Raw genomic sequence first — 144,179 nt, forward strand, 5'->3', positions numbered from 1 at the left:
AATCTCGCACGTTCCTTTACCCGGAGGCGATGCGGGGGGCACAGAGAAGCCAACCTGCGTGGGGCGCAAAATACCACTGACACACCGTAGCGATTGGCTACATTCTTCAGGTTGTGAGACACCCTATGAATATACGGGGCAACCGCTGGTCTGATCTTTTTTTCTCGAGCATGACTTTCCTGGGGCGCTTTAGCGTTCAATCTCTGCAGAAGATTCTCCGCCACAGTCATCACGACTGAAATAGGCTAACGAGCTTTAAGCAACCCACATATCTGATTGTTCAGGATGTCATGTACCAGGCAAGCACATGACTTGCCGCAGGCTCTCTTCAAAGAGAACATACCGATGGCCTGTTTTAACTGATCCTTCGGGGAACACACGTTGTTGCAGGCACGCCCGCGGAAGGTCCTTTTCTTGCATATTTTCTAAAAGAGCGTCCCTTTCAGCTTGGAATTTCGGGCACAACCACAGAAAGTGTTCAATGTCTCCTGTCTCGTCGCATGTCGTGCAGTTCGGAGAATCGATATGCCCCATATTTCATAACCATGCTGGTGTACTAACAGATCCTGTCATTATTCGATATAGGAGTATAGCTTCCTCTAGACGAAATCTCTTAGTTGGGCAGGGTATATGTGGCGGAACCCAAAGTGATCCAAAGTCACCCAAAGTGATTTAGAATGTGAGGGAATAAAATATTAATGAAATATAATACATATATCAAGACACGCCTTCAAAAGAAAACTGGTATCTTAACGGCTATGGGCGTCGCACTGATGAGCAAAAACTAGGGCCTCATTCCAGGCTGCGACGGTTGCCCGCGAAAACTATCGCGAATTGAGATTCTGGTGCACGATAAAAAAGTACAGGTGGTCTAAACAATTCCAGAGACTTCTATTATGGCAGCGCTTACTGCAAAAGTGTGAGGCATCAAGCCCCAGCAAGTATGCAGCTACCTGAAAATCTGTTCGCGTGCAGTTTAAGCACGCGTTCTAGAAACGCGGGCTAGGCTATTAAGCGCACACAGCACTCTAACGGCACACAAGTATTAAGAGGCACGTGCATGCTCACACAGGCTAAGAATGACCGAGATATAATTTTGGAGCCTTTTTAAACCTCTTTCAATTCGAACTTCCCCGCTTCTTCAGTCTATCTCTTGGCTGTAGTTCCGGCATTTTTCGGACATTATTCCCTCATGAAATGGGGCCTTGTGTTCGCATCTCGCAATGTGTCGCTCAGTTTTAGTCAACATGCGTCACACTTCCAAGAATGGAAACGGGTCCCTATTACGTCTGATACTGCACAGAACACCCCCCCCCCCCCCCCCCTCTACTAAGCACTTCGGCTGTACTTGCGTTTCACAGAACAGCAACAGCCGGAGGTCTGCGCATGCAATGCAGTGCAATGGCACTGCATATATAATATCGCTTCGACGAAACGGCTGTCCGCTATTGCAATAATGAGGTTCACGTTCGATTTTACCGGTCAAGGCATTTAATTTCCGGCGCCTGTACTCAAGCCATGCGTCCCAGGAAACCTGGTCAGCGCGCACTGCTTTTAAAACGAGGTAAATCATCTTTTTTGTCACCTTTCCTGCATGCCAGAGCATCGGTGAATGCAATTCCGAATAATGTATTCATGATATGGAAACTATAGTTATGGGGAAGTGTTCGAACACAGGATTTACTTACAGGGAAAGATGGCAAAGAGGGGCAACAACAACAAAGGTGGTAGACTGGACTGTAAGACTGTAACTATAGACTGTAAGCTACACTTCAACACATTCTTCTACATAACACTGACTCTTAACATTACCCTCCAGTGGTGAAAGCACCGACTAGAGTACCCCACCATGTATTAAGGGGAGTCCGGAATATGATATGGCATGAGGCAGGTAAAGTGTACAATGTCAGTGCAGCTATGATCAGATGGGGATAAAGGCATCAGTGGAGCGATTTTATAAGTGACATAGGTCACTTGGTGGCTCACACGATATGGGCCGGTGTACGAAACAAGCAGCTTTTCAGAAAGGCTGACGCGTCGTGCTGATGACCACGGGAGTACAAGAGAGCTTGAGTAGTCCTGTGGTGGCCGTTCTAGCGAGGCTGCTGCTCGATTTTTGACTCGGAAAATCGAGTGTGGGTCAATTGACGTGCATGATCGGCACGAGCTGTAGTCTCTCCAGTGGATTACCCAGAAGAAGGCGCTAGAGTGTCCATGAGCAGTGTAGGGCTTCGACCATATAAGAGAAAAAGCGTCGAATAAACAGTGGTCTCATGCCTAGGGATGTTTTACGTCAATGTCCCAAAAGACAACGCAGCGTCTGAATCCTGATAGTCTGCGGACACGTACATTCCCAACATGTTAATAAGCGTTTGGTTCAGGCGTTCTGGCAAGCCGTTCGTCTGTAGGTGGTACGCCGCTGTCAACTTGTGTTGTGTCGAGTAGTACTTTGGAATGTCTTCGATAACGTTCGAAAGGAATCGCCTGCCCCTCGTGCTGGAGTATGACATTCTGCGGCAACAAGTCTGCAGCGTCAGTGGCACAGCTAGTGGGAAGAGGACGAGTAATGGCAAACCTCGTCGCATAGTCTGAGGCAATGGCCACCCACCTTTTTAAGGAGGCGGATACGAGAAATGGGCTGGCTGAACCGAGGCCGACACGGTGAAATGGAACATCGTGAGCCTGGAAGTGGCCAGCAGGTGGGAGTGCCGGCTTCTTTCGGCTCTGACAAAGATCACACAAGGCCACGCAGCGAATCCCTGAGCGGGGCATGCCAGGCCAATAGAAACGACGTCGGGCGCGGTTGTATGTGCGTGACACGCCGAGATGTCCTGTCGTTGGGGCATCGTGAAGTTGAGCCAGGACAGTGCAGCGGAGGTTTGTTGAAATTACAAGCAACAAGTCAGAAGTGCCAGGAAGTACGCTACGATGATATCAGATGACATTTTGGAGTACAAAGAGGCGGAGCGAGGGACCGGGAGCGTTGGAATTGAAATGATCGAAGGTCTTGCGTTGAGACGCGTTACAGTGTTGTAAAGCGGCGATGTTCAATAGCTGACAGCTGGAATGAACACAAACGTTTAAGTTGCTCAGAGGAGGGTCGGGTGGATCTATGCAGGGTAACGGGAAAGGCAATCGGGCATCCTAGTGCCAGTCTTCTAAGCAATGGTATATAAGCATTCTTAAAGTGCAGTGCACAACGGCCAAGATAACCCGTTGGATCTTTCAGCGCCCCTAGCCTGCAGAGGGCATAGTGTTACTCAGAGCAATGAAGTTCGGCCGTACAGATAAGACCGACACTTGGCAACGGCCCAAAGAAGCGCGAGACACTCTATCTGTGATAAAATAGCTCCGCTCAGCAGAGGAAATGAGGTGGCTGGCATAAGCATATGCCATGTTGACGTTAGGCTGGAACAGCATCGATGCCGTGGCCACTAGCCTCAACATGGACTTCGGTAGATGTAGATCCGCCGAAGCGGCCCAACACTGGTGGTGATGTCAGTAGGGCAGTCAGCTGTGAGAAGGCGGTCTTTCTTAAGAAGGAAGGTGAGGGGCCGCGTTAGCTTTGTTAGATACGTCTTTCGCAAAGGATTGGAAGTTAGAACAGAGGCCAAAAAAAAGGAATGAACGCCTTGAGAAGAACGATGCGTCGGAAAGTTTGTAACGGCACGAAGCTTAGCAGGGTAAGGCCGGATACCTACAGCGTCAACATGATGTTCGTGTATAGTTATCTCTCGGTGGCCGAAGCGGCATTTCGAAGAGTTCAGTTGAAAACAGGCATTGCGAAACACGCGTAGAATAACCAAGAATCACTGTAGATGACTGGAGAATGTAGACGAAAAAATGGCGACGCCATCGAGATAGCACAGACTAGCTAGATCGCTTGAAACCATGAAGAAGGAGTCCATGATTCCTCGAATGTTGCTGGGCATTGTACAAGCCAAATCACAAAAGCATGACGCAAAATGTCGAGCACGTCGTCAATTCGCGATGACGCTCTCGTGACTTTCTGTTTCCTCTGGAATAATTAGGAAAAGTAAGGCAGATTAAGGTTTAGTTGATTTGAAGAACACAATGACCGAGTTAGTTAAGCAGCGCACATGAGAAAACGCTGTCACACAAACATGAACGATGATGACATACACAACGCCTGTGTGTGACCTCAACGCTCATGCTTGTGTGACTGTTTTCTCAAGTGCACTGCTTAACCGAATCATCGACTGCCGACAAGGCCATGACTCCCTGTTAAACAATTACATAGCAACTCTTTGCTTGGTCACTATCTTTCCTCTATTAACTTTTTGCCTCGCGTTCAATAAATTCTTCTTTTGTTCTGAGTACCGAGAAACGGCTGCTTCAGGAGGAAGAGAAGCTAAGGTAGTGCGGCGATATCTTTGGAAAAGGCGTTAAGGCAGTGACCGTTTCAATAATGTGGCCTTAGCGAATATAATTCGCACCTTACCAACGGTTCATCGAATGTAAAACGAAAACGCATACAACCTTATCACTAGACGGGCGGGAGAAGAGTACGTAGCGGGGAGACCTCAGAGCTTAATAGCGCTCCTTCAAATGGTGAAACGGTGAGCAGCCAGAAGCCCAGACTGAAGCTTAACTTGCACGAGGTGGCCCAGCTTCCGCCAAAGAATCATACGACAAGCGCAAACACACTACTCTGCCTAAGGGTAGTTGATACATGCTTCTCGGCAGGTGAACGCTGCTGAAAAGAGTAGGAAACGAAAAAAGAAACGAGCGAACGCAAAAAATAAGTTGAAGGTAAGGCGCTGGTCTCACAACTGACTTTATTTCAGCGAAACGTTCTCCTATACAGACTGAACAGTGCATGCGTAAAAGCAGTTATAGTCACATCTACGCTATCGTAACATACGGCCATGTCTATCTAAGTTATGTGCTTCCCAGGAACAGAGGCAGCGCCCTTACACCGCTGTCGCAGCCGAGCTTTTAAAGTGAAGCTTTGTTTGCGAGCACTTCGAGCTTTCCTGACTATGCCTGCTGGGTGCTGCTGCTGTCTTACCGGACAGCTCATGCTTAAATATAGTCACAGTTCCACTAGAAAGGCGAAACATCGATTGCGATAGCAAATTATTGGACAGCTATACGAAGTAAGGATAGTAGTTTTATCGGCCATATGAAGTTGTGAAGTAAGGCGTAGTAACTAAATAATAAGCATGGTGTGACGCGCGCACAAGCAAACATGAACACATCTCACTCGATGACCGCGGAAACTCGCCGTCAAAACGCTGCAGCGAGATAGCGCGGCAGCAGCAGCGTGCTGCCTCTCGCATCAACGGCAACTAACACCCTTCTCACAAGGGCGCTCGAAAGCCTTTTGGGGAAAAAGACTTGTTGCGAAAAAAGTTGCGCTCGCAAACACACGACAGGGAGTGATGTCTTTTTCGGAAGCGGCCTTTTCTGCAAGCGGAGTTAGTCACTCTCTTTTACAGCCGAAAAGGAGTATGGAAACCAGTGGGCGCCAGCAAATATCATATATTAATGAAAAAGAAAAAATCTAAGCAAATGCATGTTTTCGCGTCGCCTAGGCCCATCGTAAAAGTATTTTGTCTCACAGAAGGCGCAGTAAAGCTAGTAATTCCCACTTTCTTCTGTACCCTCGTTGGCAGGTCGAACGCTCGGTAAACTACTACAATAAATCTTTGCAATAAGGTTTCTTTATATGGCGTGGTTAAATGTATGAAAACCGTGTAATTCAATAAGTTTTCACTTTATATTTCGAAATCTATCAGTTTATTGTGGCCTATTTTGTTTCGAACGCTAGTGCCACGCTTTCGATAGCGTGTACAGAACGAAACACTAAAAAGGGATCGCCAGTGCCGTGGGTCTGCCGCGTAACACTTCTTCAATGAAGGGTCTTTGAACTTGGTAAAAGACCGCTTACACAAAAGAGCTTTTGCGTGCTTGTGTGACAGAGGTATAAGCCGCGAAAACATAGCTCGCGCCGGACTGTGTACCCGTCGCAAATAGCTTTCAAGATACAGCGGCCCAGCCAGGCGCTTGTGGCCGCCGGGGGCGCCCGGAGTAGAACGCGCCCCTCTCCCTACCCTCCCCCCGGAATCTAGCGCGTGACGGAAGACACTCGCTTCCTCCCTACTTTCCTCCGTTACGTGCGCGAAATTGAGTCGCGATCGGCTCACCCTCGCACGCTTCCACTAGCACATAGGGCGTACGGCGCACGGCGACGATTTTATGGCCATTAAAATTTATGCAGAACCTCACGGCGACGGCATAAATGCACCTGGAGTTTTTATAAGTTCTGTCAAAAAATTACAGGGTCTCGTAAGCTCTCTCGTAGGAGGTGAACGGCGAAAGCCTACTATTCCTCCTCTTATAATTCACCGTTTTCTCTTTGCCTCGTCTCTTTCTCTTGTTTCTTTTAGTCATGATTACTGCTCACTACTAGGAATTTGAGTCATTTGTAATCAATTGCGATCATTACAAGCCGTTGTTAGACATGTTGGTCATATCATAGTCATCCGTAGTCACTATAAGTCATTTCAGTCATTATTAGCCATTACTGGTCATTACTAAGCATTTTAGTCATTTCTAATGAATTGTAGTCGTTACAAGTTGTCGTTAGACATATTGGTAATTTCGTAGTCATTACAAGTCATTTCAATATTATTAGTCATTACTGCTTATTACTAAGCAATGTTAGTCATTTGTAATCAGTTGTGGTCTTTATAAGTCATCGTTAGACATGTTGGTCATATCATACTCATCAGTAGTCATTACAAGTCATTTCAGTCATTATTAGTCTATACTGGTCATTACCAAGCATCTTTAGTCATTTCTAATCAATTGTAGTCGTTACAATTCGTCGTTAGACATCTTGTTCAATTCGTAGTCATTAATATTCATTACAAGTCACTATCATTATTTATTTATTTATTTATTTATTTATTTATTTACAGAATAGTGCAGGCCCTTCTGGGCCCTTGCAGGAGGTGCTAAGCAATACAAAACAATACAAAAAGCAAAAATTTACAAGTTAATGAACGTCAATGTTCAATTTTTTTCAATGGTGTTTATGTCTATTAGTGCTCCAGTGGGTAAGGAAGTCCAGCCAGTAATCGTGCGAGGAAAGAAGAAATATTTTAAAACATTATTTCTGGCGGCATGTGGGATTATTGAATCACAGTGACATGTCTCGTTGACCGCATTGCGGAAAATGGTTTTATATAATGATATCGGCTCATTGACAGTTTGTTATGTTTGAGAACTAAAAGAAATAATAATCTGAGAATTTTTCATCTTAGTTGTAAGGTTGGAATCTCGTGTTCCCGCAGTATTGCCGAACGTGAGTCTGTTGAGCTGTATTTCGGAAAGATGAATCGGATGGCCTTGCGCTGGATCATTTAAAGTGGTTGAATGTTAGTTTTAATAAATGGGTGCCAGACAACGCATGCGTATTCTAACTTGGGTCTGATTACTGATGAATAGGCTAAATATTTTAGGTCTATGGGAGCATTCCTGAGTTTATGTTTGAGGACAGAAAGCTTACGGAAGCTTGATGCGCATACGTTACTTATATGGTTATTCCAGCATATATTGTTAACGTCACGCCAAGATACTCTTATTTGGTTACCTCAGAAAGCAGGAATACAGGAAGAGCGCAAGGGTACAATATACCGTTCTTTTTCTTGGTTAGTCTCATAAATACAGTTTTTTGTGCGTTAAGTTTCATGTCAAATTTATTAAACTAATCGGAAATGTTTTTAGGCAAGAGTTGAGTAAGACCTTGTCTTCACGAGAAGTTATTACATTAAACAAAACACAGTCATCTGCAAATAACCTGATTTAACAGGATGAGGGATTACGTTAACAATGTCGTTCACATATATTAACAACAGGAGAAGGCCAATGACGCTTCTTGTTTTTTTTATTGAAGTGAATGTTAGGAGAGGTTGGCGCCTTTATGGTGGCATCGGCTACTCCTTGTCACTTGGCAAACGAAACAAATTTGCGTAAAAAGGGAGAATAGCGACACAAAATATAACACTCAGTAGAACACCGGATCAATAAAAAATATATAGTCCAACAGTACATGAGTCGAAAAGTTCTGTGCATTAGTTCAGTCCACGTACGCAAATATAAAGTCAGAAGTTTTGAACAGCCAAAACACACTTCACATATAGTACACTGCAAGTACAGAATTATACATATTGGGAAAAAGTTGCGATCACCACATAAACCAATTGTGAACCACGAACAACGTTTATGTAACTGATTTAGCGTATTCGGATCATCTGATACCTAATATTTTCCCAAAATGTTGGTGTCCTCTAAAAACTTTTTCAGAGCAAGAAGTGCTCTTTTGTGAAGGCCCGCAGTTGGCCATGGGCCAAGTATCTTTTTTAGAGTGAATAGTCTTCTGTCTAATATAAACAAATTAGCTTGCAGTACCGTCCTTTGTGTGTCGTATTTCGTGCACTCGAGGAGAAGATGATGCACATCTTCGTCTGGATGACCAGAAGAACACTGCGGACTAGAGGCAGGTTTTATCCTGTACAAGAAGTGTTTCGTAAATGCAGTACCAAGACGCAACCGGTGTACCAATGTTTCAAATTTTCTGTTGTCTCTTAGAGCTTCCGGCACTGATAAGTTTATACATGGGTCTATAGAGTATAACTCCAAGTTTTCAGTTTGCTGGTCAAACCAGGTAGTTTTGCTGAGGCGACAAGAAATCTGTCTCAGGATAGACGGACTTCACTACGCAATAGGGGAAGATTGGTTGTCTCTGCGTTATGGTGCGCTTGATTCGCAGCTGCGTCCGCTGCAGTATTACCAGGAATATTGCACTGCCCAGGTATCCACTGAAATGCAATTACGTGGTTCATTGCGCTTGCTTTTGTAAGTTCTTTGAGCGTCTCATACAATAGCGAAGTGTTCAAATAATTTTTCTTATTGCTCTGTAGTAATGTGAGAGCGGCTTGCGAATCGCTAAAGATAACCCATTTTTGCGAATGTTTTTCTGATGTTATAAAACACAAAGCACACATGATTGCAAGTAGTTCTGCCATGGTGGAAGATGTCTCCCGAGATAATTTAAAGGGTTGCTAGAGCGCTAAATGTGGAATCACGAATGCTGAAGTCGAGGAATATTTATGACAAGAACCATCTGTATAAGCGTGGATGTACTGAGGATATAATGAGTAAATTTGGAAGCGTGCCAGCTGCTGTGCAGCTACTATAAACATGCCTCTCTTAGATATAATCCCGTCAACCGATAATTCTATTTTACGGCATGTTAACATCCAGGGAGGGTAACTAACATCCACTTTGCATAATTCAAATCTTGGTAATATTGCTTTATGTTTTCGAACAACATCGTGAATTTTGCTTTTGTTTCTTTCGGTGAGCGCGAGGTTAATGGATGCTTCTCGTGTTGGGTTAAGATGCGATAAATCTGTCGGCATGTTTCAACCGTTCGTATGACTGGAAATGGGGCATGACGAGCTTCAGCAATTACTAAAGAACTCGAGGTAGCCTGCGGAACCCCAAGACACACTCGTAGCCCCCTTGCTAGTAAACGTTGAAGACGTTCCTCAGAAGTTTGCGATAAACCATGGAGAATAGGTGCCGAGCAAGCATTTTTTTGTTTTATGAGTGCGTTATGAACTTTTAGTAGCGAAGAGACTGATCCCCCCCACGTTGTGCCTGCGAGTCGCCGAATTACGTTTATTACTGCATTGGCCTGCTTTTCAATTGCGCGGATGTGTGAAGCCCACGTTAGCTGGCGGTCAAGAATAACTACAAGAAATTTATGCTATTTCACAAACAACAAAGTTTGCCCGTTAAGCCTAAGTTGGAAATTAATCAACTGTCGTCTAGTGAAAGGAAGTACGGCTGTCTTTGCGTATGAAAGACTCCTTTTTCTCTTAAAAAGGTGTCGATACTATCAAGACCCTCTTGCAGCGTTGTTTGAATGTCTTGTATATTAGATCCAGAGGCCCATATGCAGATGTCATCTGCGTACAGAGAATACTGTAGAGCAGACGGGAGTTTTTGTGGCAAGGCTGCCATGACACAGTTGAATAAAAACGGACTGAAAACACTGCCCTGCGGAACGCCCTGCGGAACGCCCTGCGTGATGCTGTGATAATTACTTTCTCCTTCAATTGTTTCTATAAATATTTTTCTATCTTTCAAGAAATTTGATACCCATCGCAGCGTTCGACCGTGTACGCCAAGCTCTAACATACCAGCAAGGACGTGTATGTGACTTACAGTGTCGGATGCTCTTTGAATGTCTAAGAATACTGCTACTGTCACATTTCCGCAAATTCGTTCATGTTAGACGCATGTGGCAATGTCCAATACTGCATCCATTGTACACCGTCGAAAACCGGTCATGTGGTCGGCCACATGACCGGTTTTGATGATAGGCCACAGACTCTATACAAACATGATTAGTAGGGAAGGAACAATATATCATATTATGATCAGATATTTATTTCTGCACTGAAACATGGAAATTTGCGATTGACCCGCTCGAAAAACAAGCTCAAGTATAGAACGAGAAGTACCATGTACTCGTGTAGGCTCTTTCACTATTTGCTGCAAATCATGCCTCAGCATAATATTAAAGACGTGTTCTTCATGGACAGCATGACCGGGACTGAGAAAAGATCTGTCCCAGTTTATTTACGGTAGATTTTCAGGAAGCAGAGCAACAGAAAGTGGACCTGGAAGAGCCCTAATGGTGAAACAAGAAATGAAATTGATTTCATACTTTCTGCCGACCCCAGCATAGTGCAGGATGTAGAAGTGATAGGTAGGGTAAAGCGCAGTGATCATAGGTTAGTGAGGGCTAGGACCCACCTCAATTTGAAGAGAGAAAGAGAAAAATTCGTAACGAAGAAACAGGTCAACCTAGTGGCAGTAAGGGTAAAAGCAGACAAATTCAGTATTGCACCTGCAGACAAATATGTAGCCTTAGAACAGAGAGATGATGATGAGATAGAGGTAATGAATGAAACCGTAACAAGGCAGGCTTCAGAGGCAGCAATTGAAGTGGGAGGCAACCAACCAAGACAACCAATCAAGGCAACCAATAGACAACCAACCAAGGCAACCAGTAGGCAAGCTATCCCAAGTAACAAAGGACCTAATAAAGAAACGACAAAGAATGAAAGTGTGCAGCTCAAGAGATCATATAGAATTCGCGGAACTGTCAAAACTAATCAACAAGGCGAAAATAAGTGATATTTGAAACTCTAATGTGAGAAAGACTGAAGAAGCCGTAAAAAATGGACGCAGCCTGAAATTAGTGAAAAAGAAACTTGGCATAGAACAAACCAAGATGTATGCAGCGATATATAAGCAGGGTAATACAATCAGCCATTTTGAAGGTGCAGTAAAAGCGGCGGAAGAATTCTATACTAACCTGTACAGTACCCACAGCAGTCAGGATACCTCCATTAGAAACAGCGATGAATAGGATACAGAAACTCGTCCTATAACTAGTGATGAGGTCAGAAGTGCTTCACAAGACATGAAACGAGGAAGATCGGCAGGAGAAGATGGATAACAGTCGATTTAATCAAAGATGGAGGAGACATAATGCTTAGAAAACTGGCGGCACTTTATACGAAGTGTCTATCGACTGCAAGCGTTCCAGAAAACTGGAAGAATGCAAGCATTATACTTAAAAGAAAGAGGTCCGGACCCCGACCAAGATGGTTTGAAATAATTATTTACGTTTCGGCTCCCAAACGGGAGCCTTGTTTCCAATGAATCGTAAATAACTATTTCAAGCCATTTAGGTCGGTGCCCGGAACTCTTCCTTTTACGTATTCATCATTCCGACCAGACGGGCTTCCGTCAAACTCTCAACTTCAAGCATTATGCAAATACACAAAAAAGAGAGGTTAAAGAATTGAAAAATTATAGGTCTATTAGCTTACGCCCAGTATTATATAAAATATTCACCAAAATAATCTTTAAGTAGTGATACCAGCCGTCATAGAGGCATTACGTAACGAAGGAGAACACACCACATACGTAAACACCTTGGGAAACGTCTACAGAGATTCCACAGCTACCTTAATTCTACACAAGAAAAGTTGGAAGATACCTATAAAGAAGGGGGTCAGACAGGGACACACTATCTCTCCAATGCTATTCACTGCGTGTTTGGAAGAAGTATTCAAACTATTAAACTGGGAAGGATTAGGATTAAAGATCAACGGCAAATATCTCAGTAACCTTCGGTTCACCGATGGCATTGTTCTATTCAGCAACACTGCAGACGCGTTACAACAAATGATTGAGGACCTTAACAGAGAGAGTGTAAGAGTGGGGTTGAAGATTAATATGCAGAAGACAAAGATAACGATGAATATCCGAGCAAGAGAACAAGCGTTCACGATCGCTAGTCAGCCTCTAGAGTCTGTGAAGGAGTACGTTTACCTAGGTAAACTAATCCCAGGGAACCTTGATCATGAGAAGAAATCTACAGAAGATTAAAAATGGGTTGGAGCACATTCGGCAGACATTGTCAGCTCCTGACTGGAAGCTTACCATTATCGTTGAAAAGGAAGGTGTACAATCAGTGCATCTTACCGGTGCTGGGATATGGAGCAGAGATTTGGAGAGTGACAAAAAAGCTTGAGACCAAGTTTAGGACTTCGCATAGAGCGAGGGAACAACTTATGCTAGACATAATGTTAACAGACAGAAAGAGAGCGGTTTGGATAAGAGAGCAAACAGATATAACCGATATTCTAATGGACATTAAGAGAAAAAATGAACCGGGGCAGGTCATGTAATGCGCAGGTATGATAACCGTTGGACCATTAGGGTTACAGAATGGGTACCAAGAGAAGGGAAACGGAGTCGAGGACGGCAGAAGACTACGTGGAGTGATGAAATTAGCAAATTCGCTGGCGCTAGTTGGAATCGGTTGGCATAGGACAGGGGTAATTCGAGATCGCAGGGATAGGCCTTCGTCCAGCAATGGACATAAGATATGCTGGTGATAATGATGATGATGAGATCCGGCCAATAAAATTCTGTCGTGATGAAAGCCGTTCATGAAACCTGATAGCTCACGCATGAACTCCGGAGGGGAATGAGGAATCTGTAAACTGCGATTAGTAGGAAGGACCGTCCCCAGCAGGAAAGTTCGGTTGCGAGGCTTTCATGGTTTTTGATTTCCGGAAGCTAACACGCGTCGATACCTTTCTTGACTAATACGGCAACCCCACTTCCTCTTGAGGCTCTATCATGAGGCAAAACCCGGTATACGTAGAGGAGCGAAAACATCATCATCGTCAATTTCTTCGCGCAACCAAGTCTCCGTGACTACAACGATATGTGGCTGATGCCCCAGAATTATGACTTCAAGACGGTCACTCTTATGTATGACGCTGTGTGCATTTATGTTTAGAAGCTTGAGTTATTCGTTGATAGGGGATCCGAGTCACTCTTTATTCTGTTCATTACGTAGTTTCACCCGCCAACCGTTGACCTCATCCCTCCCAGAAATCTGCCCATCGATTTTCATTTTATCATGCATCAGAATGGGCTTCGATCTTGCCTTGATCCCTATCGTTTTTAGGGCTGTCCCATAACAGCTTTCTTATTCTAAGGGTGTCACGGGAATAATCATTTTGGGCAAAATAACTGGTTACTTTTAGCTTCCGTACGTTCCGCATAACGTATTGTTTCTTATTAAAATTCTGAAAGAACAGTATGACAGGTCGGTCTTTTTCAGTCCTACCGATGCGGTGGATTCTGGCGACTGAATTGCACCTGACAACTAGCTTACCAAGAAATACCTCAGATGTAACTTTCTTTCTAAGAACGTATTCAGCTTCATCGGGTTCTTCTGATATTCCAAAGACAACTAGATTAGAACGCCTGCTTCTGTCCTCCAAATCAGCAATTTTTGCGCGAAGGAAAGTAACAGTTTTTTCGAGGTTTATTAGTCATTACTGGTCATTACTAAGCATTTTTAGTCATTTCTAATCAGTTGTAGCCGTTACAAGTTGTCATTAGATATATCGGTCATTTCATAGTCATTACTAGTGGCTACAAGTTACTTGAGGCAATATTAGTCATTACTGCTCACTAGTAAGCATTTTTAGTCATTTGTAATCAATTGTCGTCATTACAAGCCGTCGTTAGACATATTGATAATTTCGTAGTCATTAGTAGTCATTACAAGTCATTTGTAGTCAATATTAGTCATTGCTAGTCATTATTAACCTCTACCAATCCCTATTATAACGTTATCATTCACGAACTGTCACTAGCAATCATTTGTCATTCTTTAATATGTCTTTAATCTGTCTTCAGAAGGCGTGATGACGCTTCGCCGGACACTCCGGCGGTCAAGTCTGCTGACACAAATTTCATCACGAGCTTAGAAAGGCTTTCGCCTTAATAAAAATAATTGATTTACGTGCTCGATAGCGGGATTCAACCCCAGTCCTCCAGCACAGCAGCCTGACTCTAACGATTAGGCAACAATCTCAAGTATGCTGCTAGCGTGCCGAAGCCAGCTAACACTTTGAGATGATAGCCACCTTCGTGACATGGTGCATAGCTCTGATGGGCGACAGAAAATGCGCGAGCGCATGTTTAGTTTACACCAAAGACGCTAGCACGAAGTGGGCAAATTTGTAACATTTCATTACCTGCTTCCCAAATGCTTGACTTCACATAGATTCCAAGATGTGCGTTGGATCTGCCTAACTTTTTGACGTGGAAAGCTTCCAGAATGTTTCTATTGTTTTGATGTTCGCTTTCCCAATAATGGGCACACGCACACAGCTTGAAATGCAATGCTAAGTTTAGCAAAGTTTAGCATGTTTGCGCATGGCCATTTATGCGGCATAGTGATAGTTTAATATACACATTTCCAGATGTTAACGGAATATTATATGCATATACGTGCCGCACCTGGTATGCATGTTCACATGCATGTGTCTTATCACAATCTGTTCGTCAGACGCCATATCTGGACAAACAATTACAAAGGATGCCCGACCAAAAAATAAATCTACTTCAGTCATAGCAACTAAATGTTTGGAGTTTTGCGCAATGCCATAGAGACATGGCATTACATTGTATTTTTCCTTCGATTACCCACTTGCATTTCATATTGTTTTCTGTGTTTTGTATTTAGTTATGTGAAAATTCAGGCACAGCTTAGAGTAATAATAATAATAATATTTGGGGTTTTACGTGCCAAAACCACTTTCTGATTATGAGGCACGCCGTAGTGGAGGACTCCGGAAATTTTGACCACCTGGGGTTCTTTAACGTGCACCTAAATCTAAGCACACGGGTGTTTTCGCATTTCGCCCCCATCGAAATGCGGCCGCCGTGGCCGGGATTCGATCCCGCGACCTCGTGCTCAGCAGCCCAACACCATAGCCACTGAGCAACCACGGCGGGTCACAGCTTAGAGTAAAGGCTTTGTTTACATAGCCGGCTGACAGCGGTCTCTTAGCCTACTGACTGACACTGCTTTGCATTTGAAGGAAAAGTTCTCCAACGTCTTTGAAAAATTCATGTTGGCTGTGCTGCAGATGACTTGTTAAGATTGCGAAGGCCCAAAAGGCGGCAGCATCTTTTTTTTGTCATCAAACAGTTTTCTCAACAAACGCGACCGTGGAAGGTTGAAAAGAAAAAGTCTGTACAACGTACAAGTCGTCGTCTACCTCATTAGCCAGGATGCGTTTTTCCGAGAAGCGAAATGAGGCATCATATAATGGCGTGAGCGCGCTTGTTTTATACATTGAGACGCACACGCGACCGACCTGTGGGAAAGAGCGCATTTACTGGGCGGCGTTATCTCTCTCTCTCTCGTGAAGCACAAGTGACTCAGCCAGACCCTGCTGGCTGAGCTAGAAGCGGTAAAATATCACTGATAGCAATGCGCGTGCCACAGGTGGCAGTTGGCACGACGCAAGCGCCGGCACCACTATTTATACGCTGCTTAGTCGCACGACGTGATAATACACGATGAAACTTCATTATTCTTACAAATAAAAAAATCGCTGTTTCGCTTGAAAGGTGAAGCATCGATAGTGATAGCAATTAGGTAGCTATACCACCTAAGGATAGTAGTTTTATCGGCCGCATAACTTGTAAACATTCGCTTACTAACTAAATTAACAAGCATGGTGTAACACGCGCACGGGCAAATATGAACGAATCTCACCCTATGACCGCGAACACACGCATCTCGCCCTATGACCGCGTGAGAAAGCGCGGAGCAGCCGCGACCGAATTGACCTTCGTGCTGCCTCTCGCTTCAACTTCAACTAAGCGGCAAGAACACAGCGCACACGAAGCTATCTGCGCTAGGGGCACTCTGTATCCATCGCAGATCGCTTTCAAGACAGGGCCTGCGCCACGTCCCCACCTCCCTCCCCCGTTGCCTGGCGCGCGATGGAAGACGGCACGCTCTCGCGCTACGCCCCCTCCCCCGCTTTCCTCCCATGCGCACGCGAGATTGAGCTATCATGATCGCCTCACCCTCGCATGCCCTAACTCGCACATACAGCATACGGCGCGAAGGCACGATGTTATCGCACTTTATATGGAACATTACACTGATGACGGTGGTGACGGCGCATATGCCCCTGGGTTGTCCATATAATTGCTATCGAAATAAAACACCATTGTGACAGCTTTTAATGATGCGCCACTTTATTCATTTGATTACAATACGAGTGACCCAGTAGAAGGCTCTAATATGTAATGTAATGTAAAAATATGTAATGTTCGACCAATATTATTTCGAATAAACGCTCGAATGGATGGTATAAAACACAAATACCAACACCGCCCGAGAGAGATGCAAACGCTATGAGCACTAATTATGAACAAAATAATTTCATGGAACAAACTATGGGGAAAACACGACAATAGAAACGCCTATCGGCAATTATTGCACATAGATGGTCATTATCATATGTTGCGCGGATCGGAGCAACGCGAATTAGACAAATTACAGCAGAGAATCTCTGCAATGGCAGCCCAACGCCACGTCACGCAGCGTCAAATTGACGTTTACACAACGGCCCCTTCTGTGACGTACCTTATATAATATTTCAGATCAACAAGTTGACATGGCGGCTATCTCGGAATGCCGCCACATCTTCGAGAAATTGCAGATGCATTGCAGGAGTTACTGCGGACTAACATTTATTTTGTTTTTTAAGCGCCGGCATCGCAATATAGCTGCCCGAGGGTCCGAAAAAAGTTTCATTTGAAAGTGTGCTCAGCTCCACGACATGTTTCGTCATCTTGATGAAAGCGCAAAAATGCGTTGTGCAACAGTCCCACTTCCCTGCACACTTTTCAATATACATCACCTATCGACAACCAATTAAATGACGGATAATGACAGCCGTGCACCCATCATGTGCATCGAGAATACAGCCCAAATGCTCAAACTAAACGACAAGAAGCGCAGTTGCACAGTCACCGTCTGTGGTGATCGTGAATTAGGCGCCTGTATACACTACGCAGTGCTCGTGCCACCAATCACTGTTCACCGCTTTTTGTGGCTTCTGTTTACAGCCATCTGCCACAGTGCCGACAAGCGTGACTGCGCCTGCATGCTCTCTGCGCGGTCAGAGAAATTGCAGTGCCTGCGATAGTGAAACATTAGTGGTTTAGTAGAAACCGTACGAATGCAGAGCCCAGAGGTCCGCACCAGGCTATCGTTTGCATAGTGACCTCAAGAATTCCAGGGAAAACACGGGGAAGGCGGGAGATGGAACTTCAAGATGAGCAAAACGAGAACGAGGTAAGTGCGGGAGCCAACGTTTCGACAAGTGGACTTGTCTTTTTCAAGGCTTTGAATAAGCTAATAGCATAATAAGCTAACTGGAGCTAAGAGCATGCGATGATACCATTAATGATGTCATTAATGTCATAGTAACGCGTTACCCTTCGTCATCTATCTTTCTATTGGGTGATTTTAACTTTTCGGGCGTCGATTGGTCCTCGGTGCAACCATCCTTCTCTTTGGCGCTATGCAAGGAATTCACTAATTTATGCTCACTGTTTAATCTTACCCAAATTGTTACTCAGCCTACAAGAATTACTGAAGTCACAACGGGTACATTAGACCTCGTACTAACAACATGCCCAGAACTGTGTTCAGATATAACCTACATGCCCCAGTTAAGCGACGATTCTTCGCTAAATTTTTCTGTGAACATTCCCATACAAAAATCTGCTAGTCACACTAAAATATTGCGCATGTATCATCGCACTGATTTCAACAAAGTTAATAATGAACTAGGTTCTTTCCTGGCCCCTTTTTCGACGAATCTGATTCGCGATCGGTGAACGCAAACTAGCTCCTATTCAAGAACAAAATCTTAGATCTCACCAGCCGTTTCGTACGCACTCGCGCTATATCTTATCACCTGCATGGGCCATGGTATAACGCGCACCTTAAGCGCTTGTCTAACCGTAACAAATGCTTCTTCCGTTCAGCTATCGAATCACGCACTGAACATCATTGGTCCCGTTATCGCTTTGCAGCTTACACTTACAATTCTGCGGTCAAGAACGCTAAAGCAAATTACCAGAATAGCACTCTACCGGGTATGTTGCTCAATAACCCAAGAAAATTTTGGAGCGTCATTAACCCCTCTGAAACGTCTAGAATAATACTAACGAATTCAAGTGACGAACATATATCTGATACTGCCTGTGCAAATGTACTGAATGATCTTTTTTCGAGCGTTTTTCAAGTGGTGAAACTACGGATTTCCCTCAGCTGGATCATAACAACTTCCTCCCAATGTACCCTATAGTCATTCATCTTGACGGCATAGCTAAAATAATTGATAATCTTAAGATATCTTCCAGTGCCGGTGTTGATTGCATTACTACTAAGTTCCTGAAAAGCACTAAAATGTATTCATCGCTTGCCTTAACTAAAATATTACAGCAATCATTGGAAAACGTTGAACTACCGGCTGATTGGAAGATACGTAAGGTGGTTCCTGTGCATAAATCTGGTAACAAACACTCGCCTTTTAACTACCGACCCATATCTATTACCAGCATCCCATGCAAAATCTTGGAGCACATACTCTTTTCACATATTGTCACTTTCCTTGAATCAAACTCGTTTTTTCATCCTTCTCAGCACGGTTTTAGGAAGTCTTATTCATGCAAAACACAGCTACTCTTATTCACGCACAAACTTCACGCAATTTTAGACTGCTGCTTGATCGCCGACTGCATCTTTCTAGATTTCGTGAAGGCATTTGATAAGGTTTCCCATCATCTTCTGTTACTAAAACTGCGCATGGTAGGATTAGACACTAACATTCTAAAATGGCTTGAAGTTTTCCTTACCCATCATCAGCAATTTGTTGCCGTCAACAATGTTAATTCCACCGTTCATCCTGTTCTTTCCGGTGTGCCCCAAGGCACCGTCTTGGGGCCCCTGCTTTTTCTTGTATATATCAACGACTTACCCAGCAACATTTCTTCTTTTGTACATCTTTTTGCCGATGACTGCGTCCTTTTTCGAGAAATAAAAAAATGATAGTGACAAGCACATGATTCAGTCTGACCTTAACGCTATCTCAGCATGGTGCAAAACTTGGAATATGACTTTAAATGCTGAAAAGTGACGACTTATGTACATAAGTGCAAACTTATGCGCATTTATCGTGTTAATAGTGAATTAATTGCCCGTATATACTCTTAATGGTGTGTTACTTGAGCCGGTTACAAGATATAAGCAGCTCGGAATTCATAGTACGTCTAACCTTAGCTGGCATGCGCACATTGAGCCCATCACTAACAAATCAAATCGCATGCTCGGATATCTGAGACGTAACTTTCACGCAGCCCCCAACTAGAATCAAACTTCTACTCTATACCACACTCGTAGGTTCACAACTAGAATATGCTTCATCAATCTTCAGAACATCATCAGAACAAATGGCCACGTCTTGGCAGCTGGCCCGACCAAGCCCTTCATGCCAAGAGTGCATGAAATGAGAACATTGTGACAAAGCAAGAACACTTTATTAACATGTAATGCTTATGCAAGGTTCGAACAAACTGTGTGAGAAATGCAAATAGAAGTAAAAGTACATCAACAATGACAAAAGTCGCAGAAAGGATTCGTAATGAACTCGAAAGTGAACATTCACTAGCACATAAACAAAATTCCAAGTACACATACAAAAATGAACAGAAAAACCTGAAGTGTACTAAAGTGTCTAATTTATCATAGTAAAGTGCGCGTGCTATTAGATGGACTAGAGTTATGCAGAAGTGACATCGGAGCGAATGGAAGAAGTAGACTGAAAAATGCAAGAGTATGAATTGGATGGTAACTGCCTCCAAGCAATGTTACCAATCATCTAGAAGCTTGAAAAGAGCACGAAAAGAAATACCACCGCATACCATCATAAAACAAACCTGTGACAGAAATAAAAAAAATGGGAACAATGCAAAATTGGAAATATTGCCTTTAGGATACATCAAAGAAGGTAATGGCGAGAAAAAATAACCATACAACAAAAAAGCAATAAAGTGAAATTAGTACAGAATACTTAAACGGGGGATGCAGTGTAACAAGTGAACACTACTGTAGTACAGCGAACGATGAGACAGTAATGCTGCATCTTGCCACTCCAGAACGTCAGAAATGAATATGTAAGCCTCATATTAGAAACTTACATAAACATGGAAATAAACTGGAATGCACTGGACGCTGCATTTGTGTAACAAAGGAAGCAATGGTCATAATAAATAGTAAGTGTTTTATCTAAAAAGCCCTTTACAAGAGGCAAAGTTTTACCTCTCTGGCAAAAATAAAGTTGCAACGAATAATTTGCAAACCAGCAAATACATTAATTAGCACACTGACATGTTACACTTTGCGCACATCTCCAGTCTCCTAAAGTAAAAAAAAGCACTCTGAATGAGAAAAACGTTTAACACATGTAGCCCAGAGCAAATTCTTTGCCAGTTCACTCACACTTTCACATCCAAAAACATTTGCCACAAAGTCCAGGCACAGTTCCACTGATGTTTACCAATTCACCCCCACTTTCACGTCCAAAAATATTTGGCACACAGTCCAGGCAGAGCTTCATAGATAAACAGCTTGAGAGCACCCTACTGATTATTGTGCAGTCCCGCTGCTGGAAATAGAACTGCCGCACATGCTGGTAGTGGTTTCAATGTCGACACACTTGCTGCCCTGGACAGGTTTGCTCAGATATCTGCACTGGTGCTCCATTTTGTCGAAGTAGACACATTGATGCACTACGCTGGTAATTGAAATGTTTTAAATGCACAAGTATTGGCTTCACCAGAAAGACTTGCCCAAATACCACCACTGGTATATATATGCACTTGCTCTTCACTCAGTAGCATTGAACTTAAAGTGTTCCCTATGTGGGAGCCATGTGTAAAACCGGTGTCACACGACCACCCTCGATCGCGATCAAGCCCGCTCCGGATCGAAATTATCGATGCGACTGGCTCACTCTCGTAGCTTGCGCAGAGGAGCCAATCACGACCGAGAAATTCGATTTGTAACGGACTGGATAGCGGCTAAAAGAGCCCCGTGTGAAACCGGTATCAAATAAGGCACAGACGTACGCTAGGAAAATGTGTTGCACAAGGACAAAGAACTGCGACATGCCCTGTTGTGCGAAGCGCGCGAACAGAACACATGTATATATATATATATATATATATATATATATATATATATATATATATATATATATATATAAACTGCAAGAGCGCTTCGCGAACTCCATGCGCACACATGGCACCCGCACGAACTCGGCAGGCCGCCGTAAAGCGCGAAGGGCGCACAGCGTACATTCCGACACATGTCCCAAACTGCAAACAATCGTACTACCTAAAGCATACAATTAATTTTATACCAAAGGCATACTCGACTCACGTATGCAGTATCCACAAGCGAGTTATGCAGCGTACATGCTGTATCCCTTCGCCAAATAGTAAAATTGATAACAAGCACAAAGCTACAAGGGACTCAATACATTACTACCATTTGAGGCGTCAAATAAAATCGAATTTGGCCGTTTCATATATTGGACACAATATATGGACACATGTGGTACCCGGTAATACCATGAAATACCCATCACGTGGGTAAAGGGGGCGAAAACACAATCGAGAACCTGAAGCGCAAACGATAAAAGCACGGTATGGTGCACGCAAAATTCTGTCAGTGCGCTGTAGCGCGAGGGAAGAAAATAGGGCGAGCACTTGACCTCACCTTTTGGGATACCGCACTAGTACTGAATCATTAAAAAAAAAAGCCTGTTTGAACCAGTTCCCTTGTCTGCAACACTCTTGCTAAACGGGAGACTAAAATACCACGATGACGGCTCTATTGCGGAGATCGGCAAGGTGCGCACAGATAGAAATTTTGCCGCCTTTCCTCGCATTCTGCAAAATGCTTTCTTGTTAGGATCACGCATAGCGGCCGACCCCGACGCTTGGGCCACACAGGCACGATTTCGTCCCTCTATCTTTCGTACTTATACTGCCCTTAACGCCTTAATTACAGCGTCAGTGAAAAGGCGCCTCACAAAACATGACAATGAACTTGAAGAGCTGATTAGTGCCCTCCACTCCGCGCCCTCCAATTAAAAACACTACTGATTTCCAAATTAAACTACACAAACAGATCGCACAACCCAAACTAATCACAGAACATCGTTTTCTTGACGGCAAAACCCTGCAACACTTACATGACAAAGGGCAGCGGCAGCACATTCAGAACAGCCGCTATCATACCACAGCGCAATGCAAGTGCGATAACGCTATTATGCCCGGCTCAAACAGATCGCACAACCCAAACTAATCACAGTATGTCGTTTTCTTGACAGCAAAGCACTGCAACACTTACATGACAAAGGGCAGCGGCAGCAAATTCAGAACAGTCGCAAACAGACCATAGTGCCATGCGAGTGCGATAACGCAACTATGCCCGTCTTCGCGAATAACATGGCTGCCTTGGTCACATAACAATTGAAAATACTACTGATTTCCAAATTAAAACCACACAAACATAGCGCTGTGTTAGCGCTATATAATAGCTGTGTCTTACCAGTACTCACCTACGGGGCAGAAACCTGGAGGCTTACGAAAAGGGTTCTACTCAAATTGAGGACGACACAACGAGCTATGGAAAGAAGAATGATAGGTGTAACGTTAAGGCATAAGAAAAGAGCAGATTGGGTGAGGGAACAAACGCGAGTTAATGACATCTTAGTTGAAATCAAGAAAAAGAAATGGGCATGGGCCGGACATGTAATGAGGAGGGAAGATAACCGATGGTCATTAAGGGTTACGGACTGGATCCCAAGGGAAGGGAAGCGTAGCAGGGGGCGGCAGAAAGTTAGGTGGGCGGATGAGATTAAGAAGTTTGCAGGGACGGCATGGCCACAATTAGTACATGACCGGGGTTGTTGGAGAAGTATGGGAGAGGCCTTTGCCCTGCTTTGGGCGTAACCAGGCTGATGGTGATGATGATGATGAAACATAGCGCACAACCCAAACTGATCACAGAATATCGTTTTCTTGACAGCAAAACACTGCAACACTTACTAGCAAAGGGCAGCGGCATCACATTCAGAACAGCCGCAAACACACCACAGCGCAAGGCGAGTGCGGTGACACGACGACGCCATGACGACGCGACTATGCCCGGCTGCCCGGTATCACGAATCACGTGGCCACCTTGGTCACATGATTTGACGACGGTATCGCCACCTTGCGCAAGGTTGGATCGCGTTGATGGGTTGTTGAATATTGTTGAAGCCGCTAAAGAGGCTGACGCGCCGTGGCGTGGCGGTGGCGTTTTGAGTCGTTTGCAAAACGTATTCACCCCTCGTTTTTAAGCTGTCTGGCTTCCAACGTTATCAAAACGTATTCACCCCTCGTTTTTAAGCTATCTTGTTTGGAACGTCTTTGATGCGTCGATTTTGGTCAAAAATCCGTTTCAGACGTTGAATCCCTTAATACGACGTTTTCAAGACTTTGTGTGCTACCTGGGTATGAAGACTACCCTGGGCATAACATCACTTGCATCACGACGCAAAATTGCACGCCGGTGCCTTTTTCACAAAATATTTTACCATGAGTCTATTTGCTACGAGTTACTGCTTCCCCCTCCTATATTTCACGCCGCACAGATGACATGCATAAGGTAGGCATTTCTACATGCAAAACTAAAACATTCTCGGATTCTGTTATTCCTCGCACGTCATATGACTGGAACCACCTTCCTTCCTCAATTGCCACAATTCCTGATCCTGTATTGTTTCGCACTGCTGTTGCCAGTTCTATTGAATGATATATTGTGTTGATCACTTATTCTAACTTATCTATGTTTTGGTAATTTATTGTTCTCTGCTCTTGTTTGTATTTTCAGTATTATTATGTATTACCCACTCCCCTCTGTAATGCTATGCCCTGAGAGTAAAATAAATAAATAAATAAATAAATAAATAAATAAATAAATACGACAGGCAATCGTCCAATAGCAACAAGTTTTCGTAACCTGAGAAGTTTAAGGGTGCTGTCATTCTTCTCGCATGGAAGAGCTATTAATTAAAGGCGTGTGAAAAAAACGCGACATTGCCATAGAGGGCTACCGCATTTCTGGCAACTGCGACACCCCTAAGTATATCTTAGCACACTAGTCTATCGAAAGCATGGACAAAATAATTTGCCAAACATTAAGCACCCTGCAGCGGGAAATGCTGCAATCTTCTCAGGCGAGAGAGCATTAAACTTGTATTCCGCACCATTGCATGCCTAAGTCAATCATGCGTTGAAACTGCACTGCAATGTTTTAGATGGCCAATCCAATCGCGTTGGCAACAAGAAAGCACCAGCAATCTTCAGGTAAGCATTGTGGCCTCCCAGCCAACTGTCGCAGTTGGCTGGGAGGCTACAATTGCGACAAGCGACAGCATGTTCCATCGCTTGCGACAGCATGTTCATCGACAATGTAAACATGCTGAGCAGTATGAACGTGTTGAACATGCATGAGCATTCATGAACGTGCGACAGCATGTTCCATCGCTTCGCAACTTCGCTTCGCAACAAATAACGTCACTCATGTCTTTCGATCGCTTCGTGCGATGTTATTTTTATCATTTCCTCCTCTCACTTAAGAAAGCATTCACAGGCATTTGTGAATTCGGTGCAACATTGTGTTCCCGCCGGCGAGGGCTCCCCGCCTGCTGCACAGTAGTCAAGTCAGTACGACGGCTTGAGAAAGCCGCCGACAGTGGCCTGATATCACGAAGTGAAAAATGTGGAACGTGCACAACGCCGACTATGGCCACTAAGCTGCGCCGTATCAGCAAGAGCACGATTTGCGTCCCTCGAATTATGCTGTTTTGTGCTCTCCCGGCGGCGCACAGTACGACCATATAATTCAGTGTGCTTGGACAAAGCTAAGCCGCTTGTGTGTATTTAAGGGTGTAAGTGCATATGGTATGGATTGTACTGGAGGACTGAACGAACATCACATGAAATTGGTGGTGATTGTAGTATTCGGCTGACAACTGAAGAATTATTTCATTTATGTGGAACCGCCGTATTTACGTTGAACCACCGTGCACGTATCCGCCACTCCTTAGACTCGCTTCGACTCTGCCTTAGTTCCGACTCGACATGTTGTACTTTTCCGCAAGAAAGTGGAAAAATGCTTATCAACAAAGGCGTCAGACAAGGACACACAATCTCTCCAATGTTATACGCCGCATGCTTAGAAGGAGTATTCAAGCTATTAGACTGGGAAGGATTCGGACTGAGGATCAACGGAAAATATCTCAACAACATTCAGCTTGCCAATGGCATTGTCCTGTTCAGCAACGCTGAGAAGGCATTGCAACAATTGATTGATGACCTTAACTGCGAAAGTGTAAGAGTAGGTTAAAGATTAAAAATTGGAAAATGCTTAAGGTTCGCCTTTAAGAGTGGATCGAACGTGACAGCATTAAAAGACCCCTGATGGCTACTCAGGTTTTCCGGCAACTGCAGCTTACCTAACCGTAATGTTTACCGAGAAACACTGGCTGCGATCGCACGAACGTGAGCTTTGTGGTAGAAACACGGGATCTTGCGTGGGCCGATCCCGGAGGTAGTGTAATGCCACGCCAGAAGAATTACATTATTTTCAGGTTTCTGTTATTGTTTCGCACTTTTAATATTTCGGTCTGAGAAAATGTAACACAAAGGCATGCGCTGTCGGTGTATTGTTTCATGACATTTGTTTTTTGGACTGTCATTCTCAAAATTCCGAGGAATAACTTGGTAAAGGAAGGTTCGGCGTGTGTTGAGCGATCGGGCACAAGTTTTCCACGGAACCTGCCAATTCGCCGCAAGAACTGCTCACCTATGTCAGGCAAGTAACCCAACAGGTTCCCGAGGCCGAAATGGATAGGTGCGTGTGTGACAGTGTTGATTTGATATTGCGCTGTAATACCCCAAACAAAAAGCCGCCAATTAAGAATGTTGTGCACTAGTTTTCCTTAAACTAGTGCACAACATTCTTAATCGGCGGCTTTTTTCACTTGCACTTTTGCCTTCAGACGAAGGTGGATTTCCGGTTTCGCCTAATTGTTTACTCCTCATGATGGCTACCACTGCCATCGATTCTGTTTTTCGACCCGAGGATGTCATTTCCCTGTCCAAAGTTAAATCGGAAGCTAAAAACTGTGCAACGCTTTGGGTCGGAAAACTGTCGAAAGCAGTGGATAAGTGCAAGAAAATTAACCTTGACATGTTTCTCACTTGTAAGAAATATAAAACTGACTGCCCCTTCGGTTATTAGGACAGAAGGAAGGACGTGGCAAAACTATGTGGCACTGTTTTTACCAGAGAAACAACTTCCGCGCAGTTGATGCCCCTATTCTAATAAGGAACTTAGACGCTTTGAAAAACATTCTCGAAGGGAATAACAAGGGCTTCCAAGCTTTTTCAGTCGACATCAAGCGTTTATATTATTCTTTACCGAACGACAAGTTGTTGCCGTGTGTCGATGACGGCATTGATTCCTTTGGTGCGACAGCTTTCCAGAATCGCACTGTTGTTCATAAGAGCAGTCTCACTGAACTTTTGTCGTTTTACCAAAAATATACTTTTATGTTTTTGATGATCGGAACTACATTCAAAACAGTGGTACGTGATTTGGGTCATGCCTGGCCCCTGCCCTAAGTGACATCTACCTTACTCATCATGACCAGCTGCTAATGAGCATGCTAGATAAAGAAAGTGTCGCCAAAGTATGCCGTTTTGTAGATGATTTTTAGGTCCTTCTAGATGGAAGCAACGGCGTTTTCCTGCACACATCGGACGAAATCGGGAAAACTTTTAACGATTGTTTTCATCCGCTTGTGTTAACTCACGAGATGCCAACTGGCGAGAGCTTACGATTTTTACACCTCAATTTACTTCTTTCACGTCACCATGTGTGCTGGATATAGGAACCAAGAAGGTGCGGGAGACCCCCTTTATCATTGGACTCAATCCATTCTAAGCTGGTTAAGCGAAGCATCACTAATCTTTGTCTCATTAATGCCCTCCTGCCATCATGCCATGCAGCGCAGTTTTGCAGCTCAAGTTGATTGGCTTTTGTGCGCCGGGTGCTCGGCTACACAACAGTCAGCTGTAGCTGAAAAGCTATTAAAGCAGATACAGAAGGACAGTGACTCGGAGGCCCATCAAGGTAATAATGAACGAAAGAGACCGATAGTCATACCATATTTGCATACCGTCTCCCACAAATTAAAATAGCTTGGCCGAACGGTTAGCATAGAAGTAGTGTTTTCCAAGCCGGATAAGCTACGCAGGCGCTGTAAAACGGTAAATCCGCTGCATACGCGCACCACTGTCTGTTCTACTTAGCGCAAGAAGCGCTTTGTGTCTATCTTTATTGGAGATTAATTAATTGCACTATCATGTGGTATAAGATATACAGGCAATACTGGCAACTGTCTTAATGAAAGGCTAAAAGAACATGATTACAATGTGCACGGTGCTATTAAGGGACATATAGTAATTCACTATCGTGATTGTGGATATAAGCCGGATTTTCGTCGGTGAGAAGTGCTGAAAAAGGTGCCGATCACAATTTACGCGGGAGATTATTGAAGGTGATTTCATAGCAAGGGCTGGCAGCACGTGTGCTAACGCGCCATTTTTGTGCCTATCCTCACAGGAAGTAAAATTTATTTATCAGTTTAACCGTGCATGAGAGAATTGCTCGTATTCTGTGACTTATGATGGTGTAGTGTTCTCTCGATGGGACCTTTCATGGCGTTGTAGCGGCCGTCTGTCACTGTGATTTGTTCCCCGCTTCTGTGAAATTCAGTTACCTCGCCTGGCCTCCACGTGGGAGTCATTGCCCCCCTGCTCTTTCTTGGGACGTGATGTGGCTGCCCGACAGGGGCGCCGCCACTGCCACTCGGCAAACCTGTTTCACTGTGGAATAAAGCCACTCTACTCTTCGTTCTCAACCTTCCAAACGTGTATTACTTGCCTCCGCTAAACCAAACTCCCAACAACGTGTTATGACGACATTGTTCGATGCCTTCTTGTGGCTATATATTTCGTGCAGTCTACCAATAAGGCCAGTTGGAAGTCAACACTTTGTTCCTTCTTCTGGGCGGCTCGGCCTGTTTCTTGCTTTCCTTGTTGTGCTGTACCAGTTTTTTAATGGAATACCAACTCGCTCAATCCTCAACCCTAGTGAATAAATCACGGCTTGGGGACATCAAAGCCTGGTACCTCTAACTACGGTGTCTGTCATAGCCTAAGTGGCATCTCATAGAGGTTAGTCATTGAAGGCTAATTAGTCAACATCAACGCGATGATCATCGCCAACATTTTCATAAATTCATCATGGAAGATGACACGCTACCTCCCCGCTTTCCTCCCTTGCGCGACCGCGCCATCATGGTTGATAATTAGTCATCACGGTTGATAACGGTTCGACATGGAAAAGCAAGCCTCTAAAGAGGGATAGCGACTTATAATGATCGGAACGTTATCAGCGAACCTGGCGCCGCCGCCTGCAGTAGTTTGCTTGGGTCAACAATTCACCTTGCGCGGCCCCGTACACAGAAGTTCGTTTCGCCGCAGCGCTCTCGTTTATACGGGTCGGGTAATGTTCCACAACACTGATAACGACACTGGGCTGCGTGGAGATGAGCAAGTGGCACAATGCTTACGCATACTTCGACAACTCCCAAAGGAGTTTCTGCGTGATCTTTTCCCTTTTTCGATATACTTAATTACTTTGTAATATAGTGGGGATGCTGCTACACGCGGGATTAGCCTGGCAGATCTGGCCGGCAATTGCTCCACCTGAGCACCTCTTTCTGTGCCAAATATGTCACCATATGTCCATCAGTCCTGTCTCTCAAAGAAATGTGAGAAGAATGCGTGACACTTTCAGTTCCATTCTTTTGACGGCGGTGCGGTGTACGGGTGAGCGCGCTTGCGCTTGTCGGCACTGTAGCAGACGCTCGGAAGAAGCTAAACAACGAACACCCGTGAAGATGTCACCCGTGAGACGCAAACTGTCACTTGAATACGCATCATCTATCTGGAATCCCGGTGGTACTGCACTGATAAACGAACTTGAAAGAGTGCAGAATCGTTCCGTTCGCTTCATCTTATCCAATTATGACCGCACAGCCAGTGTTACCATGACGAAGTCACTACTTAACCTTCCAAGACTTACAATTCGGCGTAAAATTGCCCGGCTCGCTCTTTTTCATAAAATTTGCTATCACAACAGTCATCTCCGCAATCAGTTCATTAAATCCCCTCCTGTCATTTCATCTAGAATTGACCGCCTCCAAAAAGTTGATGTTCCTCGTTGTAGAACTGTAACCTGTTCACATGCATTTTTACCTAGAACCACCTGTGAATGGAATCAGCTGCCAGAAGTAGCTACACCTATCACGGGTACAACGCGCTTTAAGCATTTCTTGAATAACATGCTTAACATTGCTTAATTATTTGTATTGAATTTGTTCTTCTGTTTTTAGCTTATTGTTGCTTTAGTTTTAGATGTTCAAATTACTCTGCTTTATCTTAGTTGCGGCTGTTTCATTTCATTTCTGTATTAAGCTGGTGATTGTACGTGCTTCTTATTGTTATTGTATCAACTGTTTTTCCAATTTTGGTCTGTAATATGCCCCTCCTCTCTGTAATGTGCATACCCTGAGGGTAAAATAAATTAAAAATAAATATGTCGATGATATCTGTATATGGGTCTCCGGCTACCAGCATTGTCGCCTTGCACAAATAACCCAGGGAGTAGTAAACGCCATTCAGGACCACTTGACAACGCGTGGCTTATCACTGTCAGCAGAGAAATTATCGCGCATACAATTTCTTGAAGTTAAAAGAAAATCTACATGCTTCAAGCTCAATTGGAATCAGTAACAGATTCGACAAGTCAACAACTTCCGATCTCTTGGCATTACCTTGGACCACAAGCTACTGTGGCGCCGCGCTGTTGACAAGTTGCGGCGTCATCGTCACAGAGGCTTCATGTGCTCAAGCGAGTCGCTGGCCTACGCTGGGGCAATCACCCGGCGTCGGTGCGTCGACGGCTGCATACAGCGTTCGTTACAAGTCGGAGCCTATACCGGCTACCTCTGATGTCACCCTCACATAACTAATACGAGCATTTAGAAACTATACTCAGAAAAGGTCTTCGGCTGTACTTGGGAGTCCCTCAGTCGGCATCGAACAAAAAAGTGCGCTACGAAGCTGAGTCACGACCTCTCCAACTTCAGGCTTCCCAGACTCTCATGGCCCAACTATCCCGTTTAACTGAGACTTCGTCAGGCAAAGCTCTCTTAAGACGCCTAGGTAACAGGCCTCGCTCACATTTTTATTCAGCACTGAACACGCTTCCAGTCTTAGTATTACGCACTGCTCTAGATAGAGGGAAAAGGTAGACCCACCCTGGACATTCGAGGATATCACATGCAGCTTAAGTGTACAATGACTGCAGTCACAGAGCTGCATTTCAGCTGCAGAAGCCAAGTCACTAGTTCTGAAACATTTGAACACGACTCACTGGAATCACCCCCAATTATACACAGATGACTCTGTCAAATTAGACGACGATGGCTGCGCAGCCGCCATTCTATATTCCCTCTCTGAGATATCCGTGGTCTGGCCGTCTGTACTGTATTGTTTCGGCGAGAGTTGGGGCAGGCGTGGAAATAGCTGCTGCTCTGCGCAAACTAAAGACATTGCCTCAACAGAATGTGGTGTTTCTTACAGACTCAAAGGCCCCGTTGCAACAACTCTACCGTCACCTACCGTCCATCAAGTTTCCAGGCAAATCAGTGGCACTAGTGAATTAACTTGGCAACGATGTATTTACAGTACAGTTTAAGTGGTTTCTCTCCCACATTGGCATTGATGGCAACAAAAAAGCCTCCGCTCTTGCATATGCAGCAATCCATCATCCTCCCAAAGTCAGTGGCCAAAGAGTAATCAAGTTACGAAATTTTGCATTCGAAATCACATAGGGTCACTTTGGGTTCCGCCACATATGCCACGCGTAACCAAGAGATTTCGTCGACAGGAAGCCTCACTTCCACGCATTGAATACGGACAGGATCTGCTAGTACACCAGCATGGTTATTTAAGACGGGGGGCATCAATTCTCCGAACTGTACGACACGCGACGAGAAAAGATACATAGAACACTTTCTGTGGTCGGGACCAGAATTCCGATATGAAAGGGACGCTGTCCTGAAAAATCTGCAACAAAAGGACCTTCCGCATACGTGCCTGCAACAGCTTAAGATCAGTTATAGACCGCAAAGAAACTTTACGTCTCCTTTTCGTATTCGTACGAGAGACTGGTCTGATGGGCATGTGGTGAAACACCGCAGTGATTGTATTAGAGACCATCGGGTGGAGCAGTTGCATGGCCTTGATCGCCAGGCTAAACCAGCCTGTTGCTACAACTCATCCCCACCATTCCTGCAGAAATATCCCTAACTGTAAGGGCTGCATGTAAAAGTGAACAGTATTATCCTTGCCTCATTCCTCCGTCCTGCTTGCGTTGTCTATGTATCCGCAATTGCAAATTCATGCCACTTGAAAATAATAGTTGTATTATTACAACTCACCACCACCACCACCAAGCAGGCTGTCGTAAAGGAGTGTGTATTGATTTGCCCTAAGAATACAGACTGAACTACAGATGCATAATGTGCGATCATGCATCAGTTGACTGTGTTTCTTTGATTCCTTGTCATTTAAGCCGAGCTTTACTGCCTCTTCGCTTCTGTACGACGCCGTAAGTTAAATGCGCCGCCATTTCGGTTACGGCATTGTCTTAGCGTCATAACTTTTTAGCTAAGAAACTGCGTACTAACAATGCAACATTGTCAATTCTGCCCTAGATTCTTTGAATAAGTTCTCTGAAGAATGCCTGCATAGAAGCGGTTTTTGCAGAAACATGGAGCCTTATAACGTAAACCTACTCCAATATGTTTTTATTCCAATCTCCTGACATCAAAGCTGCGTAACCGCCGACGCAAGCGTCGGGCGGTGACACGCAGGGTTGTCTGAACAAACCAACCAAACGCTCTCCTCGCTTGTAGGCGGTCACTTTTGTTTGCATTAAAAACGAATAACATTGCCTACAGTGAGCTGCTTGTCTTACCTAATTGGCTGACAAAAAGCGAGGAGCACGCTGAAGGGGAGGGGGATTTGATGGAACCGAGCCAGTGCACTGAAAATCGATAACCGGATTAAGAGGGTGGTGCCGGCGTTTGCGATTGGTCCGCTTTTCCTTACTTAACTTGAGGTGGCTGGTGAACAATCGCCGCGGCATGCAACGGTAGCTTAGGAATGCCTCTAAAACGGATCTTCAGCAAAGAAAAGTTGGCTGAACGAGGTCGTAAACGTGCCGAAAGTGCTCGTAAACATTACACGGCCACGCAAAAAGTTTTATTCTACGCAAATAAACACATGCTGACCGGCAAGTGCGAGTAGCCAGTGCCTGAGCGATCGGCGGCAGCCATCTTTTATTCCTTTCGAAACGGGGCGGCGTGCGGCCCTTAAATAAATTCAGTTTTGTTCACCATATCAATGCATCTTTAACGCGTATACGTCACTTTGACGCGGTGAGTTTGCGCGGTTTTATGACGTCACCTCACAGGCAGGTGTAGTGGGTGCAGCCCGAAAAATGTTTGACCAATAGCCGAGGGCTAATGGCGAAAAGGCGTCGAATCAGCAATAATTATTTTTCTTTTGTTCGGTCTAATGATGCATAATCAGTGTGTACGCGTCATATCAGATGGGGAGCCATCGCGGTTTTCGTGACGTCGCTTGACAGACTGGCGAAGTGGGGGTGGTTCAAAAAAGTTTTTGACCAGTTGCGGCGGGCTGATTGCAGAATTGGAGTAGCTTTACGTTATAGCGCCTACGGATTGAGAAGCAGGGCCCCTATTCACAAAAGGCTATTACGTACGCTAGAATTTTTAGAAAGAGGAAATTCTATCCAATCGTGGGGCGCTATAACGTAAGGATATTCCATTCTCATTATATTGCAATATGCTGGCCTTAATTTTGCGTAAGCGACGACGCAAACACGGGCGATGACCCGCAACGTAGTTTGAACAGCCCACTTAAACGCTCTCCTCCTTTATAGCAGGTGGCTTTTGTTTTATTTCAAAGCGAATAGCATTGCCTACCGTGACAGACTTTCCTTATCGAATTGGCTGATAAGAGGCGAGGAGCGCACCGAAGTGGAAAGGGTTCGGTGAGGCCGCGCTTGCGCAGTGAAAGTAGATACGCGCGGAGCGTTAAAAATGCCCACAAGGCGAATACTCAGTGAAGTAGTGTTGGTGTATTGATGTAGGATACGTGCTGAAAAGGCTTGAAAACTTTATACTGGTTATACTGCAACGTAAAACTTTTTTTGAAATGGCCTTCTCACCAGCGATCAGGGAGCAGCGGTTTCCTATTCCTTTTCGATTGAGGCAGCTTCCAGCTATGAAAAAAATTTGTTTCGTTTGGCCTAATAACACATTTTTAGTGCGTACGTTCACCTTTATTGACCGTTAATATACTAATTATTAATGACAATCATAATTCTTTTAGCACTGCGGATGCGAAACTTGGACGTGGTGAGAGAGAGAGAGAAAGAACAATTTAATTGTTTGCCCGGGATGGTGTCAAGGGAAGGGAAGAGGTGGGAGATCCTCTTATGTCTTCTTCCCCCTTTAGGCAGCAGCCCTTGGACCCCGGCGGCGTCTTCAGCCATCGGGACGAGTTGGACTTGCACTTCCGGATCGGAGCTGAGCAGCGCGGTCTCCCACTGCTCCACAGACCTGATTTCTAAAAGGAGAGTGCTCTTTCTCTTGGGCGTGACTGCGTTTGAGGGGGCACGACCAAACCGTGCTGAAGGTCTGCCCTGCCTTTGCAGAATTTGCATTCGGCTGTGTACGGTCCTGGGTAACAGCGGCTGAAGGCTACAGAGTTAAGCAAGGTGTTGGTCTGGGGGAGGGGGGAGCAAACGCCATGCCACCGATTGCCACTTAGTTAAAGTTCTGTGTGCTGCAGGATACTTGGCCCTCACATGTTGATAATGATCAAGGATGTCCTGACAGAACACCCGCATGTCCCGCCCCGACCGGCGAAACGAGTGAGCGTCAGCGGTGGAACGGTCGGCGTTCACTCTGTTGGTTAGACCTTGAGCCGCGTCGTGAGCGTTCTCGTTCCCGGAAGGCCGGAGTGGGCCGGCGCCCAGATGACTTGGACTCCCTCCGCCCCCCCCCCCCCCCAATTGACTCGTTTGCCACGAAAACCGGTCAACATGACGTTGAGTGCTTCGGACGACACAAGCCCCCTTACGAAATTTAGGATGGGCGACTCGGAGTCGCTCACTATGAATTTGTATTTGGAGGATGCCGTCATTGCCAGAGCAATGGCCGCCTTTTCCCCAACTTCCGGCGGCGTCGTGAGGATCGTGCCGGACGCGATTGAATCACCCTGTTAATTTGCTATTATTATGGCCATGGCGTCGCGATCGTCATTATCAGTAGCATCCACGTAGACCACGTCCTCAGACCTCTCGAATATTTTCTGCATTGTCTGTGCTCCTGTCCATCTCCGTTCCGCGTTATATGCCGGGTGCCTGTTTTTGGGTAGTGGCGGAACGTAGATGTTTGCCCTGATCTCCGCTGGGATGTCCAATTTGGCTTCGGATCGGGATTCGGGATTAATGTCCAGGGATTGTAAAATGTGCCGCCCTTTCCGGCTCTTGGATAGCCTTTCCAGTTGAGTGGTCCTTTGAGCTTCGATCAGCTCGTCTAGGGTATTGTGCAGCCCAAGTGCTTCGAACCGCTCATTCGAGGCTGTGACGGGTATGCCTAGTGCCTGTTTGAAGGCCTTCCTGATCATGGCATCTATTTTGTTCTTTTCGTCGCTCCTGAGATTCAGGAACGGGGCGACGCAGACCGCGTAGCTCAGGACGAATGCTTGAACTAATCTAATATGATGGCCCACTTTCAACCCGTGGTGCCGGTTGGCGATCCGCAAGATGAGACGGGTCGTCTGATATACGCTCTTTTCGAGTGCCGTTCTGGTTTCGGTGCTGTACCCGTTACCCTAGATTCGCAGGCCAAGGACCCTGATGCTGGGTGCTGTCGGAATTAGCTGCTTCCCGCTGGTGTAGAGTTGGATTGCTGGCGTCTTTTCGCGGTTTTGTGACGTCACGTGATAGGAAAGTGACATGGAGGCGGCCCGAAAAAGTTTGACGAATAGCGACGAGTTATTGGCAAGAAAGGCGTAGAATCAGGAGAAAATTCTTGCATTTCTTGCGGCCAGATATTGCATAATCAGCGGATACGTATCAGTTTGACAAGCCAGACGAAGTAGAAATTGGGGTGGGGGTGAAAACGTTTGACTATAGAGTTAATTACCCAAATTGAATTAAAATAGATTAGAACAGATTTCCTAGGTATACTTGGAATACTTGGAATAGGTTTACGTTAAGCACTCCTGATGCTGGGCATTATTAGCGAAGGCTAATAATGCTTAATGGAAAGATATTACTTTTTTGTTATAGGCTGCGCAAGTATATGTTGCGCGGATGTGACGAATAGACATTGTTGTGAGTCACCGCCTTGTCATTGTCCTTCTCTTACTGGTGTTTCGTCTTTCGCGCTGTTTTAAATTCCAAGTCTATCACTAACGAAGAAAAAGCTTTGTGCATTCGGCCTCAGATGCGCTCTTGCATCTGCCACTTTGCGAAGTCCATCACCATGCTCTACACGCTCCATGACGCGTCGACAAAATGCAACTCGCATGGGCTCAAACTAACGTACAGTCTACAAACACTGGCGCGCGGATGATGAATGTTGCCGCAGGTTCGACACAAGCCGGGAACTTTTGCGGTTGAATGCACTGGCTGATTGAAAGAAAGTAGAATTTGGTCTCGTTCTATGAACCGAAGTTATTGGCTAAAAAAAAAATTCGCATCTCATGTGTCGGTACGTTCGTCAGTTCTCAGAAGAAAAAAACACGTGTGCAGCCGTGCCGAGGCTCGTGACAACAGAGATGCGCCAATTGGGGATCCGTCGAACGATGTGTAGCAGTGGGAGCTAGCGAGCGAGATCGCAAAGGAACGAAATGCAGAAAGAAAGAACTAGGTGGGGCAGTCACTCATATTCGGAAAGAGCTGTCCGTAACGAAATGCCCCGAATGTGTCTGTCCGGAGCAGTTCTCCAAAAAATCAAGGAATTTCTCGCCCCTTGGAGAGGTGACGAACTTTCAAGTGAGGGTGGTTGACCAAGCTCATCCTGTGGGCATAGTTATTGGTTGTTTGAGATTGCTGGTTACCGTGCATGTTAAGGAAACCAACGACTCATTCAAGTCTGAGGTTACCGTTTTTTTTTCTAAGCGAAGGCGAGAGTACCCGGAGCAGAGATAAGAGCGAAAATCTGGGTACCATGTCAAGCTGTCGCTCGTCGCGAGGTTAGCGCAAAGTTGAAATTGTGCTTACAGCTATAATGTAATACGACCTGAGGAAATTTTCAAATAAAGTGCGAAAGCAATACACCTTCGGAGTCAGGCTAATATATAGACGGAGGCACTTGAAATAGAGAGATCATTTGTCGTGCTGTCGTAGTGGTTTGGGCGTTGCTTTGTGAAGCCCATGGGTGTGGGTGTAAATGCCAGCCATGGCGCTGTGCATCCACGGGGGCGAATGCGAAAACGACCGTGTACCATTGTAAACCGATGAGACCAAGTGCCTCTAAGTAGTCAAAATTAATTAGGAGTCCCAGGCTGCGCAAAACCCCACAATTTAAAAGCAGAAATTATTGTCGGCAGTTCTTGCCGTGACATCCAACGAGATGCTCACCAACAATGCCCAGTTCTTTGGAACAAAACCATTTTCGTTCGTAAGTGTTGCTTGCTATTTGCCAGTGGTCCTCGCTATTATATTCGATTCACAATGGGATGCCATCTGCTGTTACATGCAATTCTAGCGTAAGAAGCTTCTGTGGATATATGGGCCTTGGACCTGTATTCGCATGAATTCATTCAACTCAATGCCATCCGCGACTGATGACTGTCACGGTGATCGTCTCGTTATGATGGCGATTGCTGGAATGAGTGGCGGATGCCGATGTGTTGGCCAACGAAGTAACGCTCTTACGAAAGAGAAGTGTTGCGAATACCGAGCCTGGCTCTTCTTCGAAACAATGCCGACCAAGTTCAGCAAGCATCGAAACGAAGCTCAGGAGTCAGAAGAGGGTTTGGATGTGGTGGAGAAAATACAAAACAACAGACGGCGCCTGCTTAACAGCATACAAAAGCAAACGTACCCAACAAAATATGCACCGCGAGGCGTCGGCGTGTCATCCTGTGAAAGGAACTTCCCTCACTTTTTCTTTCGCTCTGTCAGCCTTCTTCCACTTATTCCCAATCGATGGCGGAGAAGAGAGCACAATTCAGCAGATCTAGCGCCAGGAACCCGCACCATACAGAGCTTATCTGCTCAGCGTGAAGCAACCCAGGAGAGGCAATTCTCAATTTCTGGCTCTTATCTGCGTTCGTCCTTTTCTGTGACGCCACATCCGGGTGTCACTTACGTATGTAACAGTATAAAGCACAATCTAGGATTGGTCTACCATACCTAACAGTGAGGAAACGTCTACCTGAATTTATTGTTATTGTGTAGGTATTTTATCTATATTTGTTACCCACCCATAACGTAATACCCCTAATTTTGGGAGCATTTATGGTAATAAAGTGAAGGTACTGCAATGTGCTACTCGAGATCTGAATGAGCTTTGGAAGGTGAGACATTGCTGGTCGACAATGCGTTTTGCTAAAACGCTCTAATGTGTCCTGGGGGTACGCTTTATTCACTTGATCAGCTGTAGATTCTGTAAACGTTAATTGTGAGAACGTTACATCAAGTGGCTCTAACTCCTGCGCTTGAGGAGGATTGATGTGGGGCTCTTAGGTCCGTGTCTTTTTTTTGCGCAATAATACATTGAGTAATGAATTACCAACTTGCCCAGAATGCTGCTCTCAGTAAAAGGCCCGTCCGCTGTTTTAGGCAATGGGCCCTACTCGTCGTAACTTTCTCTGCGATACGGTGTAAGTTATTGCTATAGGTGGACTCGTCCTCGCGCAATGTATATAGAATGCTATTTTAACATTATACTTCTATATTTAAAGGCGCGTGCATGTAAAATACGCAGAGCGGATACAGCGCATCGGCAATCTGCACATATATATCACAGTGAATGCGCCATGCACGCTCCGTGGATGGCGCATCTGGATGCCAAAAAGCACTTGGAAAGTTTAACATGAGCAGTTTTATTGGTTGCTTCGCCTAATGATAATGCTTTTTTTAATGTGTTCAACTGTATCACACTTAGAATTCGCTGTTACCGTAACAAAACACCATTGCCTGGCTTTGCCTATGGTTCACTGGATCGTTTGATGACAACTTTAATTATATCCTTTTATGAATTCCGCGTCTACTATGACACCGAAATACAATGTTTGTGCTGATTCTCAAAGTACGTGCGGATACAAAAGGCTGTTACAGATGTTGCACAGTGTATTGAGTATTTTTGTAAAAGTGCGACTGCTCGCCAGTACAATCCGAGGCCAACAAATTATGCTCATAAATGGCGAGAGAATGATCCTGTACGGTGTGCATTACAGTCTGCAGTTGTCGTTGATTCATTGTGTTGATGTTGCCTTGATTCGGTATTTTGAGCCTTCTATGTGCAGTGTACTCCTGTGCTATTTTCATTTATAAATAGTGAGAATGTTACGTGCACTTTGTTTCGCAGGACATTTATTCCCTGTTTGTTGCAATATATTGTTGCGTTCGTATTGCTCTTTACATTATGCGTCAATGTATCTTGCACGTTAAATTCATTTTTAGCTTTGTCTGTATCGAACCTTGCGTATCTCACTTACTCTCAAGGATCTGAATCAGCATGGTGCACTGGAAATAAAATAAAAATCGAACCTAAACTCCCCTTATGTCTCCAGAAAGTGGTTTGTGAACATTATCTCAAAACAAGCTAAACTTCATTTTCCATGCAAACACTTATTTCAACACCTGAAGGACCACTGCGTAATGTAGCGTGTTGTATTGTGGGCAAACGGTACCAACCTGGAATTGACATTTAACGTATGACAATTCAGGCTGTACACCAATCACTGTGAAGGTAGACTGTATCATTCCGTTCGTCGTGCTTTGGCCTACCGCAATTCTACTTTGACAGCCTTCAAGGCCCTCGGATTACTTGGATACTAAAAAAATGAAAGCAGGCGATGATTGGTGAAGTACTGCGGTGCTTTATTGTGGCTAAAATGAGACAGCCCAGAAGACACATGCAGGGAAATAGCAAAATCATGCGGACTCAGAGTTTTTCCTATGGGCTTCTTGCGGTGTCGCCTGTGATTTGAACAACGGCAAATCAGTGCTTGCGTACGCCGAAGTACGCTACGCTGACACGTAGTGCAGATTTTGCTAAAATATAGCAGCAGCCGTTCGGCAACAGTAGCTTACAACAATAGAGGAACGATCGAACTGCCAGCTAAAGTAATCGACAATGGGTTCAAGAAAGGACCGGTGACATATTTCAGTGAGTAATTTGGTATATAACTTTCATCGTGATACCACCATATTGAAGAGCCTCCAAAATTATATTACACAAGTAAGTAACGAAATGGACCAAATTGTCTGTTTAAGCAAAGGCGTTATGCACTGCCTCGTAATAGAAACTTGTAGGCGTTTCTCAGTGTGCCTCCGTCCGATTTAGATTTAGAAAGCAGGAATGTCACCAGGTGCGTTTGTCAATATGAACTCCGGCTTACTTGACGCGCCGAAGTGAAAGGGAGTGCTCTAAGGGGGCACTTCCTTCAGAACGAAGGAAGGGCCCTTGTGTGTCGAGGAAGACACGTGCAGCCACCGGAAAATGATTATCGCGACCTTGCCTCGGTTCGTTCTCAGTGGCAGTGGCGACACGTCACTGCAGAGCATGCATTAGTCGTACCTCTCTCGGCATATCGCCGTCAGCCCCATTGATTGCGGTGATTCACGGTTGCATTCCGTCGTATCCAACTAACTGCCTACGAGCGTTACTTCGTGTACACATTGTACACAACTCATGAGCACTGTTTACTGGGCGTCCTCCAGCCAAGCTGTCAGTTACGTGTCCAGTTTCTATGCGCCCCAGCGAGCCCATCCGCTATCTTTATTTGCACTGGACGTTGCCACTGGCGTCGTGCTTATCTAACAATCTGGGTCCGTCATTGTGCACATAGTTTCTCATCACTTGGGTTAGCGGACGGTCCTTCTTTTTTTCTCTCTCACTAATTGAAATCTGCCTTTTAGGAGAAGTTTTTTGTTTCTGCTGAGAAAGAATAAAAACGAGCAGAGCTGGACTTGAGCGATCGCTCTCCGAGAAACAGCTCGGCGTGCCCAGATAAAACGATGCAGCGCAGACAATAAATGAGTGTAGTCGGGGCCGTGATTAACATTTATCACCGAAGTTGCGGAAGCTTATATTTCAATTTCATCTAGTACGCATGTTGCCCTGCTTGTTTCTGCTTGAAGGTCGACTGCACCGAAATTTTGGGCCCCGTAAGAAGCGAAATTTAGATAACAGAGATGTAGAGTAGGTTTCCAATCGAAATTTACTTCATCGTTACAAAATTCGGCTCCCGTCTCTGGATTCCCCGTTTGTTTTAGGTGACTGTATGGGTTACTGCTATTAGTTGTTTTTTCAGTGAAGAATACGACAAACATTCTAAAACATCATAAATAACCTCGCCCATATTCACAAAAATTCTTACGCTAGAATTGTTGGCAAGAGAAAAATTTTCCCCACTTTTGATGCTGGGCTTTTTACTGGGAAAAACGGATGGCAAAGAGCACTTATGAACGAAAAGCATTGTCAATATGGCCCCTCATTCTTACTTAATTTACCACTAGTTGAGATTTTCATCTCTCCCGCACAGTTAACCAGTGCGGAATTTCTTCTCTTTGTGTCACTTTTCTATATGCGTCCAGGCTTTCTTTTTCGTTGCTCTTCCTCTTCTTTCACAAAGTTACACATACGCTTGCTCTTCTGGACTTTTGCCAGAACGGCCCCTCGCGCGCACCCACAAATAGGAAAACAAACAAAGAGAAAGACGCATATGTACGAAACTCGCGTGTTTCTTCCTGAGTCGTTATGGTCGTTTTATGTTTTTATACATGGGTAGAGAAAAACGCTTTCATATCGGTGTATGAGGGCACGGTGTTTTGAAGAATTGAATTTGCCATTAAAATTCGTGATAATTGAGTTCGCTCCAAGCGGGCTAAAGAACATGTCAAAAATGATTTGCCACTGTTTCTGCGCGTTCATCAGTTTCAGCGTGGTGTTGTTTATTGTTGCCAAACAAACCAAATCAAATTAGTCTTTGTTCAACATCTATTGTGTTGGGAGCGCAGACAGAAAGGCAAATTAAATGGCTTTACGGTGCGTGCCACCTTTACGGCACACAACATAACGCTGACTGCGGAAATGTACAGTAAATATGCACCGCATTGAAGAGTATGCCACTAAAAGGGAATGCGAGCGCTGCTACAATTTATAAGCGCCTGAAAGATAAAAAAGACAGCTACAAAACTGGGTACAATAAAGTTACAGAATACCAATGCGACTGTTAGAACGTCGTAATATTGCGTTTTTTTCTTATTAATTTTTTTGCAGTGCGAAATTGCACAGGAAACTATAACAACTTTACAAATACCAGTCGTTGCCTTTTTCTCACTGGATTCTGGCAATCAGTGCTTGGTTAAGTGGTCAGGTGGTATTGTTGGTTACAGTGAAAAAAGCCTGAATACTCGCGTATTCTAAGGACACTGAGCTTCTTTAACCAAACTTATGTACCTGCGTTCAACTCTAGCTGACAGGGCTTTCTTTTTTTTATGAGGCCGGGGAAGCCGATCCCGGAGATAGTACAATGTATGGTACAGTATGGTTATGTTTTACTATATTGGCGCTAATTACGCCGTACCGTTAACTTCACCTACTCGGCGACTAATTGTAACGTCTTCGGTTGTTGCGACCTACACTTTGATACATTTTGCGACTTACTACGATGCTGTGGAGGCGCGACAGGCCGTTTCTGATCAAGAGGCCACATACCCCGTGCGCCAAATCCGAGTGAATTCGCCAAAGAAGACCTTACGTCTCTTCAAAAAATATAGAAATGTTTCGAATACGTGAAAAGAGCCAGCAAAATTTGGGCTTTGTGAGCCGAAATTGTGCACACCTGAGGGGCATTTCCTGTTTTGCGTCTCCTATCACAGCAATGCAGCAGATAGCAGGAAGACGCCAGTGTGGTTACTATGTGTGATAGTAAGCGCTCTGCGTTATCTCTTCCGCACTGCTCAAGCTCTTCGAGGACGACGTACAGGTGACGGAAATTTGTTCGACTTACTCTAGAAAGGATTGGGGTGGGGGGTGGCGTTCTGGCACTTAACGCATAGATGACTGACAGGAACAAAATGGGTGAGCGATGACGTGAAGAAGTAACTTACAGTGAATATGGCCCCTACTGTACAACGAGAAATTGTAATGAACGTAAACTCCCGTCTGTTATACGCCATCATCACTCAATGCACAACTGGTATAAATGGCGAGGAGCACTTCAACGTTTGTGCGCGGTGGGTGCTGAGCAAGACGCTTGAAGTTCGGGAAGAGTGTCTCGGCCTTTATTACGCGCCTGACAGCAGAATTGAGACATTATACTCGGCCACCAAGGACGTGACCTTACGCCTTGGCATTGACTGACACGCTTTACGTAGCCACTTTTTCGATGGGGCGGTGAATATATCAGGTTCTTTTTCATGTGTACAGAAACAAACTTAGTGATTCTGAGCCAGTGTCTGTATGTACACTGCAGCAGTCACTACTTAAATCTAGTATTCAAGGAAGCTTGAACGAGCTCCGTCCGAATTGTAGACGTTTTTATCACTCCTAAACACCTTTCTAATGCAATTCTTCGCTCGAAGTAGCGCGAAAATGTTTATGTAGACAGTAATTCCTACACAACGCTAAGCGGCTAAATGTGCAGTCTGCCGCCGCTCCGCGTCAGAGAGTCTTTGAAGACGACACTCCAACGGGACGCGAGCTTAGAACTGCGGCAAATTTGCGGACTATGGCAAAGCACTACCTGCGCGTTACGCGCCACGGAACTGCTGCTGACGTTCTTGCGGGTCACGAACCTTAACGAAACTATGTAAATATCTCTGCAGCGTATATGCGTGTGTGACTGTATCTGCTATGAAGTGTATATCACTGTATATATTGTAACGTAGATTGAAGACGGGGTCTTGCGAAATAGACGCTTCTTTTTAATGGCGGGCCAGGAGAACAGCGTGGAGCTTACACGCTTCATCGTGTTTCATAGCGCCGACATTTGAGCGCGCCGTACCGCGGCGCGGGAGCCCCACATCATTGTGTCGATTGCCCTCCATGCGAAGAGCGACCGTCTCGGTCGCGTCAAAAAGTTATTTCAGCGACGACAAGAAATGGAGCTCCTCAGGTGCATCTCGGCGTTCACGTACAAGGATAGTATGGTTTCATGCGCGCAACATTGTTAGATACGGGACCTTTTCCTGAGCCTCCTTAGAGTTCACCAGACCACATCGAATCGCGTCACACCTAATTAAGGAGCGCAGTAGCACATCTACGACGTTGCCGAGGCGCGGCACGTCCAATCAAGTTGGCGTCTCCCACCTCGTGCGCCGCAGGTGGAGCTATTGTCCCACTGCTTGATTCTTCCCTAAAGTGTAGCGGGAGCCTGGCACGGTTCCAGGTAACGTGGGCCCCGAGCCAAGCTGCTTTGCAGCTCTGAAAGGTCGCTCGAAGACAACCCGTCTCCCCCCATCCGCCTATTGTGACGGCGCTTGCAAGCCGCGAGGCAACGACGGCCGTACTGCACCGTGAAGCTCTGGGAGCAATCCCCCCTCCGTCCGCCTTTGTGACGGCAGTTACAGACCAGGAAGGCAATACCGCAGACAAGTAATCCCTCGGACAATTGGAGCCCAAGGAGCGACCCTCTGCGTCGGGTGTGACTTACTTTCGCACGGGCGCCTACCATTGGACGAAAATGGCGTCACCTGAGCGGGCTCGCTGATTGGCCGAACGTGACGTGACTTCGAGACACCGAAGGGGTTAAAAGCCAGAGACCGGGAGCAGCAGGAGCATTCCTTCATTCATCTCTTTCGAGCTTCTTGCCACGGGCCGCAGCGTCCGAGTTGCTGCCGGCCCGTAATGACTTTATGACTGTTAATTTCTTTGTCATCTCACTGTAAATAATGTAAATAAACCTACAGTTTTAATCTCAAAGTCCTCCTCAACCTCGGCCAACTCCCGCACCCAACTGCAAGGTCCAAAATCTGGGAGACAGCAATTGCGATTGTCCTCCAGATCCAAAAACATGAACACATTCAGCGCAAGGACGACGACATAGCGAACCGGGGTCAGAACTGCAGGGGACGACTTCGTAGGTCACGTCACTGAGGCAGCGTGTAACCTTGGAGGGATCAAAACACCGGCGGAGCTACTTTTCCGAGACACTGAGACACAATGGGCGTCCATACCCACACGCAGGCGCCGGTATTGTAATGGACGTCGCGCAGACCCTGGTTGTATCGAAGGGTATCGGTGTGCTGTTGACTCCGGATACGATGCCGAGCAAGCTGGTGTGCTTCTTCGGCTCTTTGTACGAACTCTTCCGCGTGTTCGCTGGTCGGGCTATTATCAGCCAGAGGTAGCATGGCGTCAAGTGTGGACGTGACGTGGCGCCCGTATACAAGTTCGAACGGCCTAAACTGTGTAATCTCGTGTACAGCAGTGTTATACGCGAAGGTCACATAGGGTAAAATCTCGTCCCACGTCTTGTGCTCTACGTCGACATACATGGAGAGCATATCAGCTAGCGTTCTGTTCAGACGTTCCGTTAATCCATTGGTTTGAGGGTGATACGCAGTGCTCTTACTGTGAGAGCTATGCGTCGGCTGGAGACCGTGCTGCATATGTTCGGCTGTAAATGCTGTACAGCGGTCAGTGATGAGAACAGACGGTGCACCATGTCGTAGCACAATGTGGCGTACAAAGAATTTGGCCACTTCATACGAGTTTGCTTGCAGAATAGCTTGGGTTTCGGCGTGCCGGGTTACGTAGTCGGTAGGGACGACTATCCCTTTCTTGCGCGAAGAAGTCACTGGGGATGGCCCAAGCAGATCCATTCCTATTTGTTAGAACGGTGCTTGAAGAGGGTCCATGGGGTGGAGAAAGCCAGCCGGTTTAACTGGTGGTTTCTTGCGGTGGTGACAATCGCGGCAGGTCTTCACGTACCGTGATACAGAAGAAAAAAAGTTGGGGCCAGTAATAGTTCTCGCGTATCCTTGCTAATGTCTTAGCGAATCCCAGGTGTCCCGCGCATGGCTCATCATGGCAGACTTCCATAATGTCTTGGCGCAGCGCCGACGGCAAGACAAGGCGGTACATATTTGGACCGCAAGCTTCCGCAGTTTTTCCTGTAAAGGACGTTGTTGTGCAAATAGTACGATGATAAGCCGCGCACAAGCGAGCGGAGTCAAACACGATCAAATCCTCGAAGGTGCTCGAGCAACGGCAACAGCTCAGGGTGAGCGCACTTGAGCTCAGCCATCTTGTTGGCCTCGATAACGCCGACAAATGGCAAGTCGTGGTCAGGGTTCGATTACGTCGTAGGGAGTGGTGCGCGTGACAAACAGTCAGCGTCGCTGTGCTTCCTTCCAGATCATCATCATCATCATCATCATCATCATCATCATCATCGCCAGCCTGGTTACGCCCGCTGCAGGGCAAAAGCCTCTCCCATACTTCTTTAACTACCGTGGTCATGTACTAATTGTGGCCGTGCTGTCCCTGCAAACTTCTTAATCTCATCCGCCCACCTAACTTTCTGCCTCACTCTGCTACGCTTCCCTTCCCTTGGAATACAGTCAGTGACTTTAATGACCATCGGTTATCTTCCCTCCTCATTACTTGTCCTGCCCATGCCCATTTATTTTTCTTGATTTCAAATAATATGTCAATAACTCGCGTTTGTTCCCTCACCCAATCTGTCTTTTCTTATCCCTTAACGTTACACCCATCATTCTCTTTCCATAGCTCGCAGCGTCGTCCTCGATTTAAGTCGAACCCTTTTCGTAAGCCTCCAGGTTTGTGCTCCGTACGTGAGTACTGGTAAGACACAGCTGTTATGCACTTTTCTCTTGAGGGATAGTGGCCACCTGCTGTTCATGATCTGAGAATGCCTGCCAAACGCACCCCAGCCCATTCTTATTCTTCTGATTATTTCACTCTCATGATCCGGATCCGGGGTCACTACCTGTCCTAAGTAGATGTAGTCCCTTACCACTTCCAGTGCCTCGCTACCTATCGTAAACTGCTGTTCTCTTCCGAGACTGTTAAACATTACTTTAGTTTTCTGCAGAAAAATCTTTAGACCAACCCTTCTGCTTTGCCTCTCCAGGTCAGTGAGCATGCGTTGCAATTGGTCCCCTGAGTTACTAAGCAAGGCGATATCATCAGCGAATCGCAAGTTACTAAGGTGTTCTCCATTAACTTCTATCCCCAATTCTTCCCAATCCACCTCTCTGAATACCTCCTGTAAACACGCTGTGAATAGCATTGGAGAGATCGTATCTCCCTGCCTGACGCCTTCATTATTGGGATTTTGTTGCTTTCTTTATGGAGGACTACGGTGGCTGTGGAGCCGCTATAGATATCTTTCAGTATTTTTACATACGGCTCGTCTACACCCTGGTTTCGTAATGCCTCCATGACTGCTGAGATTTCGACAGAATCAAATGCTTTCTCGTAATCAATGAAAGCTATATATAAGGGTTGGTTATATTCCGCACATTCCTCTATCACTTGATTGATAGTGTCAATATGATCTATTGTTGAGTAGCCTTTACGGAATTCTGCCTGGTCCTTTGCTTGACAGAAGTGTAAGGTGTTCCTGATTCTACTTGCGACTACCTTAGTAAATAGTTTGTAGGCAATGGACAATAAGGTGATCGGTCTATAATTTTCCAAGTCTTTGGCGTCCCCTTTCTTTGGCGTCCCCTTTCAAGTCTTTGGCGTCCCCTTTTGCCACTGCAAAAAGACTGCGTGGAGAGTCGCATTGCTGGCATCAGTATGAATTTCAGTGTCAGCGTCTTCGTCTAAATGAGCAAGTATTGGAGCCTCTTGCAAACGCTTGCGCAATTCATTGAACGACTGCTGCTGCTCGTCCGACCAAATGAAAGGCACATCGTCGCGTGTGAGCCGTGTCGGAGGCTCAGCAATTGTCGAGAATCCCTCGACGAAGCGCCTATAATATGCGCATAAACCAAGGAAGCGTTGGACAGCCTTCTTGTCTGTGGGTGGCGAAAACTCGGCTACGGCAGCTAATTTGTCGGGTTCTGGTCGGACGCCTTTAGGACCAACGACATGGCCAAGAAATTTGAGGTCTTGGAACCCGAAGTAGCATTTTTCAGGCTTGATGGTGAGACCGGCAGTACGGATCGCCGCGAGGTCACCCTCGAGTCGTGCGAGATGTTCGTCAAACGTGCTCGAGAACACGACGACGTCGTCCAAGTATACGAGGCAGGTTTGCCATTTGAGTTGAATGAATCCGCTGAAAGGTGGCAGGTACGGAACAGAGACCGAAGGGGAGAACTTTGAACTCATAAAGCGCGTCAGGTGTCACAAACGCTGTTTGTTCACGATCCTGTTCATCGACTTCAATTTGCCAATACCCTGATTTAAGGTCCAACGAAGGAAAAAACTTCGCATGTTGTAGACGATCGCTGCGCCGTCGATGCGTGGCAATGGATAAGCATCGCGCTTGGTGACATGGTTCAACTTTCTGTAATCTACACAGAAGCGTAGTGTGTTGTCTTTCTTTCTAACTAACACTACAAGGGAGGCCCACGGGCTTGTGGACGGCTGGATCACGTCGTCTTGGAGCATCTCTTTCACCTGATGCTTGATCGCTTCCCTTTCCACTGGAGACACTCTGTAAGTGTGCTGATAAACAGGACGTGCTGACTCGTCCGTAATAATGCGGTGCTTTGTGACGGACGTGCGGCGAACTTTGCATGACGTTGAAAAACAGTCCGCAAATTCATTCTCGAGACTCAGTAGGCGCTCTTTATGATGGTCTGGCAGAGCAGCGTTAAGGTGGATGCGTTATTTTAGGCTGGGTAACTCAGATTACTGGGAGGATGCGATTTCCAATTTGGCAATGCCAGTAACATAAATGATTTCGCGAATAATTGCGATTGTCGTTACTCGCGGTACATGATACTCGATGCTAAAGTTTGTTACCAAAACGACTGAACATTTGTTTCGCACCCGAAGAAGCACTCTGGCTAGGCAAATGTGGCGCTCAAGAAGCAGAGGCATGTTTGCCTCAGCAATTCCTTCGGCGTCGTCCTCCATGTCGCATCGGACAAGGGTAAGCACGCTGCTCTTGGATGGCAAGGTGATGTGATCGTCAGCTACGTGTAGCGCGTTGTCACGGTCGTTTTCACTACTGTTCGCTATGGCTTGCGTAGTAGCGAAGCTGACCCTAGACTCTTGCAGGTCGATGATGGCACCGTTCGCCTGAAGGAAATCCATGCCGAGTATAAGGTCCTTTCAATATTAAGGAAGAATGACGAAGTCACTGATGTACGTGAAGCCCCGAATGTTGACTCGTGCCGTGCACCAGACCATTGGAGTTATAAGGTGCACTACTGCAGTACGAATAGGAGTTACGGTCCATTGCGTCAAACTTTGTTCAGTATACGCGCGAGATTCTGGCTCATAACAGACGTGTCCGCACCCGTGTCGATTAACGCCGTGACTTCGTGGTCACCTATGGTAACTTGTATGTCGCAGTATACTGACACCGAACTACACTGCTTTCTCTGCGTCTCAATTACGTCATATCGCGGTCGTCGTACTGGAGGATCTTCAGCGTTCGCAACGTCAGCGACCTCACATCCGCAGGTCGCTGGACTCCGTTTTCCCGGGAGGCAGGGCTGGGTGAGCGACGCCTTGTTGCGTTCGGCGTAAAGAGGGAGCTGGAAGATCTGTTTCCGGCGAGTGACGGCGACCGGAGGTCACCGGGTCCTGGCGTCCACGAGGTAGGCTTCAATCTCCAAGGGGCGTTCACCATTGCGCGAGCACGACGCATTCAGTTAAAATCCACGGAGCCCAGCTCGGCGGTATGGACACGCCCTGTAGAGGTGATCGGCTTCACCGCAATGAAAACACAAGGGCCACCGGTCTGCAGTGCGCCATACGTCACTCTTGCGGGGTGGTAGTACTTCAGCCATGAATGGCGTGCGGCGAGGCCTGAAGTCTCCAGTTGCTTGTTCAACGGCGCGCACACCACGAAAGTCCGGGACGTCGCTCACATCCTGAAAAATCGGGGACAATGAACTTTAAGCAGCTTCCGCATACGACATACGAGGCTGTGGCTGCCGTACCTCGTGCTGTGGTGTATCACTTCGCTCTGGGACTTGGACTGCCTGCCTGATTTCCTCCCGGACGAGCTCAGCCAGAACGAGTCGCGGTACTGATGCCGGAGCCACCTGAAGCTTTTGGAGCTTCAGGTGGCTCGATAGGTGACGCGATAGAGTCCCCCCGTCGCGGTTGTACTGCTTTGTTCGCTGCTGCAGTGCCCTTTCCATTGATATGGCTTCCGCGAGAAACTCTGCAACGGTCTTTAGTGGGTTGCGTATTAGGCCACCGAATAACTCTTGCTTGACACCGCGCATCAAGTTCCTGAACTTCCTTTCTTTCAGCATGGACGAATCCGGGCGCGTCGGGAAAGTCAGCACATATCTACGACAAACGTTGCGACGCTTTCGTTCGGCCGCTGCACTCTCGCCTGAATTGCAGATTCAGCTCGCTCCTTGCGGTCGAGGTTGGCGTATGTGCCGATTAGCTGCCGTCGGAATTCGTCCGATGTCGATAGGGCCGCGTAATGGTTCTCAACCCATGTCCGCGCATATTCCTCGAGGGCAAAGTAGGCGTTGCGTAGCTTGCGCTCTACAGTCCAGCCATTAAATTCTGCGACACGCTCAAAGTGATCGAGGTATTCCTCGACATCTTCAAAGGTGTTCCAGTGGAAGAATGTGGAGAATCGCGGCTGGTTAAGGACGACCTCAGTCGGTGGGGTTGAGAAAGAAGACGGAACTGATGTACTCGTCCTTCTGACTCGATTGGAGAGTCGCGGCTGGTTAAGGACGACCTCGGTCGGTGGGGTTGAGAAAGAAGACGGAACTGATGTACTCATCCTTCTGACTCGATTGGGTAGAGGCTCGTGCTCAGGTGGCAGTCGTTGAAGTGGACGGCCTGTCCGTACGTGAGCAGGAGTCAGCTCGACCGGAATTCGTACAGGGCTTGTAGACGGTGTTTGATCTGGTACTGGTAGCGTGTACCCAGCAGCTCCACCAGAAAAAAAATGTAACGTAGATTCAAGACGGAGTCTTGCAAAATAGACGCTTCTCTTTAATGGCGGGCCAGAAGAAGATTGTGCAGCTTACGCGCTTCATCGTCTTTCATGGCGCCGACCTTCGCACGCGCCTTCCCGCGGCGCGGGAGCCCCACATCATTGTGTCAGTATCATAACCTTCACCCAGCACCCGGAGTCGCATGACAGGCGAAAAGCCAGGCAACATCTCCAGCTTATGATTAAAGCTTGGATCTCTTTCTGCGGAGGCTGGGTCCAGACCGCTTCCTGCCAGTTTTCCTAACGCGATGGACCACCAGTTTGTTGGGAATCACGCTAGAAAGAGAGAGAGAGAGAGGAGGCAGATATGTTCAGCAGTCAAGAGTCTCGTTGGCTCCCTACGCTGGGGGAAGAGAAAAGGGGAACAGGAAGAAAAGAGAGTGAGAGAGAGAGCAAGGAATGCGGTGAATGTGAGCACGTGCACGGACAACACTGCACAGTCAAAAGCGCTAGCATGAGCCAGTCGTTCTCAGACAGCACAAAGGTACCTTCACTACCTTCTGAGCCGATTACGCCAGAGTTCAAGAGACACTCAAGGTGCTCCTGTATATTCAGTGACCGGAAGCAGACAAGCGATTTCGAAGGAATAAGAAATGCTCGCGCAGAAATTTCAGACGCCGATGGGTATCAACATTTAAGTACTCTTCTTGGGGCCTTGTGAAGAACTCGTAAGTGCTCGCCAAAATGAGTCGCGCTGCAGGTACCAAAGAAGCAGCAGAGGCTGTGCGAGGCGATCTCTCGGCTGCGCTTCCTAAAAGAGCCTCGTATCTCAAGGTTGTCAAAACCGAGGTACACGAGGCAATCCACTGAAAACTAAACTGCGCATTAAGTATTTCACTCCTGCTGACCGAGTCATCAGGGGGAAAATACTGTTTTAAACAGACTGGCAAGAAACAACTCGTAAAATCAGAAGGAATCATAATCAGCGTCACTGGCGGACATTGATTTTCACTTGTGAAGGCTATGGGTTCAGCCTGTGTTTTTACCACCTCTCTTGCGCGATGCGGCTTCTATCGCAACCTTCAGCATTTGGGAGATCCTACAAAAGGAACAGCAAAATATTCGCGAGCTGCTGGAAGAGGTCATAGCGTACGCGCGGCACCTACTGTCCATACCCACACCTGTCGCTTTTGCGGTGTGCTCTTTTAGTGATCTGAGTCGAGGGGAACATGTACTTGCGCAACCAAATGACTCTAAGGAGGTTAGCGCACCTTATTCTGCACATGTATAGTGAAATGACGTCGGGCGTGAATATAGGGGACGTCATCACGGAATATGTGAAAAGGCCAGCAGAGCCAGCAGAAACCTTTCGTTCCAGCTGGCCCTCTAGCATGTAGAGGGAAGTACTGTGCAACACGTATATTGCTTGTGTAAATTGCTGGAATTTGTATATATGCATTATAGTATGTCTGCTTGTATAGTGGTGTTTAATGTGTCGCCTGCATGTAATCCTTTGTGGGTGGGTATTAGGGAGACCTGCGTAAAAAAATTATTTTTGCATGTAGGAAATAGAAATATGTGCTCACGACGTAACGAAAGGGAAAAAAACATAGCGCACCAGGATAGCCTGCCCTTTCAAATTAAAATCAATTTTTATTGTCTAAAAAAATTGGTATATTAACAATAAAAAATGGCAAAGGAAGCTTGGCTTCCACCCCCATTCCCCAGCCCTATCTAACTTCTATCCGCATTTACGTTATACTTCCGGCGCTACGAAAATAATAGTGATAGCCTCTGCCGTTGGAGTAACCAGCGACAGAATGCCTCAAAACACCTAACGACTACTAAAGTCGAACGTCGTGAACCACTTTCACTGCTTGATGTCCCCACCTTAACCGTGGTGCGTGACCAAGAGGCTGATCAGAAGCCTCCTTAGTACGCCGTATTCACACGCGATCAGTGAGGACGCCTGTGTAACGACCCAAGATGGGACTGTGGCTCTCGCCAACGTGTTCATGCTGCCACGCTCATGGTAACACGAAACAACTGGTACGATGGATATGTGTAGAATTCGTGGAACGGCACAAGGTTTAAAAGCGTGGCAGTTTGGGCGAGTTGGTATGTCATAACTGTTTAAGGCTAGTAGCGCCGCTCAGGACGAGCAAAAAAGGAAAGAGGTAGTTGGAAGTTAGCGCTCACCCTGTTTTCCGCTCCCTTTGATTACCCCTACCTCTTTCCTTTTTTGCTCGTCCTGAGCGGCGCTACTAGCCTTAAACGGCACAAGGTTTAGCTTGATGGACTGAAACATATCCGTACAGAGTGACTCCGTGCGCGCCTGTGAATAATTAAACTTTCCTGCAAGGAACTTTATTTTCAGGAGTGATGTATTTTGCCACCTCCTGAGGTTCCACACATACCGATCAATTGAACGAATGGTGATGTTTAGCGCGTAAGGCTAAACGCCTTCAATCGTTTGATGCAACAGATAGTTTCATTAGTACGCGGTGAACTTGGTCGAGTGGTAGCATTAATTCTACCTATCTATGCTATGATGAAATGGCTATTTCATTGCATGTCTATTCTCGCACCTTTAAAGGAGGTGCACGAGAGGAGCAGACGTCTGAAGCCATAGCTAGTCGCATCCTTCTCCGTCACAATGCTAGTCCTGAGATAATGAAGTTGATTGCTAGAGGCAAAACACGCCGCTGGAAAACATGTGAACGCAATTGAGATCTTCCCTGCAAGACGGAAGCATGGTATCCCGCAAAACGCCAACCGTTGCGGCGACCCTTACTACTCATTATTCAATGAGTGTGACTGTTGTAGTTCACCAATTTATTCACTGTATTAGCCAGTCGGGATTTCTCGGAGCCGCTGGTTCTTGCCTTTGTTGTGTCAGGCTTGCTTCTACATGCAGCTTTCCATCCATTTTGCAATCTTTGTGGCAGCATCTTCAAGGGATGTGTTTTTTCTCAACGCTCTGTCCGTCCAGTCTTTCTTTACTCATTGTGTAAATTAATGCTGTAGTTTCAAGTACGGACTACCAAGACGACCACCACACTGTTCTTCCCTTCAAGTAAGGTATTAAGTTTATTTTAATTGAAATCAGAGCATTGGTTGGACACATAGCTTAGTATGCTATCGCAGTGTCTTAAGAAAAATGATCGGAGATTCGCAGCGCTGAAAACTCCCTGGACGTGACCGTGCGATGAGATCATTACCGTTGATGCGGACAAACGATAATTTACACTCAATTGGGCCCCTGTCTTCCAACTGCACAATTTAGGACACAGCTTGGCATTTAGAAACGAGTATTTACTGGGAAATATCTTCCACAAATAGTACAAAGGCGGGGTGGTTCACGCGAACCTGATGACCGGTGGCACAATGAGAAACTATTATAATGTCTCACTCTAATGAGCCGCCCAGCGTCTCGTGCAGATTCAGCCACTGTTTTGAAGAAACCCGGAGAAAGTGGAAGCGTTCCGGCTCGCGGTTTCAGCTCTTGGGAGCCAAGCTTTTCCTCCGGTTTCTCCTAATCGGGGACGATGGGCCCGCCCCGCGTTGTCCGCCGCACATTCAAAGGGGCGCGGACAAAAGGGCACGCACGCTCGCGCCTCGCTCGCAGTTGCACTTAAAGGCGTAAAAGAAACAATTGCCAACGCGACTGGCTGGGATCGGGTCTTATCGGCCCCAAGCGGCTGCTCTGTCGCGCCGGCCGAAATCACTGAAGCCAGCGTGGAAGAAAAGTTCACGCAGAGTTAATAACGCCCATTCAGAGCCGTGGGCGGCGTGACAGTGGAAACGAGCTACGGCCGCCTTTTATGTGGTCGGCCATGCAGCGCCGATGGACGGTGCGGGCTGCAGGCGCCTCCCGTATGCGCGCGCTTTTGTTCGAACGAAGAGCCTATGTGCGATTGCGCGCTCTCATTTTCCTCTGTTCGTTGGCGCGGCTGTGCGCGCGTTTACTTATTTACGTGACTGAGAATGAAGGTGCCCGCTCAAATGTATACGGGACAGAAGACGTCACGACAGCATGATGGCTTGCGAAGCGCAGTGACGAGATGACAACGAGCTTGAAAAGGAAAGCGTCTTAACTCCTCGAAGCGGAATCCAAAGCAATGTATTATTCAGTTCAATCCAAAACGTTGCACTTCCTTGTACAAGATCAGAACACGAAGAACAAGTCGAGCTTTTGCTAGCGTGCCTGTCTTGCGGTGAAAAAGCGGTGTCATCTTCACCGAAAAATATTTATAAACATCTCCTGCGTATAACGGCAACGCAATTTTTTTTCATACAAGAGAAGAATTGCAGTGTGAATGGGGAAATTGTCAAAAAATGAACGCCGAATGATGTTTTTGTTCAAGCGAATCGTCAAGGAGACCACCTTTAATAATTTAAGAGCGAAGCACGCAAACAACATCAAACGTTATTCATGCTCTAGATTAAGTTAAAAACAAATCAAATCACACAGTGAAGGCATCACACAGTGAAGGTCCATCGGAGGTCTACTTCAACTGCAAAAAAAAAAAAAAATGCCTCGATACGTCTAGCGTGCATGGTACGGTAGCCAAGAGAAAGAACGAGGTTAAGGGCAAAATTTCACCAGGTAAAAGGCAGTTGACCGTAACACTAAGACTGGAACTCTTCATTGTAAGGCGACAAAGACTAGCCATGTCTGAAGTCATAAACACCATGCTTAAAGCGGGCAGTACAAGAGTCGAATAGTGTGACCAAGGCTGAGGAGGGAGGCAGGGCACGTAACTTTTCATATGAGACACATCATCATCATTATCATCATCATCATCATTATCTTGGTTACGCCCACTGCAGGGCAAAGGCCTGTCCCATACTTCTCCAACTACCCCGGTCATGTACTAATTGTGGCCATGTTGTCCCTGCAAACGTCTTAACCTCATCCGCCCACTTAACTTTCTGCCGCCCCCTGCTACGTTTCCCTTGCCTTGGAATCCGGCCCGTAACCCTTAATGACCATGGGTTATCTTCCCTCCTCATTACATGTCCTGCCCATGTTCCATTTCTCTTTCTTGATTTCAACTAAGGTGCCACTGACTCGCGTTTGATCCCTCACCCAATCTTCTGTTTTCTTATCCCTGAACTTTACACCCATCATTCTTCTTTCCATAGCTCGTTGCGTCGTCCTCAATTTAAGTAGAACCCTTTTCGTAAGACTCCAGGTTTCTGCCCCGTACGTGAGTACTGGTAAGACACAGCTGTTATACATTTTATACACATGAGACACACGCTGAAGGAAAACGGGAGTACGAGATAAGGCGCGGCGAGCTTGCTGGCCACGCTGGACAAGTAGTTCCGGTGAATAAGGCGGCTGCTGGTTGCAACACACCATACTCCCGATTGAGCGGAAGTGATGGCGTCCGTCCAAAGAAAAGAGAGTACTGGATTGCCTGTGTAGTTTCTTGCGTGGCCGTATTGATCGTGAATGCGGCTTCAGCTACGAAGCCATTTCATTTTGTGCGGGGGCAATTCACCTGATAGGAAGGAAGGATATAAGTAAGAGTGCGATTCACGCGCTCAGCGAAACTATTGCGCTGGTGGTTGACCCACGTAACCACATGACGCATTGCTGGGCAGCTTAAAACACATACAAATTAAGACGTGAAGCAGGTGGCACGCTCCTTGAGCACACAACGAAGAGCTTCCTTGCTCAGCACACTGTTGCTCGAGAACGGTGATGGCATGCTGTACTGATGCGTCAGAAAATACCGCGTCTTCAGCCCATTCCTTAACATGGTCGATTGCGACAATCATGTATGTACCTTTGGCCACCCCGAGTTCTTGACTCAAGATGGTCTTCGAAGGGAAATCAGTAGGCTTTAGCATGTTGGATAACACGCCTCGGCGTGATGGGCCTCACGAAGCTGACAGGTCTGACACACTGCCGCGAGGGATCTGCTTCACGGTGCATGCTTTGGCATCCAAAGTGCTCTGGTGTGAGTCCTTGCCCAGTGAAAGTGGACGTAAGTAGGCGCGTCATGCAGAGCTGTGAGAACTCGAGATTTGTAATGGCCTAGTTATCACAGGTTGCAGCATCGACAAATGTGGAAGCGGTTGGTTGCCTCTTCCACTGAGAAGAACCACGTTGATAAACACATGTTCTGGATCTCGTGCCTGAGCATTTCGCTAATCTTAGATGAGGGCTACAGGACACAAAATTGCACAAGAACTCGGTGCCCTGAAGTGTCGAGCCATTCCTGTGAATAATTGCGAAGTCATATTCCTGTATTGCAGGAACCAATTGATGTCCAATGCCAATTTTGAGGTCATATGTTTTTGATAACTGAAGGTATAACTACGTTGGAGATATTTATTTTTTTTTATTTATCATACCCTCAGGGCCATTACGGCATTATAGAGGGGAGTGGTTACAAGCAAAACGGGTAAATTCAACAAACAGGAGTTACTAGAGCAGAAAATTATGCATATAAATATGTATAAACAAAACTATTTAACAAATGGCACCTAGATATACAATGTTAGCTAAGTCGTTTGTGAGTATAGGTTGAACAATATGAAAAAAGGTTCCTAGTTATACAGTGCTAGCTATGGCATTCTTGAATAATAGGTGATCTGCGATAGTGGCTATCGAGGCGGGGAGGTGATTCCACTCATTGGAAGTGCGTGGTACAAATGACTGAAAAAAAGCGTTGGATCTGCAAAATGAAATGCCGACCTTATGAATGTGGTCTAGTGTGGGCGATACATACGGAGACGGAGAAATAAGTGTGTTGCGTAGCAGCGGGTGATGAAATAATTTATGAAAAAGGCACAAACGGAACAATTTTCGACGTGATGACAAGGACGGTAGGTTAAGGCTAGATTTCATGGCACTGATACTCGCGGTTCTATTATAGTTAGAAAGAATGAAACGAGTTGAGTTATTCTGCACCATTTCCAGTGAGTGCATTAGGTTTACTTGACCTGGATCCCAGATTGAAGCCGCATACTCAAGTTTAGGTCGTATTAGAGTTTTATAGAGGATTAATTTTAAGGAAGAAGGTGCTTTGGAAAAGTTGCGTCGTAAGTAACCTAGCATTCTGTTAGCGTTACTTATATGGGTGATGTGGGTATTCCAAGTAAGATCAGAGGTGATGTGAAGGCCAAGGTACTTGTAAGTTGTTACCAATTCTAATGGAACGTTATTAAGGGAGTACACAGGTGGTTCACTGATAGTTCGAGATACACGCATGAATTTACACTTGTTGACATTTAATTCCATTAACCATGAATTGCACCATGCAGAAACGGCGTTAAGGTCAGCTTGAAGCCTGGTAACATCCTCGTCGCGAGTTATTTCGGTGTAAATTACGCAGTCGTCAGCAAATAGGTGAATTTGAGATGAAACACAGGAAGGTAAGTCGTTAATATATATGAGAAATAGGAGGGGTCCAAGCACGGAGCCTTGTGGTACACCTGAATAAACAGGACTCAGATTAGATGTTACTTCGTTAGCTGAAACGAACTGTGAACGGTTAGTGAGGAAAACCTCCAGCCAGTACAGAATTTTAGGGTCAAGGTTTAGTTGCTGCAGTTTGTAGATTAATAAGCTGTGGCACACTTTATCGAACGCTTTTGCGAAGTCCAAAAAAATTAGATCTGCAACTGAAGAGTGGTCAAGCAATAGGTTTAGTTTATGCGTGAATGATACTAGTTGGGTGTCACATGAATATGTTTTGCGGAAGCTGTGTTGAAACTCAGAAAAAAAGGAGTTTTCTTCTAAGAAGTTGGCAATATGAGAAGACAGAACATGCTCGATAATTTTGCATGGTATACTGGTTAAGGAAATAGGCCGATAGTTCAGTGGGGAATGTTTAGTACCCGATTTGTAGAGTGGAATCACCTTCCGCACCTTCCAATCAGCAGGCAGTGAACCTTTGTCAAGTGATTGCTGGAAAATCTTTGCAAGAATAATGGAACAATATGTGCTAGTGTTTTTTAGAAACTTAGCATTAATTAAGTCACAGCCAGGAGCGGATGAGAGTTTCAATGAGGCGATTATTTTTTCTATGCCAACGGGTTCGATTATTAAAGGATGCATTGCGGCGTAGTCGTAAGATAGTGTAGTTGGGCGTGTTACATGAGCGTGTTTAGAAAAGTTACGCGCAAAAACGTCATTTATTACAGATGCGCAATCGGCAGGGGGAATTGCGGTATCGGTGCTATCAACGAGGGTTATGGCGTCGTCATGTTTTGGGTTAATAGTGCGCCAGAACTTTTTTGTATCAGTAGTTAGCATGGATGGCAATGTGTTATTTAAAAAGTTATCTTTAGCTTGTTTAAGCGCTGTTATGTAGTTATATGTAGCGCGTTTGTAAGCTGTCCAATTTTGAGCGTTTCCAGATGTTTTAGCTAGTCTGTACGAACGTTTCTTTTTGTTTGAAAGGCGCTTAATGTGGGTGTTGTACCAGGGAGCGTTATCGTTACAGGAAAGAGTGTAGGTAGGGATAAATTTTCCTGTTAATTCACGAGTTTTAGTAACAAACATATTCCAGTTCAATTGAACACTGCGGTTATCGAAATCAGTCAGGAAAGTATCAAGGAATATACAGAGCTCGTGGTTAATTGATTGAAAGTCAGCTTTCTTATAGTCGTGAATTGTCTTGATCTTTTTTTCCGATTTCGGACATGAAATGTTGATGTTGAACTGGATAAGGGAGTGATCGCTTAAGGATGGTAAGTAAGTGATGTTCGAAATAAAATCGGGTCGTGTTGTTAACAAAAGGTCAAGGGTGTTAGCGACTTGTGGTGCGATTCTGGTGGACTGGGTTATCAGTTGATTGAAAGAGAACAGTGCGCACAAGTCGAGAAAATCTTTTGCTAACGCGGAGAACGGGTGTATCACGATAGGTTCACTATGCCAGACTATGTTTGGAATGTTGAAGTCACCCAGTAGAAACCAGGGTAAGGAAGGAAAACGTGTTACGACGATATTGATTGTGTCTTGTAATTCGTTAGCAAAGGAGGCAACGTCAGTAGGAGCGCGATAACATACGCCCATTATAATTTTTACGTAGTTTATTTCGATAATTGCCCAGACTATCTCCAAGTTAGTAGCAATAGTAATGGGTTGAGAGTGTAGGTGTTTATTAATTGCGAGAAGAACACCACCACCTTGACGCAACGTACGGTCGCAGCGATAAACTGAGAAGCCATGTGCGGTAGAGAAGATTTCGTGGTCTCTTATATGTGGACGCAGCCAAGTTTCGGTAAGTGCAATAATATCTGGGTTAAACGTGTCGACTGCGGAAGTGAATGAGTCGCGTTTGTTCTTGATGCTTCGAATGTTAGTGAAAAGGACAGACACGGGATATAAGTGACTTCCACGGCCCCTCGCGCTTCCCTATGGATGATTAGGTGGCGCAGTACGCGGTTCGGTGTTAGCACGCGTGTGTTGTGACGTGCACTCTGTCACGCTGTCTGTAACGGGATCGTACGTGTACTGCTTCTTGTTTACAACTAATTTGTTGTATCGAAGATGGAACAGGGGTTTGCCCGGTAACTGTTTTGCAAAGGAAATCAGTTTACTTCGGATATGGCGGGTGGCAGGTGAGTAGTCATCACAGATCGTGATGTCTTTATCTTTTAGGAGCTTACGCGCGGAAAGCACCTTTTCTTTTACTTTGTAATTGCTGAATTTCGCTATAATGGGGCGGCATTTATCAGGTGAATAGGAACCGAGACGATGAGCGCGTTCAATTGCCATGTCGGGTAGACTGCCGATGATAGTTGCTAGCGTGTTAATGATGTGGGCCTCAGATTCTTCCCATGATTCACGAGAATCAGGGATGCCATGAAAAATTAAATTGTTTCTTCGCGATCTGTCCTCTAGGTCGTTGAACCCAGATCGCAAAGAAACAAGCTGAGTGTTGCACGTCGCTACAGATTTCTGGAGAGATGTGACGTGTTCCTTAAGCTGATCTAGTGAATTAGCTTTATCTTCAAGAGCATCCAGTCTTTCTTGGATGCAGCCAATCTTGCTTTCAATATTTTTTTGGCTGGCTTTGATTGCTTTAACATCAGCAACCAATTCTGTCTGATGCTTTGAGGACTGAACCGCTCGCAATTGAACGTCTTTCAGAAGCTGGAAGAGGACGGCCATTTGTTCCGAGGGTTCATCAGGTAACGTCTGTGTATCAAGAAAATGCTCTGAACGCGTGGTAGGCCCAGGATTAGATTCGATGTCGCCACAGCAAAGTAATAACACAGACATATGGAAACATTCGCAAATAGTATCACAAAACACGTGTGGGCGTGGAAGTAGCAGCAAGCAGAGATCATCGCTTTTTCTAGCGTACAGGGAAAAACGCTTACACACCTGCGAAGTGCCAAAAGGCGGGAGGTGAGCCATGATGCTGTTGCCACTCCCGCGCCCACTGAAGACGGTGTCGAACGGCCGGGAGTATAAGTAGGCACCAGGGGTTGACGTCACCGTTGATGACGTAAATGCGCAGTAGATTGGGCAGGGCAGTCCGGATGGGTTCAGTAGGGAGTAGTTGTCTGGGAAGTGATGGCCGATGGGTTGGTCTGGTGGTGCAGCATATTTGGAACGGTCAGCTAAGTCATCAGAGGCAAGCGCCGACCACAGAAGAAAGGATGCCAGGAATGCCTGCGAAGTGCCAAAAGGCGGGAGGTGAGCCATGATGCTGTTGCCACTCCCGCGCCCACTGAAGACGGTGTCGAACGGCCGGGAGTATAAGTAGGCACCAGGGGTTAACGTCACCGTTGATGACGTAAATGCGCAGTAGATTGGGCAGGGCAGTCCGGATGGGTTCAGTAGGGAGTAGTTGTCTGGGAAGTGATGGCCGACGGGTTGGTCTGGTGGTGCAGCATATTTGGAACGGTCAGCTAAGTCATCAGAGGCAAGCGCCGACCACAGAAGAAAGGATGCCAGGAATGCCTGCGAAGTGCCAAAAGGCGGGAGGTGAGCCATGATGCTGTTGCCACTCCCGCGCCCACTGAAGACGGTGTCGAACGGCCGGGAGTATAAGTAGGCACCAGGGGTTGACGTCACCGTTGATGACGTAAATGCGCAGTAGATTGGGCAGGGCAGTCCGGATGGGTTCAGTAGGGAGTAGTTGTCTGGGAAGTGATGGCCGACGGGTTGGTCTGGTGGTGCAGCATATTTGGAACGGTCAGCTAAGTCATCAGAGGCAAGCGCCGACCACAGAAGAAAGGATGCCAGGAATGCCTGCGAAGTGCCAAAAGGCGGGAGGTGAGCCATGATGCTGTTGCCACTCCCGCGCCCACTCAATATGAAGGTCACAGCGCTGTTGTAAGTTAATTATGACAATTAAGTGATGGCCTTAGGTGTCGGGTTGAAACTTTGAAATTGCACACACATGAGGAACGCACTCTACTTCAGGAAAGTGACGGCTCCGCTCTCCACATTCGACCACTGTCGCATGGCGTAGGACAGTAACCATTGTTCCACGGAAGGGTCTTGCTGCAACAAAACTGCTCCGAGCTCGTCCTGACTGGCATCTGTGTGGAGGGCAATGAACACGTTCTTATCAAAATAAGTTTAAGTGGATAGGTGCAGAAAGGTGCCCGTATGATGTAGCCAAACGCAGATTCCTGGTTTGGTCTTCAGTTGCAAGCACCGTTCTTTTGAGCTTGACTGTCATGTGTGAGTTTAGTTTAGCATAGTCTTCGATAAAGCGCCGGTAGTAGGTAAATTACTTTTGAACTTCCTCCCTGTGCAGAACGATTTGTAATCCGCGAGAGCCCGTAGCTCTTCAGAATCTAAGGGGATGTCGTTTTTGTCGACGATATGACCCAAATTGTCGCCGAAGGAACGACTTCGACGTGGTGCGAAGTGGGGCTTCTGATTGTGTTTCCAGGACTGCTCTAAGGCTTATCAACATGCATAATAGCACCTTCTAAATATAAAAGAGTCATTTTCCATTTTAAGTATTTTAGGGCATTGTCGACTATCCGGTGAAACGGGGCGGGTGCATTGACTCTAAACGGTCTATGTTTAATTTGAAACAATCACTCATGCGCGATGAATGCGGTGTTTTCCGCGTGTTCGAAAGTCACTGATGCCAAATGGCGCTCTTTACTATCACGATAGAATATCTAAGATGAAAAAAATAGTGTGCGTACAACATGTTGTCGAGGCATGTCATAGCGTGTGACGCCGTTTAGCTTCCTGTGGCGCACGCAAAATCGGATGGTGCTTTCTTTCCTTTTTCACAAAGACGATCAGCGACAATCACGCACTGCTACACGGGGAAATGAGGCCTTGTTGGAGCACCTCCGTTACATGTGCCTGAACTATCTTGCGTTCTGATAGCGCAACTCGGCGAGGCTGGTGGTGAAATGGTGCATAATTTTCTGCGTTGGTGTAGGTCTCTACCCAGGCCATTCATCTTAGCTCAGCTTGGAAAAAACTATGCACTGATAATACTGCTGGAGCAGCATCTTGACTGAACCCAATTCTGTCGAGCATAGTTGTGTCCCAAACTTGAAAGTTTCCAATGACAGTTCTGGTAAAAAGCACACGTGGTCTATTTTGGCGACCCACCTCAAGCTATGCTCTAGTTGTTCATATTTCGGCTGTTTCACTCACACGTTACCCTTTATTTAGCACTGTCTGGTGATGGTTTAAACAACGATGATGTGAGTTTTGTCGCTGGCATTAGGAATGGTGTACCAAGGGAATACTAACTCATCTGAAGGGGCACAGCGGATCAACTCCTGAAGATTCTCCCTTGGTACCGACGTTCCCAAACTTAGCAGGTATCCATGTCTCAGCTGTGTTCCAAGACACACGTAGATCCTGTGGTAACTGCTTTATTAGCGCAGTGATAAACGGGATGGCAAAATCGAAGAGAATCAAGACCAATATGCACACAATCGCACACGTACTTGACGCTTTTGACGGCCATGAACAGATGGTTACACGGAACCTGCTGACGTGGAGCTTTTGCCAGTAGAGAGCAGAGCTGAGCAGAAACCTTTAGAGTGAAGTCAGCCACTTTGCATCACCCGCATCCCCGAATTGCAGGGTAAATCGGACTGTCTACGGCTACAAGCTCTATAGGGACAGCACTGCGAACTGTATCACAATGGTCTTGTTGCAGTGGTTACTGGCCTACTGCGGTATAAAAGGCAACGTGCAGGCCAACTTCGTGCCAGAGCTGCGCATGACACTTCGAGAGAAACGATCCACATACTTGTCTCGAGAAAAAACACGGCGACACTGGTATCCGCATAATCTTGGCGTTAGCAGCTACCTCTCTGGAGCGATGAAAGCCATGAATACAGACCCCTCTGTAAAATTTATCTGTCTTGTGACTTTAATACGCCACCGAGGCCTAAATAGGCAATACCAAACATGTCTTCACCGCGGTCTACGCGAACTACTTGAAGTACAACATTCAACTGACTTACTCGCCAATGCTCTCCGTTCCATGTGCAACGCGCCTGAGGACTAGCAACACGCTCTGTGTAACTGCTGGCGCTACTTGCCTCAACGGCAGTGTTTGAAGGCAACACTATACACTTGAAACTTTGTAAATATCTCTAGTGTGTGTGTGTGTGTGTGTGTGTGTGTGTGTGTGTGTGTGCGTGTGTGCGTGTGCGTGTGCGCGTGCGCGTGTGCGTGTGCGCGTGCGCGTGCGCGTGCGTGTGCGTGTGCGTGTGCGTGTGCGTGCGCGTGCGTGTTTGCGTGTGCGTGTGCGTGTGCGTGTGCGCGTGTGCGTGTGCGTGTGCGTGTGCGTGTGCGTGTGTGTGTGTGTGTGTGTGTGTGTGTGTGCGCGCGTGTGCGCGTGTGTGTGTGTGTGTGTGTGCTAACACCTTCGGCATATTATTAAACCTGTATATATATTTATCTCCTGAGAACAGGCAGTGCAATTGAAGCGCGCCGGGCCTGATGAAACTCCGTGCCATTGATTGATTATAGATGCGTTTCCCCGTCAGGCACTTCCCCGCCAGGCTTAAGGAGATGCAGTACGTCGGCAAGGAGTGAGCGATCTAACACGTTACCAGTTCCCGCGATAACCAGTGCCCTGACTTTTCAGCAAAGGAGTGCTGCATCAATAAATATGTACGGCATATCAGCCGCGACTCTTTTGCAAATGCAAAACTGGCATGGAAATAGTGAAAGCAATAGAGCTGCTGTCACTGCAATTTGCTGTTTCCGGACAACTTCGTTGCATAGAGCACTCCGCAGTCCGTATTTGTTCCCCTCGTGTGTTGCTTGCGGACACATTAGAGAGGCTCGGCTTTGTTTGAGTGCCTCATTTTGCCAGACGCTTCTCGCGTCAGAAGCAGCTTTTGCGTCGCACCCAAACGTTGTGGCCTCAATCTGGAGGACTCGGATTCTTCTAAAGATACCCGCCGTGGTTGCTCAGTGGCTATGGTGTTAGGCTGCTGAGCACGAGGTCGCGGGATCGAATCCCCGCCACGGCGGCCGCATTTCGATGGGGGCTAAATCCGAAAACACCCGTGTACTTAGATTTAGGTGCACGTTAAAGAACCCCAGGTGGTCAAAATTTCCGGAGTCCTCCACTACGGCGTGCCTCATAATCAGAAAGTGGTTTTGGCACGTAAAACCCCATCATTTTTTTTTCTAAAGACCACTGTTCCCAAATTTGCCAAGTTCTAGATCGGCGACTGCTGGTTTTGCGTAGCAGCTGAAAGTAGCAAAGATTATACAGCCTTGTGCACTGCTGAAAGGCGCTAAAAATGAACGATCCTTTGCACGACATGGCCTGCCATGACTTTCCCCCAATTGAGCCACCGAACTCAGGCAAATCTGCAGCTGGTCGATACGATGGCGTAACAGGCAAAAATGCTTGCAGCTGGCTTTTACCGTTGCCCTCGACGGCAGGTTCGAGCTGCACGTCATTGCTCCGTTGCATTGCCAGTGCGCTAGTCAGCAAAATGATGTATCCGCCGAGGTAAAAACAGCTGGTCGAAGGCCATCGACTCTGCCTTTGATCCACGCATTGAACGAGTCACCTTCCCGTTAGCCGGCGGTAACACAACTCTTCTTAGGTGCTGCTATGGCGGCTGACATTGTGCGATCCCGCTTCTGGAAACGAAAGAACATCACTGGCTTCCATTCTATTTTAATATTTATGTACTACTCACAGAGCCCATTCAGGCATTACAGTGGGAGGTACAGAAGAAAAACAAGCATAAAAATTGCAGGTTCGAATAACTTTGCGTAAGTGAAAAAAAGATTATTATACGCCGACACAAAAGCACAAGACACGTTGCACGCAGCCACGTCGGACACAGGCACGTTGCAGGTGTCACATGTCACATGTGAAAAAAAGTACATAAAGCACAATGATTACAAAGGTTCGCAATGATAATGTAAAAAAAAAACAAAGCAAATAATAAGGTTAAAAAACGCGGTCATGAAGATATAATACAAGATGAAGAAAGGAGGCACTAAAAGAAAAGATTATCATTTGCAACTGGGATTCTTTATAGGTCATGATGATAGACATACACGCGATATTTATCAAGCCTTAGGGACCAAGAGATTATATCGCTTTTACTGCAGAAAAGAACTTAGGACAAGAAATTCCTACAAATGAGCAAGGAAGTCGGTTCCACTGACTGATGGTTCTTGGGAAAAAAGAGCTGCTAAAGGCCGATTTATTACATTTGTATTCTCTTATTTTGTATTCATGATCTTTGCATGCTGATGTGTAGTGAGGCTGGTTTATGTACACGCCACGGATAATTCGAGCATGAGAATGATATCATCATCATCATCATGAGCCTGGTTATGCCCACTGCAGGGCAAATGCCTCTCCCATAATTCTCCAACTACCCCGGTCATATACTAATTGTGGCCATGTGGCCCCTGCAAACTCCTTAATCTCATTCGCCCACCTAAATGAATGATATATGCTGTGTAAAAGCTTCAGTCGAAACGACGCTCTTCGGTGCTACAGAGATTGCCAGTTTAGCATTGCCTTGGATTTCGTCGCACTAAACTGCCTGTCATACATTGGTATATCAAGTACATATCTTGCCGCCATGGACTGAACTTTTATAGTCTTTGTTAGTTATTGATGAAGGGTCCCACACAGAGCATGCGTACTTCAGCGCAGATCTCGCATATGATTTGTATAGTAACTCCCGCGTTGTGGAAACGCACGTGTACTTTGTCGTAAAAATCCAGAACTCCGACAAGCTTTGCCTAAGGTATAATCCACGTGCCGATTCCATGATAAAGAGGGGCAAAAGTAAACGCCTAGGTATTTATATTCACACACCATTTTTACTGGAGAGCAGTTAATCATGTATTCAAATTTGCGCAATTTTTTTTTCTGGAGAACCCCATGCACACCGTTTTCTCGAGATTCAGTTTCATTTCCCATCGCTCACACCACTCGTGTATGGCATATAAGTCGTTTTGAAATACGAAGCAGTCACTTTCAGATGTAATTTTACCATATAATATACGGTCATCTGCAAATAACTTAATATGGGACTGTACGTTTTCATTAATGTCATTGATATATAGTTGAAAAACAGGGGGCCCCAGAACTTATCCCTGAGGTACCTCTGACATAACATTAGTTATTGAAGATTGTTCGCTGTTTATGACTACATATTGTCGCCTCTCTCGTAAATATTCGGCGATCCACGCAATAACTTGAGGATTAATATTAAAACGTAAATTTTTGCAGTAATAGGTAACCCGCCGTGGTTGCTCAGTGGCTATGGTGTTAGGCTGATGAGCGCAACGTCGCGGGATCGAATCCCGGCCGTGGCGGCCGCATTTCGATGGGGGCGAAATGCGAAAACACCCGTGTACTTAGATTTAGGTGCACGTTAAAGAACCCCAGGAGTTCGAAATTTCCTGAGCCCTCCACTACGGCGTGCCGCATAATGAGAAAGTGATTTTGGCACGTAAGACTCCCCATTTTTGTTGGTAATGTGAAACGGTGTCGAACGCTTTTTAAAAGTCAAGAAAAATACAGTCAATCGATGATTTGTCGTTCAGTGTTGCCACTAGGACATGTGTGAATTCTACTAGTTGTGTGAGGCATGATAACTCTTGTCTAATTCAATGTTAAATAAAGAATTACTATCAATATGTTTGACTATTGCGGTATATAAAACGTGCTCTGCAACTTTACTGCACACAGAACTGAGTGAAATGGGACGGTAGTTATTAATAACATTCTGCGGGCCAATTTTATGTATAGGAGCAACCAATGCCATTTTCCAATCAGCCGGAAGGGAACTGTGTTCCAAGGATTCTCAAAAATAATTTTCAAGTACATTGACACTATATGAGAGCAAGACTTCAACATCAAATTGGGTAAACAATCAGGGCCCAAGGCTTGTGCACAATCTAAGTCACGAAGCTGTTATTCAACGCCCCAAGCTTCGATCACTACTTTAGGCATGGGTGCAGATTCGTGTCTCAACAATTTCAGATCTTTCCGAGGATCTGTTGGTGCAGAGAACACTGATGTAAAATAAAGATTGAACGACTTGGCCTTTTCTGTGGCGTCGCAAATTACAACATCGCCATCTGTCAAAGCGGGGCTAGAAATCTTCTCTTTTTTATTTCGTTTTATCTGCTTCCAAAGTTCCTTCGCGCTTTGCTTTATTTTACTTTCTATTGTTTTAAAGTAGGCTGATTTTGTTGGGACTGTAGCGTTGTTCACTTCCCGCGTTGCCAGTTTAAGATTACATAAGTTCTTTTCAGAAGAGTATCATTTTAATGAACCGTAAATTGTTTGCCTACGCTTCACTAAAATATCCAGTTCTTCAGTGTACCATGGCTTACTTCTATTACGCCTTCTATTCAATACCAACGACGGAACAAACCGGTTGCGCAGTTCAAAATTTTTTTCTTTAAATAGAACCCATAGGTCTTCCACTGAACACTCATCAGCAAGTGTTTCGAACACTACGAAATACGCTTCCAGTGAAGTATTGATTGCTTGGATATCAGCCTTGGCGTATCGAGAACTTGTCATCACTTTCACTTTCTTTCTGTGTTTGCCCTCCGTTATTGGCTTATACCCGCTATGGTGGATTGGCCAAAATACGCATGTAACTAGAATGCGATCAGTAATTACGAGAGAACAACTGGGGAAAAATATTCCATAGAATAGAAAATGAGAAATGATTAGCGATTTTCCAAAAAATATTTTTGATCCAACTATAAACTCTTTAACGGCTAAACAAGCGATCTTCACTTTCTCTGACACTTCAGCTTTCTGCTTGCTGCCGATGACATGCTGGCCTGCGCACACCGTAACAATATAGCTGAGTGCCTTCATAAAAAATAGTATATGATCGGCCCATAAAGTGCTCGATGAAAAGTTGGGCTCTTCTCAGGTTACCTTAATGGCCCTCGAAATATTCGTTGAATCGACATAAATTTTTTTAGCAGGAAAAACTGTTTATGTTCTAGTATAGCACTGAACAAGAGCCCCGTAACAAAACTTAGCAAAGGTAGAGTAGAATGTGGCGTAATATATAATTGCTCCTTCACCAATAATAGAATAAGAAAGATCTATTTATTTATAGTAAGAAGGAGAACGGAAAGACAGGGTGGTGTAACAGTGTGTAGATGGGCTACCTACCCTGTGCTGGGGTAAGAGGATAAGGGGCATTAAGGGTGACAGAAGGGGAGATAAAAGAAAAAAGAAAAAAATGTTGCCAACATGTGTACCAAGTCAACCCTACCCATTGATGAGATTCCCTAGGCGCGTAACCAGCAGCTTGTAATGCCGCGTAGTATACGGAGGTCTCTTAATGTGATAACAGAGCGACGTGACTCAGTTGGCTATTTTGTGCGCATGTCTTCCCTGTTAAACCCGTCGCACGTGTGCCGATAAGCGATACATCGTGCCTACATAAACCCTTGTTTTTTGTGCAATAAAGGAATCTTGCAAAAGCTGCTGCTTCGTCCACATCGGTTATTACACTTAGACTCTTCGACGCTCGAGATGCGCATGGAAGATAAAGTTAGATGCACTGTCCAATCTTAGTCAAGAGATTGAGACGAGTGTTCGAACGGACGTATGGTAAAGCCCAATAGTCGTTAAAATGTCGCATATATGTATGTATTTCCTATTTAGGTTCACATATTTGCTTTCCGATTTTGTCTTTAGGTTCACATATTTGCTTTCCGATCCTAGGCATTGTGGCAGAGATGTGGTCGGAAAATTACAAAGAAAACACAAAAATGGCCCGGCAAAGCATAACGTCTGTGCTTTTGTGTCATGACCTTGACGTCGGCACTGTTTCCGCTTGTTCTTTGATTGATCAACATGCCCAAGCCTCCAAAGTGTGTTGTATATCTCTTTGCACAGTCCGTGGGAAAAAAGTGTTTAGCCAGCCTATTAGTGTGATATCGGTGTGACCTGCAGCTTGTTACGTCTAAGAGAGAATGCGCTTGTCAACAAATGCTTACTTGGGTACATCGAAGAAGGAAAGGCCCACTGAACTGTGACATTGACGTGTCGCCGAGAGGCATAAAGCGAAATTCAGTACGAAATTATAATGCCTTCTTATGGCTCCCAGAAGAGTTATAATTAAGATTCCCTGAAGAATTAGAGTGGACAGGGCAGCTACCCTAAACCACGTGCAGGAGGGTGAAATTGACTTTGTTACTTCATTTAATGCGATGCTCCATTGCAAAAAAAGAGAAGAAAATCATGCTATGCGAATTGCGAGTCTCCATACGCGCGCGCTATTTGTCACCGCGCGCCTGTCGAGCGACGCTCCTATATTACGCGCCAGAGGAGGTTTGCACTCAAGCTCTTCGAAAGAAAGCAGGTTCCTTGGAATAGCAGCGCCTCGTCGCGTATGTATAACCTGCGATACGTGGCAGCTGATGCGAGATGAAATTTTCACGACAGCCACGGAACCATTCATGCCGAATGTGACGGGCGTCCTATGCTACGAATGTAGGATGAAATTCAGGCCTCTCGAGAAGTGTCACGCTCAAAAAGTATGCCAGAGAGATTTATGTTCCGACAAGGTGAGTGCGCATTCGCCAGAGACCAGCGCGATGACAGTTGGAGGGTAGAGTGCAGCAACTTAGAAAGCCATCGACGACCAGTAGAACAATTTTCTCGAACAGAACCATTGAAAGATAGACAGTGCAGTCTTCTCTGAGGACTGACATCGGCAAACGGTCATCTTTCCAATATCATTCTGCACGTCGCGTCTCTAAGCGGAGCGTTTAACTAGACGCTGGCCGGCACTCCTTTCTTCAACAGGCACTGCGTGTGTATATCTGTGCGTATGTGGGTCACGTGTGTGTGCAAGCGCGTCGTTGGCCTAGACCAAACTGTTTTCTTTCCTTTTTTAGTGAAAGAAGTACTTTGAAATTCTGTGATGTGGTCATATTTAACAGTGCTACTGCAGGGGGATATCAAAATGAATTCCGGTCCTACCGTTAAAGAAACGCTATGGTTGAGCTTGGAGAAAAACTCAAATGGAATAAAGATTTGTGCAGATAGAAGGAAAACTGAACGTAATTACGAAGCCATGTGCAATACCATATACTATTCAGGGTACGTTTGGTATCGGGAGAGCGTACTTATTTATTTATTTATTTATTTATTTATTTATTCGCTTATTTTGCCTACGAGGCATACAATGCGTTAAATTTGGAGATGGCAGGGGCTATTTTGACACTTCTGAGGAAAAAAAAGAAAAATGAAAACGGTAACAAACGAATACGTAAATTGAACAGACTTGAGCAACAAAAAAAATGGTGGTTATTCAAATTATGTTGGTGAGGGATCTGTAGAAACGATAAGTGTCTGTAATGCTCACTGACAAGGCAGGAAGGTGGTTCTAGTCATATAATGTATTGGGAATGTAGGACGATTGGAATAAGTGACAGTGTTATAACGCGGAATGCTAACTTCGAACAAAGGAGCTGGCCTGATCCAATGTACGTTGAATACGTGATTATTGTGATACATTTTATGAAAGCGTCAGAGGCGTCACTGTTTTCGTCGAGTAGCGAGTAAAGGAAGGTTAAGGCTGGATTTCTTGCTGGTTTCGCTGGCAGTGCGTTGACAATTAGACGCAGTGAAATGAGCTGAGCGATTCTGCACAGCGTCAAGCTTATTGATTACCATAATGTGATCGTGGTCTCAGACTTATTTGGCGTATTCCATGTTATCCAAGCATGCGGTTGGCTTTAGATGTAGTCAACATGTAGTTTCGTAAAGGGATTAATAGTGACGTGAACGCCGAGGTACTCATGATTTAGTGAAATACCGCTATGGGAAGTAGAACAAGCGGATCGACTGTGAGAAACGCTCATTGATATACATTTTCCTGCGTTCAATTCCATACTCCACAATTTGCTCCAGGTAGCGATGGTATATGGAGATTAGTACGTAGTAATAGAGTCGAAATAATTTTTTTCGTAAATCGCGCACTCGTCAGCAAAAAGGGACAGAGGAGAAAAGATTTCATTATCTATCAGTAAATTTTTAGTATAAATTAGAAATAACACAGGTCCTAAAACTGACCCCTAAAACCCATGTTACCTTACAGGCGCCACAGGCGAGTTAGCGTCGTTAACGGTGACGTTCTGTGCTGCTGTTGTTAAGGAAGGTTTAAGCCCAACGAATAACGAATGGATCAATGTTCAAACGGCTTAATTTATGCATTGGTAGCTGATGAATAAATTTATCGAAATATTTAGAAAAACTCAAGAATATACATTAGGAACACAGAATCAAGGAATACCGTTAGTCTTTAGTAAATCTAGCCAGTTCCGTCTCACATGAAAAATGTTTCCAAAAACTGTATTGACTGTAGTGAAAGAAGTTATTTAAATCAAGGAAATCTGTTAAATGCGTGAAAATGATGTTCTCAATTGGATGTCACCAGGCCTGTGAAGCGGAACAGTCTTGCCTGCCCGTCGTGAAGTGGTCTCAGAAAAATGCAATACAAAACATAGAACATGCACGTTTAGTGCTCTAGGGAAACTTGGAATTAATGGACATCGGTGCAGCATGAAGCTGATTGCTTTCAATTGAGAATAAGTTTATCTGTGTCAAAAGGGTCAACAACGATAAGATTCAATGGACAGTACTGTGCACTAGCGTAATATCGAATATCGGATGTTGTACAATGGTTAAGGAAAGCGTCAATATGTACACATTGACACTTTCGTGTGAAACTCACCAATGACGTCATTGGTGAGTTTTAGCTTTTCCGCTATTATGCAAACGCATGCAGACTGGGCGTGTTGCCGGATGGATGGAGGCCCAAACGTGAACTGTCTGCACGCTGCAGCCACATGGTGGCGCCACCACTCCGGCCGCTCGCGTTTACGCCCCCACTCACCCGGTATTCTGCCCGTTTAACGGAAAACTGGACATGCTAAAACCCTCTATTAAGTAAAAGGGCGCAGGGGTGTTTAGTTCACCTAACCGATTAATTAATGATATAGTTCTGTATGCCTTGCTTTTAGCAATATTCCCTAAACATTTTGGGTTAGCTTTAATTAATTTAGGGAATGTTGAATTCAAGAAAGAAAATTTGGCTTTCTTAAGCGTGGAAACATAGGCGTTCGTCGCCGATTTGTAAGCGTCCGATTTATTCGCATATGCGGGCATAAAAGCTGTGCGAAAACGCCGTCATATTTTTTAGATGATCAATCATCTCAGGTATCGGTGGTATCAGGGGACGCTAGAAGAATGATAAACTGTTATTAGTGGAACGTATTTGTTTATAAGATGCAATCCTTTATTGTTGAATAGATTCCACATATCATCACTCGATAGGTTAGTTTGGGTTGACAAAAAAATCATCACCAAAGCTAGTAAGTCCAGTATTATTGGCGTAATATTTGCCTTTGTTCCCTTCATCCTTGGTGCGCTTTGTGATAGTGTATTTGTGCGTAAATGCAACGCAAAAGATTAGGTGTAGGGCGTCCATGATCACTGAGACCAGGAATGTGGATTATAGGGGAGGCAATGTCAGACAGACATGACGTCACTATCAAGCCGAGTAATGACGAAAATCTTTGTGTAACACGTGTTGGAAATTGGATAAGTTGCGAGAAGGGGAAGTCAGAGGAGACATTTAGAAAAGGAGTGGTGGTCGTTAGAAGCCGGTTCAGAAAAGGGACACAAAGACGGAAAGCTAAAATTACCTTTAAAAAATCGTATACCTGGAAACTGAAGAAACATTTGATTGAAACAGTCGAAAAATTTGTAGGAAAATCACTGCTACAGTTCGGCGACCTGTAACATGCCCTGAAAATCACTTTCTCAAATTGAAAAATCCCACAACACCATATTATTTGTGAGTTTAAACACATAGAAAGGCTAAATATTAAAAATGCTTCATTAACTCCGCTTACGACACTATCATCTGTTCTACCACTGCGAGCGCAACAAAACTGTATATTATTTATCACATTGGAATAACTCAAAGTTTAGTATAGTATAGGAAAACCGAGTTTTTCTTAGTACAACATTGTCAGCACTGCAGTCATTGACTAATGCACTTGGTTCAACTTGTCGTTTCAGAGACTGCGAATATTAGTATAAAGAGATGTTGTAGCAGTGCTACCAGCCCTCGCTCTGTTTTTTGTGTGACCACGGCAAGGGCGAGTCCATCTTGACGTCTCGGCCTGACGTAGTCGCGCCAGCGACCTGGGAATCTAGTGGAACTGGAGCTTCTTCAATAAATTTTTCACGCACCTTATACTAGATAGGATTATACAGCCTATTATAACGTAGCTTGAAGCGCTTGTTAAGTGTTTTGACGAATTCAAGCATGTTTTTGCGAGCGTGACGCCTAGCTGGGTCGAATTCCTCCCTTACGGTAATAGCGCTTGACTTGAGAAGCACTCGTTTTTGAAGGACGTGCTCTTTAGTTTTGTGGTCTGCAAACTTGACAATTCATAATCTGAACCACCTGGAAACAAAGGAACCAATTCTATAGGCACGCGCTATTGAATCACACGTTAGTTGTATATCGAGCTTCTCAGAACCAAGTACAACAGTTTTTTTTGTTTTTTTTACTGATCTAATGTTTGTGATAAGTTGTCGGGGATTCCAATTTCAAAGAATATCCCAATATCGTGACGTCCACGGTCTTTTGCGTGGTAAAAACGAGCGTAGAGGCCCTTCACATTTTCGTATGTCTTGCACACATCGCTCATCGTGGTCTGCGAATTTTGAAAACCAGCGTTCTGGCCTACGTGGCGTCACTGTGTCGTCTGCGGAAAGAACTCATCGCCTCAGTCGTGAGAGACTTACCAAAGGACGTGACAAATCTATCATTATTAGGCTTTACAAGTACAAAGAAAAGTTGGCAATTTTGAAAAACTCCACGCAGAGAGCTAAAAGCGATGAAAATAGGCATATTGAACAATTAGTCAAGAGAAATGCTGATGAAAAGAAAGTCCCCCTGCCAGCCAGCGTGCGCACATAAGCAAGCAGGTGTGAAGATAAAGGTTACACATGGGAAGCTGTGTATCAGAGTGTCGCTTACACATGGGGCACGCAGTCCAATAATCACAGAAACATATCTACGAACACGGGAACTACTCGTCACAGTAACTGACGTGAGAACAAACATTTCATATGGCTTGTAAACCTGAATGCAAAGAGAATTGATACTAAACAAGAATAATTGAATGTATGACTTCACAGTACGATCCTCACGTTATCGCAGGCACAAGAACTTGGCTACATAAAGATGTACGGGTTGATGAAATCTTTTTTCTTACAATGTTATACGTAAAGACAGGAAAACAAGAGGTGGGGAAGTGATGCTTTATATGAAATCCATAAAATACGAATCTAACCTCGACTGACGTACATGAAAGCATCTGGCGCAGCTTATTTTTGTGCAACATTCCTTTGTTAATTGGTGTCGTTTATAGGCCTCCAGCTAGTGCTAATGATTTCATTCAAAAACTTGAAAACTGTCTCACAACAATTACTAACATCAGAAGTAGGCTAATGCCTACTGGAGATATTAATTTGCCGGATATACATTTGGATACAAAAATTCCATATTTTTCAGAAAGCGCATCAGCTTATTTTACGCTCAAGACAATGGCACAGCATTGGCATGCTTCAGGTGGTCAACAAGCAGACACGAGTACAAGAACAATACCAAGTAATACTAGACACATTGTTCTTATTAGATAAGACATTTCAGTATGATATTGCTAAAGAGGTTTTTGTCATGGGAACCGCCATGTTGCGTAGGCAGTGGTGCCATCTATGGGCAGTCGGCACGCTGGATTAGGCGAGCGCTGCGTGTTATGCAGGGTGTGCCACGTGACTTAAGCCAGAGTTCAAAAATGTGCGAATGCCACATAGCTGGACAGAACTAAGGTAATATTGTTTGCCGTCGCTTGGAGATGCTCAAATTATTTTTTTCTTTCCGCCTACTTAGGTAATTAAAAATAAATAATCAACTTCTTAAATATTATAATTAGATGAAAAGTGTCAATGACAAAATTGTAGAGCGACATGAAAAGCTGCCGATACAGCTTTCGCTTGCTGAATACATGCTGCATAAAAGTGTTTTTCCGAGCATGAAACAAGCTCCCAAATGCACGCAAAATTGCCGCGCGACTGGTCGCCGGAGGCACTTTGCGTGTATTCACACACGCAAAGTGCATTGTACACATTTAACTTACGCTAGACCTTTTTCATCCCGCCCCCCCCCTCCCCCCTATGTAATGCCCTAACGGATCCTTAGGGTACTCAAATAAATAAATAAATATCCACTCTCGACCACTTCGAATATGCCCTTGACAGGTTTCATTTAGAAAGTGACGCAGATGTGGGCGTAATCTCTCATTGAAACTTACTTTTGTGGTACGGGCCGTACAGAAGAAAGCATATTGAAAAACCCAACCCATGGGACACCCTACATTTTATCCACTTGAAGTAACGCCTAAGGCGAGCATGCCGAAATTTTTTAGTTATTATTGCAGCAGTCGCAACTCCTTATACGGAGGTTCGTCTTGAATTTACTTATTTATTTTTATTTTATGTATTTAATACATATTGCGGACACGAAGTCCATGCAGGGTGGAGAATAGAATGCTAGGTTACAAGAAGTAAAACAGTGTCAATACAACAAAATGCTGCAGCAATACGGCAATAATGTTGATACAAAAAGTAAACAATCGTGATGCAAGTTTCATAAAGGTAAGTCATTCCAGTCATTAACGGTGCGTGGAAAGAAAGAGTATTTAAATAGGTTGGTTCTAGGGGGTTAGTGCATCTTGGTGATGTTGGCGAGTAGGTCTCGTTACTATAGTAGACTTGCATACAATGCCGGGTCGAGTGCCAATTCTTTATTAGGTAACTGAGAAAGAAAGTCAAGCCGTAACTTTTTTCGACGCGATTAAAGTGTAGGAATATTATTAGACCTCAGTAGTTCGGTTGCTGAGTAAGTAATTAAGTAGTAATAAGCAAGCAGTTCAACAGAGGATTGGGCGTGCTTAAGCGTGTATTTGAGAAAGCACAGTTTAAGGAAAGCGGAGAAAGATATATTTTGCATGTGAAGGTTCCAGGACAGGTTGCTGCAAAGGGTGACACCTAAATATATATAGTTAGTAACTTGTTTATATTATTAGTATTTTATATTTTACTTTAATTTTGTGTCTTATTTTTTATTTTAGTAGTTAGTATATTTATATTAGTAGTTTATATTAGTTAGTAACTTGTTTATGTTATCGGCCTTAGTGAGATTAGAAGAACTGGTGAGGCTTACACATTGCTGAATAACGGCCATGTCCTCTGCTTCAGAGGTCTGCCTGATAAGAAGCAATACAGGGTAGGATTCATAATCCATAAGGACATAGCGGGCAACATTGACGAATTCTAAAGCATCAACGAGAGGGTAGCAGTAGTCGTATTAAAACTTAATAAGACGTATAGATTAAAGGTAGTACAAGCCTACGCTCCAACATCCCGTCACGACGATGAGGAAGTAGGTCAGTTTTATGAAGCTTTGAATTAGCGATGAGAAAAGCGCAAAGTCGGTATACAGTAGTAATGGGTGACTTCAGTGCAGAAGGGGGGGGAAAAAGCAGCAGGTGAACAGGCAGTTGACAACTACGGCGTCGATTCTAGAAACGCTAGCGGAGAAATGTTGATAGAATTCGCAGAAAGCAATAATCTGAGAATAATGAACACCTTTTTCAGGAAACGTTGCAACACAAATTGAACCTGGAAAAGCCCTAATGGTGAAACAAGAAATGAAATTGATTTCACACTTTCTGCTGATCCCAGCATAGTGCAGGATGTAGAAGTGATAGGTAGGGTAAAGTGCAGTGATCATAGGTTAGTGAGGGCTAGGATTCGCCTCAATTTGAACAGAGAAAGAGTAAAATTGGACAAGAAAAAACAGGTCAACTTGGAGGCAGTAAGGGTAAAAGCAGACAAATTTGGGCTGGTACTTGCAAACAAATATGAAGCCTTAGAACTGCGAGATGATGATGATGACATAGTGGTCATGAATGAAACCGTAACTAGGCTTGCTTCAGAGGCAGCAAATGAAGTGGGAGGCAAGGCACCAATACAACCAGTAGGCAAACTCTACCAAATAACAAAGGACTTAATAAAGAAACGACAAAGAATGAGTGTCCAACTCAAGAGATAAGATAGAGTTCGCGGAACTGTCAAAACTGATCAACAAAGCTAATATAAGTGATATTCGAAATTGTAACGTGAGAAAGACTGAAGAAGCCGTAAAAAATGGACGCAGCCTGAAATCAGTGAGAAGGAAACTTGACATAGGACAAACCAAGATGTATGCACTGAAAGATAAGCAGGGTAATATCATCAGCAATCTCGAACGTATAATAAAAGCATCGGAAGAATACTATACTGACCTACACAGTACCCAGATGACTCAGGAGTATTCTATTCGAAACAATAATGAACAGTATACAGAAACTCCTCCTATAAGTATAGATGAAGTCAGAAGGGCCTTGGAAGGCATGAAACGATAAAAGCGGCAGGATACGATGGAATAACAGTATATTTAATCAATGATGGAGGAGACATAATGCTTGGAAAACTGGCGGCTCTCTATACGAAGTGTCTATCGACTGCAAGGGTCCCAGAAAACTGGAAGAATGCAAATATTATACTAATCCACAAAAAAGGAGACGTTAAAGAACTGAAAGATTATGGGCCCATTACCTTACTCCCCGTATTATATAAAATATTTACCAAAATATTCTCCAATAGAATAAGGGAAACACTGCACTTTAGTCAATCAAGTGAGCAGGCTGGCTTAAGGAAGGGATACTGTGCAATGGATCACATTCATGTCATTAATTAGGTTATAGAGAAATCCGCAGAGTGCAATAAGTCTCTCTATATGGCTTTCACAGATTACGAAAACCATTTGATTCAGTAGAGATACCAGCAGTCATAGAGGCATTGCGTAATCAAGGAGTACAGACCTCTTGCGTACATACCCAGGAAAATATCTAGATATTCCACAGCCACCTTAATTCTACACAAGAAAAGTAGGCAGATACCTCTAAAGAAAGGGGTCAGACAAGGAGACACAATCTCTCCAATGCTATTCACTGCCTGCTTGGAAGAAGTATTGAAGCTATTAAACTGGGAAGGTTTAGGAGTAAGGATCGACGGCGAATACCTCAGCAACCTTCGGTTTGTCGATGACATAGTTCTATTCAGCAAGACTGCGGAGGAGTTACAACAAATGATTGAGGACCTTAACAGAGAGAGTGTAAGAGTGGGCTTGAAGATTAATATGTAGAAGACAAAGATAATGATTTTTTTATTGAGGTAAAAATAGAAGAAAGAGACGTAGTCACCTTGTAATGGTGACGGCTACCCCTTTTCTCATAGCGGAAACAACAACCCAAAAATATATATCTATGAAAATGAAAAAAAAGAAAGCCATAGCACAGTCCTATACGCCCACGAACATAACAGTATAAAAGTCAAATGCAAGTTGCACCAGACTGAGTTCGTAAACAAAGTCACAAACACACACAAACGGCCGTGATGTAGACCTCGATGAGCACATAGTTAGATAAAGAATTACACAGTGTTAAAATAATTCACGCACAAAACAAAAATGGATAACACGTAATATAGAAGCAATAATAATTACAAATAATGGAAGAACGTCATAGTGACATCGTGTGAATATTCATTGCAATACCTAGTATTTTTAAGGATGCCTGTGTCTTCGTTTTTTTTGGATTGTAAAACTTTATTTGTCCAACAGATGTAGGGAAGGCTTTAAGCCTTCCCACCTAGACGACAACGAGGAGTCCTTGGACCCTAGCGGCGGTTTCGGCCAGTCGGACGGTCTTCAGTTGAATCTCCGGATCGGAGCTGAGTAATAAGGTCTCCCATTGTTCTAAAGACTTTATTCTTCCCTCAAAGGGAGCCTGTGGGCATTCCCACAGAATGTGATTACGATTAGCCCTGGCTTTACATAGCTTACACTGGCTGGAGTACTGACCCGGGTAGTAGAGGCTGCACGACACCGGCCTTGGAAACGAGTTGGTTTGCAGGCGACGCCAAGTGGAGGCCTGGCTCTTGTTTAAGGATTTATCAGCCGGAGGATATTGCCACGTGTACTTATCTTTATCGGGCGACCACGTTTCGCCGCCTAACAAATGTAATCGCACAGCGCGGGACGCGCCTGCATGTATCCGAAGTTTCTGGAATGTTATCGATGCTTCTATCCGGCTGTCTGTTGTCGCCGAACGTTGTGTTATCTGATTTCATCGCGTGACGCGAATGGTGTAGAACTTTGTGGAAGGCACGCGGGTCCGAACGATTAGTCTGGAACATTCGACGACTGCTGTATAAAAGCGGACGCGCTTGACCCGCTGATCAGATTTTCGGCGATCGCCGTCCGTGTTCGCCGCTATCGTTGTGCTATAATTGTAGCCTATTTTTGTGGGCACAGGTTCGCCCAATAAAAGTTAGTTTTGTCTTTCACAGTATTGCGTATTGCTACTGTGTTTTTCAACGTCACCACCACGTGACATCTGGTGGAGGTGCTTTACGTTCATGTACCGGACCCCCTGACAAGCCGTAATTCAAGCCCGGACCGCAAAGAGGACACCAACGTAGTCCCGGACCATCGAGCAAGCCGCCGTCTTCAACAGCTGCCCCCGGAGCACGGACTTCTACCTGAGAAGACCAAGAAGATTGTAGCCAAGGCAACCCCAATGGCAGCTCCAGCGTCCCCCATCGTGCTGAAGCAGCCTAGGGAACCACCGACGTTCCGCGGTTCCACATTTGGGGACCCGGAAAGCTGGCTGGAAACGTATGAGAGGGTCGCTACGTTTAACAGCTGGGCAAGCGACGACAAGCTGCGACATGTCTATTTTGCATTAGAGGACGCCGCCAGGACGTGGTTCGAGAATCGAGAAGCCACCTTGACGACGTGGGACCTGTTCCGAAGCGGCTTCCTGCAAACATTTACAAGCGTCGTGCGAAAAGAGCTGGAGACCAGAGCGCAGTTAGCGAATGAGACGATCGCCATCTTCACTGAGGAAATGACCCCTCTGTTCCGCCACGCCGACCCGGAAATGTCAGAGGAGAAGAAAGTCCGCCTACTGATGCGTGGTGTAAAGGAGGAACTTTTCGCCGGAATGGTAAGAAGCCCACCGAAGACCGTCGACGAGTTTCTTTGTGAGGCGACGAACATCGAGAAGACACTGGAATTGCGGAACCGGCAATTCGACGGACGCACCAAGCCAACAAGCTACGCCGGCGTTCAATCAGTGGCCACCGACGACCTGCGCGAGACCATCCGGGTAGTCGTACGAGAGGAGCTTCAGAAGATCTTCCCTTCATCGCAACCTCAAGTGCCCTTAATCGCCGAAGTTGTCAAAGAAGAAGTCCAGCGATCGCTCGGAGTTCCCAAGGTGCAGTCACAATCATCGCAGCCCCAGCCAGAAGCGATGACCTGCGCCGCCGTCGCCCGCCGTCAAGGTCCCCCTCCACGACCGCGCCAGGGCCCTGTAATTCCACGATTCCGTCGACCACTGCCGCCGCCGCCAGCACGCCCACCCGTCGCCCAGCGCAGCTACCCGAGGAAGACAGACGTTTGGCGCGCTCCTGACCACCACCCGCTCTGCTACCACTGCGGGGAAGCCGGCCATGTGTACCGCCGATGCCCATACCGCGACTTGGGACTGAGAGGGTTCGCCGTCAACGCGCCGCGTCCGCAGCTTGGGGAGCGCACACGTGACATCGCCGATTACCTAGCCGCCACTCAGTACAACTCTCGACGACCGCCCGTTCGCCGTCACCAGGCCGCTACCTGTCGCCGCAGCGCTGTCCATACACTGGCCCAGCCCGGGGCTGGTCAGCGAGCCCATATCCGGAAAACTAAAAGCAGCAACCGATGGAGGTGCGGTTGCTGTTCGTCGAACTGACGAAGATCGTCCGCCGCCGCCGCAGACGCCGAAGAAACTACCTCGACGACATAACGACACGCTGCCGACCCGACGAAGTGTGAAAACAAAGAATACGACAACGAAAGACGACCTGACGACGTCCCATACCAGCCACAAGTCAAAGCGACACAGCCGTGATCCGACGCCAAGACCTAACTCTAACGCAAGACAAAGAACCACCGACCTCGACGTGCTTCTCGACGGCCACGCAGTTACCGCCTTAGTGGACACAGGGGCTGATTACTCCGTAATGAGTGGACACATCGCCGCCCATTTGAAGAAAGTTAAGACCGCATGGGAAGGCCCTCAAATTAGGACCGCAGGAGGACACCTCATCACGCCGACTGGAATCTGCACGCCAAGAATAACCATTCATGACCGGACTTACCCTGCCACCTTCGTTATCCTCCAACAGTGTTCACGAGAATAATAATAATAATATTTGGGGTTTTACGTGCCAAAACCACTTTCTGATTATGAGGCACGCCGTAGTGGAGGACTCCGGAAATTTTGACCACCTGGGGTTCTTTAACGTGCACCTAAATCTAAGCACACGGGTGTTTTCGCATTTCGCCCCCATCGAAATGCGGCCGCCGTGGCCGGGATTCGATCCCGCGACCTCGTGCTCAGCAGCCCAACACCATAGCCACTGAGCAACCACGGCGGGTAGTGTTCACGAGACGTCATTCTCGGTATGGACTTCCTGAAACAACACGGCGCAATCATCGACCTGAAGTCGAAGTCAATAACGCTGTCGGAAGATTAAGCGATACCGATGGAGAGCCCTCGTAGTCACACCGCCTTGAATGTGCTCGAAGATCAAGTGAGCATCCCGCCTCGCACCAGCATTGTTATTTCCGTCGGCACCAAAACACCCGCTGATGTAGCAGGCGTCATCGAAGGCGACCAATGTGTACTGCTAGACCGTGAAATCTGCGTCGCAAGAGGGATCGCTCGACTGCATGGAGGGAAAACTGAAGTGTTGCTGACAAACTTCAGCCAGGAGTTCAAGCCCATCAACAAGGGCACGACGATCGCGTACATCGAGGAAATTCTGGAAACCAGTAATGCGTTTGTCCTCTCGGATTCCACCGCATCTACGCCGACGATCATGGTTCCCAAACCAGACTACGACATTAATCCAAGTCTCCCCGTGATTAAGCAACAGCAGCTCAGAAGTCTGCTCCGACGATACAAAGGTTGTTTTTCTACGTCACCGAGAATTCGACAAACACCAGTCGCCATGCATCGCATAATCACCGAGGAGTGCGCTCGACCACTCCGCCAGGGCCCTTACCGAGTTTCCCCACGTGAACGTGAAGCTATAAGAGAACAAGTCGACGAAATGCTGCGCGACGACATCATCCAGCCATGGAAAAGCCCGTGGGCACCCCCTGTTGTCCTGGTAAAGAAAAAGGACGGAACCCTACGTTTCTGCGTCGATTATCGTCGACTGAACGAGATCACGAAGAAGGACGTATACCCCCTCCCACGGATAGACGATGCATTGGATCGGCTCTGCAACGCTAAATACTTCTCGTCGATGGACCTCAAGTCTGGCTGTTGGCAAATAGAAGTCGACGAAAGAGATCGCGAGAAGACCGCTTTCATCACCCCAGACGGCCTCTACGAGTTCAAGGGTATGCCATTTGGACTGTGCTCGGCACCTACACGCTTCACGAGCACGCTGTGCTCGTTCATGCTTCAAAACAACCGGCTCGTAAAGAACTTCTCACCAGTCCGTGCCAGCTACCTTCTAGTTTTTCCGTCAGCGCTGCGTCCAGAAATACTGTACGCCCTACATGACGATCCAACCGCTGGGCACCTCGGATTCTCCCCAACGCTGTCGAGGGTACAGGAAAGGTATTACTGGCCGCGTCTGACCGCCGACGTCGCTCGTTACGTCAAGACATGCTGAGACGGTCAGCGACGCAAGACACCACCGACAAGGCCAGCAGGATTACTACAGCCGATCAAACCTCCTTGCCGACCATTTCAGCAGATCGGGATGGATTTGTTGGGACCGTTTCCGGCGTCAACATCCGGAAATAAGTGGATCGTCGTGGCGGCGGACTATCTCACCCGCTTTGCTGAAACTAAAGCTCTACCGAAAGGCAGCGCAGCCGAAGTGGCGAAATTTTTCGTCGAGAACATTCTGCTGCGACATGGTGCCCCAGAAGTCCTCATCACCGGCAGAGGAACAGCGTTTACAGCAGAGCTCACCCAAGCCATTCTGCAGTACAGCCATACAAGCCACCGGAGGACAACTGCCTATCACCCGCAGACGAATGGTCTCACGGAGCGCCTGAACAAGACCCTCACCGATATGCTAGCAATGTACGTCGACGTCGAGCACAAGACGTGGGACGCGCTCCTGCCGTACGTAACCTTTGCTTACAACACGGCGGTGCAAGAAACAACACAGATCACGCCGTTTAGGCTGGTTTACGGCAGGAACCCGACGACGACGCTCGACGCCATGCTGCCGCACGTCACCGACGAAGATAATCTTGACGTCGCGACCTTTCTACAGCGCGCCGAAGAAGCCCGACAACTCGCCCGCCTACGGATCAAGAACCAGCAGCGTACCGACAGCCGACACTACAACCTCCGACGACGCTTCGTCGAGTACCAGCCCGGTGACCGTGTTTGGGTTTGGACCCCTATACGCCGACGAGGACTGAGCGAGAAGCTTTTGCGTCACTATTTCGGACCGCACAAGATCATCCGACGTATTGGCGCACTGGACTATGAGGTCGTGCCAGACGGCATTTCGCTGTCACAGCGGCGCCGCTTACGACCTTAAATTGTGCAAGTTGTGCGACTCAAGCCGTACTACCAGCGTTGATGAACTTTGGGATTTCGCGTAACTTACCTTTGGACTTTGTTTCTTATCGTTGTTTTGTTACTTACGTTTAATAAGTGTCCTTTTGTGTTTCGCTCTCTTATATTTGTAGCATCGGAACGATGCTTCTTAAGATTGGGTATTGCCACGTGTACTTATCTTTATCGGGCGACCACGTTTCGCCGCCTAACAAATGTAATCGCACAGCGCGGGACGCGCCTGCATGTATCCGAAGTTTCTGGAAAGTTATCGATGCTTCTATCCGGCTGTCTGTTGTCGCCGAACGTTGTGTTATCTCATTTCATCGCGTGACGCGAATGGTGTACAACATTGTGGAAGGCACGCGGGTCCGAAGGATTAGCCTGGAACATTCGACGACTGCTGTATAAAAGCGGACGCGCTTGACCCGCTGGCCAGATTTTCGACGATCGCCGACCGTGTTCGCCGCTATCGTTGTGCTATAATTGCAGCCTATTTTGTGGGCACAGGCAATAAAAGTTAGTTTTGTCTTTCACAGTATTGAGTGTTTCTACTGTGTTCTTCAACGTCACCGCCATGTGACAATATTTAACACGCCCTAGTCTGTAGTGTTGTGTGATCTCTCTGTAACACACTAAGCGGTCCCGCCCGTGAAGCCTTCGGCTAGCCCACCAGCTCGGAATGTAAGTCCTCTAGCTAATTCGTGTCTTCATAAAAATGTTCAAGTGCGTTCAATGATTTTTGCTGTGCTATTTTCGATGGCCATGGGCCTAGCAATTTTGCGAGTGAGAAAGGGCGGTGAGGATCATTGGGGTGTAGCTCTTGTTCAAGCTGCCGTCTTTGCATCTCGTATATGGGGCATTCGAGGAGTAGATGGCGAACATCCTCATTTTCGTGGCCACAGGAGCAAGCCGGGCAAGGAGCCGGTTTGATGCGATGTAGGAAATGTTTGGTGCACAAGGCGCAGTCGATGAATTAGGTATTTTTAGAAAGTTATACATCCAGCTGGTATTTTGAGTTGAGGGTCTACTTCGTAAAGGATTGATTCCTTAGTGTTTTCATTATACTATGTTGACATACACAAGTCTTTCTTTAGTATTGTCAATATCTGTTTTGTGTCCATTGGTGATAACGGGATGAGTTGAATTTCTGCATCTTTACGGGCCGATATTGCCAATGAGTCCGCTAGTTCGTTGCCGGCTATATATACTGCAGCATGGCCCGGGACCCACTGTAATACCACTTCATGTTTCCTTTCATTAGCCCGAGTTAAACTGTTCAGTACTGGGTATGTTATTCGTGCGTGTGGTTGGCCGTCATCATATTTTCAAGACATGATAAAGCCGACAGGGAGTCCGTGCAAATTACCCACTTTGTTGGTTTCTCATATGTTTTGATAAAATGAGTGGCTTGGAGAATTGCCACTAATTCCGCTATTGTTGGTGACGACGTGTGTCCTAGTCGACAAGCGTGCTCTGCCTCTAAGGATGGTATAACACAAGCTGCATTCGCACTTTCCTTGGCTACTTTGGCTACAGAACCGTCTGTGTAGACGTGAATAGATTCCTGGTACTTGTCAAACAGGTGATGTAACGCTAATTGTTTTGTTGCTAATGTGCAAACGTCGCTTTTATTTTTAAGCCTTTCGATTGACGTTTCTATTTTCAGCACTTGCAGAAGCCATGGTGGGTAGCAGAGGTCGGAGTGCCAAAAAAGTGATCGTGGGAGTCGTGATTTATGGTCTTGAAACGAGGCGTGTATCTGTGCACCCGGACGGTTCTCTATCAGAGGGAGAAGGGCGTGTGCAGAATGATAAATAACTGGGCAAGGGAACAGGAGTTCAAGATCGCAAGTCAGCCTCTAGAGTCTGTGAAGGAGTATGTTTACCTAGTTCAACTAATCACAGGGAACCCTGACCATAAGAAGGAAATTCGGCGAAGAATAAAAATGCGTTGGATCGCATGCGGCAGACATCGTGAGCTCCTGACTGAGAGCTTACCGTTATCATTGAAAAGGAAGGTGCACAATCAGTGCATTTTACCGTTGCTGACATATGGGACAGAGATTGGAGACTGACAAAGAAGCTTGCGAACAAGTTAAGGACCGCGCAAAGAGCGATGGAACGAAGAATGCTGAGCATAACTTATAACTTTAAGAGACAGAAAGAGAGCGGTTTGGATCAGAGAGCAAACGGGTATAGATGACATTCTGATTGACATTAAGAGAAAAAAATGGCGCTGGGCGGATCATGTAATGCACAGCTTAGATAGCGGTTGGACCATTAGGGTGACAGAATGGGTACAAAGTGAAGAGAAGCGCAGTAGAGGACGGCAGAAGACTAGGTGGTGCAACGAAATTAGGAAATTTGCGGGTGCTAGTTGGAATCGGTTGACATAGGACAGGGGTAATTGGAGATTGCAGGGAGAGGCCTTCGTCTTGCAGTGGACATAAAATAGGCTGCTGATGATGATGAACTTGTTTAAGTGCAGAGGAGCCTAGCATATAACTATAAGAGAGAGAGATGTTTTCTTGCGATAAATGGGAAGAAAAACACTTTCTTCAACATTCAAGTTTATCCCCCATTGAGTGCACCAATAGAAAACTTTACTGAGGCTATCATTTAGGTCATCTTGGTCCCTGTATAGTGTGGGTAATTTCTTTAAACAATACACAATCGCCCACAAATAGTCTTATTTGAACATTGGGCTTCACAACATCAACAATGTCAGTCACGTACACGAGTAACAACAAAGTACATTTCCCTGTGGTACCCCAGATGTCACTGAAAGACAGGCCGAGTGATGCCCACCTACATCCACGAAGTGTTCGCAATTGCTTAGGTATGGAGCGATCCAAGAAACGAGTACTTGTGTTATGCCATAGTTTTTTATCTTAAATAATAGTTTGGAATGAGGTACCTTATCGAAGGCTTTACTAAAATCCAGAAAAATTTTATCAGTTTGGTTGCTATTTTCAATTGAAAAAACAAGAGTGTGAATGAGCGTGGTTAGTTGTGTTACTGCAGAATATCCCTTTCTGAAACCATGTTGGGAGTTGCTTAGAATTTTGTTCTCATCAAGAAATTCATGGAGGGTTTTTGCAATAATATTGTTGCAGGAAGAAAGCAGGCGCACGAGTGTAATGTAATGTATATATACAAATGGGTGCACATGGCGTTCAGGCAACTGCCAGACTTCGTCTTCCTCTAGTCCAATTCAACTTCTTCCTTCTCTTCACCATAACATCACCCTCCCGGCAGAGGAGCTCCGTCCCGGTGCAAGTTATAGAGCCTCACTTAATGGGGGGACATAGGGCTTGAGCCTGACGACGTGATCAACATCGCTGGTGACGTTGGGAGGCACTGAAGGCTGACCGACTGGGGCGATCTCGTATGTCACGTCGGACAGTTGGCGTAAGATCTGGTACGGACCAGAATAACGGGAAAGTAGTTTTTCCGACAAGCCAACGTGACGTGAAGGCGTCCAGAAAAGGACAAAGGAACCAGGTGAAAAATGGGAGTCTCGGTGCTGAAGGTCGTAGCGTCGCTTTTGAGAAGCTTGCGAGACTGTAAGGCGATGACGGGCGACTTCTCGGGCCTGGTAGTAGCATCGCGAGTCAGTAGCATCGCTAGCGTAACCAGTGCTGGATGATTGTACTGCAGAAGGTAGCAACGTGTCAAAGGGCAAGGTGGGGTCGCAGCCATACAACAGGTAAAATGGTGAAAATCTGGCAGTGTCGTGACGGGACGAGTTGTATGCGACAGTGATGTGTGGTAAAGCGAGTCCCAGTCGCGGTGATCGTCGGAAACGTACATGGCCAGCATTTCAGTTAGCGTGTGGTTGAGTCGCTCGCTGAGGCCGTTCGTTTGAGGGTGGTACGCGGTAGCAATCTGATGTTCTGTAGAACAGGAGCGGAGCAGATCATCGACGACCTTCGACAGAAAGTAGCGGCCGCGATCCGTTAGCAACTGGTGAGGGGCGCCGTGGTGCATGATGACGTCGTATAGTAAGAAGTCGGCGACATCTGCAGCGCAGCTGGTTGGTAGCGCTCGTGCGATGGCATATCTTGTGGCATAATCGGTTGCTACAGCAATCCATTTGTTTCCTTTGATGGAAATTGGAAAGGGGCCCAGGAGGTCTAGGCTCACACGGAAGAATGGCTCTGTAGGGATATCAATTGGTTGCAGCAAACCAGCGGGAGGCATAGCAGGCGTCTTCTGGCGCTGACACAGGACAAGAAACGACATGATGGCGCACAGAGCGATAAATGCCGGGTCAGAAGCGGCGCCGCAGGCGGTCGTATGTACGAGTGAGGCCCAGATGTCCAGCAGTAGGAGCGCCGTGAAGTTGCTGGAGCACGGCGAGTCGAAGGTGCTTGGGAACGACTAGGAGGAGCTCTGGGCCGTCAGGACGAACGCTACGACGGTATAAAGTTCCATCGCGCAAGGTGAACATCCGGAGGGACGGGTCATTGTGCGAGGAGCTTAGGCGTCCTATAAGTGTTCGAAGAAGAGGATCTTTGCTCTGCTCGTCGTCAATATGGAGGAAGCCGGACAGGGATAGGACACTGATGTCCGAGTCTGCATCGGTATCGTCCGGTTGATCCACGGGATTGCGAGACAGGCAGTCAGCTTCTTTATGCAGGCGCCCTGCCTTATACATAATATAAAATGTATATTTTTGTAGACGCAATGCCCAACCTGCAAGTCGTCCAGTTGGGTCCTTCAAAGAGAAGAGCCAGCAGAGGGCGTGATGATCGGTTACGACGCAGAAGCTCCGACCGAAAATTTGGCGACCGCCCATACGAGCGCGAGACATTCTCTCTCAGTAATTGAGTAAATTCGCTCGGGCGTGGAAAGAAGGCGGCTAGCGTAAGCGATGACACGGTCTTGGCCCTGTTGACGCTGAGCGAGGTCAGCGCCGATCTCATGACCACTTGCGTGAGTTCGTACTTCAGTTAGCGCCGAAGGGTCAAAGTGTGACAGAAGTGGGGAAGTTCTAAGCCACTCAATCAGGGTAGAGAACGCTTTCTCCTGCAGTGGTCCCCAAGAGGAAGAGATGTCTTTCTTAAGGTCGGTGAGAGGGTGAGCGATGTCGGCAAAATTTTTCACAAATCGCCGGAAATAAGTCCATAAGCCCAGAAAACTACGGACATCGTTTGTTGAACAAGGTACAGGAAAATTTTGCACAGCGTGAACTTTCTGTGGATCAGGTTGAATTCCGGCGGCGTTTACGAGATGGCCGAGCATGTTAATTTCACGGCGACCGAAATGGCACTTGGAGGAGTTTAGCTGAAGGCCAGCCCTGCGAAACAGGGAGAGTACGGTTGTGAGGCGCCGCAGGTGGCTCTCAAAGTTCGGCGAAAACACAATCACATCGTCGAGGTAACAGAGGCATGTAGACCACATGAAGCCGCGCAAGAGAGAGTCCATCATGCGCTCGAATGTAGCTGGCGCATTGCACAATCCAAAGGGCATGACTTTAAATTGGTACAGACTGTCCGGTGTGACGAAGGCGGTTTTCTCGCGGTCCATCTCATCGACGCTAATCTGCCAATAGCCGGAGCGGAGGTCAATTGATGAAAAGTATTGGGATCCGTGAAGGCAGTCAAGAACGTCATCAATGCCAGCCAGGGGATAAACATCCTTCTTTGTTATCCTGTTGAGGTGACGGTAGTCAACGCAGAGGCGCCACGAGTTGTCTTTTTTCTTTACTAAGACAACCGGTGATGCCCACGGGGTACTGGAAGGTTCAATGATGTCTTTGTCCATCATCCTGTCTACCTCTTTCTGTATGAAGGCCCGTTCTGTTGCGGAGACACGATATGGCCGCCTATGAATGGGGCTGGCGTCACCGGCGTTCATGCTATGCGTGACAACAGATGTCTGGCCAAGTGGACGGTCGTCCAAATCAAAGATGTCCCGATAAGATGACAGGAGGTGACGAAGAGCTGCTGTTTGCTCAGAACAGCAGCTCGCCATCAGGTACGGCAGGACAGGGCGTCAGGAGGAAATTTGTAGCCCCTTGTGGAGACAGCCTTGCAAACTCAGCAGAACATAAGCGGTGTGAAGCACAAATTGTTGCATCGGCAGGAAGCGGCAGATCCAGCTGTACAACACCTGCGGAGCAGTCAATTTGGGCAGAGTGCTTCGAAAGGAAGTCGAGGCCGAGAATGAGGTCGTGCGGACAGTGTTCAAGGACGATAAATAGAACAACGGTATAATTGCCTCCAATGGTCACACGTGCTGTACACATTCCAAGGACAGGTGAAGTACTTCCATCGGCGACTCGCACAGTGCCCGGTATGGCAGGTGTCAGAACCTTTTTGAGCCTTCGCGGAGAGCAGCGCTCATAACTGAAAGCTGCACTCCTGTATCAACGAGAGATCTAACAGGAACGCCATCAACTTCAATGCCCAGTAGGTTTCCACATGTAGGCAGGGTCAACAAAGGATTTGTGGGCCGGGTCGGAGTTGCAGCTTCACCTCCGGGAGCTGCACCGCCTAGTTTCCCGAAGCGAAGCGACCGGTTGCAGAAGGGGACGAAGAGCGGTGAACGAGATGCGAACGGGGCCTACGACCTTGCGGAGACGGGGAGCGGCTGAATCTTGGTGGAGCAATGTCGGCGTTGATGCTCCTAGTCGGCGTATAGGGCGAGAAAGTACGATTGTCTGGTACTTGGCGGTACTGATTCGGAGACGACCACCTAGGAGGCGAAGACCAATGGCTGCGGCAATGACGGGCGATGTGTCCAATACTGGAGCAAATAAAACAGATGGGTTTATCATCCGCTGTGCGCCAATCAGCTGGGTTGCGACGGAGTGGCGCAAAGCTTTGCGGTCTGGGAGCGAGCGGCCCGAGAAATCTGGTAGGTGTTTGCATGGCGGACCGAGCAGAGAGATGGAATGCCCAAACTTGCTATTTCCTGCCGAACGACCGCTTGTATAAGGGAGATAGCGGGCACGCTTTCCCAACAATCGAAACGAACTGGAGCCGGAGCCATGGCCTCAAGCTCACGGCGAACGATGCGCGTGATATCTTCCGGTCCTGTGGGCTGAACGAACCGCGGCGGAACTTCGCAAGAAGATGTCGTGACGGTATTGGGCAATCGGTGGAAAGTTTGAGCGACGCGGTGGCCCTTCGCTTGTTTGAAGCGGCGGCACTCCTTTATAATTGCATCCACAGTGGCACAATCCTTACGCATAAGGAGATTGAAGGCATCGTCTACAATACCTTTCAATACGTGACCAATCTTGTCTGCCTCGGTCATGTTGTTATCACCTTTGCGACAGAGGGCCAGCACATCCTGTATGTACATGACATAGGATTCCGTAGACGTCTGAGCGCGGCACGCAAATTCTTTTTTTGCTGCCAGCTGACGACCGACAGGTCTGCCAAACAGGTCTCGTATTTTTTCTTTGCAGACATCCCAGCTCGTTAGGTCAGCTTCGTGTATGTCGTACCATTGCTTCGCAGTTCCTCTTAGATAAAATATCACGTTTGCTAGCGTCATTGTTAGATCCCACCTGTTGTTGTCGCACACTCGCTCGTACATAGTAAGCCAGTCCTCGACGTCGGCGTTGTCCGTGCGACAAGCTGTCCCTGGGTCCCGAGGATGAGTGAGGATGACCGTTGGCATGGGCTGCTGAGGCGTTGTCGCTTGTGTCGGTTAATTTGCCATTGTGGCGGCAGGTAGATGACGTCCGCTGCGAAGTTCCATGATTGTACCCCGCACCTTCCACCAAAATGTTGCAGGAAGAAAGCAGGCCCACGAGTGTAAAATAATGTATATTTACAAATGGTGTACATGACGTTCAGGCAACTGCCAGACTTCGTCTTCCTCTTGTCCGATTCAACTTCTTCCTTCCCTTCAGCGTAACAATATGCTCATTTAGTTTACTGCAACTTGACGTCAGCCAGAGCGGGCGATAGTTTTCTAAAAGTAGTCGGTCGCCTTTTTTAATAATGGGCAGCACACGTGCTGTCCTCCAGTCCTTCGGCAAACTGGAACACGACAAGGAAACACGAAATATGATGACAAGGTACTTTGCGAGAGGTTCGGCATATCGGCGAAGATAACATTTTGGTATGTTTTCGTGTCCAGAAGTCTTAGTTTTTAAGTTAAGTAGCATTCAGAGCAGCATCATCGTCAGCCTGGTTACCCCCACTGCAAGGCAAAGGCCTCTCCTATACTTCTCCAACAACCCCGGTCATGTGCTAATTGTGGCCATGTCATCACTGCAAACTTAATCTCATCCGCCCACCTAACTTTCTGCCGCCCCCTGCTACGCTTCCCTTCCCTTGGAATCCAGTCCGTAACCCTTAATGGCCATCGGTCATCTTCCCTCCTCATTACATGTCCTGCCCGTGCCCATTTTTTTCTTGATTTCAACTAAGATGTCATTAACTCGCGTTTGTTTCCTCACCCAATCTGCTCTTTTCTTATCCCTTAACGTTACACCCACCACTCTTCTCTCCATAGCTCGTTGTGTCGTCCTCAATTTAAGTAGAACCCTTTTCGTAAGCCTCCAGGTTTCTGCCCCGTAGGTGAGTAATGGTAAGACACAGCTATGATACACCTTTCCCTTGAGGAAGAATGGCAGCCTGCTGTTTATGATCTGAGAATGCCTGCCAAACGCACCCCAGTCCATTCTTATTCTTCTGATTATTTCCGGCTCATGATCCGCATCCGCCGTCACTACCTACCCTAAGTAGATGTATTCCCTTACCACTTCCAATGCCTCGCTACCTATTGTAAGTTGCTGTTCTCTTCCGAGACTGTTAAACATTACTTTAGTTTTCTGCAGAATAATTTTTAGACCCACTCTTCTGTGCCTCTCTAGGTCAGTGAGCATGCATTGCAATTGGTCCCCTGAGTTACTAAGCAAGGCAATATCATCAGCGAATCGCAAGTTACTAAGGCATTCTCTATTAACTTTTATCCCCAATTCTTTCCAATCCAGGTCTCTGAATACCTCCTGTAAGCACGCTGTGAATAGCATTGGAGAGATCGTATCTCCCTGTCTGACGCCTTTCTTTATTGGGGTTTTGTTGCTTTCTTTATGGACGACTACGGTGGCTGTGGAGCCGCTATAGATATCTTTCAGTATTTTTACATACGGCTCGTCTACACCCTGGTTCTGCAATGCTTCCGTGACTGCTGAGGTTTCGACTGAATCAAACTCTTTCTCGTAAGTCTATTTCATTTCTAGTCTCACCGTTCGGGCTCCTCCACGTCCACTTTCGGCTATCCCGCTTGTGGAAGAAGGTATTCATTATCCGCATATTATTCTGTTCCACAAACTCTACTAATAACTCTCCCCTGCTATTCCTAGTGCCTATGCCATATTCCCCCACTGCCTTGTCTCCAGCCTGCTTCTTGCCTACCTTGGCACTGTAGTCGCCCATCAGTATAGTGTATTTTGTTTCGACTTTACCCATCGCCGAGTCCACATCTTCATAGAAGCTTTCGACTTCCTGGTCATCATGACTGGATGTAGGGGCGTAGACCTGGACAACCTTCATTTTGTACCTCTTATTAAGTTTCACAACAAGACCTGCCACCCTCTCGTTAATGCTATAAAATTCCTGTATGTTGCCAGCTATATTCTTATTAATCAGGAATCCGACTCCTAGTTCTCGTCTCTCCGCTAAGCCGCGGTAGCACAGGACGTGCCCGCTTTTTAGCACTGTATATGCTTCTTTTGGCCTCCTAACTTCACTGAGTGCTATTATATCTCATTTACTGCCCTCTAATTCCCCCAATAGCACTGCTAGACTCGCCTCACTAGATAACGTTCTAGCGTTAAACGTTGCGAGGTTCATATTCAAATGGCGGCCTGTCCGGAGCCAGGGATTCTTAGCACCCTCTGCTGCGTCGCAGGTCTGACCACCGCGGTGGTCAGTTGCTTCGCAGCTGCTGGGGACCGAGGGCCGGGGTTTGATTGTTGTGTTCATATAGGAGGTTTTGGCCAAGTACTGCTCCAGGGTGGCCTATCCTGCTCTGGTGCAACTAGCGTAACTCCAGCGTAACTAATAATATTTGAAAAAAGTGTGATTGCAGTGTCTGTGGCAGTGGGAAGGCCATCAGTTGGAGGAGAAAATAAGCTGTTTGAGTACATATTTAAATGGTAGACAATGCCTCTGTTCCGTAATAATAACGCCATTAGCGTAAATCTGCGAAAGTGGTTTCTTTTTCCCAGTCAAGTACTTCCAAAATTTAGCTGCCTCGGTTTTAATAAAGCTTGTTAGCGTTCTAGTTAAATAATTTTTCCTTTGAACGATGCAGTGCACTTGCATTAAGGCTTCCGTTGGATTCTGCAATGATGTTAAGTGGTGCGGGCTTCTTGTTTAATCGTTTCACTTTGCGTTTTAAATGGATGATGTCTCGCGTCATCCACGGCGTTTCCTTGCGTACTCTCTTTCGTTTGTTCGGGACAAACTTATCAAGGCAATATCGGCACATGCTCTTAAAACGTTCCCATAAAACACCAACATCACCGCTACCAAAATCGGTAAGACATTCCTCTAAGTGATCCATAATTGACGCATCATCCGCACGTGAGCAATCTTTGTAGTAATGTACAGCAGTTTCTTTTTGCACTTTATGGCAATAAATTGGCATAGAAACATTGACTAGTTTGTGATCAGATAGCCCGTGTTCTATATGTACAGTGTAATCAACAATACAGTGGGGAAGGAACACCAAATCTAAAACAGAACTGCAAGAGTCATGCAGCTGAGTCGGCTGGTTCACGACTTGTATAATATCGTGCTTTAACATTATGTCGAAGATAACATTTGCGTCATTTGGGGCATCAAGCCGATCACAATTATTACAGGGAGATTAAAATCGCCAGCCAAAATTATTTTCTTGTTTTTATGCTGATGCATGTGAGCCTGTAGTTTGGCTGAGAATTCTGGAGCGGCGTCGGGAGGCCTCTATAAAGCGTAGAGAATAAACGTCTGCCTACAAAAAGAGAGTTTGATGCACAAGCATTCGATTTGGACAATGTCATTTAGTACAATAGCATCTATTTCATTTCTAATAAGTACCGCTACTCCGCCACCCCTAGTTAAGCGATCCCTGCGGAAAACAGTATAAGAAGGAGGAAACACGTCGTCATCAGATATTTCAGTATGAAGCCATGTTTCTGTTATAACAGTTATGTGCGGATCGTGCTGCATTAGGAGGAATTCCAATAACCCAGATTAATTTTTAATGCTGCGGGCATTCATCTTTAACAGGCGGATCATTTTCCATGTAAGGGCAGTATCACATCATGCTACTGTCTGATCATTTCGGCGATCTGTCATTGTTACTGATATATATTGATTCTCATCCCAGATATATAGGTCTCTGTCAATTTTACGTTTATCGTGAATGAAGCCTACTTTTCTTTCTTGTTGCTTGTCTTGCTTCGCGCTGTTCCAAAGTAGTTTTAGTTTCTTTAATATTGACTGCGATTAATCATTATGAATGAAGATACTGGACCCCTTAAGATTTTTCGAATTTTCCAGTATTATCTTCTTTTCGTTATAGTCTTGTCAATATAATATGATAGGCCTTTTGCCCTTTTGTTTACCAAGCCGGTGAATACGCCCTATCGAATCGCATTTTAGTTACATTTTATCTCGGAACACTTCCTTAACTACTGTTTCCTTGAATAATGCTGCTGTTTGATTTGGGAGCCCTCCGGAATGCCATGAATAATAAGGTTAGACCGCCTGCTTCGATACTGAAGGTCTGACAATTTTTTAGACTGAAAGCTTAAGGAATGTTCTATCGACCGGAGTGATGAATGCATTTGGCTTGCCTGGTCTGGCATAGCTGAGGTTTCAGAGAGCTTTCTTTCAAACTGAGCAAAGATACGATGCAATTCGCTGATGGCATTCACGGTTTCTACAAGGTGAGATTTTAGTTCTTGCATCTCATTATGAACGGCATCTAGCAGTTGTTCATACAATTCCTTCTGAGTGTGGCCTGGGTTTTTCTCAACGTCGCCACACAATAGAAGTCTACAGACGTTAACACAGCTGTACGCAAATTCAAGGCACTGCGTGGAGCACGGCAGGACCACAATAAAACGGTTGTCACTATGAAATGAAATACCAATATAATTGACCTTCACAACGCAAAGTAATCGTTTGGTTAGCGGCATGACAGTGCCGTGTCCGCCGTGCCCACAGAAGTCAAATAGCTCCGTAGCTTCTCTTACACCGGGAGCCTCAGATTACGTCACACCACGAGGGCCATAAGGTGTCGCCAGCAGCGTAGTGCTGGGGAACGGTGATGACCTCGTGTGGTTGAACGCAAGGTTTTCAAGAACATGCTGTAAACCATCGGTCGAGGAAATTATGATCAAGCTGCGTGCATCCGACTGTTATTGTCGCAAAACCGATGATACCCTGCATAACGCAAAGTAATCGCTTGGTTTGCGCAGTGTTGTGTCCACTTTTCTTCTCAAATACTCTTTCCAATTACTTGAAGAATGCGCCACAGAGGTTATGGAGCTATCTTTCCGATGTAAAATCCACTATTAAAACTGTATTAGTCAATGGAAGCACACACAGTGAGCCTTCTGTAACAGCCGAAGAGTTTAATAATAATTCTTTCTGCATCAGTGCTTGCTTCTAGCATAACTACATCCGCCAATAAAACGCCACAATAGGCGGACAATGGAATTTTTGTTTCAAAGGAGGGAGAAATTGCATTCGCACTCAGGTTGGTCGTCGGTAAAGCTCCTGATCCTTTTATGACGCCGAATGAATTTTTGAAGAAATATTGTGGATGGGTATCGAAATATTTAGTTAAAATATTCACCGTGTGATTACCAAATTGCATCTTGCCGAGTGATTCGTTAATGGCGAGGGTAGTGCCAGTACCTAAATGAGGAAGCAAATTAGATTTACAGAATTATTGGCCAGTTTCGATGAGTTTTGCTGTATGTAAACTACTAATCAGGTAGGTGAATATATAAAAAATACCAACCATTGTTATGGTAAACAGTACGGGCTCCGCAAATGTTTGTCAGTTATCTTTATCGAAGGTGTTTGAATGGGTTGCCGATTCAAAGGTAGCCGAAAAATTATATGACATCGGTTAATACAAAACTTGTTCTGTGCAGGCCGGCATATTTATGTAACAGGAATCAATTTGTAAAAACAGCGGCTAAGCAGTCTCCTTCTCTTCGTGTGTTATCACGAGTGCCACAAGCATCGCTATTGGGACCGCGGTCATTTCTATATATAGATAACATTGCAAATTAGTTACACCACTGAGCAGATGTGCGACTGTTCGCAGACATTTCTTTACTGTTTTATCGTGTGTAACACATGAATGCCCAAGTCACGTTGAATGATTCTTTGCAAGCAATTTCTTGTTGGTATGATAAATGAGACATGCAGATAAATTTGTCAACTCAGTTTGCATGACCACTTCCCACAATAATTGGTTGAGTTTGCCATATTCGGCAAATTATAAGTTGATCACGCACGGTAAAAATAAAATATCTGGGTGTGACAACTACAAGTAACCTTAATTAGAATGACCATGAACCTCTGGATAAGCGCAGCAAAAACATGCCCTTTTAAACGCAAATTGAAGGATCTCCCTTATGACGTAAAACTTAAAGCGTATGAAACAGTCGTGTGATCTGTGTTGCAATATGATAGTATGATGTGGGATGCATGGAGTCATAATCAGATAACCAGACTCGAACAGGTTCAGTGACTAGATTTATCTTGGGATCACCGATTGCAATCCGTGACCCGCTTGCACATCAGCGCCGGTTTTCCAATATTCTCTTCTCGAAGGAAATCAGTCAGACTAAAATTCTTTATCAACTATATCAATCAGGCAGACTAAATTTTTTTATCAACTTTATCATAACGAGATAAACTTCTATTTCGCGGTTTACATGAGACAACTGAGTCGAATATCGCCATGAAGAATCATTCATAGGTAGTTTTGTTCTATGTACTGCCAATTGATTTCTTTAACTACTCGTTTTTACGAAAAGCAGTTGAAGACTGGAACAACCTTGGGGCCTGTAACGTAACACTATCCCAATATGTTTTTATTCCAATCTCCTGACGTCAAATTTGGGTAACCGCCGACGCAAGCATCGGGCGGTGACCCGCAGGGCTGTGTGAAGAGACCAATCAAATGACCTCCTCATTTATAGGAGGTCACTTTTGTTTTCTTTAAAAACGAATAACATTGCCTAAACTAAGCGGCTTGTCTTATCTAATTGGCTGACAAGAGGCGAGGAGCACGCTCAAGTGGAGAGGGAATCGATGGGCCGAGCCAGTGCATTGAAAATCGATAACAGCACGAAGAGGGTGGTGCCGGCGTCTGCGATTGCTCCGCTTTCCTTTACTTAGCTTGAGGTGGCTGGTCGAAAAACGCGGCGACATGGAACGAAAAGTTAAGAATGCCGCTAAAACGGATCCTCAGCAAAGAAGAGTTGGCGGAGCGAGGTCATAAACGTGCCAAACGTGCTCGATAACGTTAGACGGCTACGGAAAAAGTTTTATTGCACGCAAATAAGCCCATTCTCTCCGGGAGGTGCGAGTAGCCTATGCCCGAGCGATTGGCGGCAGCCATCTTTTATTACTTTCGGAACGGGGCAGCCTGAGGCTATTCAGAAAAAAATTCAGTTTTGTTCGTCGTATTAATGCATCTTTAACGCGTACACGTCACTTTGACGCGGTGAGTTTTTGCGGTTTTGTGACGTCGCGTGACAGGCAGGTGAAGTGGGTGCAGCCCAAAAACTTTTGGCGAATAGCCGAGGGGTAATGGCGAAAAGGCTTTGAATCAGAAACAACTATTTTTCTTTTGTTCGGTCCAATCATACATAATCAGCGCGTACGCGTCAAATCAGATGGAGGAGCTATCGCGGTTTTCGTGACGTCGCCTGACAGACATGCGAAGTGGGGGTGGTTAAAAAACGTTTTTGACCAATCGAGGGGGGGCTGATTGCAGATAGAAAAGTTTGGAATAATAATAATAATAATAATAATCTTTATTCAGTATAGTTAAAACAGTATACAAAACGAAAGCGCCGAAGCCACAAGAGGGCTTGTGCGGCGACAACCGGCAGCCGCGGCAATCTACGCGCCACACCAGAACTCCATCAGAAGCTGGTTGTGCATTTGGCACAACCATCACACATTATCAAAGATGCACTGATAACATCAGTACATATTAAAGGTTCTCTAACGCTTGAACAGCAACTCTCAGTGTTTTGCGGGTGGACAAAGAAAATACATCGTCCGCTAGTTCATTGAAGATAGCAGGAACATAATAGCGTCTTGTTGCTTTACCGTAGTGAGTGCGCACTCTCGGTTTAAGATAACGAGGAATATGTCTCAACGGTACCGGTTCCGTATTTATGTGCCTGTATGCACTGCTCCAAAAATATTTAAGTACTACGATTTGTTTAAAAAGATTCTCAAAAGAAGGCAAACCGGCTGTTCTAAAGACACTGCTGGGTAAATTCTCCTGTGGCATGTAGAGGACGCTTGTAGCGATGTTTTTCAAAATCCTATTAACTCGGCATTTCCATGTGAAAGAGCAGTTAAAAAAACAACACATACCGTATCCTAAAACACTGTACCCCAGAGCCTGGGCGATTAGTTTTCTGATAGAAAAAGGCATCATGGTTTTTAAATTAAACAACAAACATGCAACACTTGTAAGTTTCTTACAAATGTGGGTCAAATGAGTATTCCATGTCAGATCACTGTTTATGTGCACACCAAGATACTTAACCGACTGGACGCTAGCTATAGGTTGACAAGAGCAGAAAGAGCAATATGAAGGGTGTAAATATATGGAAGCGACGCTTGGTACATCTTTGTGCGGGTTACGAAAACAGACAAGTCGGGATTTGGTGCTATTTATTTGTATTAAGTTTGAGGCAAACCAATCACTAACTTTAATAGCGTCCTCTTGAAGGTTAGCCAGGGCACATGAAAACTCAGGGTTGCTTGACACTAGTAAAGTGTCATCGGCATAAAGGAATACGGTGGATGCTTTCACGTGGTCACATATATCATTCACATATAAGTTGAACAACAAAGGAGATAAGATAGAGCCTTGCGGGACACCGCACACCAGACTTACCGCGTCACTGCAGATAGGCCCAAACATGACTACTTGTGAGCGATTGTGAAAATAGTTTTTAATTAGTGACAAAAAAAGACCCCTTAATCCATATGAATGCAGTTTAGACATTAAAATTTGATGATTTACTGTGTTGAAAGCTTTTTTAACGTCCAAAAAAAGCCCAAATGCCACCTCATTGTTTTCCAGGCTTTGGTGCAGTAAATCAGAGAGATTTTCTAATAGCAGCTGTGTTCCAGACCCACTAACAAATCCGTACTGATTCACACTCATTAGGTCATGTTTAGCAACAAATGCATTCATCACAGAAAGTACGTGTTTTTCTAAAATCTGGGATATGCAGGAAAGAACAGAAATAGGGCGGTAGTTGGCAATATCATTCTTTTTCCCACTTTTGTACAGAGGAACAACGCGAGCACTCTTCAGTGAATCTGGCCATGTACCAGTCGCAATTATGCCGTTTAAAATAAATAGCAGAACATGTTTCAGAGCTGTAATGTTTCTTATCAGATCAGCTATGAAAATGTTGTCAAGTCCGGCGGATTTATTACGTTTCAGACTAGACAAAATGCTGAAAAGATCAGATTCTGTCATAAGAGGAAGGAAGGCTGATGGCGATACACTGTTTTTAATCTTTGTCGAGCTCAAAGTTTAAACTGCGACCCGTTGCTCAGCCGAAAATACGTTATTGAACTCATTAGCCAAAATAGGCGACACTACACCGAAATTATGCTCCACTGCTTCTTGGACGGACAAGCGTATGTTACCACGTAACTGGTTTATCAGAGACCAAGTGCTCCTTACGTCGCGACGAGTGTTGTGAAACTGCTGTGCAAAGAACTTCCTCTTTGATAAGCGGATAAGCGCAGTTACCTTATTTCTGATGCAACGATATTCTGCTCGAAGTTTGTCATTTTTTGGCGCCCTGCGGCATCGAGACCAGAAAGTGTCCTTTTCTTTGATAGCAGCCAGGATTTCCGCAGTCAGCCACTGGCAGTCAATTTTACGTTTCTTCACAACCAAAGTTTTTTTGCACACTTTCTTTATTTCGCCTAATATCCTGACCAAGCTATCGTACGCAGTGTCGTTAGTGTTATGATGAGTAAATGAATCCCAATCATATTCAGTGACGTGATTATCCAACTTTTTTTGGTCTAGAATGGTCACAACACACCTGGTAGAGTTAGCGAGCTGCATAAAGTCTGTTTTCATAAGGCGACACGCAATGTAATAGTGATCTGCCAGTTTCTGTCTGATTACAGCTCCGGACACTGAAGAAATGTCCGACGCACGGACGTTAGCGTGGTCAATGCAAGTAGTTGTAATGCGATTATTAAGAAATTCTTCTCTAGTAGGATCGGCGACCTGTGGTTCAATGCCAAATTCTGCGAGTACTGTTAAGTAACTTTCAGTGCCATGGCGATCACCCTTCATCAAATCGATATTGATGTCCCCTATCATGCACACGTTTTTAGCAACAAAGTTGGTTTTCAGTATAGTTTGTAATTCTTCAATAGTTTTACGTTATAGCGTCCCTTGACTCAGGATATTTTTTTTTGTGCGACCACTGTGCATATGCTCTGAAGAGAAACTTGACCTGTTTGTTTTCGGATCAAATGTATACTGTGTCAATCATGTACTGTAGGATGAACATTTCACTGTACAGCGTTGTGTTTGTCCCCATTTTGTAACAACATGATTATGCTTAAAGTATCGAACATAGATCAATAAATAAAATTGATCAGCCCTTCCACTACGTGACGAACAAGCAGCGAAGCTATAGTGTGTTTTACCTCAATCGACACATCTATGTATATGTAGGTATTATTATTATTATTATTATTATTATTATTATTATTATTATTATTTTTTAAAGGACACAGACAACGAATGCCTGTTTTGACTGTGGAGTGATTTATCCTTATGCTTTTTTGAAGTAGTGACTTGTGGAAGTACTGCCGCATGGCAGACGGGAATTCCACAATATCTACAACTTAACTGTGAACTAACTAATCATGTCAAGTAAATGAAACTCAGCTTAAGGATGAAGTCGTCTTAGCGGACAACTTCAGTGTAATTAGTTTCAGGATAGGTTTGATAAAACAAAAGTTACAGCGGTTTTCTTTAACCCTACTCTTTTTGTAGACGGCCATGCATGTATTGACAGCAGACGGGAATTCTGTAACGTTTACAAATTCACTGTGAACTAACTAATCGTGTCAAGTAAATGAAACTCAGCGTAATAATGGTGTCGTCTTAGCGGCCAATTGCTGTTTGATAAGTGTCCGGATACGTTTGATAATACAAAAGCTACAGCCGTTTTCTGTAACCATACTCCCTTCGTAGACGGCCATGTATTGACAGCAGACGGGAATTTTGTAACGTTTACAAATTCAATGTGAAATGTCTAAATATGTCATGAAAACGGAACTCCCCGTAATGATATATTCATCTTAGCGGCAAATTTCAGTGCGATTAGTTTCAGGATAGTTCTGATAAAACGAGAGTTTTATCGCAAAAAGCGGCAGTCGCGAGCAGAAACAAGCCGTGTTTAGCACAATTATTGTAGAGCCAGTTTTGGCTTTGCAATCACTCTGTGCAGCTTGAAGCGCCCCTTTTTAGTCGTTGCTTGAACAAGAAGTGTGGAATGCGTCATTGAGACTTGCTTTCCGTGCTTTATGCGATCGCATGCGAAACAATAACTGAATACCCCGAATATTCCGAGGTAAGATGGCACGCTAATGGTTTCAAGCTTTCGTTGCACTCTGCGCAGGGCTTTAGTGTACCATATATATTCGTTCAGTAGATACGCCACTGCGGCATTTAATACGATATATACTGAGCATCAACAAGCAATTCTGGCACGCTTATTCAGCAAACGATGTTTATTTAATGACGGGAATCACGTGTGTTTTTTATGGTGCAAGGAAGCGTACAAATGGCGCTCACAAGGCGAAATCGCGAGGGGCCGCAGTGCAAGACTGGGATCGACACGAGAAATGCACTGATGTCACATTTAAGACATGCGCAGATGCTCGCTTCGTGATGTATTTGCAGTACAGTAATTCATTTGTTGCTGCTGCCACGCTGCTCTTATTTCCTGCTTTTATTACCTCCCGTAAACGACATACAAGAGTGTATTTGGTGTTCGCAGAGAAATATGTCCTCCCAATGTTGCATGCAACGCAAGAAAGTTATCTCTGTTTTGCATATGCAATGCTTTCTGAATAATTGTACTCGTATAAGCACTGATTTTAAATACCAGTATAGCTGGGGATTCGCTTCTTGTAGTTACACCAAACCCGTAAAATTGTGGAACACAGTTTGCGTGACACTTCTGGAGTTTGCACGAAGCTGTCTAATGAATGCATGTTTTTATACCAAATTTTGCTTATGACAAGTGTAGGATTCTAGTATTCCACATTGCTGCTACCTCTTTGCCAGACAATTTACATTTGCTAAGGTCATTGAATATAATTACGCAAATACAAATCGAAGCCACATTTTTTTTTTGCTTTTGAAGTAAAAATGTACCATACTGAAACGTGTTCTTGTACTGAAGCGTGCTGCTAGTCCCCACAAAAAAAAAAATTCTTGGGTATTGCGAGCCAAAACCACGATCCCATAATGAGGCTCGCCGTAGCTCCGGAATAATTTTGACCATCTGGGGATCATGAACCTGCGCCCAATGAACAGCACACGAGCGTTTTTGCCTCCCGTCGGAATGCCACCTCGAGCTCACCACCAGCCACTGGGCTACCGCGGTGGATGAGCTGCTCGGTCCAAAGAAAGATTAAATTATATGCACGTGCGCGCTTCGCCACCGAAGTCGCGTCAGTGCTTAGAAACATCAAAGAAATGCCACCACGTTAAGCGCTATCCAAAGGTAGCGAAATGCAGGCGTCGAGTTGAAACAGGCCGTTGCATTCAGCTGCAGCGATAGACGCGCTAGCGGAAACGCCAGATCAAAGACACGTACCGAGCTGCGGACGGCGCCTGTTTAGCAAGCGGAAAGCTCAAATCCACGCCAACTAACGAGGTGTGACATTAATTGAAGCCTATCGCACACTTGCATGAAGGCATGCAAGAGATCGGCACGTCAGGCCAAGCGCCTCGCCAACATAATGATGCTAGCAAAGCGAAGCCGCGCGAACGCTACTGACAACAAAAAGGTGCCGGAGGCCACCCAAGATGGCGAGAGGAAAGAGAACGCAGAGGGGTTAACTAGATTTTGTTCAGTTTTCTAACCTGCTCTGCACCTGGAGAGGGGGATAGGGAGTTTAAGAGAGAGAAGACTGGAATTAATCAGGCGCACACAGGCAAGGTACGGCGTGTCTATACAGCCGTACACTCGAATCTGTTGTCTCGACGTACTGTAGAAGAGCTCGTGCACCTGTCATCTGGGCTGATTCTGTTTAGCCAGGCTCCCATGACTTTTGCTTCAGCAAATTTTTCAGCCTGCTCAAAGCACAGACTCTGGCGTTGTTCGTCGAAGCCGGCTTCGCGGAACTGACTGCGAGCTCGTAAAATATTTTACGATGAAAGCTGTTTTCCTCCTCTTGTAGGTTATGTATTCGAACGTTTATGGTAACGATATATGCAGAGTCCTCGCACATGCAGTGTAGTTATTTTTTCCAGAAACGTCACGCTGTCCCGCAAAGTTATAATTACGACGGCTTCACCAAGCAAGGTGTGAAGGTGTGTGCGTATGTATATACAGGGGGGGGGGGGTGCGTCTACTGGCGCCGAGTTACTGTGGACAGTCCTGTAATTTAACGCTCCGACACGAGCCATACGACAACGTTCTGGGGCTCACTCGATCATGTCGACAAGGTTAAACAACGTAGAAAACAAGCAATAATTTCATGCGGTCGTTGAAAATTTTGTGTATCATATTCAGCAAACGATTGAGCAACAATTATTTCCTCTGATGTTTTGTGGAGCACATGCTCCTGATTCGTTTACGAACCAATTGCTTTGAATAGGGAATTAACCTGGTACTGCCTTCTGAGAAGCATCAGGCAGAATGGCGCCTTGTCAGTATTTCAAAGCTGCAGTTCACCTACCTTTGCGAGACAAGTGCGATAAATAGAATTGTCTGTTGCTCAGTTTCCATATTCCTCATCCCCATGAGACACAAGAAACTTGATGTTACGTCACACGTTCTCCATTTAAGATCAAAAGATATGTTACGGGTGAGATGGTTTTTTTTATGAGAAGAACGAGGGGGCCTAGAGATGAGATCGCAGGTTGTCAGGATAGGATAGGATAGCATAGGATATCCTCCTACAATGGCGCACACCCACTGCTTGGGAATGGCCAATGTTTGGATGGTATAAGAGAGATGCTGTTAATACAAAAAATGTTAAAAGTGTTAAGTACGGATAAAAACAATTGCGTGCAGTTCTTACCGTATTTATTGAAAGAGGCTGGCATACATAAACTGCTTACTCATTCATTGGCTTCTTATGTACCAGTTTCTTCCGTTCCCTCCTCAGGTCTAGGCTAATTCGAGTTCTTACCATCCTATGGTCACTGCAGCGCACCTTGCTGAGCATGTCCACATCTTGTATGATGCCAGGGTTAGCGCAGAGTATGAGGTCTATTTCATTTCTAGTCTCGCCGTTCGGGCTCCTCCAGGTCCACTTTCGGCTATCCCGCTTGCGGAAGAAGGTATTCGTTATCCGCATATTATTCTGTTCCGCAAGCTGTACTAATAACCCTCCCCTGCTATTCCTAGTGCCTATGCCATATTCCCCCACTACCTTGTCTCCAGCCTGCTTCTTGCCTACCTTGGCATTGAAGTCACCCATCAGTATAGTGTATTTTGTTTTCACTCTACCCATCGCCGATTCCACGTCTTCATAGAAGCTTTCGACTTCCTTGTCATCATGACTGGATGTAGGGGCGTAGACCTGTACAACCTTCATTTTGTACCTCTTATTAAGTTTCACAACAATACCTGCCACCCTCTCGTTAATGCTATAGAATTCCTGTATGTTACCAGCTATATTGCTATTATTCAGGAATCGGACTCCTCGTTCTCGTCTCTCCGCTGAGCCCCGGTAGCACCGGGCGTGTCCGCTTTTTAGCACTGTATATGCTTCTTTTGGCCTCCTAACTTCACTGAGCCCTATTATATCCCACTTACTGCCATCTAATTCCTCCAATAGCACTGCTGAACTCGCCTGACTAGATAACGTTCTAGCGTTAAACGTTGCCAGGTTGATATTCCAACGGCGGCCTGTCCGGAGCCAGGGATTCTTAGCCCCCTCTGCTGCGTCGCAGGTCTGACCGCCGCCGTGGTCAGTTGCTTCGTAGCTGCTGGGGACTGAGGGCCGGGGTTTGATTGTTGTGTTTATATAGGAAGTTGTGGCCAGTACTGCACCAGGGTGGCCAATCCTGCTCTGGTGAGGGAGTGCGTTACCGGTTCTGGTCACCGTGATCAGGCCACACTCCAGGCCTGTTTATGCCATTTTATCAACACGCTGATTTTTTTTAATCCAGTGGAAAATTGCGGGGCACGGGGATTCGAGCCCAGGACCTCTTGCACGCGAGACGGGTGTTCTACCTCTAGGCCACCGCTGCACCAGCAGCGTTAACCAAGTTTAACGACACCTTTATAAAACAACATCAACCTATAATTTAATATTAGAAAAAGGGGGTGCTGTGGAGTAAGTATAACCACTAGGCATGCACAGTATTACGGTCGTTTTCTTATGGTTGATTTTTAAACAATTCATCGCTGCACAGCGTACGAAATCAGACAGCGTCTTGCTAGCCTTTATTTATATATCTGATTCCAAATTCCCCTTAATAAAAACTGCTGTCATCAGCGTACGAAACACATGTAGCGTTATCTGTGCAGTGCATGATGTCGTTTATGTAAATCAAAAATAAAAGTGGCCCTTAAATGCTGCCTTGAGGCGCACCAGTGATAACTGGCTTCCTTGAAGATTTTGCGTTACTGGTATCTACCGACTATTACCTGTTGGAAAGTTTCAAGAAGCGAAGGGCCGGTTCCGCATACACTGTAATTTTCTAGTTTGTTAAGAACGATAGAATGATTAATTAAATCAAAGGCCTCAGAGAAATCTATGTACATGCCTAGTGTCATATGTTTACGGCTGAAAGCATGTATAATAATTTTTTTTTACTCGGAAGAGCTGTTTCCGTAGAACGGTGCTTTATAAAACCATGTTGAAAGTCTTCAAGCAAGTTGTAATAGTTAAAAAATAACAGAAATCGCATATGAATTATTTTCTCAAGAATTTCAGAAAATACTGGACTTATTGGTATAGGCCGATAATAATTATTTGGTGTAGTTTTATCACCGCGCTTAAAGACGGGAACAACACGGGTAATGTCCATTTCCTTAGGAAAAGTACCTGTACATTATATTATGTGGTAAATATGGGTGACATTAAAGCTTATAATATCGAGCACATACTTTACAGGGCGAATCTGGATACCGTCAGCATCTAGTAACTTGCTATTGCTTGTAGCGCTGATACAAGAAAAAACATCAGGGGAGCTATAGTTGGACAAGGAAAAGCGAAGCACCAATGTTGTTTACTGGAAGAAAGTAAACGTAATTGTTGAGGTTGTGGTCGATGTCCTGGTGGTGCGCTAGGGTAAAGACTTCATTAAACGTGTATGGTGTTGCATCCCTGGAAAGTTGCTGCCCATTATGATGCAAAGTATCTGGAATAGCTGAGTTAGAGTTAGGCTGTAACAATGCATTCAATTTGCGCCAAAGTACATCACTATGTTGGTTAGAAGGGTCGCTAAATAGTCCTAAAAGTAAGCATCTTTGGCATCCCTAAGCTTATTTGTTAGACTGTTTCTATATTTCTTAAGCTCTTTAAGCAAGGCTTCATCTCTATATAGCACAAATTTGGCATATAAAGCGTGTTTTTGTTTAACGCCGGGCGTCGTAGCATGCTTTGGTTGAAACTTGCGAAGAGCGTGTTTTTAGACGAGTAGGCAGACGCGCTTCAGCTGGATGCAATTTCTGGGCAATGGAAGAGCATTCGTGCAGTGAGAATGGCAAAATTATGAAACAATCGGTGGCTGCGAGCGTACAACACATAGAAAGGAGCATACCCGGTTACTTCTTGCTTGGCTGTATTGTATACCTACGTAGCATCTCAATTCCTACATCTCAATTCTTGTGATCCGCTGAGACGTACAGTGATAACATGTTGGTAAGCGTACGATTCATGCTTTCGGTGATGCCATTCGTTTGCGGGTGGTATGGTGTTGCATGACGATAAGGAGAACCGAAAAAGCGCAGCAAATGTTCAACAACGTAAGCGGTGAATTGCCGTCCACGGGCACTTATTCTCTCATCAAACGCCATGACGCATGATGACAGAATGTAGCAGAAAGCACGACACATCGGCGGCGGTCGCAGAGGTAAGCGCCACTGTCCCAGTATAGCCCGTCAAGTAGTCGACGCCAACAATAATTCACTGACGGGTGATGTGCTCTTGGAAAAGGGACCGCGCAAGCTGATTCGAACTTTTTCGGATGGCAAAGTACATGGTTTCACTCGTTACAAAAAGCCGGCAGGAAGCTTCACCTCCTTCTTATTACATTGAAAATCTGGACAACGGGAAATGTACTACCTTCTGCTCTTCCATAACTTCTGTCATTAAAAGCACTGGCGTGGCCGCTGCTGCTTCCTCGCGCTCTGGTCGCGCAGGACTTCGGTGGCAAGCGGCGTTGGCATTGCAGGCTGCTGCTGCTTGCTGGCTCGGGCAGCACATACCACATAGGTACATTACTCGCAGCGCAAAACACGAAGGACCGCTCAGCGGCGTTCAATTCGACATTGATGCTTTCGTATTCAAAAGTCGTGAGAAGTACCTATGCCTCCCCAGATATTTTTGTAAAGCAGGACGTCAGCGTGAATGGCGTGGTCTAAATTGAAGTGCGGGCGGCCTCCAATAGGGGTATCAATGTAGGATCGCAGCGCTGCTCACATTTAAACGTACTGACAGAAAACTCGGTAATGCTGGCAAGATAGTCGCCGAAATCATCGTCGTTAGCGTTGTAATGTGGCGACGGAAGGCGAGATAAGCATTCGGCATCGCTATGACACCGACCGTTCTTGTAGGCGACAGAGCAGTTGTATTCTTGAAGGCGTGAGGCTCAACGCGCCAGCCATCGAACGAGCCCGTAAAGGGAATGATGATTCGTCACTATCTTGAAATGGCGACCCTACACATATAGTCGAATCTTCTGAATGGCGGAGACTACTGCCAGACATTCCAATTTGGTGACGGCGTAATTTCTCTCATCTCTCATCAGTGTCTGACTTGCGTACGCAACGACGTGATTGCGTCCATGGTGAGTTAAGGATGCCTCAGAACACGCACCTATAAAGCGAGATATAAGAAGGAAGAAGAAGCATATGCTTGCTGCGGTAAAGCTAGGGAAACCATGAAGCATGTTTCATTAGAATGTGAAGATATCTGCCCAGCGGTCGATATAGGCACCACTGGCCTCCTTGAAGCCCTTGGGTTCAGCGAGAGCAGGGGGAAAGTAAACATGTCCGCAATAGAGATCAGTAAGAGGTGATTGGAAGATTGGTGGAAGAAAAGTAGGGAAACGACAAAAAAAGACGTACAAAAACAAAGTTCACAATAGGGGGTCACAAAATTTGGTTATGGGAACTCATCGTGGGTTCTTTCTCCTTTCCTTTTTTTTAACCCTAGGTAGGACATTAGGCAGTACAATAGCGAGAGCTTGGTGGTGCAACTCACCACCCCGTTCCAAAGGGGACGCTCATAGCATCCATCCAACCATCCAGCGTGGATGGCGCCAACGCCCGCGCCGTTATATGAGTGCGTAGCTCAGTCATGGCCTCGGGTTATAAATGACGTAGGACTGCCCAAGAAGTCAGTAAATACTTCAGCTAAAGTAACGCACCCTACACTCTCTAGTCCATACGTGCGGAGTGTCTCTGTGAAGCGGGCACGTGAGTGGGGGAGCAAGTTTGGCGAAGTCCTTAATTGAACCGGTGGAAATCGATCACAGGCACAGAAAACTTCAGAGATCGTTCGCTGTCATCGGCTGGTGGAAATCGCGCACAGCAGCAATACATACAGAGTCAAGTCGTGCGCCATTTTTGTCGACGACAGAACCGACAACAAGAGTTTAGCGATAAGCGAAGTTACACTTCTTTGAGGTCAAAACCTGTCCAACGTTTTGTATGCGGTCCAGTACAACGTTAAGTGGCTAATTGAGTTCTTCAAACGTTTTCCCATCAGTACATGATTAGATCATCAAGACAGCACATGCAGACCTGCCACTTCAGTCAGCAAAGCACTGTGTCTATAAACCTATCAAAAGTTACTGGTACGTTGCATATACCGAAGGGCATACCTTTAAACTCGAAGAGTCCATCTAGGGTCACAAAGGCGGTTTTCTCTTTATCTGTTGGGTGCATCGGTGTTTGCCGCTATCGTGATCCTAAATAACGAGGAGACGTAGGATACTGCGTCAAGGCCATCAATAGCATCGTCGATGCGTGGCTGAGGGTATACGTCGTTCTCTGTGGCGGCGTTAAGTCTCTGATAATCAGCATAGAATCTCCACGAAATATTATTTTTCTTAACTAGTATCACTGGAGCTGTCCAGGGACTACAAGACTCTTGAACAACACCTTCCGGCAGAAATTCCTTAAATTGTTCTTCGATTACTTTCTTTTCTGCGGGTGAGACGTGGTATGGTTATTGGTGAATAGGCGCCGCTTGGCCCGTGTTTGTGCGGTGTTGCCTTCGCAAGTCAAGAAGTAAAGTTGGACGCTGGTCTTTAGCGAAATCGAATGCTGCCACAAGGAATGAGCACTTCTTACACATTTTTCTGCTCTTAAGAAGACAGCGACTCGTTCGTCATGCGCTTTTATTTAAGGAGCAGTCGGTATTTTCTTCCCTCGTGTCGGTAAAGCGGCAACGGCATCCATACTGGCAGTCGCGTCTTAGTCAAATGTAGCCTGCTTGAGTCCAGTAGGCAGTAAAGCTTTCTCCAAAGATACGTTCGCCGACCGCACATGAGCACGACCATTAACAGATTCTGTAATGGTTTGAGCAACCAGTAAATTTCTCTTCAGCATTTTAGTAGAGTGTGGGTCAATTAAACCATGACAGCGATGCCGACGTGAATGCGTGGAAGTTACATAAATAAGTGCCGTCGTCTGAGCCAAGAAGAGAACATCATGGGCCACAGAAAATACTTCCTCCTCGTCCACGTAAGATTCTTCTGGCACGTGTGGTAGCACGTTACATAGAAGAGAAATTTCACCAGCCCCACAATTGAACATTGCACCACATTGGCAAAGGAAGTCAATTCCAAGGATTATACTGTTAGTGGCGTGTTCCAAAACATTAAATTCAGTCGGTAAACCTCGTCCACAAACGCTCATTATAGAAACACGAACACCAACGGGCTGCAGGGTTTCGCCCCCAACTCCGCGAAAAGTAAAGTGCTTCGGTCCCATGAGAACATAACCTTCTGTTCAAGATGATTTTTAAACAAAACGCCCATTACGGTAACTGTAGCGCCGGTATCCTCAAAGGTATCAATCAGCCTTTAAACCACCAACATAAACAAACATTTTGTTTTTGAGCATAGCTGCAGGCGAAGGACTCGATGATCGGCCTGCGACCTCCTCCATCAGTCGCACCAGTTGGTCGGAACCTAGCTGGGATGGCGATGAAAGTGAGCGACGGTGAGGGGATGGCGAGCGGCGAAAGCCGGTCGAAAGTGGAATAAGGCTGCGATCAGAAGCTTACGCCGGGATGTGGTCGTGGATGTTTTCACGTGGATGTCATCGAAGAGGCGCAGCGGTCTGCCACGGCGCGCTTTCTTGGGCTCCAGATTGATAATCGGGGATGGCCTAAACTGCCGTCGGCCACAATACCAGCGATATGGCCACAGATGCCGCAACTAAAGCAAATAGGTGGCTCGCAGTACACAGAGTGGTCATAAAATTGGGTCTGAGGCTGGCTGTAACGGGGAGAACGGCGTCGCGGTGGTGTGGCGTGACAGCGTTCTAAGGTACACGTATCAAGGCGACGGCCGAAAAACTGGCGGTATGGTGAAAACGCAGACAAAGAGCAAGTGATGGAAATGATATTGGTGATCGCAAAAGGCCAGCAGTTATTCCTTATGTGCACAGGCTGGCACATGGCCTCAAAAATGTCGCAAAATGATATGGTGTTTGAGTTACTCTTCATGTTCGAAGAAATTATCCACTCTGTGCCAGGCTGTGCAATCGCACGCGCATATGTCAGATCCATCCTGTTGCGCACAATTCGTGCAAGGTAAAGCATAGGCCAGAATGCGTGGCGTGCCGCAACAATGTTGCGTACGAGATTCCCCTGTCATGCGGATCTTGGTACATCGGCCAAACGGGCTGGTGTGTCAACAAAAGGTTGCAAGAACATTCCTACAGATTACAGAACGCCGGTCTATCACATTTGGCAACCCATTGTTCAGCTTGCAGTTGTGCGCCCCTTTTGGAAAGTGCATGCTTAATCTGGCACAAAAAAAAAATGAAAAGGCCTGCCTCATTTCAGAGGCCTACTTAATCAATAAGTGTGGTGACAAGGTTGTAAGCCAGGTGTCACTCCCACTGCACAACCACAAAAATGTTTTTTTAGAATGCATCTAACCGTTCGAACATCGCACTATCTTTGAGCGCTCGTCTGTCTTGTTTCGCTTTTAGTTGAGGGAGTGCATGGTGCACGGGTGTACGCATGTGCGAGTTTTCTATCTATATGACTGTTTGTAAGCAATATGCTTTTAGTCATGAGTCAGCGCTCGTGTTACGTCTGTCTTCTTTGTCCGTGGTCGATGCGTGCGCTGTAAGTAATAATGCAGATGTATCGACTCGCCCAGCTAGCTACCGTACTACACCTAGGATATTTGGATTCCGCACTTTCTAGGCGGACTCCATCATTATGGACCTTAAGGGTGCATTGGTAGTACTCTCGTCCGGTGTCTCCTCCTCCACTTTCTGCTTGGAAATGCGCCAACTCCTCTATTAACTGCTTGACTTACTAACAAGGCAATGTCGTGGAAGGCGGAGATGTCCATGCTTGCGACCGTGGTTATGTTGTCAAGTCGACCAAACTTTGGTAATACTCGTCGCGTGTTTAGCGTTTCCGAAGAGCCGAATGCGCCGAAAAAGATGTTGATGAACTGCGCCCAGTTCACTAATCTTCTCTTCTTCAGCGTAGCCGCTGAACGTAGAAATTTGCGCGGCTCTGCTATCGCAAACACCATAGACCAGCGGAGCTAGGGGGAAGGCCAGTAAAGTAGTGCCAAACCACACACTTAGTCTAACTTTTGCTGGGCTTACCCCAGCTCCGCTGGTCTCTGCTGTTTGCGATAGCAGAGCCACACATAGTTTTGTTTCCACTGCGAGAAAGAGCACCGCAGAAGTGCGCGAGCGCGGGTTTTTATCGGAGAGTAATGCCGTCACACCAGCTGTGTCCCCGCCGCGCCGTTCCTTCTCCCCCGCTAGGCTCCGCCCACCCACGCAATTTCTGTACTCTGCGTTCACTCTCTCTAACCTCTCTCCCCCAGCTCAGCGAAGCTGCGGACGACAAGAAAAAGCCAGCGCGGTTCTAACAGTTCCACTGTAAAATATGATTGTGCAGTTTCAATTTCTACTTAACCCGGTTGATTATAATCAACACATCGTGAAGGAGAAAACAACTCAGGAAAGAAACATTTGTGATACTCAATGTGCTGAGGTCTTTAGCTATACAAACATTTGTTTTGGCCGAAAAATAAAGAAGAAGCGGGACACCAACTTCGTAGAATTTTATTCCAGCGTTTTTTTTTTTCTGGACGCACGATGCTTACTGTTATGAAGCGGTATCTTTGCACAACCGTTTTACTTTAAGCGACGATCGATTAGAAAAGGCGATCCCGTCGCGTTCTTACGCACGACTTTGTTCGTTTTATTCGTCCTTTGTAAAAGTTTCCTCATACTATAATAAGAAGAGGATTACGGTACTGAGAGGACTAATGAGGCCGAGCGGAGGCTTTGTAAAAGCTTACGATGGCGGTGGTTGTCGACACAAAAAGGCGTGTAATTAACATCCGTCGAATTGATTGTCTAAAAGACCGGGATGGTCGTGACGCCGACTAATCCCGCGCAATGACCGAAATAGCTCCCTCGACGAGGACGACTAAGTGTCTCCCGGTGTTTGATTGGTTGAACCCCAACTAATTGCAGATTCCGACCGTAGAGTCGGAGCAATGATTCAGAGGTGAAAGCAGCATGTACTGTGCAGCGGTGGCTGGGAACATCAACACTGCTGCATATTCTACGGTTTGCTCCAGATCGCTACTGTAGACATAAGTAATTTAAACTGCTGCCATCTGAACTTGATTTCGTCAGTCCTATCTCGTCCTGCGATAATGTTCTTTAGGGTTCCCCTCATTGGTCGAACTACTTTAAATAATGGCGATTTCTTTTTTTTTTGCGATGCATTTCGCAAATATTACAAATCCCTCGAGCACTCAATATTCTGTCACAAAAACAAAACAAAGCAATATTGATAAGTTTGTCACGGCATTGAGCTATGGAATTTGCACGCGCTATCTGGGTTTTGCAATGATGACTCGAGGAGCCGTTCGTAATGCCACGCATTGTGCCCATACAGCGGGCGCTCTTGCATTCCATCCTGTTCGCAATTCAGCCGTAGCTTTCAGATACGTCGCCTCCACTCGCTTCTTTCAAAGTAATAACCCTGCTGTAGCAGAGTTATACCACTTGCTTTCAACATATGACCTGCGCGTCAGCGCAAGCTGTGGTGAGCGTTAGGCCAGGGCTTTTTAAAATATCAGTAAAAATAAATAAGACTCAAAAGGTGCAAACATGAATTGATATGCCGCAGTGCTCATATTGTGCTGTTTTTGTGGTGGCGATTTCTTGTCGTGTCATGCAGCTAGTGTGAGTATTAACGCCCCCATGATAAAAAATGCAACAGGTTTGCAAGTAGAATTTCAGTGATGCATCCATATTTAAACCCCCGCCTGTTCAATATTTTTCCCCAAATCACGAAGCCGATGAGAATTCGATTCTCCCCTATATATAACTTGTAGGACAAAATGATTTGCACTATATTCGATTAACGAGAGTTATAGTACAGCTTGTGAGACATTGTGCTCTTATATATAAGAATAGCAATTGACCGCTATGCCACGAAACAAAAATCCCCACCAAAGCACTCCGTACACATAATTAACAAGCGAAGCTGAAACGTCCGGCCCGGTTGTTTAGCACTGGGTTAATCCTGACTGTTAATTCAACAACGGCTTGGTGGGCTGCCGGATCCTCGGTACGCAGTTGCTGCTTGCGCTCGGCTGCACGGGCCTGTTCTTGTGCCCGGGCTTCAGCATCGGCCGGCGTAGACGAGCTCGTTCCCAGTTTTGCTCGCGGCGTTGCTGATCGAAAGCTGCCTGCTCCTAAGGAGTGCGTATGACGCGTGGCCTATCCATTTCGGAGCCGAATAGAAACTAGAAACTGCTGCGCGCTCGCTCAGCTGTGACGGAAAGCAACGACGTCACTACTGGCCCCAGCCTTGTCAATGGAAATTTAGGGCCAGGTAGCGTGACCTCATGGATAGGAGTAAACAGGCCTTGTGCTATCTAGGTGGTGTTGGTTAATCGCGCGCCTCTCTTTCTCTTTTTATTTCGCGCATGCGCATGAGGTGGCGCCGGAGGAGTTTCCGGCGTACAGGCGACCGACAGACGCATCGGCTAGCCATATACAGCTTCGCTCTAAAAAGACCCGGTTATTTCCGATAATCACAATACAATGTAAACGATGTCTACAATACTGGCAATTTAACTTTTGCAATTAGCGTTTTAATGGTCACGAAACATTTTTTTAACCAACCATACACTGAATCCGCTATTAAATTACCTTGCCTCATGAATCACCTGCCGCAAGAATTTTTCGAACCCTTGAAGAGCAAGAGAAGTCAGACGTAGTTATCGGAGCGATGAGGCTACTTACTTGTTTCATTTCCACCAGCGCGCTCGAAGGTACACAGGGGGGCGGCAAGGGAGCAATCCCCCGCTGACCCCTCCTCCCACAAAGGTTGAACGCCTCGGAGGTGAGGCGGCTTGTGGCGGCACCCCGTGGCGGCCGCGGTATCCACGCTGTGCTTTTCATCTCAGAAGTCACGCACAGCAGACGCAGCAAAGCTCAATTGGCGCGTGTACACCGGCGGCGCAAAGATGAAATTACTTTTCTGTTGTTTTCAGATCGCATACATACATATTTTTATTTATTCAACTCGAACAAGCAATAATTGTATTACTGAGAACGTTCTGGCGATCACGAAATCAGCCAATGGATATAGGTGGGTCCCGCTGCTTCCAATGCTGCTGCATGACGTCATTACGAAGGAGAGAGTAACCATTTTTTTACTGCTTTTGACACGCTATCGTAAATTCCCTGCTGCATGTAGCGCAATAATATTTGGCTGACATTTTCACAGGAGCCTCGTTAACAGATCGGCAACATTTTCTTGCTATGCCCGAAAGTGTTCCAAAGCCCCCCCCCCCCTTTTCTTTTTGTAGTACTTATGTTGCCATAATGCTCAACTGCGCTAGCTAATTCATAACGCAATAAGCGAGCGAGTGACGAAAGGAAGTCATGGAGGCGGCTCGAAGGCACAAGCCTTGTTTTATCTGCTTTTTTTTATTCTTACAGTAAAGCTGTTAGCCTCCCGGTTGTCGGCATTTTTCGTGCCCGTCTGTGAACAAAAATTGTCTTCTGCAGCAATGGCTCATACCCCTTTAGGAAGCAAAAATGCAATGGCTCATCTACCTCGTAATGGAAAGGCTACTAGCACTCAGCAAAGTGAAGCGAACAGTGCCTACATTCATTGGAATCACGTATTCAACGTACACAAAAGCGTGCGTTTCAATAAAGAGCAAGCTGAAAACAAGCATGCGAGCCAGCAATAAAGCACTGAATACCACCCTCAGCACTTGTGGTGGTGGTTTTGCAACAGCTTCGCTGGACATCCACTTTCGCAGGGCCGGGATGGCGAGTAAATTTTATTTTTAAATCATTTGATTTTATGAGCGCCGTTCATGATTTTACTTTCACTTGTTAACAAATAGTCAATTTTTTCGTATGGTTCAGTGTCAAAGGGAACACCCTCTAATGAGTAGCTCTCGGTCTACAAGTTGAAGCTATATCAATTGTCAATACCCAGGTGTGTAAAGAGAGGTACTAATCACCAAATGTCGTCTGCTGCAACGTGAGGAGGTTATGCACACGCGATAGGAGGGGAAAAATTTCTCGCATTCTTCAGTCACATGGCCTTTTCACCGGCGAACCGCATTGTACCTATGCTGCTTTTTTTTTTTTGCTATCGGGCATTAGTGAGAACGCGGTGAAAATATAGTGTTTGCTGAAACCGCTCACAAGTGACGTTCGAAGCGTTTAGCAACGAGGTGGCCAAGCTATAGTGTACATGCTACAGTGAAAGAAATGCAAAAGGTGTCTCGCAATGTTAGGTATTATGAACGCATTTAATTGAAGCTTGGTTTTCGCTCTTGTTCTGCCGGTGACCATTACCTTAATGTGCAAGTTGAACGGACAGCTGATGCACGCACAGGGTAGCGAAGGTACCGTGAAAAAAAGCTTTCAGTGAAGAAAGCTTTCAGGCGTCGCTGCAGCAGCTATGTGGGTGGTCCATAGCGAGAGCCATGACACCATTGTTATGGGCTGTGCAATTGAATGTTTCGCATTGAGGACGAGGTCTGGTAAAATGGCCGGCGTAAGTTTTAGTTTATTATGTTCCATTTTGTTTGCGGGGATTCGATGGACCTTCGCTGGCTAGTTCAGTTTTAGGACTTGGTTTTTATTTAGTGTTTCGTTTTATATAATTGCTAATTGGATACCCTGTGTGCTTATGTATGCGTACGCTTCAGAATAAACCCCTTTTCTAATGAATGGATCTATGCGTAGTAGTGTCGTATTTCAGTTTATTTCTCGTGAAATGCGACATTATATTTGCTTTTCACGAAGTTTATGCGGCTCATCATTCTCGGATAGTACCTGGAAGCCGTTAATTTGAACCCACTCAGGCGGAATTCGGCCTAGGGGTGATGTAGATATATTAACATAATTCTCCGCCGATTATAGAATATCTCCGTACGCCAATTTAAACTCATGCGATACCTTTGCTGCTGACACCGTGCAGATATCCTACTGTAGGTTTACGTGGATCATTTAATTTTCGCATGTATGAGTCGGGACACGCACTTCACCTACTTCAAGCAAGCGGAGGCAGCTTGATCATATAATCACTTCAGGCCTCCCAGCGGTGGCTCACAACGCGCGAAGTGATCTGTTCTTCGAGAACAGTGGGGACCCTAGGCGGTGCTTGTGTCAGAGCGCGTTCCTGGCTACAAAAGCCACCAGGCTACCACGTCGCGGCCGTCATGATCCGGCGGGGTTGCCGACCGGCGACAGGAACGCGTCTAGCGCACAAGCCTCCCGAAAGTTTCTCTCGCGTCAGGTGCGATCGATTGCTGGGGGGAGCGCTACTCTAATCGAATTCTTTTTTTTTTTTTGTCTTAAACTTTCAGCTTCTCTCTCAGCTATTTGAGTAAACACGCCCCAAGCGCTGGCTGCTCAAGAGGGTTTCACGAGACAGGTGAGGGTGTACCTTCCTTTCCCTTCTATTTTTTTAACGCAAACTAACACATAGCAGCTGTAGGTGGCAGGTGTCTGTTCCGTGGCGCTGACGGATCCAATAAATGACGGGTCAGCTGGCCGTCTCCGCTGGCGCCTCGCAGATGTATCAGAACTGGCGGCGAAGCACAGGCGGCCGCCCTTCGGGCCCGCTGTACTACGGCCAAGCTGCTCTGTTCTGGTCGCTGCATACAGCTCGAAAAGAAAGAGATGATGGATGAAACCAACGTCATACGAAATCACTTGTCTGTCGCTCAGTTGCGATCCCGACTGGAGAGTGCTTGCAGACTTATTCTGTAGACGTGTATATCCCTGTAGCAGATCTGCGTGTTGGCAATAATTTCACAAAGGGATTAGAAGCCACATTTATCAGTTCCACTACACCATATTGATCATTAAACAGGGCGCCAAAACGTTGGGAACGCTTTTTTTTAGCCTTTCCTCGATGATAGGTTCTTTTGCTTAATAAAACAAATAAGCTTAATTGTATTCGCCACGTGCCTTGGGGGAATGGGAGAACCGCGGGAAATAGACGTCCAGATGAACGAACGAAAAGTCATGCGTATGGTTATAGATGTGCATATTGCAAGACAGACACTTCTATCTAGACCCGAGGGATCGACGTGAATCAGGGCGTTTGAGCGACGTATTTGGTATGAGAATACAAAACAGGGAGCAAGAAACGAAAGGAGAGGGTGTCTACGGCCATAATGGACAAGCACGTACGCACAAGAATAATTTAGGCACTCCATAACAGTTCAATCTACCATAAAAAAAATTACACCCGGTCGTCATACTTCGGTAGCGCAGTAGCATGGTTACTTGCTCGAAATATTAAAGCTAAGCTCCTTTAGCCACTTCTCCCGTTTGCTTCGTTGGTGTGCCATCCCGAACAGGCTGAATATATGGCACGGAATATTGACTGACAATCTAGAGCCAGTTAGCTCACCTGTGGTGTGCGTAATATAACAGTACATCAGGGCACAGAACCTGTACCTAAAATGTCATCTCATATGTAGGCCTAAAGCACAGATACATCTAAATGATATAGCAAATTATATTCAATGACTTCTTTGATTTCTTTTTAAACTTCCTCTTCTTGGGACCGCCGGTATGTGCCACTATAGGTATGTGACTGGCAGATGGCAATTATTTGTGAATCCTCCAGAATAGGTACGTGTCACTTTGTCACAAGATGTGGAGAGTCCTTAAATGTACATATATGTCGCACTAAGGTGTAGTACGCCTTTCATCGCCATTCTGTCATCAACAAGCTTCATACATCACCTTCGTCCTCGTGGTATCTGTGCGTAAACGTCTCACACTGTGCATCCGGCTCATTTGGTGCTTTCATTTCGGCATACATCTGGTGAACAGCCTAGTGCGTAATTATACACAGCAGGATGTTAAAATTGGGACCTGTACAGGGATGCGTATACGTAAACATTGCATGGGCTCACACGGTGAATAGGATGAACGTAGACACAATTCCACACGTCACATTTAGTTGAATACCATTTAGCTAACCCCTTCACTGTAGCTTCACTTCACATCGATTCCGACATGTACACTGGATTTAGTTTTTCTTTTGTATTTCTTCTTTCTTTAAAAAAAAAAGGCAAATTGTCGATCGGCGCTAAAGAAAGTCACAACTGTAACTCGTGTGAGAGTAGCGAGCACACTTACTGCAGATAATCTGTCTTCTCCAGCACTAAGTGGTTTTCAATGTCAAGTATAGCCCGCAAGGCCGGTAAGACGAAGATTGTACTGAGTAAAGGACACATCAAGTCTCATTCTATGCAGAATGCTTGCACCGCTTCTCTGGTTGTAGGATGGCGAGTATCCAGATCACGGTAGACATGAACTGCAAGTAAGTGCAATATTAGTCTCGATCAATTCTAAGGCGGCTCCTAGAAAATCGACGCGCGTGTACAAATGGCACCAGTTAAGCGGTTCAGACGCACAGCGTCTCGCAGAAATGCGTGACAGGCGAGCTGCTTCATGCAACGTGATGGTGTACCCACCATTTATTGCTGATTCCAGGAATGGGAGGTTCACTCTAGAGCTTGAAAAAGGCCTATGCTGGTATTTCTGAAGCTTCGGCGTGTACTACCCATGATACGTAGGAACAACTACTTCAGCGGCTGAAATTACTGAAAAGTTGCTGTCCCAAGGCGTGTCACGTGTCTTAGACGCAACGTAGATGCAACTATGTGGCCCGTACTCGCAAATAACTTCCTAGGATAAAATGGCTCATGAAGGCGAACATGTTAGCAAACGTGGATGGACAATGACAACAAGTTCTTACAAAAGAAAACAACATTTCTCAATTGAGCCCCTGAAGCTCAATTGTTCCTACTGGAAGCTTCTGAGCTTGTGCGGATTTCTCTTCCGTTGCAGCATGATTTAAATGAATGAGCATGACAGCCTCTGCTAGCGGGGAATACAAACACGATTTTTAATGTTTTTCCAGGAGGAGACGAACCCACAGCAACGGTCGCCAGCCTGTCTCATTCGCTGTTGAGAAATAGCGCCACTCGCCGAAAAACCCGGCATCATGTGATTAAATATGTCGAACGACCACAGTCTGCGCACAGCGAGCCCACTTGGCCGCACACGTAGAATCCAAGCAATCTCGATTGAAATCTGCGGGGTCTCCTTGAGAAATCGGTAGCCGCCTAGAAAGAAACTCAAATCAAAGCAAACCCGATGAAACACATGAAGAGAGAAATGCTCCGCTTCGCCAGGTCCCTCTGTTCTCTTCTCCCGGGTTTAAAATCACAAAGCAAGTTTATAGCTCTTTTAAAGATAGGACGTGATTATCGGCCGGGCGGTGGAATAGCCCCGGCGGTATCATCCTCACACTCCAAACGTCCGCAGTTTCACATCTCCAGCACGTCGCACCGAGACGCATTTGCTGGTCGCACCGCTCTTAAGCGCCAACCGGCGCCCTGCTAGAATGGGCTGTTCTGGCAGTTGCGTAGGAAACCTTGCGCGTTACTAGGCTCGCCAACGGATCTATAATTTTACGCACATGGCGTGTGCATGCCACTTTCACGTCTTGCGGAAACAGTAAAAGGTAAGCGAATCAGGTCAGGCTTTCTTAGAGCAAGTGATGGCGAAATGTGCAGGCGCAAAATGCCGGAAACGTGCCATAGTGTTCTGACCAAGTTTTTGCACATGATTTAAAATATGACGAGCATCCGTGCAAAGACAGTCTGCGCGGGTCATCCCAGTCACGTGGCTGTTAAGCTCGGTGGGGATGCATTGAATGGATGTGCGTTGCACCGACACAAGGCACCAAAGCCTAGTCGTCAACCATTAAATGGCACTTGATAAACTCTTGAAGACGTTGTGGCTAACACATCCCCCTGCCATATTCGTTTGCAATGGAAAGAATTTGGACCGGAAGACCTGGCAGCTTTGTTGGAGAGGTGTTTGCCGATATTACCTAATGTTGGGAAGGGACTGTGAAATAATCTTGGCCACGAAAGCTCCATTGTAATTTCTTCAGTTTCCTCATAGAGCGGCTGATTTCACTTATGTTTTCGTTCACTATCTTTATATTCACCACTATCGGTGCTCACACTTAGTGATATTTTAGAAGGAGGTACGTTTCTATAGCCTAGCTTTTGTTAGAGCTAGTTGGTCAAACATAGTGGTGGAAGTGTGAAGGCGCGAAGAAAGCGGAGCAACACATAAAAAGCACGGCGCCAGCCAACTACAAGCTAATTTTATTCCTTCAAGAAGACGAGCATATTTATACCACAAACGCTATCAAAGACCGCACGCGCTGGTGTCACCAGTAAGACAACACAAACAGTATAACATGCCCACTAACATCGACTGAACAAAGACATACAGGGTGATAACTTTTGAAAGCTTTCTGGAATTTTTAAAAATCGCCTGTTGCAGATAACTTAATTCTAGTACTTGAGCTCAATTACTCATAGAGGCAGACATTACTTGCACGAAAAATCGAAACACACATTCAACTAATTAACACAACTTAACTGAACGCTGTACTAATTACTTTACGGCACATATTGTAATTTAGTCATTGTAGCCGGTGAGCGTGCGAGGCGTATCCACTTAGAATGAATTTCCAGAGTGGCACCACTTTGGGGATATGCGCCATCAAACACTCTTTCGTGCATCGAAACGAAAGTAACTGGAACGCGCATGTATTTCGTTCCACACTTTATAAAATGATATCTCGAAACCGGTGCCATGCTTGAAATTCATTTCAAATGGACACGTGCTGCAAACTAACCCCCTGCACTTCGTAGATTACAATATCTGTAGTAAGGTAATTACCTAAGGAGTGTTATTTAGTGAATTTCCATTGTTTAGTTGGACATGTTTTTCGATTTCTTGCGCTAGTAATGTGCGCCTGTTCGAAAAATCTAGCTCACCGGCAAGGATTACGGTATCTGCCACATGTGATATTTAAAGATTATGTGAAACTTAAAAATGGTCACCTCACATATCTACATGCTATATATATATATATATATATATATATATATATATATATATATATATATATATATATATATATATATATATATATATAAGTGATTGCAAATACCGCAGCATACGAAAATGAGAAGGTTTGTTGACTAGGTTTACTGACCCATCGTGAGCCCCGTTTATTGATATGAAATCGCCTCTCTTTCAGTCAGATCATGGTTTTAGCAAAAAACATCGTGTGCTGGAATTTAGTGAAACACCCACAACCCTTAACATGTGCAACCATGTTTCTTACGTATCCATCTTCACGTGAGCTCTGTGCTCGCTCGCCTTATCACTAAAGCTTGTTAGGAAGAAAAAAAAACGGGTTGGGAAAATAATCGTGCTGAGGGAATCGCCCCGTTATTCGTTAGACCTGCTGGCCAGTTTCCTAGCCTCACTAGGTTCGCAGGTGTACTACTTTGTCTCGCTTTCACGCATGCACAAGCCCCCAACAGGTGGTCAACGTCACGGCATCAATAACTACGCACCTCGAATGACATGCCAGATGCTGTATCGTTGACGTTCGCGTACGCCATACGTCGCGTAATTGTTTAGGTGCGGTCACACTAGCGGGTAAAACGATGCCGAAGGCGGCAGAACGCGCTAGCACTGGCATGGCCACATTTGCGGCAGTCTTTTTCGCCGCGGCAAGCAAGGGATTCGCTATCAGCTGGATTCAGGTGCGGCTGTGCTCAGCGATGCTCAAATAGGGTGGCATATTTCCTTGCAATGCTTGCGCACGTGAATGAATCTCCGCATTGGGTTCCCCGATAGGCGACAAGTGGCCTGCCGCGAAATATAGCTCCGAGACCCATTCGCCCCTGCGACGGGGAAAAAGAAATATATGGGCACTTTGCTGAGCTGAACTGCGATAGGCGAAAGCCCATCTATGAACGCCTCTTTTGCTGTTGTCTGAACTGTTCAGCGAACGGACGCTGCCGTGGCCGCGAGCATGGGATGCAATCAGAGCCATATGGCTGCAAGGTTTGTCGCCGATATGTGCGCAGCTCCGCGCGCATGTCCGCGCTCTCCCACGCGCCCACTCGCACAGCGCTACTGGCATGGCGCCTCCTCTCCATGCTCCCCTCGCCGGTGATCACCGCTTTCCTGCGTCCTCAAAGGACTACGCCCGGACACTCATGAGCTACTAAAGGCTTACGCCTTAAAAAAGTTACCGCTCGCCTGTTCTCTCAGCACGCTTTGTGGTGCCTGCAGCATGCCACGCGCGTTTTCTTGCGCTACTGCGGACGTAATTTTATGCAGATGAGATATTATTGCGAAGCCCAATGGACGACAATCACACGACATAAAGCGGGGACAATTTTCTTTCTTTTTCAAGAATACGAGAGGGCTGTTGTCTTGCTTGAACTGTTCCTTTCTTCAGCCTTTTTTTTTTTGAAAAAAAAAAGAATTCATATATACAGCAGCGATTTCATATAACTGAATGCGTACGTATACGAAGTGATAATTTTAAGCTTTACGGAATCTTTAAAAATTTCCTGTGGTAGATGGCGAAATTCTTGTCGTAGAACTAGATTGTTCCGAGAGGCTGACATTAAAAATTGAATTATGGGGTTTTACGTGCCAAAACCACGACCTGATTATGAGACACGCCGCAATGGGGACTCCGGAAATTTCACCGCCTGGGATTCTCTAACGTGCACTTAAATCTAAGTGCACGGGTCTTTTCACCCCCATCGAAATTTGGCCGCCGTGGCCGGGATTCGATCCCGCCACCTCGTGCTTAAGAGCCCAACACCATAGCCACTAAGCAACCACAGCGGGTAGGCGGACATTAGAAGCACTAGAAATCGAAATTAATGTTCAACTAATTACCGAAAATTCATTATTCAAATAAGTAATTAATTTCTTTAGGGGATATAATATATATTTACCAGTTGTAGCCAGTAAGTTTTCATGACATATCCACTTGAAATCAACTTCCAGGATGTCACCAGTATTGAGATTTTATTTCCCAAAGTGTGGAACGAAATGCATAGGCGTTCCAGTTACTTCTGTGCTTCAATGCCTCAGAGCAAAAAAAAAGTAAGTGGGCCAACCACGCATTTTTACGGCGAATTTGATGGCACTTGTATCCAAACTGGTGTCAGTCTCGAAATTCATTTCGAGTGGGCACAGCTTGCAAGCTCACCGGCCACAATTCGTAAATTGCCATAGGAGCAGACAAAAGTTAATTTGTGAATCTTTGTGAATTAGTTTAATGCCTATTTTTAATTCTTTCTCGTGCAAGTAATATCCGCCTTATAAATAATCCAGCTCAATGTCTAGCATTATGTTACCTGATACAGGCGATTTGTTAAAATTCAGTAAATGTTGAAAATGATCACCGAGTACATAGCAGCTGAGATATAGGCACCCTTATTCGACGCCATTGATAAATTGCTGCTAGAAAACTTGCTTTTCAGCCTTTCCAAGAGGCCCGTTCTGGGCTAGACGTGTTTACCTTGTGCAGGTAAGGACGATTAATCTCTCGCTCCCTAATGCGCCAGACACGCGCAGGTTAAGGCGGATGCTTTAGCGTGTATACCGTGCATTAATAAGGCTGACATTCTGCGTAAGTCCGAGCTTGCTGCTGCGCGAGCAGTGTTCGCGTACGCACGGAAGAAGGCTATTTATGCGTCGCTTTCTCACCGGCTGAGCCAAATATGCTGCTTCGCACGTGTTTTTGAAAGCAAAGCGCAGATGACGAAATTTCCAAACGTTTGTGATAAAAACCGAAAACCGTCCCACTTCTCGCTTTCAATATGTTTCGCGTCGACGTATATGGTGCCCGACTCTGGTGGAGACAATATCTCGAGAGAAGCAGCGCGCGCGAGAATAATAACGCGAACAGGCGGGTCAGAGCGCGCCTAGCGTACATATGGGGCAAGAATGCGAGGCTCAGGGGGCTGCTGCGGGCACGGGATATCATTCCCCGCTCACGGGTGTGTGGTCTGAATAATAATAATAAATAAAAGAACGTGAATGTGACCGAGAAAAAACACCCAAAATAGGGAAGGGTTGCGGAGAACGCCCTTCGCGGATGCGTCCACAAATGTATCTCGTGTCTGGAAAAAAGCTCACGTCGGACTGAGCCCCCCTGGAAGCGCTGGTGAGCTCCTCCCGGGTCGTTTCGCGTGGCCTGCCTATCGCGCGCGCTCTGAACGCCTTCTTTGCCTTTCGAGAGGAACAGCACCTGGAAAGTTTTTTTGAGAGGCGCCTCTCTGCGAGGAATGCGCTTGGACGGTGGTGAAAGCATCGCCTTCTGCACGGCGGGAAAGGAGGCTGGCGTTGCATCACCAATGCCTCGTCCAACTCTCTGAGCACAGCGGTGCGGCTCGTGCGACGAGGTGATTTTTTCTCGCAACCATGTGCAGAGAACAAGTAGATGACGAAGTCAGTGGCTGAGGGCGCATTTTTGATGGTTCGAATGTTTTAACCGCGCATTTCAATGTACAAAGAAAAAGAGAGAGACGGATGCGATATTCGGGGCGCTGAAAATACTGGAACATACTCTAGACGTTCACCTCTCCATGCGTGATGTGCACTATACTGTGATTGCTGTGCGGAGCTTTTCCGCTGCTACCTCGATTGCTTGTGCCTTGAGTTTTTTGAAGCTATGCGCCTTCGTCTCACTGCAGTTTCAGACATGGCTTCAGGCGTGTTTTCTAGCAATCTAGCAGACTGCAAGACGCGAAAAGAGGTGCTGCGCTCCCGGCTCGAACCTGTGGAGGCGCTTGTTGGGCGGCGTATCACGCACTGCCGCTCTCCAATGCAACGCTGTTACATTCTTTATTGTTACCATAGTGTGCTGTACACCGCTTCTCAACGTTTCCTTTTTTTTTCGCTTCGCCAGTTATATCCTTTTATGCTTTCTGCTCCGTTCTTCGGCGTTTTCTTCCCCTCACGAGCTTAACTTCCTGGCTGTGCATTCCTGATTCGTGCACGCGCTTCTGAATGTCCCCCACCCTCGCTCGCATTTTCACCACTGCCTTGCACCATCGCTTCCACTTTCTCGACCTATCCTACCTCGCTTTGCTGACTTCCTTCAGCAAGTGCCTTCCCCCACAGCGTGCTTATACCACGTCTACATAGGCGCGACTCTGAGCCACGAGGATGGCGTCAGGAAGACCTCCGGGACAACGAAACAACGTCGCCACCTGTTTGGGTTTGCTTGCTCTTTTTGTATTAATTCTCCTTCAACAGCAATGCTAACTGAGACGTGCCTTTCCCTTACTCCAAAACGCACTCGCGTCGATGAGAACGAATGCTAGCGAAGAATATTGTGGGGCGCCGAGCCTGCACCTTCCAGTATGCATGCGCCAGTGCCGAATGGCGGCTAAAATTGGGAGGCGCGAATTATTTGCTTCTCCTTACAGTCTTCATATGCCGGCTGGAATTCCCGGTTTTAAATTTTGATTACTGTTGGCCTGTCGCCTTCTTTCGCCTCGATTTGGTCCACATTCATTGCTGCATATACAAGGAATGCAAGTAGCAGCCCAGATAGGAGCCGTCCTTTCTCTTTGTGTGTATATATATATATATATATATATATATATATATATATTTGAACGTCGTCCCGACAAAGAGGAGAGGCATAAAAGTGCGAATCCTGTGCACGACGTACACACCTTCCTGCGGGGCGCTTCTAGGAAAAGCTTTCGCGGGGCCTGAATGCCGCTGCTTTGTCGGTTAATCAGGTAGCCAGTAAAGGCGGGAGTGGCTGGCTAGACTTTGGATCTAGCGCGTGAGGAGTGACGTTGTCTGGATGCTCACGCGACGAGTGACGTTGTCAGTGTGAGTCGTAGCATTGGTGATAACTTGAGCGGCTACAAAGGCAGACCCAAGGAGGGCTCTCTCGACTGCCTGTGACCTTGACGACTGTCTGATCGCTTTTATTGAACCTTTTGCGCGTTATTGTTGCGCCTTTAGCGCAGCACGCACCTCGACCGAACCCCCAGCACAACCAGTAGAACAAAATAAAAGTTATGCTTGTTAAGCTAGATTTCATGATGGACACCATTTAACGGAGCACAACTATAGGAAGTTGCGACGAGAGTAGAAGCTTTATATTACATAAAATGACTTAGCATCAAACCAGTGGCGCTGACGCCGCCCGAATAATTACAACTAGATTGCTTTTACGTCACATGTTGCTACAAGCATATCTCGACGCTGTGTAGTTCATTAATAAAATATGTATTACGCTTTCGTAATAGCAGGCCTAGCTGGTTTTTGACGTTTCCTGTGAGAAATGGACCGACCAAGAAGGGCGGAAGAACTGCGAAAACTATGACGCCAGAAAAATGTCGTGATGGCACAATGGTTTAGTGGCAGATTTGAAATTAGGAAGCTTTGAGTTCGCCTACTCCCCCAATACGACGTCTCGCTTCGCCTACCGAGGGTAGAGAAAGTTTCAAAGAAGCGCTCAGCCCTCTACAGCCTGATTTAATGATTTTCAATGAGCGCGCCATTAAAAGAAAATTCAGACAAGCGCGCTAGTGCCTCTGCCTGCTTAAAGGGGTACTGGCATAGCCACTTTCGGCTATTAATTTTTGTGTGTGTGGTGATTGAAGGCCCTAGCTGAACCCCTCACCCCTAGAAAATACAGTGACCACTCCTCGAGTACCGTAAATAGTTTGCTATAATAGCTTTTCTACGGCCAGCTTTGGTGTCGTTTTCCTGGATGATGCTGTGTCATAACGTTGCGACGCAGTATCTGGCGACGCGGGAGCAGAGCATGGCGACGTTTTGACATTCTCGCTCGATCGCCTCGTATACAGCTACTCGCTGTGAAGGCCGATGTGGCAGCATCATAGAGTAACATAGTAAACGTAAAGAGTGGACACTCCCACAGGCGCCTGCGGCCGACTTAGGCTCTCAGCGCACCTATCGGTATCGGCGAAACGCACCAGCCTCCAAGATGGTCGCGCCCGCCGCCGAATCTCGGAAACCGTTATTTCAGTTTCGCTTGTTGCATTATTTTGTGGCCCATACCGTTGCTTAAATCGAGTGATTTCATGCAGGCGTTTGTGCCGCTGCTTATACGTTGTGACGACGCGCGCGCAATGTGTTTCACTTCATGTGAGTTTCATTTAAATTCATATTTGCTGTTTCACGCTGTAACTTATCGCAACAATCATGCCAACTGTTGACGAAGTAGAACTTTATCGCTTATGATATTGTACGCCTAATAACACACGCCAAAAGGTGTATCGTAAATAAATGTGCCGTGTTCCTTAAATATAAATCAACTTGCTGCACAGTCAAGAACACGAAAATAGCAGACAATTTATTGCAGCAAGATTGTAAGAGGCAGATACATGAAAACGGGAAGAAACAGCGAAATGCAAGTAATACGGGTGTCACACGGCGCACTTTTAAACGCGATCAAGCCCAATTCGATATCGTTTTCTCAGTCGCGATTGGTTTTTTTGCGCAAGCTGCGCGAAGGAGCCAATAGGGATCGACAATTTCAATCCGGATCGGACTTGATCGCGATCGAAAGTGGTCGTGTGACACCGGTATAAAGGAGAATAGTCGGAAATTAATGGCGTGATGGCAATAACTTTGCACAAGCAAAGCAAATAGAAGACGTGCTGCAACTATCCAGATAATGAAAAAAAATTGCACATACACGACAGCAATTAATTTGCTCAAAATGGGATTGTTTTACAAGGAAAAAAGTATGACGTTTTTTCTTGTACTTCTGCAAAGGAGGGCGCATTAGGGCAGCAAAATTATGTGAATGGTAGCATGTCCAAAATAAAATGGCTGCAAAAAAATAATTGCGCACGCACCAACATCCTCATCTCGAATGTGTGAGCCAATGTGTTCGTCATTAAGCAGCTGCAATTAAGCACTTTGTGTTGGGGGTCTTCACCTGCTGTCTTCGAAGCTTTGCAATTGTCTTCTGATAGTTGGAATTCTGCCCTTGAGTATGCATGATGTCTTTTGGTAGTGCAGTGTATTTTTGAGGAAATGGTGGAGATTCCTGCAATACGTAGATTGACAGACAGAAGGTAAACAGTACTGGAGGCTTCAAAGCTGTTGAATGTAGACGCTACGTTCCTTCGTATAAGCAATACTGGAGCCTGCAAACTTTATAAGGGAGATGCTGCGTTCCTTCATGTAATGCGTATTTTTTTGGTTAAGGAAGCACTGTTAAGAAAAAAGGAACTTTCTACGGTAACGACTCCATACCCAATTAAAGCATGAAAACACGTATCTTCAGCCCAATGCAGAACAGCTAACAACGCTCAAACGCACATAGCCTGCTGCAGACGTTGAGAGAGAGCGCATTATTGCCATACTGCAAATATTGCACGTGTACCGCTTTAGAAATAGCTACATGTCTTTTGCAAAACTAGAGCACCATACTTTTTCAGCAGTCGCTGCGCGTATCATAAAGCTCTATGGACCGAACCGCATGTGTTCATAGGCCACATTTCTTAACGAACCATTTTATTTTCCAACTTCGTCATTGTATCGAACGTGCCTCGCTGCTCGGACGCTGCCGCATCGCTGCTTTCGCTAGCGTCACCGCTCACTGCTGCGCATAAAAAAAGAATGCGAAATGAAAGTTAGCGTAGCAAATGGGCAACAGCTGTTCATGGCTGCAAGGCCGCCGTCAGTCGTTCATGCGGCTAACAGTGACATAACGAAATGCGAAGAGAATAAGTCGTTAACAACGCGCAAAAGAACTTGCTGTGGCCTTACCATGAAACGGCGACGAAGCAGACGCTGGCAGAAGAACCCAACAACGATGCTCAGGTGCATTTTACAGAAAGAGCCCGGCGGCGCGGTATGGGCACGGCCTGTCGAGGCTTCGCACATGTTGGGTCGTGCCCAGTGGTCGTGTGCCGCCTGTCAAGCTGCTAGCCGCAGCAGCAGCCCCAGCCGCATTTTTCTTGATAGGCCCTGCCACCTAGCGGAATCGGCGAAGCTCCATAGCTCGGCCGCGAAACGGCTCGAGTGTCCGCTCTAGTCGTTTACCATGTTACTTGTCGTTTACCATGTTAGCGGACGACCGAGCGTGCCGGAAGGAGTGTGAAAACGTCGCCATGTCCGGCTCTTGCGTGAACAGATACTGTGTCATGAGCAACATTACAGTAGAAACGGAACTGGCTATAGGAAACCTACTATAATAAATTATGTAAGGCACTCTGAGGTTTGACAGTATTTTCTGCAGCGTCTACAGGCAGTAGAAAGAAGTCTCGAAAATATCGTGTTAGTACCCCATTAAAATGTAAGCGACCGGTGGTTCTGCGATGGCTTTGTCTTGGTACCATGGTACCAGTACCGCGAGTACCACGAGTAATCGACGTGAAACCACTGTCTAAGAGTGTTTGGAAGGGACAGAAAAGGGTTGACTAATCGGCTTAATCAACTTAATTGAAAGGATGAAAAAGAAAGAACTGTGCCGGTGATTTGAGCAGGTTTAGGAGCCGCCGCATAAATTATACCTTTGCCTGCACAACACGGCTGCAATTTCCATATGGGAAGATTGCCCAGCGACGCAGCGGTCACTACCTGAAGATCGTCTGTCATGGTTTGTCCGTCGCAATCTCGACGTCATAGCTGACGTTGCAATTCACGTATACTGAATCGAACCCGCCTATGGCCGCGCTCTTGCAGTCGACTGCTCGCCGGGAGCTTGCGAACATCGGCGTTCATTATCTTTGCTCCATTCTAAGACTCTGGCAAACAGCGGGGCGTTCTGTACCCAAGACCAGACGTTCGTGTCGGGCCGAATGAAGAACTGCCGCCAATTCACTCAGGAAAGAAGGAAGGAATAAGTGGAGAAGGAAAGGCAGGGAGGTTAACCAGTTTAGCTTAACCGGTGTGCTACCCTATACATGGGAGCGGGATGGGGGATGAAAGATCGGGAGAAGAGATAGAGAGAGCACATAACGTGGCACGCACATCGTTATTTACAGTCTGTCCCTCTTGCGCGGTACGTGAGCATCGCCACATTGCATCTGCTTTTCTCTAGTATTGGCCATCTTGTCACTTAACCTGTCATTCTGTACCAAAATTAATCGACTTTCTCGCGTAGATCTTAGGACAAATCTGTTAAGATGTATGCAACACGTCTTAACAATTACTTTGTTTTATTAGTAGTGATTTTCAGTTTCAGGCGTTCTCTTTTGGTGTAAACTTCTAGGCGCAGGGCCTAAAGAGGTCAGTATTTTGTAGACGTTTGATATATAGCATCGGTACATGACTATCCTAATTCTACTGCTAATACTGTCAATCATGGCAGCGACATATGCCGGAACGGTGGATTTTGTAGTCCTTAAAACAGCTATCGCTGTGAAAGAAAGAATGCGATTAACAATGCGACGTCAAACTTGGTTGTAATAAACCTACAGCCGCCATTTTCCTCTGGATGACATTTGACGAACATGCTGTTTGCAGTACTCCGCGGCGCATATTTGTATGTCGCTTTTAACGAACACACACGCTTACGATTGTTGATTGTGCAAGGCTTGAAGGTGATTCGAAAATTGATAAGATCGATAATTCTTAATACAGGTTAGGTGCTCTGATACTGTTACGGGAATAACTGGTGGCGTAACGGCGACAGCGCAGAAGGTAACGAAGCTTCGCTATGCGTCTTGATTGGTCTCGGGCTGCTTTTCAACTTTAGCTGTTGCGTTCTTGGGGCTGGTTATGGATATCAATGCAGTAACACTATGTTTTCGGGCTACGAAGGTGACCTTTCCGTTACCAGGGCGTCAGTAGGACGACTCGCACCAGTCTCATCAGCCGACTTAGTCATCCCATTCTGAGATGACTTGCTGCCCGCCCCCTTCCGGCGGAAGACGTGAACTATAGAGTAGAAGTGCGGCGTTAAAGAAAGCACAATGAAGATGTTTGAACAAATCGAAAGCGTTTTACGAGGCGACAGTTCCGTGACTGGGCGCAATGACTGTTTCTGAGTAGGAGCTGTGCCTTTGTGACCTTTCATTACTTCAGTTTTTCCTTTGTCGTGTTTTCATCTTGGTAGTAATGTTGATGAGCCCTGCATGGAGGCGTATCCTTTATATTAGACTTCAGAAGGCTGCTTACTCTTTTTTTCTTTTTGCCTTGATTTTATAACTCCCCTGACACCATGCCTCCATAGGGCCTGTAAGGTATTTTAAATAAATAAATAAATAAATAAATAAATAAATAAATAAATAAATAAATAAATGTGTAATGAGGATGCAGTCTAATGCGACTTTATCACGGGCTTCCTTGTACGCTACTTTATTTTTTATAGCTCGAAGGTGCAATGACAGGCCATTCAAAGTTTTTGAATCAACCGAGCTTTTGCAATATAGCTGGCTGTCTGGTAGCCCATTGTAAAAAACAAAAACGTCAATAACACTTGCGACCAAGGTAATTGTGGCTGTTGCAGCGCCCCGCAAGCGAAATACTCGCCGTACAATAGATCGGGTGCAACAAGGACCCTCTGATCTTGAACGGCGAGGTCTCGGGAGCGCACGGAATTTTTCAGTCATGACGATCACTGAGTTGCGAGGCATGGAGAGACCAGCAACCGTTCTAAAGCCTAAAAGACAAAACACCGCGGCTATTGCACCAAAATTATGGCGCCGGAGCAGCGGTAGAACGAGTATAGCGGCATGTGTCATCGATGTCGATCGGGGTACGCGGGATCCAATGTAGCTATGGTTTGCGCCGGCCCCTGTCGCATTCTAGTGGCCGGTGCCGGTAGCCTGAAAGCGCAACTATAGCGCGATTTTAGGGCCGTACACTAACATCGCACGCGAATGCTAGTGACGGGAAATATTATGATGTAAGAGGCCCTAGTTTAGATTTCAAGTTGGGCACTAATGCAAAAATCAAATCACATTCTGGAGTTTTATATCCCAAAACCACGAATTTCATTTCCTGAGATTACAACATAGGATTTTTTTCGAATGGAGCCTCTCATTATAGATTGTGCTGGGGTAGGCCACCTAATCCGTAACATAAAGCTTTCTTCCCGTGGTGTAGACAGTATAAACCCCATGTTTCTCAAAAATACTGAAACCGACTCATCCATCATACTTTGTGTGATTTTTTTTGCAGTCCTTAGAACATGGTGTTCTCACGGATGATTGGAAGATCGGGAACGTGGTTCCCTTGTACAAGACCGGTAGTAAACACAACCCTGATAACTATAGACCCATTTCACTGACTAGGATACCTTGCAAACTCATGGAGCATATCATTTATTGTCACCTGGTAACATTATTGGAAACAAACTCTTTCTTCACTACACAACAACACGGGTTTAGAAAGAATTACTTCCGCGAGACACAATGTTTGTCCTTCTCTAACGACTTATTTACCGCTTTAGATCGTTCTTCCTTCATAGACTGCATTTTCAAGCATTTTGCGAAAGCATTCGATTCGGTATGTCCAAATTACTGCTCTTTAAATAACGCGCGCTTAGTTTAGACCCTAACGTATTAAAATGTATAGAGTGCGTCTTGTTTGGGCGCACGCAGTTCGTAACATTTAACGACAACTATGCTCCTTGTCCTGTGACATCTGGAGTACGACAGGGCTCTGCGCTAGAACCCTTGCTCTTTCTTGTTTACATTAGTGACCTACCTAACAACATTTGTTCGTCGATAAAACTGCTGGCGGATGATTGCGTTAGTTATCGTGAAATGGAACTCCTGATGACCATTTAGAATTCAATCGGACCTAATATAACTGCATGGTGTGAAGCTTGGTTAATGAAATTGAATATTAATAAATGTAAGGCAATGAGAGTTACTCGCCGTACTTCTCACGACACATCACGTACTTATTCTCTTAATAACGTTTCCCTAACTCTGGCTTCCACTTACAGATACGTTGGTATATATATTTCTCAAAACATTTCCTGGCAAACTCATGTTGATCCCTCAACTAGTAATTCTAGTTATATCTTGTATTCTAGTTATAATTCTTAGTTATATCAAACGTAATTTTAGTCTAGCTCCCGCCAACTTAATGTTGTTGCTTTATAAAACACTAGTTAGGCCCAAGCTTGAATATGCATCTTCCATTTGGGATCCTCGTGTCAGTTGCTTAACCTCAGCATACAAGCCATTCAGAACCGTGAAGTACATTTTATTTTATCTAACTACTCGCGTACAGCAAGTGTCATTTCAGTGAAATTCAATCTCGATTTGCATAACCTGTCATTTCGTCGCAAAACTTCACGTCTCTGTCTATTTCATAAAATATATCATTACAATCCCACTTTTCTAGAGTGGGCACAATCCCAGAGAGGGCACGGCAGCTTACCGGCGGGCAACATGGTCTACTTGTCAACGCTCACCCTACAGGCGTGACGTCATCGCGGGACAACCTAGAAAAGGCCAAGCCCGGCATTATTTCTTCAGAGGGCACGGCAGCTTTCCGATGGAGAACATGCCTAAAGCGCCATTACTGCTTGTGCAGGTTAGTCAGCTGGGCAATTTGCCCGCTTATCGTAGCGATGATAGGTTTCTGTTGGTCCTGCCGCGCCCTCAAAAGTGTTTTGCTATTTTGTCTGATTGCTGGTCGATGCTCATGTTATTGCTTGTGTCAGGTGACATAGCGTTGGTTACCAGTCGAATCCTGTATCAGCTACCTCTGATGTCACCCTCAGACAGCCAATACGAGCGCTTAGAAGCCATCCACAGAAAAGGTATCCGACTTTGCCTTGGAGTCCCTCAGCCAGCGTCAAACAAGAAAGTGCTCTACGAAGCTGAGTCACGCCCTCTACGACTTCAGGCTTCCCAGGCTCTGATGATGCAGCTACTACGATTGAGTGAGTCTACGCCCGGCAGAGCCCTCTTACGACGTATAGGTAACAGGCCGCGCTCACATTTTTATGCAGCATTGAACACGCTTCGCGTATTAGGATTGCGCTGCTCCAGACAGAGGGAGAGGATAGAACCACCCTGGACATTCGAGGACATCACATGCAACTTAAGTGTACCACGATTGCAATCAAAGAGCTGCATCCCATCTGCAGAAGCCAAGTCATTAGTCCTGGAACACCTGAACACGACTTACCCGAATCACCTACAAGTATACACAGATGGCTCTGTCAAGGCAGACGAAGACCGCTGCGCAGCTGCATTCTGTATTCCCTCTCTAAGCTATACGTGGTCTGGCCGTCTGGACTGTATAGCCTCGTCGACAGTTGTTGAAGGCGTAGCAATAGCTTCTGCTCTGCGCAAATTAAAGACTTTGCCTCCGCAGAATGTTGTCGTCCTTACGGACTCAAAGGCTGCATTACAACAAGTATACCGTGGTTTGCCATCCCTCAAGTTCCCACGCAAATCGCTAGCCATCGTGAAAGAACTGAACAACAAAGGCTTCACAGTAAAGTTTCAGTGGATTCCCTCCCACATTAGTATCTCAGGAAACGAAAAAGCTGATGCGCTTGCATACGCAGCGCTCTATCATCCTCCCAAAATCAAGGCCCCGAAGAGTGATCAAGTGCAAAAATCTGACATTCGAAATCACTTTGCGTCGCTTTGGGTTCCACCGCATATGCCCTGCGTAACCAAGCGATTGCACCGAGAGGAAGCGACACTTCTGTATCGAATAAGGACAGGATCTGCTAATACACCGGCCTGGTTATTTAAAACGGGGCGAATCAATTCTCCGAACTGTACGGCATGCAATGAGACAGGAGACATTGAGCACTTTTTGTGGTCCTGCCAGCAATTCCAAAATGAAAGAGACACTCTCCTGAAGAATCTGCAAAACAAGGACCTTCCGCATGCGTGCCTGCAACACCTTATATTTCCAGAGGGATCAGTTATAGCCCGCAAAGAAACTTCACGTCTACTCATCGAATTCTTAAGAGAGACTGGCTTGATAGACCTATGGTGACACCCTTCAGCGGTATTGTGCGAGACGCTCGGGCGGAGCAATTGCCGGCCTTGTTCGCCAGGCTAAACCCGCCTGTTGCTACAATTCACCACCACCACCACCACCACCACCAACAAAACCCTGGGGCCAAGGCTAATGAAATGTTGCAGGTCATTATCGATAGATTGGAAGAAAGCGACCGCAAGGTGGACCGCATAAGAGAGGAAATTGCTGCTGTTAAAGTTAAAACTGATAAGCTACAAGGAATTTTCACAATGTTTGAGGAAATGAGCAACAGAATTGATAAATTGGAATCGGTTGTCCAACAGCAAGCATTCAAGTTAATTGAGTACGAAAACAGAAGTAGGCGAAAGAACCTCCTAGTATTTGGAATCAACGAAAGTGATGATGAAACACAAACCAAACTCAGAGAACAAGTCCTGGACGGTATTTTTGACAATACTTTGGGTGTCCCCGCCAGGACAGTAGAGAGAATTCACCGTATTGGAAAAGCGAAACCGGATAGACCAAGACCAATTATTACGAAGTTCCTTTATTCCAGGGAAAAGGACAGTGTTCTGAAGAACTGTTTTAAACTGAAGGGCACTAATGTTCGGGTCAGCCAAGACTATGCTAAAGAAACAGCGGAAATAAGAAGGAAGCTTTGGGAAAGTCCAGCATCACATCGGCCAAAAGGCACGAAAGTCAAGCTTATCTACGATAAACTTAGAATAAAAGACAAACTGTACACTTGGGACGTCACCCGCGATAGGCGGATACCATATCGACATAAAGAAAGTACATTCGGTAAAGAAAAGCAAAAAAAGTTTGAATAGGCAGGCTGCCCGCCTGACCCAGACAATTCAACAAGTTCGATGGTGACGCCCGGCTCTTCACCAACGTCATAGCTACGTTTTCTTGTTTTAAGTGCACGCAGCATAGTTAACAAAACAACTGACCTAGAATTTCTGCTGCTTTCACAGAGCCCTGATAACGGAAACTTGATAACGGAAACTTTCATAACGGAAACTTGGCTGCACTGTGGTATACAAGATGACGTAATTATTCCCCCTGGATACAATATGTTTAGGAAAGGCCGCGATTCACGTGGAGGAGGGGTTTGTATCATAATAAAGAATTCTGTCCACGCGGCTCTAATTGATAGTGACATCCCCGAAACAGTTTTGTGCAGAATTTCCTTTCAAAGTGTCGTTTATCTAGTCGGTGCAATATATGGGCCACCTTCGACTTCGCTGGATTTCCTAAACGGATTGAACATATTCTTGTGCAACAATGTACATAGGAACACACGGTTAATCATGGCCGGAGACTTCAATTTACCGCCCATTAACTGGCAGGACCTACTCTGCAGCGGCGCAGAAGTATCCAGCGCTGATAAACTACTAGATATAATGTTTTCTTATAATCTAAATGAAATCGTTCAAGAAGACACAAGAATAACTTCTAGGTCGCGCTCATTATTGGACCTAGTGTTCCTATCCAATAATATAGAACGTCATTTGTTGACTATTGAAGACGGTATTTCTGATCACAGAATGATTGTAGTGAATGTGACTACTAGCAGTATGTCCCTTATGAAATGCTCCCCTGTAATTACGATAAAAGACTACAAACGTGCTGATGATAACTCAATATTAGATTTTTTGGAATTCTCGTTTGGCCATTTTGAGCACCATGCAAAGGAAAGAACTGTAGATGAGCTTTGGAATGAACTTAAGGATATAGTAAACCATTGTGTGGACCGATTTGTGCCAACTCGAAAAAGTCTAAACAACGCTGACCTTGGATTAACCGCGACATCATTCACATGAAAAGAAAAATAAAGGGACTGCGTAAAAAGAAAAAGGGTTCGGACTAAATACCGAGACTTCGCGCAGAGTTGAGGCGTACTCTGACACTATCCAAAAAGCAATTCTTTGAACAAACACTGACAGGGTTCCTAAAAAGTTCTCCACAAAAATTCTGGAGATATCTCAGCAGTACACTCTTAGCATGGTAACGTTTAAGTTGACTTTTATTTTCAAGTAACCTATAACATAAAGGTTACGAGGTTAATAAACCAACTTGATATTTCTGTTTTTGTTAATTTCAGTCGCGGTTAGAAGCTACATGTGTCGAAGTATGCTATTTTAAATGTTACTTGAACGCCAAATGTCTCGTAACCTTTAGATTGTAACTTATATAAAGAAAATTGTAATTCATTGCCCAGGGGACCTATTGTATGGATTGGAAGTTTGCAGATTATTGTGTCGCTTTGGCGATCTTGATATGATATTGTCAGCCAGGACTAACGTGTAAAATATGGTGTGCGGCCGCGGGACGGAGGCAGGTTGGGCTAAATTAAGATGTTATTGGTGCCAGTCCGAATGTTTGTTTCCGCAACATAAAAGAAAGCTTAAATCTTGCACGAGCGCATGCTCAACTCAACCAGCAGCAATTCAGTGACCAAGTTTATATAGTGCATACGTGCCATTATAATGTAAAAGCAAGCCACGGAAACATAAGACATACATCGCAAAATATTGTGGCGAACGATACTGTGGCATAAATTGCAACTACGGTTCAGTGTGGTGCAAAGCTTACCGCTACCACTGCAGGCATTTTATGCTGTGGCGTAAAACCTGCCGGTAGAAAAACTAAACGCAGATGCAGTATGGTGATAGAATATAAATTTGTACGCAATACTTTTTTTTATTTGAGCATCAACACTTCCTTTAGTCGCGCTTGTAATCTTCTCCTGAAACACGACACCCTTTGACAGCAGGACGCACTTTGAAGGGTGCACGCAGGCGCACGCTGGACTACTGTAAAAGCTCGACGACCGACAGCATGAAAGCGTCGAGTCGGCCCAATAAAAATTCTGTAAGGGAGAAAAATGTTTTGTACACTGCAACAGAATGTAATACGCCGCTGTGTTTCTTTTATTTTTTTTCTTTCTAACGCATAATAGGACGTGGTTCCTAAACTGCAGCAAATGTCGGGTTCCTTATAGAGAACGCCAGACACGCACCGCTTTTGCTCGGTCGCTAACACGCAATAATGACGCCGCTACATTCACATGACAGCGGGCGACAGCCACTCCAGTAAGATATCGTAAAGAGATGAACGGGCACTCACGGTATGAGGCCACAATGGCGGCCGGCCGAATGAGCAGAGAGGAAATATACAAATACAAACGAACAGCAACATCTTTAAACTATAGAATATTAGAATCTTGATATACTGTTATGTGACACTTTGGCGGAACTGTAGCTTGATTATTGTTCTTATTTGCGCTTTGTAGATGGACGCCATAATCAAATGCGCTTCAGCTTCAGCCAAACGCGAGCGCAGTCATATCTCCTCTGCGTTGTGTAGCTTTCAAGAAGCATGCCGGGAAGAGTAGCCGATGCGGTCTTTTCGTTACGGTCGTGTCCGCGCTTTGTTTCATCGCTTTAACCACGTTTAAACGCTCTCCGATATCGTGGTGTGCGCTTATCAAGCGTGTTGTGTGTCTGAGTCGCTTGTGACGCGTGGTACAGTTACCAAAAAGACTCCTAAACGTGCGCGAGCCACTGAAAAGAAGCACTGCCGCCGTGGAGCAGCGACATATTGGCGCGCTGCTTGGTACTGCCGCTGCAAGGAGCCGCATTGCCGATGGAATATGGTAAACGTTCTTCGCTTACGCGAGAGTGGTGAGCATCGCTTATGTTGTGACGAATACTGAAGATAGCAACAAATGTGACCCAGGTAAGCAATGCTTCTTGTTCAAGTATTAATTTGCTGGTGTGTGTGTGTGTGTGTGTGTGTGTGTGTGTGTGTGTGTGTGTGTGTGTGTGTGTGTCTACGTGTGTGTGTCGTCGTATATTTCACCGTCAATTCGTGCTCATGCTTACGCTACTGAGTTTTATTGAAGCGCACTACTCGCTCGCTTCATAAACACGTTTTTTTTAAAAATCCCTGTGAGCCACCGTGTTGGTTATTATTAAAGCTCGACTACATGTTGCACTTTTGTGCGTACGCACAGCATTAGACCTCATGCACGGAACTGGTGTTTTGTGCTGACATGGTCATATGTTTACAAATGAATTGTAAACTATCCTTAGTTAAAGCATAATAATTGCAGTAGTTCACTTCGTAATCACTTGATATCGCGTTTTTACTGTTAAACTGTCACATTCTTCCGGTGTTTTTTTTTTTGTACTGAAGAGGAGTACGAACTGACTTGTAAATTAATTTGCATAATCAGTTTGAATTGATTAATATTCTTTTTAAATATTTAACCTTGAATTTTTATTGTCACCGAAATGACCTTGATAGAACATACTTAAATTTTGTATGTTTAATTATATGTTCTGTGCTAATGTTTTATCTGTTGTGGTTAATCTAAGCCTATTTCATTACACGTTGATAGCTGTTTGCAGTGCGACTTAAAAAAGCGAATATAAGAGTTTAAAATTACTGTTCTGTTCTTGTAGGCTCCACTGGAGATCGGACAATTAACAGCTGACATACTGGCCGCAAACAGACATGATTGTGCTCTCAACAGGGCTGCGATTGTCTTCCTTATTATAGTGTAAAACTTACATGCATTTCTATTTAGACATATTGTGCACAAACCTTCAACATTTATATCTATTTGCACCATTCCTGGTGCTGCTGTAGCAATAAATGTGTTCTGCCACGCAGCGCAGTGCTCGAAGTTTTTTTTTTTTTTCATATTGCTTCATGGCCGTGAAGTAAAAAAGGGAGAGCAACCTTGAGCTCCCAAACTCTCCGCGTACAAACGAACATAGCATCTGTAGATGCCATAGTTGTCCTGTTAGTGTAACATGGCGTTCTGTGATACTGATACATTATGGCAGTAAAACACAGCGAACAGCTTCTATCATGCTTAGACGATAGCCTGTTTAATAAGATCAGGGTGCTTTAAAGTAGACTTTGAGAGTGAATACCTGTGGTGCCAGCAATAGAAATGTATATAACAACGTGATCAAACTCAGTAGCCTTGATTTTCTATTTGCAATATGAGCCTTTAAATACCTACAAATGTTAACTAGTGAGCTATACTTTATTGAAGGCGATACTTGATATTTGTGGTGGTGTGTGTGTTGTATCATACAAGTGCCACAGTTGATGTGTGGTGATCTTACTATTTTACATTGCTACAGATTAGTCAGCATGTTTGAAATATTCGTTTGGTATATTTGCTAAGATTTCAGTATTAGCTCACATGTATGCAAGCATTGCTTGTACTTCTTGCGTGAACATGTATCGACGTGTAATTTCAACATCCGTTCTTAATTTTATTCTTTCACAATTACAGCATGAAAGGCTACGTTTTTGTGTCCCTATCGCTGTCCCTATAATATTGACTTGCAAGCGCTGTACATTGCTCTATGGTAGTGTTTCTTTGTCAGATGTGACCTGTAATCAAACATTTATAATCTTGCATTTTTGCATCTGCTATGTTGCATTTGGAGTGTCTTTGGAACCATATTCTTAATGTACACCAGGGTGTGCAACAATACTTGCGTGGTCTTCA

The sequence above is a fragment of the Dermacentor variabilis genome, unplaced genomic scaffold, assembly GCF_050947875.1.
Source record: "Dermacentor variabilis isolate Ectoservices unplaced genomic scaffold, ASM5094787v1 scaffold_12, whole genome shotgun sequence".
In the NCBI taxonomy this organism is placed as follows: Eukaryota; Metazoa; Arthropoda; class Arachnida; order Ixodida; family Ixodidae; genus Dermacentor; species Dermacentor variabilis.